The sequence below is a fragment of the Lepisosteus oculatus genome, chromosome 12 (assembly GCF_040954835.1).
Source record: "Lepisosteus oculatus isolate fLepOcu1 chromosome 12, fLepOcu1.hap2, whole genome shotgun sequence".
In the NCBI taxonomy this organism is placed as follows: domain Eukaryota; kingdom Metazoa; phylum Chordata; class Actinopteri; order Semionotiformes; family Lepisosteidae; genus Lepisosteus; species Lepisosteus oculatus.
The window spans coordinates 37169617-37289741 of NC_090707.1; the positions used below are offsets into that span (position 1 = coordinate 37169617).

The window sequence follows — 120125 nt, forward strand, 5'->3', positions numbered from 1 at the left end:
TCTCCTGTCTGGGGAGGATTGCGGAGAGATTAGACGCGCCAGGTCTGCAGACACACAGCTTTGAGCTCAAGCGCAGGCTCAGCTCACTGTTAGATGAGTTTGCGAGTTTCTCAGTAAACCCTTGGGTCATTAAAGGAGCGGTTGATGGAAACTAAATCCATTTTTTTTTGCAAACAAAAGTCGGCACTCAGCGCACCCTAAAGAGGAATCCTGCATCGTGTCTCCGGGTGCAACTCCACGTATTGTTGTCGTTCGAGCAATGCGCTCGGAAATTCAGGATATCCCTCCACTACTCTCATCCCAGATTCCCACAGATCCAGACCCGTGTTTTTTATTTGTATTTGCTTGGATACGGCTGTGGAACTCGCACTTGAAATAAGTTTTTGTTTAAACCCCAGAAGTACAAAAAACAAGGAGAGAGAATATAGAAACAGATGCAGAAAGAGACACTTCACAGCCAGAGGAATTCACAAACCCGGCGGTGCGTTGTGCCCGTGAATCTGAAGGACGTCTGACGTCACGGGCAACTTCCGGGCCAACCGCGTGACTTCGCGGCCGGCCAGCTCTACTGTACCTCGTGACGGAGAAGGCGCTCTCAGCTGACCCCTGTGTTTCAACACAGGATTGAGCCAGATCTGCAGCAGACGAGCGCTTCGGGAACAGTGCGAACACTGTGAATATTGCGCCCCTGGTATCACTCCCGCAGAGGCTAAGGACAGTGGGCTACACGCCCCAGTGTGCGCATCATGCAATGTCCAGGTCCCTATAGAAACACTCGCTTGTGTGCGGTAGTCCTAGCCCTAGTAACACTAGCGTGCCGGTGCATCCAGCGTCCCCAGAGAACTTCACATATAGCAGGCAGACAGGGTTGCTGTACAGTGCACAGTTAGCGTAAAGCGTTTTCAGTGAGGAGGCAGTCATTTCGGAACTATTTTGAGAGTTTGAGCCTCCCCCGTGTGCCACTAGGTCTTCATGTGTCGCGAACTGGCTACTCCGCTGATTCCTGATGGCAGCGGCCTTCCTAGAGACTGTTAGTGTAATTCGTGGCCTCTGTTTCTGTGTCCCTCGTCTCTTTCTCCTTTAGTTTTGCTCTTTTTAAGAGGGAAGATTTTGGGAGGGACGTCCGAGAGGGTTGAACATGCCGTGTTTTTCCCTCTTCGGTAAATTATTCTCAGAGAACCCACCCTCCCGGCGTGACTTCTGTGTTTATCCTGTGAAGCATGCCTTTGCGCGGGTTTGAAAAATCCAAGACAAATCCCTCAGTGACTTCGACAGCAGTGTGTTCAGTGTGGACAACAAACTTCAAAGTCCGCCGTTATAACATGCTAGGACGGTCCCTTTAAGGAAAGCGACCGACGCCGTCTGTCGGCTCGCCTGGATGATAAGTTCGGCTGTGTGGGGGCTGACCAAGGAAACTGTGAGCTCATGATTTGTCCCAGCACAGACCTGCAGAGCGCCAGCCGATTCGGGGTTTAATTCACGGGTTGGATTGAAAAGGGCAGGTGTGGTCACTGATAGAAATGCTCTCCCCTGAGTCAGTGTCCCCCCTTTGTGCGAGAGGGGGGTCCGATGTCCGGGCCGCTGACCTCTCACGCTTTTCGACCCAATCGGTCAGAGGAGCGCATGGCTCTGTGGCTCAGGATCTGCGCCGGTGGCTGGAAGGTTGCCGGTTCAAATCCCGCAGCCGGCAGAGGAATCCTACTCCGTTAGGCCCCTGAGCAAGACCCTTAACCCCAACAGTACAATGGCTGACCCTGCGCTCTGACCCCCAGGTTCTCTCCCTGTCTGTGTGTCTCATGGAGAGCAAGCTGGGGTCTGCGAAAAGACAAATTCCTCATGCAAGAAATTGTAAAGGGTTAATAAAGTGATGTTAATCTTAAAAAAAAAAACTCTCTCACTTCCGAAGACGGTTCAGCTTCCAGGGGATAGAACATATTCGCTCCCTCTGGTTCTCTGCGGGGATAAAAAAAAGACTATTTGCCGAGGCACTGAAGAAATTTGTTTGTGAGGTGTTGAACGCAAAGAGCACCATTTAAGACAGATGGGTGTTAATATGGCAACCGTCTTAAATAATAATCCTAAATGTGGATGAGGTATTTAAGACTTGTAAAGATAAATCTCTACGCTCTGACCTTGGGCGTAGTCTAGCTAAGCAGCTGCAATAAATTCAAGTGCCGTCTCCCTTCCCCCCCCCCACCCTCTTCTGATTGGTGAAGGAGCCGCGCGTCCCGCTCCAGCGGCCTCCCCATTGGCCAGGAGAGTTGTCAATCGCTCAGATTTCTCCTTATAAGGGGGGGCCCCAGCCCGGTGCGCGCTCGGTCCGGCGAGATAAGACGGTCGAGATGAGCGAGGTAAGTGTGCGTGCGCTTCAGGGAAACCAAGAAACTCTCGCTTCCGCTGTCAGAAAGTTCAAAAACGGGTTTTAGGGTAAAAGGCAGGATCAAAGCCTGCAGTGTTATTTAAGCGAGGAGGATAAAATAACTTATCTGAGCATTTTACCTTGTGTGTTGGTTAGCAGTCCAACCCCTTCACTCCTGTAGATGTAGTCTTGTTTCGTAATTACAGAAGTGTTTTGTTTTCCGTTGCAGAACTGAGTAAAACGCGCTCAAATCGTAGTCTTTGCACCGTAATCCGCATGGATCCCCATCTTGATTCAGTGACTCAGCTGTAGGGCCGGGTGCCAGCAGGTTAAATAACGGACACAAAATAATAATGATGCGACAAAAAAAAAAAAACTGAGCTGCCCTTCTGAAAGAACTAGGGAAAAATATGTTCCACAGTTACCTCCCAGAGCAGCCCGAAAGCGGGCTGGATTCATTCGGTCGGGGTGAGGGGGTTGAGGATAAACCGGCGCGCTGGCTGGACAGGCGAATCTGATCGCTCATGTCAGGAGTTCAGTGCATGAGCCAGCCGGGGTGTATTCGGGATAGATACTGCTCTATAAATGCAAGGAAGTCTTAGTGAGGATTAACGGACACGCAGAGAGAGACAGAGAGAACTGTCCCGCTTTCTAACCGGTTATTAAACAGACGCATTTCCAGCACCCCGCAGCCGGCGAAAGAACCCTTTGAGATGACGGGGGTGGGGGCGCACGGGTGTACTGTATGTGTGTAGTCCGCTGCAGGCTCAGCTCAGCTCAGCCCTGCTCCATCTGCGGCTTGTTCAAGCCGCACACCGCCGGCGGACAGCCCCGCGAGCTCCCGGAGCGCAGCGCAGCGCAGCGCGGGGCGCGTCCGCGCGGTCACGGCTGCTGCGGGTTCCGGTTCCAGGTTCGGCACGCGCCCGCACCAGTAGCCCGTGTGTGGGCGCCAGTAGCAGATGGGGCTCTCTGGGGACCGGACTGGGAGACCTGTTGCTTATAGGTTGAGGGGTCAACCTTCACCCTTTTTAAAAGACGGGGACTACTTATAAGCATTATAAGCATTACGTATTATGAAGTAGTTCAAGCAGGGAGCTGCGACGGCACACGAAGACGGCAAAGGAACAAGTAAAGGGTTCACACCCGAAGAAGGCTCCACAGCCGAAACGCTGTGTCTCCTTTCTTCTCTTTTCAACAGGGAATAAACCTTCCCTTGCAGCCTACTTATAAGCTGTTGGGGAACTCTGGTCCTGTGGGGTAGCTGGGTGTTCAGATCGTTTGTGTTCCAAATGATCACCGACTTTGGAAAATGTGTATGTGCCGCTTAGCATCTGTCCAGTTTCCGCCCTGTTCTTCCTGTTTCGTGGGTCGAAGTCCGCCTAGTCTCTTCAATCAGCCTATTACTGAGGGTCTTCCTGATCACCTAGCTTATCTGCATGGCTGTGTGGAGAGATTTGGGAAAGTGGCCATAGAGCACAGGTTACCCGCACGCTTCAGAGCAGGAATGCAGGAAGCTAAAGGTTTTAATCCAGCAACAGCTGACAAAATTCACACAAACACAGGGGCACTTTTCCTCTCAAACGCAATTTGAATGTTTTATCAGCTCCGTTTTAATGCTGTATCTTCCCCGAGATCGCGGGGCTCGGCTGGGCCCGTCCGGTACCGGGGTGCGGGACTTCCACGGTAAACTAGGGTACTGGTACGTGTGGTATTCACAGGGAGCCCGTAGGAGTCCAGTCTGGGATTGGACAATCAGGCCTGCTGGCGGCTTTCCCATAATTCAGCTCTCGCTTGCTCTCCTGATGGTCTTTGCGGGATCACTGCTGCTCAGTGAGGGTCCTTGTTGACGTTAAAGACTGGAGCTGGAAGCTGCAGATCCAAGAATCTCGCCCATGAAGGGTCTTGCCTGTGCTTAGACTCCCAGGACTAAGGAAAATGTCTGCTGCAGAACCTTGTCTTGAAAGGGCAGTCCTGTGATCTGCCAGAAGGAACAGACCAATGGCTGTTCAGGGATGCAAAGACTTAGTGACCTGAGGGGTGGGTGACCCTGAAGGCAGATCGCAGTTGCCAGACAAGAGGCAGCCATGTGGTCCTTCTGGCTCATGAGGTTCCTAGTAGCTCTGGGATCCGGTGGTAACCTCCTGCCGCTTCCCGAAAGAAGCCATGAGTGGGCAGCTTGTTCCACACTCCCACCACCCTTGGCGTACAGACCTGCGTTCTCAGGCGACCCCCGGGTCCTGTGATTTTAGACGGGATGAACTGATGGCAAACCTCATTTTGAGCACTGAGACTGGGGGGGGGCAGGGATTGGACAAGATGGTAGGCGAGTCTGAACACAGGATGGGGCTTTGAAGTGTCCTGCAGTGTCCCCCACTCCCCTCCCCCGGTCGGTGTTCGGTGACGCCCAGCCGACTCTTCCCAGGGCCTGCCCGTATCCGTGGGGTTCGGAACTCTCTCGCCCGAGTCCCCTCCAGTGAAGGAGGGCTGGGAAGGGCCTTCTGCCAAGAGGAGTCGGGCTCCGGCCAGACTCACGCGGAAAGAATGCGCTCTGCTTATCCTCAATCCTGCCAGAGTGCTCGATTTATTTATTTTTTTTAATTGTTTAATTCTGCCAAAGGCTGAACGTAACTCAAATGTTAACGCAAATGTAAACTTGCGTCATCCGATTCAAACAAAATCCCTCATCCGCCCACGCCAGCCCGCCCTCGAACCACACCCCAGGCTTCGCTTTCGGGGTTCCCCCCTCCCCTCCTCTCATTTGAGCTCTCACTCAATCTCTCGGAAATCTGGGAGTGCTTTCGGACGCGTTTCTAGAAAGCGCCCCCGCCACACGAGACCTGTCAGTGGAAAACGAGGATATAATTGCTCCCAGACGTCTGGCCTTGCAGAAGGCAGACATTTTATGCCTCAGCTTTTTTTTTTTGGGATTTGGCAGACCTGCTTCCTGGGAAATGGGGAGTCATTAAAATCTGCGGTTCAGCTGAAACCGGCTGAGTTTTCCACTTCCCTGACAATCTGCTGATGATGATGATGGTGGTGGTGGTGGCAGTTTTATCCCAGATAGATGCCTGGGAAAGGAGACTCTGGATGCGATCCCAGCTGGCTCCTCAGGATCGCGAGGAGCTGCGCTGTGACCCTGGTCCTTTTCCCTCTTCTCCAGGTCTGCGTGAGGAATCTGGCCTTCAAGGCCGGGCAGACGATGAAGGTGAAAGCCGCCATCAACTCGGATGCCAGCTGGTAAGTGTCCGGAGAAGGGGTGGAGGGGGGGGACCCCAACAAATCCTATGAAGTTGAACGACAACTGGTTATTCATCCCATCGGAGTTAACTCGGAGTCTTTTTTTTTTTTTTTGGGGTGTCGGGCTGTGTCGGGAGTTTCAGGAGGCTCCTCGCTGTCTTGGGGTGGTTTAGTCACTTCTTCCGTGCAGTAATGTTTGTGCTGTCAGTCCAAATTAAGTCGAATCGCATAGCCGCAGCAGCGCAGGATAGACCGTGAGGAATGTGCACTTGTACCCCTGTAAACGGCTTCAGAACGGCACGGCTTGTTCCATGCTCCCACCACCCTGTGGGTACAGACTCCCACAGCAGCGACACCCCCTTCCCAGCCGGTATTGGATCGCCGTGCGTGTGGCGTGTGAGGCGGGCTCTGCCTGGGCCCGTCTGTGTGGGGAGGGTCTTGTCAGGGTGTGTCCTGGAAAGTTAACATTTGCAAGACCCTTCAACAGCTGTGGAAATGCCTGGGGCCCCTGCAGTGCTGGATTTTTAGGAAATGGGGGGCCGTGCGCCTGCAATGTGATCTTCTAGGCTCGTTATAATAATCCTTACACTAATTTGGAAAAAAAGAAATCGAATATACTGAATGTAGTGGCAGGTGGATCATATTTTATGATTCTGGTCCAGTATTAACAGCAGGTAGCTCTGCATCTGTACTCAGCATCCGAGAGCCCAAACCGTTTCTTAATAATTACTTAATAATCTAACTCTTTATTTGCATGATGGGACAAGCTGCAGCCTTTCCTTGTTCCTGATACACTGTAGATGTAGAGAGATCTATACAACCTCCTACACAGTGGCCCTTGAGGCCTGGAGCTGGGATCCCCTGTTGTTGAACCTTAAACCATCTGTCTGCTTACTTGTATATGATGACAATAACCCGTACATAGCGCCATACTACAGCGCCCTTCTGGACAATCCACTCAAAGCACTGTGTAGCTAAGGAGGAATCCCACTACCGCCACCAGTGACCCTCTGTTAGGGAGAAACCCCAAGACCTGGACTGAAGGCTCAGTGTCCCTTTACTGCTCAAGCCACACCGTCCTCATCGATATAATTCAACACACCTTATATAGCGCTTTTCTGGACACCCCACTCACAGCGCTGGACAGGTCACGGGGATCCCCTCCACCCCCACCAGTGTGTACCCCCACCTGGATGATGCTCCAGTCCGCTCCCCACACACCAGCTCTCAGTGGGGAGGAGAGCAGAGTGATGGAGCCAGTTCAGAGAGGGGGGTTATTAGGAGGCCATGATGGGTAAAGGCCAGGGGGACATCTGACCAGGACGATAGGGGTTAACAAACCCGCTTAATAAGTAATTGAAGTTTAGTGAACCAAACCTCCCTCCCTCCCTCCTTTCGTTTCCCCCCAACAGCTTCTCGATCAACATCGGGCACTCGGAGAACGACCTGGCCCTGCACTTCAACCCCCGCTTCAACGCCCACGGCGACTCCAACACCATCGTGTGCAACTCCCGGCAGGGCGGGGCCTGGGGCTCGGAGCAGCGGGAGTCCGTCTTCCCCTTCCAGGCGGGAGAAACGTTCAAGGTGGGCTGGTGGGGGGGGGGGCTTCTCAAACCACCGCGGCCAGGTGGGGCGGGTGGGGTCGGTCTCCCAGAACAAGCACATGGGTTGCAGATGCTCCTGCAACGAAGCTGGGTTGCGAGATCTCTCGCTGTCGATGGCCATTCCAACTGTTGTCTTAAAAGATGGACCAGCTTGTAACAATGTCTTGACCTTGACCTTACTGCCACTGAGTGGAGAGCAGCAGAGTGGCGCAGGGGGCAGCACGGCTGCCGTGCGGCGCTGGGGGGTTCAGTGCCGGACCTGGGGTGCTGTCTGCGTGGAGTTTAGATCGCGGCAAGACTCTTGATGGGCAATAAGAATACAGGCTCTCTGCTTCAGCATGGCCACGTCACGGGGTGGGTGGAATCTCTCAACCCAAACGGGCCGACTCCTCCTTTAAAGAGCCAGCCTCCTGCATTCTAACCCCTTCGTCGACTAGGGATCGCAGGAGAGCCGGGGGTCTATCCCGGGCGAGCAACGAGTTCCGGACTTGAACCCGGGGCCCCATGCTGCAAGGCGGCACTCCTAACCACTGCACGGTGCTGTGCCCTTTAAATTGTCGCTTCCTGGAATGGGAATTGAATCGTGCTGAGACGATTCGAATTCCGTCTTTTTGACGAGCAGTGAGAAGCTCAGGCCTAGTGTTTCCTGGTGCTCTGACGCACCCCGAGCACGTGTGAGGGATTCACAGGGCGCTTTAAACCTGGATATGGCCCGAGCTCTTGCAAGCAGTCTTCCTCCCCGTCATTCAAGCATGGCCAGTGTCCATCCCTACCAGTGATGCTGGCAGTTATTGCTAAATGTATGTACCCTCTTGGAAGCCAGCTTACAGCAGGGCATGTTGTGTAACGTCCGATAAATATAGATCAAAACGTAAAACTCAGAACGATGATTGTGTAAAATTTAACAGTCTCTGGACTTTAACCCGGATCGTTTTGTATTAAGAGAAGTGAAACATTAACAATATTGTGTATGCAGGCCTCTTTTTCTTTTTCTTAATTGTATGTCACTGACGTGCGTGTCTGTGTTTGTCTGCCCTGCGATGGACTGGCGTCCCGTCCAGGGTGTGTCCTGCCCACTGCTTGCTGGGATAGGCTCTGGCTCCCCGCGACCCTGGATTGGAAGAAGCTCACAACTCCAGTCTGTTAGAAAATGGGCAGATGTACTTCATTCATCCCGCATCGAATACTATTTTACATGTGGATATGTCGCCCTCAAGTGGGGGGAAAAAGCTGTCATTTACACAACTTCCCTGCATCCTTCATTTTATTTCCTCATGTAGGGAATTTGCCGCCTCTTCCCTCGAGATATTTTAGCAGAGGTTCGGGATATTTGTAGGAACTCCGAACCCCAGCCCAAGCAAGGTACCCCAGATCTGCTGGCGATTTGAACATGCTATAGGGTCCAGCTGGTCAGTCAGTCAGTGTCTGTACCAACGCTCTGCCAGTGAAGTGTGAAGATGAGGTAGTGTCCCATTCAGGCAGTGTGGCCGCCTCCCTGTTGGCAGGGTTTTAATCTGCTGCCCAGTGTGGTTAATATGGATAGTCTGAGTGATCACGGTCTGCCAGTGTAGTGTTAATGGGTGTGGGGCATCGTCTCTCTGCTCCCCTCATTCTCTCACTGCAGTGATGTCATATCCTGTATTGACCCCCCCCTCAGTGCAGTGTGACACATTCTCTAGTTTCCGGTTTAGTTGGTGAGGTATCAACCCCTCCTCCCACTCTCTCAAATTAAAATGAAAGTATTATCTGAGAGACTCCTTCTGTTCCTCAAGCTGTGACGGGAGATCACGGACAGGCCTATGAGCTCTGCTGAGTTTCCCTCACCAGGAGGATAGGTTCTGTTCTGATTATGCCGTTTGATTCTCTCTGAGTGAGAATGTGTCTAATCCCCGAGTATTTCTCACAGTCTAGGAGAAAGTGCTTTTTGATCTGTGCTTCTCCCTACTGGCAGTGGTGCAGCCAAGTCAGCTGTGGTCACTGAGCCTGTCCTCTTTGGACAGACAAGTCTGTCTGTGTCCAGCTTCTATATAGCTAGACTGTGGTCACCGAGCATGTCCTCTCATAAGCAGCCACCAGGTCTGCCTGTGTCCAGCTTCTCTAGCCAGACTGTGGTCACCGAGCATGTCCTCTCTGAACAGTCAAGTTGTGTCCAGCTTCTCTAGCCAGATTGTGGTCACCGAGCATGTCCTCTCTGAACAGTCAAGTCTGTGTCCAGCTTCTCTAGCCAGACTGTGGTCACCGAGCATGTCCTCTCTGAACAGTCAAGTCTGTGTCCAGCTTCTATAGCCAGACTGTGATCACCGAGCATGTCCTCTCATAAGCAGCCACCAGGTCTGCCTGTGTCCAGTGTTCATCTACAGGCTGTGCTCACTGTGCAGGTACTTCACTGGGCTCTGCACCTCCTTGTTGTCTCTCACCCTCATCCCTGTGTGTTGGGCTTTCTGGTAGCTGGATCTGGCAGCATTCAAGTTGGCGTTTCCTCTCCAGCATAGGGAACTGGCATTTGAAAGACTCCGATCTTCTCTCCCTCCCAGGTGTACATCACGCACAACAAAGACTCCTTCCAGGTGAAGCTGCCCGACGGCAACGTGGTGACCTTCCCCAATCGCCATGGAGACGACATGTACAATTACTTCCACATGGACGGCAACGCCAAGTTCGTCTCTATCAAGGTCGACTAGGGCACCCTGTCGGGGGGCGGGGCCAACACGTGGAGGGGGCGGGGCCCCATGATTCCAGATGCTGATTGGTTGATCTGGAGCCCAGCCAGATGTTGGTCACGATCTTTTGTACTATTGGTTCACTTCAAGGCTGCAACCCCTTCAACACACACACACACACACAGCTTGCATTATCTTACACCTGGAAACAAGGAAAAATAATGATTGTTTCATCAACAGCTGCAGTTTATTACTTTTAGCGTTTTATGGAGATGTAGGAATGTGTTGGGAAGTGTGATACCACCAGAGAGGAAAACCAGGCAGGCGTGTAGATTTACCACTGTAAACTTGTACAAGATGCATAGCTCTGCTAACTCCTCTACTGTGCAGAAATGAATCCAGGCGTGTGAACCTCTTTTCTCAATAAAGGAGTGATGGGGTGCTCCAATGTGTTTCTTGTGTTTTATTGCTGCAATTGGAAGTTGTAAACTTTAGCTCAACCAGTGTGCTGTAGTTCTGCTGTGACCCCGTCTTGGCCCTGGACCCCAGACCTGGGATCGGCAGGGTCAGGCAGGACCACAAGCTAACGGAGGTCTGCTGGGCCTGCTGCTGTAGTCTTGGCCAGTGGTTCCCAGTCCTGGTCCTGCAGCGACACGCTCTCTTCTGAAGCATAGTCTTCACTATGGGTCGTTTTTAGAGTTAGGGGCATATTTCAGAAATTTGCTTTTAGCTCTTAAAAGGCCAAATGGGATTTGAAAATGGTGTGAAATGGGGCCTCTCTGAAACTCATGCCACTGTTGTCCGTTTCCTGAAAGCTTAAGCAATTGGCCTTCTGTGGTAGAATGAAACCCCTCATTGTGAGTGTGTCTAATCCAGAGTCACACCCCACTTGGGCAGGGGTGATACAATGACACCCCCCTCAGCTGTGGGCGTGTCTCGCGGTGTCATTTCCACCCGTGTTCATCTGCTGCTCCACGAGAAAGAGCCGTTCGCTCCGATGGGACAGAGTGAAACGGGGAAATGGAGCAGAAACTGTCCAAACTCCTGTGTGCTGAAGGTGCTGGACACGGGATGCCTGAAGTCGGGTATTCGGACAGAAGAAACAAGTTGGGCCACAGTCGAGTCAAGCCAGCCCCTCAGTTAGCACTGGAGCTGTCGATCTCAGCTGGGGTGAAGGCAGTGGACAGAATCACTGCTCCAGGGGTTCAAGACCGAGTACAGCACCCCTGACTGGACCAGAGGATGCAATCCCACATCCCTAATGAGTCAGTTTTTTTTATTTATTGCTCGCTTTCTAGTTAACCCGTTTAGAGCAAACGGGGACCCCTGGGGGGGCTCGCAGACCTTCAGTCAGTTTTTTATCATCTTTTAAAAACCACCCAACACCCTTTGACTGTGTGCATGGTGTGTCAGCTGTGACTTATTTTGTACAGTTTATCAAGTATTTATAATCATACTGATCATACACTTCTGGCAGTTCAGGTGTCGGTGGTGGTGGTGGTGGGGTCATCTTTACTGGGTGGAATTTCTTGAAACCACCCTCCCCGCAATAAAGAGTGGGAAATTTCTGATTTCGAGCTTGAAATATAAAAATTCTAAAACTTCTTTGTTTATGCTGTAGCAATTTTGGAGACATACAGTACACCACCCCCAATATGTTCACATTAACACACACATATGCTACCATCAATACATTGTCTAACTTAAAGGACAGACGACACTACTGAGGCCAGAACATGTTTTAACGTTCCTGAAGACTGGTGGGGTTTTGGAACTGTAGGCTGTGGCCACTGGCAAAACACTGGGAGTTTCCCTGCGACAGGAGTGGGGTACAGGCCTTCCGACAGGGGCTGTGATCTAAGAGGGTCACCTCGGAACACTGTGATGGGGTACCCGCACAACTCTAAGTGCTGTAGAAACAGATCTGAACCAGACCGCACTAACAGTGTGGAAAAGTGTTTATGGCGCCTTGCATTACACTGCCCTGAAGATTTGTGGATCGGAGACCGAGGGGAAGACGGTGCTGCAGCTCTCCTGCACATAACGTGCCGCTTTGCCGGAGAATCAGACGGATATTCCCCCCCGCACAACACATCGCTCAGCGAGATCTTCACTCGCAGAGCTGAAGCAAGTCCAGAACTGGGCTCTCCGGAGAGCCGCACGCTATGACGCCACGCCCAAGCAAAGGAATCGCGTTCCTAATTCTCAGAACTGCTTGCAAGGCGTAAGCGAAGCGTCTGTTGTTGTTGTTGTTGTTGTTTTTTTTACCAAGTCTACGAAACCCACTGACACTGTTTCGAGACGGCTTTGAACGAGCACCGCTGTACTCGTGGAGTTCATTTAACTGAAGTTCGGGAGAAAGGAGAACAACCGGGCTCAATCACCCCCAGCCGTCAGTGATTAGCAATCACTCAATTCCTTCCTCCACCGAACGCTATAAATACCAAATGCGCTATCTCTCTCTCCCTCCTGCGCGACTTTGCATCCCACCTCCACTCCTGTGGCGACCCCTTGGTTACCTTGAATGGGGGGTCCTGGCCTCCTCGTCCTATAGGCAGGAGGTCGGCCCTCGGCCAAGCGGCTTAAGCCAAATGTTCGCTCTACAGTAGTTCGTTGCGCTTTGATTTGGGGCGTTGTCATTCGTCGTGAACTCTATTGGTCTGCGTTTCACGGCTGGTCTTGTAGGGACACCCCCTTTTCTGGTTATCGGTAGACGGCAGCGAGGGGGGACGGAGAGCTCTGTCAGGGGTTATCTACGTGCGGGAACTTGGAGAGTCGAAGTGGAAAAACCCGGGGAGACATGTTTCGAGTCGCGGACTGGACCTTCGCGGCTTGTGTTCTGCTCTGCGCGGCCCACCAGCTGCCGGCCCAAGTGAGTTCCGATCGGACACTGTATTTCCACTTCTAGTTCAATAAAAGTCCTAGTTAAAAAGTGCGCAGTGCGGCTTCTTAGGGGGAAAAAAAAGCGTTTTCAATGCAGTGCACGGGGCGCCATTTGCAAATATATTTTAAAAAAACATTCTACGTCTTTTTTTCTTTCCCCCACAAATTCGAACGCCGCCTCTCAATTGTGTTCGTGTTTTAGAAAGTGCAGTTCAGCACTCCAGCCGTCCTTTGTCTAAATGTTTTATCCAGTTTAGAATAGCAGGGGAGCCTATCCCAGCAAGCAACGGGCACAAGGCAGGGTACACCCCGGGGCAGGATGCCAGTCCATTGCAGGGCACGCACAGACACGGCAGGGTCAGTTTTCCCAGAAGTCAATAACCAACCTGTCGGCATGCCTTTGGACTGTGGGAGGAAACCGATCACCCTGAGGAAACCCACATGAACATTGAGAGAACATGCAGACTTCACACAGATAACACCTCTGGTCTGGTATTGAGCCCAGGGTTTGCAGCAGCAATGCGTGTCACTGTGCCACCATACTGCCCTGAGTCAGTGCAGTATTTGTGTGTAACAGTGTCTTTAGTCTGTCAGTGCCCCCTGCTGGTCCTCTTCCAGTGGTGGTTTGGCTGGGCTGTGGGCTGTTAGGACTCCAGAAGGCAGAGATGCCACTTTTCCACAGTCTTCTGCTTATGTTCGTTGAAACAAATTGTGTGGAGTTGGTGACACACCCCTGCCAGTAGGGGGTGCTCTTCCTTCTGGACCTGAACTTCCAAACCAATGCCCCACTAGGGGGGGCATTCAGATGAGCTCAGGTCCTGACTCCTTTGGTCATGACAGATCCCCAGGGTGAGTGTATGAGCAGGGGTGTTCGTTCACCCCTGTGTCCAGGCTAAACTCTACCCTGGTTTGCAGTTGGAGCCTCGCTGAAGTGCTCGGGTACAACCTAACCTCCCCAAAGCTCCTCCTTCATTCAGCTGGTGAAGCAGCTTCTCTGTCCTGCCCCTGATCTGCACACTCCTGGGGCTCCTGTGTCTCTCGGGTGGGGCTTTGATGGGGTACTGGAGCGCTCTGTTCTCTCCTGAGTGTGTAAAAGCCCTTTGGGAGCAGGGTTGCCATAAGGAATTATTTTATTTGATTTTTCCGAACAGGAAGTCTTCACTGACAAAGTGCCCTTCAAGAAAGGAGAAACAATGGAGATCAGAGGCTATGTCTATCCAGGGGCTGGCCGGTGAGAGAAATACAAAGGGTTTTTTTTGTCCACCAGTACTGAGGCCCAGGTCATGATGGGGAAAACAGTCAGAATTCTGGCACTGGATCGGAAGCCGTCCACCTCAGGGCGTAGGTAAACACAGGCTCAGAAAGAGAAAAATGTCAATGCTTATTTTTTTACAGAAAATGTAAATGATATGTTTGACATGTCTTTCAGCTCTTAAAAGGTTGGATGGGGTTTATAATTGATCCCAACCCTGAGTCCAGAAATTCAGGACTGTCCTTCTGTGGGTGTGTCAATCGATGTGGGCGTGTGTGCTCCATTCTCACCCCCGCCTGTGCCTGATCATTGTCAGTTGATCACCTGTTAATAAGAGCCCTTTTAGACTGAAGCAAGGCAGTAAGCTCTCAGCTAGCAAATAAGAGACCCTGAAGCTCTGTGCGTGGATGTCGATGGAGATGATGTATGTTAACTGGGGTTTTGATTGAAACCAAGGCCTGAGTCTTATGAAGCAGGACGATCCACCTGCCCTGGTGGTTAAGAGCCCAGACTTTATCCTTAAATATCTGACTAAATCGGGGTGGGACAGATATACCGAAGCAAACGCATCACGAATGTAACCATGCAAAAGGCAATGGAGAGGGATTATTAGGTTATGTGTTGCAGGCTACCTATAAACAGAGGATACACCGAACAGAATCGTAGGAATTAACCTGCGAATGGACGCTTTAGGGTTTTGATAAAAATAACAGAACATTGTTAGCATATAACATGATTGTATGCTGTTACTAAGCTTAATAGCTGTTGAAGAGTTCATGAAGGTGTCCAAAGCATACCACACCAAAGAGGTCAGGGCAATGCTGGGGTTTGTGTGTGTGTCCAGTGGGATGCGTTTGGATGTGCCTTGCAGGCCCGTCAGGTTTTTATTTGACTTCAGGGGTGCTCTTCCCTCAATTGCCTCTGATCTTGTCATCTGTCTGTTTTGTCTCTGCTCCCCTGTCAGGTTTGCGATTAATGTGGGGAGCTCGAGTTCGGACTTGGCGCTGCATTTCAACCCTCGCTTCTACTATTACACCACGGGAGGACAAAACTCTATCGTGATGAACTCGGCGCGCGGTGGATCGTGGGGGAGCGAGCAGCAAGAGTCCCACTTCCCCTTCAAGCGGGGGGAGAAGTTCACGGTGAGGTTGCTGGGAGTGGGCGGGGCTTCAGGGGGAGGAGCTTGCGATTAGGTTGCTGGGAGTGGGCGGGGCTTCAGGGGGAGGGGCTTGCGATGAGGTTGCTGGGAGTGGGCGGGGCTTCAGGGGGAGGGGCTCGCGATGAGGTTGCTGGGAGTGGGCGGGGCTTCAGGGGGAGGGGCTCGCGATGAGGTTGCTGGGAGTGGGCGGGGCTTCAGGGGGAGGGGCTCGCGATGAGGTTGCTGGGAGTGGGCGGGGCTTCAGGGGGAGGGGCTCGCGGTGAGGTTGCTGGGAGTGGGCGGGGCTTCAGGGGGAGGGGCTCGCGGTGAGGTTGCTGGGAGTGGGCGGGGCTTCAGGGGGAGGGGCTCGCGGTGAGGTTGCTGGGAGTGGGCGGGGCTTCAGGGGGAGGGGCTCGCGGTGAGGTTGCTGGGAGTGGGCCGGGCTTCAGGGGGAGGGGCTCGCGGTGAGGTTGCTGGGAGTGGGCCGGGCTTCAGGGGGAGGGGCTCGCGGTGAGGTTGCTGGGAGTGGGAGGGGCTCGCGGTGAGGTTGCTGGGAGTGGGAGGGGCTCGCGGTGAGGTTGCTGGGAGTGGGTGGGGCTTCAGGGGGAGGGATTGTTACACTGTGGAATGAATTTCAGTACACTTCATATTTCATCATGAACCCCATCTGAAAAAGCTTAAAGCCACTCCCCACCGAAGGTTCTAATATTGGCGTCTGATCAATTCCTCTTCTCCTTCCAGATGTCCATAACTCACAATGGCAACTCCTTTGGTATAAAGCTGCCTGATGACCGTGTGATAAGTTTCCCAAACCGCCTGGGACGAGACTCTTATGACCATGTGAGCTTCGATGGGGAAATTCGGATCTTCTCTATCAAGGCTGAGGTTGGCGGTGCAGGGCAGGCTTCTTTCTGATTAGAGCTTGCTCTGAACGGCAGTGGTCTTTTCCATCCCTTGTCGTTAATACCCCCCTCCCCTCTACTGCAGTGCAATGTGTTATCAAATTGCTCCACATGCCTTTCCACTCTACTGTCCAAAACTGTTTGACTTAACACTAATGTCACTTTGTACCGTGTCCCTGTGTGACTGGCTCCCTGCAGTGTGTCCCTGTGTGACTGGCTCCCTGCAGTGTGTCCCTGTGTGACTGGCTCCCTGCAGTGTGTCCCTGTGTGACTGGCTCCCTGCAGTGTGTCCCTGTGTGACTGGCTCCCTGCAGTGTGTTCAGTGTGAGAATCCTCAGTCACTGGGCTGGTTTCTCTGCCCTCCAGCCCCACAGACAGTGAAGGGGCAGGCGCTTGAGGACTGGGTTGCGGGTGTTAACTGTGTGTTTCTCCTGCTGCTCTGCCGTGTGAGGGCTCTTTTCTCAGCGGCTCCAGCGGAGACCTGCCCTGCGGGGGGCTGTTCGCAGAGTGGCACTAAGAGGCCCCGTGCCCGAGCCCAGGAATGTGTCGCTCCCTGGCCACATTCCTCAGGCCCAGCTGGAGCACAGCTCTATCCCCAGGGCTCGGGACAGGGGGAGAGAGTGTGTGTCGGCTCAGCAACACCTGCCTTCCTCCTCCCCATCTGTCTCCCTTCTGCTCCTTTTACCTCTTCCTCCTCTCCCATTCTCCCTATCTCTCCCTTCCTCCTCCTCCTCCTGCCTCTCTTCCTTCTCCTTGGTCTCCCTTCCTCTTCCTCTCTTCCTCCTCCTCCCAGGGCTCAGTCTGATGTGTGGCTGTGTGCTGGCTTCTCTGTACGGCTCGGGACAGGGGGAGACGGGGTGAGAGGGGGAGAGAGACAGTGTGTGCCGGCTCAGCACCACCTTCTGCCTTCCTTCTCCCCATCTCCGTCTCTGTTCCGCTCCTTTTTCCTCTTCCTCCTCTCCCATTCTCCCCGTCTCTCCCTTCCTCCTCTTCCTCAATCTCTCTTCCTCCTCCTCCTGCCTCTCTTCCTTCTCCTTGGTCTCCCTTCCTCTTCCTCCTCCTCCCCCCATCTTCCTCTCTTCCTTCTCCTCCCAGGGCTCAGTCCGATGTGTGGCTGTGTGCTGGCCTCTCTGAGGCCACCCCCCCTGCCCTTCTTCGACAGGCTGCAAGCTGGGAGCCGCTGTCTTCTTGTGCCCCCAGACAGCTGCCAGGTGACCCCACTGCGTTCCGTAGGCGTTTCCACACGGAGACCCACCCGCCCCAGCTCCTGCTCCGCTCTGTTTGCTTGGCCGTAGCCATGGTACCGGCGCTGGGCGGCTCCAGCACAATTAGAGCCGCTGACTCCAATAAAACCGGAGGGCAGCGCTCTTAAAATTGTCACCCGCTGCCCTCTCCCCACCTCGCCAACTGAGCGGAGGTCCTGGAAGACCACAGGAGAAGGTGGGAGACTCGCGCAAAAGCAGAATGTGTTTTCCCAGAAAGAAATGTTTTCAACTTTGGCTTTTCATGAGCAGTATTCTATATTTTATTGGTACATATTGGATACTTGTATGGATGAGGCTTCACAAAGACATCTTGAAAGAAATAAAGATGTTCTTCCCCCCGCTAGTCCAGTTTCCTGCTGTCTCCCAAAGAAAAAGGCAGTAGACATAAGTAATGTATGGAGAGAAAAACTATAGGTGCATAGGGGAACAGATTAAATACAGTGACACAAGTACAAAGCAATGTAAAATACAAAACCAAAAAAGTCTTTAAGAACAACATTTTCACCAACTGCTTCTTTCCACAGAACAAAGTTCAGAATATGAATCTGCAATAACTTTGCTAGCAGCTGTATCACCTTGCAAGTGGCAGCCCCACTGGAGCTCAGTCGTGTGAGCCTGACCAGTGCCTGGAGGGGAGACTCCTGGGAGAGCTGAGGTTTCTGCTGGGAGAGGCGTTAGTGGGACCATTAGGGATCTCCACACAGATAGCTGGTGGGTGGGGAGCGTACTGGTGCACTGTCTGCCCTCGCAGGTGGGGCTACACATTGGTGGTGGTAGTGGGATTGTATAGGTAGATGGGGAATATATATTCCCCATGAAGATTCCCTGTGACCTGCACAGTGCTTTGATTGAAGTGTCCAGAAAAGCACTATATAGCTGTAAGGAATTATGATGATGGTGGGGCTCAGCCAGCAAAGGGATATCGAGCCGTTCAGCTAAGGTTTTGCTGGTTTGAACCCGGCTGTGTCATGAGGCCAGGATTCCCTTGAACGGAGGGGCACTGCCTCTGTGATGTTATCATGAAACGGAGGCAGTTAAACCATCAGAGGAGAGAAAAGCAGTACAGAGTCTCATTAAAGTACAAGGCCATCAGCGGTAGAGCCGGAATGCTATAAGAGCGTTTTCCCGCGGGTCTCCCTAAATGTTTTCATTATACGGTTGGAAATTCATTTGTTCCAATTACCCAAGCTCATCTTTTATGAATTTTAATATAAAGCACCCTGCAAAACTGTGCATGGATGTCTAGTGTAATGTTGTATTGCAAGTTGCAGGGGGAAACGTAGGCCTCCCATCGCACAGCAGGGGCTCCGTTTCAGGTTGGTTGAGACCCAAGCCTGCAAAATCTCGCGAGTACTTCATCCAGCAGGAGCCCTGCGGGATGTGCTTTTATCTCATTCCTGAGCAGATCTGCAGGGGCAGCACTCTGCGACGCTGGTTATCTGCTGCCTGGTCAGCACAGCAAGCGTGCAGCTCGTAAGAGCTGAAGTGGATCAAAGTGCTGAGCACCCGGAGTGTGTCCGGCGTGGCTCCATACAGCATTTCAAACGTAACTTCTTGCAAAATTAGCCATTATGGTTGCCTAGGTAAGAAATGACTTGCTGTCATATGCTGGGGGAATATTTTGAAGAGGTGGCTCCAGTTCTCATAGGTTTTACAGGTATTTGGAACACGTATGTGATTTAACACCTTATCCTAGTGTTGTCAATGAAGCGATTAAGATGCACAGTGGAATGAGTACCAGCGGACACCACAGACCTCAGAGGAGGGGAGTCCACCAGCCTTGATTTACACAGGGACAGCCTGACTCCGGTCCTTCAAGTCCCCTGTCCAGGTTTTACAGGTCTCTCCAAATCTCCAGCTTCTCTAGGACAAGGCAAGGAGTGAACGTGAGTTCTTGCGAATGAAGTGTCCCGCGAAGACCACATTAAAAATCCCACCTAAAAAAAGAGACCCCAAGTCCCAGTTGCTGAGTATGAACGTGACCAGAGTGCAAACCCAGAAGCAGAGCTCGGCACCACTGATACGGGTCGCCAGTTACTTTCTAACGGGGTACTGTGTATTTACCCCCCCTTCTTGTCCCCGGTCCCAATCCGGCCCGCTTGCCAAGGGCCTAAGGGTGCCGAAGCGCCGTGGCCCCTCCAGGACCGGCTGGGTCCGGCCCGGCTGAGCTGGCGGGCCGGGCCTTCTGGGCCAGGTAGTCCCTGTAGCTCCTGGTCAGGAGGGTGTAGAGCAGGGGGTTGACGCAGCTGTTGCCGTAGGTCAGGCAGGTAAGGGCGAAGTTGACGTAGGTGTGGGTGGCGGGCGACAGGCCCCCCAGGGTGCCAGGGGAGTACAGCTTTGCCAGCTGCCAGGCCCAGAAGGGCAGGAAGCAGGCCCAGTGGGCCAGGACGATGGCGAACACCATGGTGACCACCCTCCTCTTCGGCCCCCTCCGGCCCCCCGCCACCGCCGCCGCCCCCCCGCCCAGCGGCCCCAGCCCGGCTTGCACCGCCCAGTACCTCCAGGCCAGGCCCGCGTACAGCCCGGCGATCATCAGCCCCGGCCCCAGCACGCTGGTGCAGAAGAGGACGGTCAGGTAGGCCCGGAAGGCGGCCGGCGTCCAGGTGGGCGAGCAGATGCGCCGGGGGGGCCCCGCGGGCTCCGGCCGGTCCCTGTGCAGGCGGACCATGAGCATCATGGGCAGGGCGAGCAGGAAGGAGGCCGCCCAGATGGCCAGGGCCGCCAGCCGGCGGGAGGCCGCCGAGGCCCGGCGGGCGCGGAAGGGGCTGGCCACGGCGCGGTAGCGCTCCAGGCTCATGGCGCCCAGCACGAAGACGCTGGCGTGCATGGTGAGCAGGTCCAGGCTGAGCAGCACTCGGCAGCCCGTCTCCCCGAAGAGCCAGTCGCGGGCGAAGTAGGTGCACACCACGAAGGGGATGGTGGAGAGGTACAGGAGGTCGGCCAGCGCCAGGTTGACGACGTAGACGCAGAGCGAGGCGGAGCGGCGCAGCGCGGTGCTGGTCACGGCCAGGGTGTAGGCGTTGCCGGCCACGCCCAGCACCCACGTGGCCAGGAGGGTCGCCCCCAGCAGGGAGGTCACCCAGAGGTGGGCGGGCGCGGTGCCGGTGGCGTTGGCGCTGCGGTTCGGGCTGGGGTCTCCTCTCAGGTCCATGTCTGGGGTTTTGCTTGGGCTGGCTCAATCGGTATTGTAACGCAGCCTGGCCTCGCAGCCCTTGAGCTCTTCCCCGGTATCCCGAACTGACTGTCTCCTTATCCTTCAACACGGCTGCTGCGGAATCTGCACCCGTTTGTGGGTGTGGAGCGCTGGAGACATAAACACAGGAACGCTTCCAGGTTTACTTTCCTAAAACGCGATCTCAAACAGTGCTAAATTCCGGGAGACCCTTTCAGTGACGGCCCAGCTTAAGCTCCAGTTGTCCGGATCTCTCCCAGTGCTTTGTGTGCGTCTGGGAGACGAGCCGATGGGTTAAAACGCTGGGAAGCAGTCCAGACAGGAGTCATGCTCACAGCGTCTGTGCTGATTTGCCGGAGTGGAAACCTTTAGAATTCGTCTTCCAGGTTCTTAGACTGGTGATCCACTGCGATCAGGAGCCCAATCCATTGTGTTTTGTGTTCCTGGAAAAAAACACTGAGCTTTCTTCCACCTCCAATATCGAAAGACAAGCGAAGCTCCCACACCCTGAGCGCGGTGCTTTTTACCACTTGGTAAAAAAACTCTGGCTTTGTGCGCAGAGAAAGAGCGTTTCGATGTTCCTGCTTTTCCGAGGAAAATGCAAAGGGATCCCTCACCAGCCTCTCCTCCTGTCCTGTTGACACCCTCTTTGCTTTCAGAAGCCCTTCTCTTGGGAGCTGACCTCAGAAAGCCTGTCTTCTGCGTCGCCCTGCACACCTTGAAAGCACATCGATCCAAGGTGAAGGCTGGATGGACAATTCCGATGTCGGAAAGAGATCTCCAGTTTGGATTCCCTCAAAAGCCTTTTGGGACACGCAGGCTCCTTTCAGTTCCGATAGCGATCCGTTCTGCCATTCCAAGACAAAAGTCCTGCGGAAAAAAAAAGCAAAAATCCAGTCCTGCCCACCCACTGTATCTCCAAGGGATAGATCGGTACCCAGTCCTGGGAAAAGAGGAAGAAAGGAACAATTGGAAGTAGGGACTTCACAGGAAATTCCTCTCGTTTTTGCTTTTAATATAACCTACACTGTGGTCGGTAAAAGTTTCGCTGGCCGCCCAGCAGCCTCGTCTCCAGGCTAGAGGGAGCTCAGTTCCCTGTGTCCCGTTTCTGTGCCGTTCCTTTGCCCTGATGGATCTGTCCTTCCAGGATCAGTATTCCCTCTTGCCCGTTTTGTTTCCAGATGACCAGCGTTTTCCAGGCTGCGCTCTTTATAGTAAGACGGGAGTCTGGGAGGGGGTGTGTGCATCGGCCCGATCTCTCTCTCTCACAGACCTCTTGACACCCAGGTGCGACGAAGTCTCTTGACAGGGCCCGTGGCCAGATGACAGACTCCAGCTGTTTTACTGTTTCGAGCGCGTCTGTGACCGCGAGGGGGGTCGGCGATGATCTCGATCCGAGCGCGGCGAACCGGCCTGACCTTCCTTCTGTGTGTAAAGTTTAAAGCTCCTTAGCTGAGGTGCTCATTTTTTTTGTGTGGAGAACAAACAGTCCCGGGACTGTACCCCAGTCATGCCCCACTGGTGCTCTGTCTCATCTAAACTTTGCTGGCAGGACGCTGGTGACCCAAAGTCATTCAAGTTAAGTTAAAGTTAAAATTCCCAGGGGGGAGAGCTGTGGCAGGAGGGGGCAGGGGGAGTGAGGGGGGTGCAGGAGGGGCAGAGTGAGGGGGGGCAGGGGGAGAGAGAGGGCAGGAGGGGGAGCAGAGTGGTGCTGAACACCAGCTTGTTTCGTGTTTCTCATTATTTCTTATTATAATTAAGCATTATGAAATGCTATATATATGAATGCATAATTATCAATCGATATAAGATTATTATGAAGTATTCATATCATTAATAGTGAAGAATTATGAATTATTCAGGACAGATCACGAGAAACCCCAGAGACACGAGGGCTTGTGTTGTGTTATTACTGTGATTCTAGACTGCAGTTTGACTTTAGGGTTAGGTGAGGGAGGGTTTACAGGACACTGTTTTTCAAGGGGGAGCCAGTCAGGAAATGCCGGAGAGCCCTGCTGTAGATATTGCAGCTTCTCTCTGCTGTGGGGGACAAGCGCACAGGTCAAGAGCCAGCTAGACAGATCTAACGCAGTGGGTATCCACACCTTTCTAAAAGTCTAACAGGTCAAATAACATAATACAATATACTAAGACAATATAACAAAATATGCTGTTTTTTTTCCCATGATCCCTCCCTTCCCAGTAGCCTGAGGATTCCCAGAATCCCACTGGGGGATGTCCACTGGGGTCAACGAGAGGCACTTAGCAGCGACTGCCGCAGGCCAGGCAGCCAAATCAGCCTCTAGAATCAGAACCAAGCTAGGTCTGCCGCTAGAGAGTCCGGCCATTTCTATTATACTGTGAAAACGCGAGGCGGCTGCGTTCCTACTCCCCCCTGGAGTTTTTTTCCACCGTGACCAGGCCTCGCCACGCTCACACCATGATCTACTGCGACAATACCCATCAGCACAACCCGCGTGATGTCGAGAAAAAGCTGGCCGAGCACAGGTGCCACAGTGGTGATTTATTTATATATACAGATCCGTGTCCTTATTACAAAACCGGTCCGGTACAAAGAAGAGGCGGGCTACCCCATCAGCTTTGAAAGCAACTCCTCAGAGCGCTTGGCGGCAAGGGGAACGCATCGTGACATTTCGGTAACTGGGCTAGACTGAGCCCCCCCCCCCACGAGTGAGGGAGAGAGAGAGGACGTGCTTGACGTGACTCCCCCAGCGGAGGGAATGGCTGTCCAGACTCCCCCCCCACCCCTGCTCTGCTGTGAGGAATGAGCCAGGGAGCTGCAGCTGGGGTGGCAGGAGGGGTGCAACAGCCATATGGGAAGGGCAGTCCCGGGTGCGAGACTTACATACCCTAAGAAGACAAGCGGACGTGTGTGAGATTGAGATCTAATCTCCCCTCCCCATACCCCCCTTATAAACTCCACTGATGCAATAACGGTCAATCCAATGGGATTTGTTCTTTGATGACGGCGGGTCTCGGGAGGGAACTTGTCAGACGGTGCGGACTGCAGGAGTTGCACCGTTGTCCTCCTGTTTTCCGGACGGGAGCTGGACAGACGCTGACCAAGCGGCCACACCCCCTCGGGGGCAGTCGCCCCTTAAGAGCCTCGGTGCACGGTGGGGCCCCCGCCTCTCCAAACTTGGAACCCCCACTCCCGTCTGGCAGGAGGAAAACGGGGATCAGGGGACGCTTAGTTTAGTTGAAGAAACGCCGTGCATCGTGACTTGGCTCTGTGTTTCCCCCCCGGTCCTGGAAGAACTAATCAGCTTCGCCCCCTTTGCCCCCAGTAATCTGACCGACTGTGTCGCAGGCTGTGGGTGGAGCACTCAAATGCTCTGCTCTTTCTTTGGTCCTGGCCAGCGGTCTGTGTTTCCCCTTGCCCAGTATTACCCGACTGGAGTGTTATGGCGAGGGAGCTACCCTGAGCCTCGGTCGGAGTGCTCACGGGCGTGATGTTAGTAGTGTTTCTGTGGTGCAGAGGTGCACTGGGCTTCTTTCACAAACATGGGTCACCCCCCCCCTCCCCCTCCCCCAACCCCCTCAGCTCTATGCCAGCCCCTGCTCTGTTGGTCAGGTGATCAGACGCCTCCAGTGCGGTGGGGGTGGGGGTGGGGCAGATGGGTGGCCTTTCCTGTTTCCGTGGCGATGCATCATTTGTGCTTCAGGTGGGCTTCCACTGCAAGAAGGAGCGACAGATGGGGCAGTGAGATGGACAGGCAGTCACCCGTTTCGACACACACACTTGCTCGCACTTCCTGATCTGCCCATTTCAAATCTCGTTGCCCCCTGGAAAACCGTGAAATCATCAGATGCTAACACATGGATTCACATATTGCCAATCAAGTGACTTGTCAGATGACATCATTTAAAGATTCACTTTCCAACCGCTTCTTCCAATGAACTGTCACAGGAGAGCTGGAGCCTATCCCAGCAAGCACTGGGCACAAGGCAGGGTACACCCTGGGCGGGAGACCAGTCCATCACAGAGCACACAAACCCAGACACACACACAGCAGAGCCAATTCTCCCAGAAGCCAAATAACCTACCAGTGTGTCTTTGGACTGTGGGAGGAACTGGGACTGTGGAGCACCCAGAGGAAACCCACACGAACACAGAGAGAACATACAAACATCTCACTCTTTATCACTCTCGCATAACCTCTCTCTCACTCCATCTCGCCCTCACGTCACCTTCCTCTCACTCTCCACCTCACCCTGACCCCCTGCTCTCACTCTCTGTCTCAATCCGAGGAGGCGGTGTGCTCACTGGAGAACTCCTGGGGTGACATGGGCTTGTCCATGACCTTCTGGAACTGCACCAGCCAGTCCTGCTGCTCCTCCTCCGTCTCGCAGGTGAACAGGAAGTTGCGGTCCGGCGTCTGGATGGTGATGCCGAACTGCCAGGTCCGGTTGTTGTGGGTGCTGCTGGGGAGCCCCGCTATGGCTTTGTACCCCATGTCGCGCTGACCGATGAACACTTCGCCCTTGGCGTAGGCATCCTACAGGCAAGGGTATCAAAGCAGCCAATCAGAGAGCTCCACTCTGGCGGCCACTACAAGCACATGGGCAGAAGCGGCCAATCACAGAGGGGCGTTCCTGGTGCGCAGAACTGGGGTTCTGAGGCGCGGCCCAGCGGACGCAAAGGGAAACTCAGGGCGTCGGAGACTGCGAACTGGAGGCACGCCCTTCCAAACAAAGAGGCATGGGGGGGGGGAGATGAATTCAAAATTAGGAAACAAAATGGTGAGTATGAATATACAGAGCTGAAGGAACTGCAGCCTGGACGTTCTGGGTCACGTCTCACTGCAGTGCAATGGCTGTTTGATCTGCTTCACAGGAATAAGAAACACCTGCCTGATACGGTTTCAGGACGTCGATCAGGCAAGTCCAAAACCCAATAACACCCTCCCAAGGTCACCTCTCACTCTATCTTTAGATCTCTATCTATTCTCTTATCTTAAGCATAAGCATTGGCACCACTTGCTACTACATAATATTCCCCAGTAATGAAAGCCAACCGTGGTGACTTGGACAAAGCCTCTCACACAACCAGGCCTACGTTTGAGATGTGTGGCTCTTGAGTACAGGAACTACATGCTGGGCTCAGAGGGTGGGCTGAGCTCTACGGATCAAGCTTGGGTCCTGATGTTCACCAGCTACAACCAGGACTTTGCCAGTGCCTCTGAGAGAGACGTCCAGTGACGAAAGGCCCCGACAGCTGGGCGTGTCAGAACAGCACATTCCAGGTGGGTCTCACTGACTCCCTCCCAGCAAGTACAAGAGTCTTTGGGGAAGGATCAAGTCTTGACAATTAACAATTCAGGCAGTCCTGCAAAAAGGTCACACTGCTCTGGCACATTCTGTACGTCCCTGACGTTTGCTCTTTGAGGGCGACTATCCAGCAGTCTCTCGGTGTAGCTCTCCTTACATTACCAGGATCTTCAGACGTCTGGCAAAGGTTAAACCGACCCGATTAAGAGTTGATTGAGTTAACTGAGCCCTCTTCCTGGCGACTTGCACTGCTGGGGCTCCCTTGAAGAGGCAGTTTTGGAGGGGGAGCTCTGCTCTTGCGTGTGGCGTTCAGGCTGCGTTAGGCCTCTCCTGAGGTGCCCACTGAGCAACTGCTTGACTTTGAGAAATGAGAGCTCCTACCAGGGGGTCTTTAAAGTACATCAGGCGTCTTTGGTCCAGGGTGAACCAGCGCTTCTTGAAGCCTTCGGTTTGCTGTGCGGGGAAGAGGACAGGGATGTCAGCAAAGGCAGGTGAAGGAAGAAGGCGGTGCAGACGTCTCTTAAGACGGGGGCAACACAGAGCTGGGATCCCCAAGGGGATCTGAAAGATGGAGGGGTCACAGGGGAGACGGAAGCAAGCAACAACCGCAAGGTAGGACACACCCTGGGCAGGACGTCAGCCCATCACAGGGCACACACACCCAGACGCACACTCTCAACAGGGCCAGTTTTCCCAGGAGCCAGTTAACCCACAAGCATGTCTCCGGACTGTGGGAGGAAACCGGAGCACCTGGAGGAAACCCACACCAACACAGGGGGAACATGCAAACTCCACACAGACAGCACCCAAAGTCCAGAACTGAACCCAGTGCAACAGTGCTGTAAGGGTGCAATGCTAAATGCTGCACCACCATGCATGCGTGGTCTGTCTGATGAAAGACAGACCACTTAGAACTGCTGGCCGTGCTATGATTATGGCAGCAAGTGTGCAGGCACTGTCACAAGCTGCTTCCTGTACTGCTGCGGAAAAGTCTGCTCAGGTGGAGGAAAGATTTTAAACAAATACAAATGACTCCACACACAATGTATTTCTTCATTACCCACCAGAGGGCGCTATGTGTCCGTACAGCATTGCTGTAGCTGGTAGGGTTTTGAAGGATTTCCGAGTTCAGCATGTATTTAGCTGCACATCTTGCGTCACATTTAAGTGATGTGTGCTGTTCCTGTAGGCTTTCTAAGAGAAGGGTATTCAGCCCCCCCAGCACAGAAATAGCACAATGATGAAAGCATAAATACACTGAGGTCTGGATTAAATAGGTGGATTAAATAAATGCACTTTGCTTAAAGTGGTTTTAAAGGGCTTGACATGATCAGAAGCAATCGCTGAACCCACCCGCGGCCCGGTCTTCTCCATGTAGCCCTCCTTCAGGAAGTTTCTCGTCAACTTGGGTATGAGCTGAGAGACACAAGAGGCACGTGGTCACTGGGAGAGAGGGAACCGGAGGGGAACTGAGAGAGGAAGAGAGAGGAAGAGAGAATCGGCGCTGGGGGGGTAAAGTTCACGCGAGAGGTGGGTCCTGACCCTGTGTGGCTGAGTCAGAGGAATTCATGCATTCAGAGCTGTGAGCCCAGCGTGCACTGGGGCACCGAGACACTGACTGAGAGGGAGCAGGAGGGAGAGAGAGAGCGAACAGCTGGAGTTTCTCTGGGCTTTCTAACGGAGCTGCAGTTAACTGCAGGGTTTGATCGGTGCTGGACAAAAGCCCCGAGGTGGAGAGACGGAGAGGGAGAGGGACGGGCTTGTAAGAGTCCAAGGAGCCAGCCCGCGAGGGAAAGGAAAAGATGGGATACCACTGGAAGTCACGGATCCCGAGGGGTTTGAAGATGGACCAGGAGACTAAGAGCCGCGAAGCCGAACTTACTTCAGTGTCGGTGGCTCCTGGGAAGGCGACTTGCAGGTTATGGAACTGCGTGGCCCGAATAGCGTTGAGCCAGTCCACTATTGTCTGGAGGAGACAGGAAGACAAGGTCCCAGTCACTGATTAACAGCCCTGCTCTGGGCCTCCCTGTGACCCCTGTTTATCAGGTCACAGGTGTGTCATCGCACAATCAACCCCAACCAAGCTAATTCCCTGGATGTTTTTTTTTTTTAAACACAGTGGGAGGAGATCCGGCTGAAGTGCATTTAAAACTGAGAACAGGAGGTTCTTCTTTATACAAAGGGTGGTGGGGGCGTGGAGCAAGCTACCTACACGCTGTTGAAGCCGGTACCCTTGCTTCCTTTGAGGAAGATATGATGCTAGGTAATGTCAGATGGCCTCCTGTCATGTGTGAGCTGCTTTGGATAAAAGCATCTGCCCAGTAAATACAGGTTTAAAACATGTAGCTGTTCTCATGTGTTTCTGGTGCTTCTGCCCAGATACAGGAGATCCCCATCTCAGCAGGAGATATATCTGTCTATGTGACACTACTGTGCTGCGTTGGGCTGTCCTCTTCAACTCCGCAGCCTGAGCTGCCTGGAACTGGCCCTCCTGTGTCTCAGTATGAGCTTTGTGCAGACAGTACCTTGCCGTTCTCGTGGTAGACAAAGATGTTGCGGGTGCTGTAGTCCTTCAGGAAGGTGATCTGCAGCCCGTTGGGGTTCCCGATCTTGATGGGCTGGAAGGTGGCGTTGATGGTGTCCACTCTGATTATGGCTTTGGGCTCTTTTGCCTATGGGAAGGGGGGCAGACGTGCAAGATGTTAGTCCCTGGTTGCCACCCCATCCTGTTCTGCAACTGGCTCCGATTGGTTATCCTGTTCTGGGACTGGCTCCGATTGGCTATCCTGATCTGGGACTGGCTCCGATTGGCTATCCTGATCTGGGATTGGTTCTAATTGGGTATTCTGATCTGCGATTGGCTCTGATTGGTTGTCCTGTTCTGGGATTGGCTCCGATTGGCTATGCTGATCTGGGATTGGTTCTTATTGGTTCTCCTGATCTGGGATTGGCTCCAAATAGCTATTTGTCACTGGGATGACATCAACATCAGCTAATCATTGTTTGGGCTACAGGAACTGATGGCTTCTGGCTAAGAATACACAATACAATACACTCTACAAAACACAGCCCCTGTGTATGGTATGCATCTGGTGTACAGACTCCTACTGCAGCCCCTGTGGGCTCATGGCCCAGGTTAGTCTACAGATTTCACATTCAGCCTTGCCTAACCTTGTAGCCTACTTCTGCCCCATCCCGCCTCGTCCACTGGGCCCGGTCCAGCAAACCCCTCCCTGTCCACTCCGGTCCCGACCCGACTCACATCATACTTGGTGTAGTACTTCAGGACGCCCTCCCTCTCGATCAGGACGAACTTCCGGCTGAGGAACTGGCCGTTGTCTCTGCCGCGCTTCATCAGCATCTCCTCCTTGACCTCTGGCGGGCAACCAGACATAATTCCACACGGCGCTGAGCGTCAGGTTACAACTCAACCTCCAGGCACAGGAAAATAGAGCAGGAGAGAACGGGATCGTGGGCGAATCGTACCCCGGTGGCCAGTGAGAGCTCACAGCCAGAGCGCTCAAGGACATCCCAGATTTGTCTCCATGTCGGCTTTCACCGGGAACCCTGCTAACCCCTGTCATCGTCCCTGGACACACCCCCCCATTGCTAAAGAGACCACATTCCACTGCTGCCCAGTCTGCAGCTCCCAGCTGGCAGCCCCACTGGAGCTCAGCAGGTGTGAGCCTGGCCAGTACCTGGAGGGGAGACTCCTGGGAAAGCTGAGATGTCAGTGGGGCCAGTAGGGGGCGCTCACCCTACGGTCTGTGTGGGTCCTAATGCCCCAGTATAGCAATGGGGACACTATCCTGTAATTTTGTTCCATGCAGTAAAGTGGAAGACAATCAGGTCTAGGGCTGAACAGGACGGATGAGGACCGGGTGCACTGACCTTCCTCATAAGGCAGCGGCTTCCCGGGTTCGGTGAACTCCTTCCTCTCGTATTTGGCTCGGATCCACTGCTCTCGGAGAACCCTGTGCAGAGACGTGTGTTAAGATATGACCCTGCACAGTCAGGGCTTGGCCAGGTAGCGTACGGTCAAGTTCTGGACCTCAGGGGAGAGACAAGCACTTGCAGGCCGCTGATCCAACAGTGAGGGGGCTCTATGGCTCCCTCCCCCATAATACTACCCATGCCAGGTGAGGGGAGGCACACCTCATTCCCCGTCAAGGGGTGCGCCCTCTGGTGGTTTACTACATTACAGCCTCGAAGGGAGAGAAGTGATGAACCGCCAGGAGGTGTTCAAAAACCTGAACCGGAGTTTTACCAAGGCTGGGGGGTGGGTTTGCACCCCTGTTCTTTTGAACAGTCCTGGTGAGGAGGGCCTTTCTTGGCTCAGTCTGATCTGCACGTCGGCTGTGGGAGGAATGCAGAACAATTTATCGTCCCGTCAGCCTTTTGCTTCCTCCTCTGCAGTTTCCAGTTATGTAGGAGGAATGGTGTGCGTGTGGGGAGGGGGGAACGCTCAGTATCTGTTCAGAGTGTCATCTTTCTTCCTTGCTGCTTGTCCTGCTAGCCCGAACGCTCGCAATGATCTCAGCCACGCTGGGTATGTGATGACAGGTATGCGGTAGAGTACCTAGGTCCTATCCCACCTCAGGAGTGTCCCGGGGCTCTGGGAACTTCCCCGAGGCATTCCAGGATAAATAATGGCTCCAGTTCCTGGAAAACCCCGTGAGTGCAGGATGCCATGAATATTGAAGGCTGGGGGGGGAAGGAAATGAACGTCGCACAGCTCTCTGAAGGTCACCAGATCTCTGAAGACCTCAATGAGCGGGGAAGCACCCAGGTCTTGCGCTACTGACTGTGAACATCTGTCAAGAAGATCAAGGGAAAAGATCTCCCCCTTCCCTGACCTCTGTCCCATAGGATCTCCCTCCCAGGAAGGTATGTTGGACACTGAGTATAGCGCTGAGTTTCAGAACAGGCGTGTGTGACTGTCGCCTGGCGGGGTTTGTTCCATTGAATTTGTAACCAACTAAATAACAGGATTAATTTGACTGTTTTCACGTTTGAAACCTGTTGGGAGGTGGCAGCCTTTCATTTCCCTGTCGCATTCCCGAATTCAAATCAAATCCCGAGCTCTTGAGCCGGAAAGCGTACTTGCGAAAGATCCCATCCAGCCCGCCTCCCAGTTCGGCTTCCAACGAAGCCACGACTCCCAGCTGCAGGGAAACCCAGCAGGCGTGCGGGCCTGCAGGACCGGCTCTGGGAAGGCCCTGGTGTCGGATGTGCCTGCGGGCACGTGGTCTGTGCCCGATGAGTCACATGGCTGTGGTGTGGTTCTCTCTGGTGCACCACAGGCATGCCTCCCCACCCCCCACACAAACCCCACATCACTCACTGGCAGTCCCGGTGCGTAGGCTTGTAATAATAGACAGGGACCGCGGCCTCGTACTTGGCCTTCGCCGCAGTGTTGCCGTGCTCTGCCAGGAACTGGAAAGAGAGAAGCCGGGCGGGACAGTGAGAGGGACCTCAGGACCTCAGAACAAAAGACTGCAGCCCCGGGGAGACCGCTGACGTTTCGTCCCATCTTTCTCCCTAATTGAACCGACAGTCTTAACGAGCTGCTCTGTAAAAAAAATTGTAGGTCACCTACATGGGGGGGGTGGCTTGTTCCAGACACCCACCACTCTTTGTGCGATGTGTACTTCCTATTCCTAAATGTGCAACGCCTTGACTTCCATTTTGGTCGCCTGATCCTTGCTGATCGTTAAGCGATCCAGTGGATTAGCTGTGTCTGGGCTTTTCAGGAGATCAACCAAGCCTGATATATAAATATGCTGTTTGGGTCTGGTGTGGTGTGGAGCTGGTGAAGATTTGTGACTGTACCCCAGTCCTGACATTGCATGGTTGATGTGTCTGCAGGTTTTTCAGCTCCTAAACTCTTTAAGTCTTTCAAAATCTTAAATTGTTTAAAAACATTAACAAACTGGTCTAGATCATTTGTCGAGGTGAAGTGAAAACCCGGAGAAGCACCTAGACCAGGACCAGGAATAGAAACCCTGTTTTGAGGGTGACTTCCCCTTCCAATCCCAAAACTCTGTCCCAGATTTTGGTTTCCACCAGAAAGCCTTTCAATTTATATATATCAGACTGCAATAAGAGGGCAAAGAGACTAGCACTCGCAGGAGGTGGACAAAGAAAGAGACAACTTTTCCTTTAGTAGGCACCATAAAACAAAACAACGTCAGGCTAGTTTCTAAGTAGAAATTGCTTTGTGGTGTTGGTGACTGTGAAACACGCCCTGCACAAGCCTGGTTATTATCAATTTGTTATCAGTGTGCACAGAGGGTGTAAGTTCCTCATACTGCCAGGCACAGCCTTTGTTAGACCGATCCAAAAAGGTATTTATTGTCCCGTGCAAACAAAGGCAGGTCATGCAAATTCCGCAAAAAGGACGTGACAGACTCAAACCCGGGTCCCACGGGCTGTGATGCAGCAACACTACCTCAACAGTCGTTCTTTTTAGACAAGACTGCTTCAGAAGAGGTTGTAATTAGGCACAGACACACACCCACATCAGGGCAGGCATTTCCCAGAGGCCAATTAACCTACCCAGCATGCCTTGGGACTGTGCGAGGAAACCAGACCGTCTGGAGGAAACGTACATGAACACAGGGGGAGAACATGCAAACTCCACACAGACAGTAGCACCCCAGGAACCAAACCCAGGGCCACAGAGCTGTAAATCAGCAACGCTGACCACTGTTCCACCATGCTGCTCAACGTCTATATAGCTCGAACAATATAGCTCCTTTGACCATGAAGGTCAACAGACTGGATCTGATTCCTGAGGACCACCGGGAACAGAGACTCTGACTCACCTGGACCTCCAGATCCTCCCAGGATGACAGCCTGAGGGACTTCACCTTGCTGATGCTGGGAATGTTCCTGTGGATCCCGGAGCACTCCAGGCAGATGAAGGTGCCCAGGGAACAGGAGCCCCATGACGGGTCTGTGGGCGGAGCAGTAGTGAAGAGGGGGAGGAGGTCTGGTGGGAAAGCAATTCTCGAACCCGCGAACCGCATCGGTGGTTTTGAACTGGCAACTGTCCAGCACTCAAAGCACTGAGTAAATACAATCCGCTTTAGAGCAGCCACGCTCCTGTTGCATGGCAATTTGCTCCAGTCCAGGTTTTGCCAAGTCAAGCCTCTTGAATATTAGCCAGCAGGAGTGTGTCTGTGTGTTTTTAATGAATTTAAAATCTGTATTTCGGCTCTCAGTTCCAAACCCCAGCGACTGCATGCAAGAGAGAGTGAGGAGATGTAGGCAGACTCCCAGCGTGGCTTGTTCCATACTCCTACAGCCCTTTGTGTAAAGAAAGCATCCCCCCTCTAGTGTCCAACTGTGGTCTTTGACTGAAAGTAAGTACACACAGTGTCACGGTAGTCTGGTTTAAAGCAGTGATCAGGGCTGTACTCCAGTACAGTGCATTGTGCCCCATGATGGCCAGGTTAAAACCACTCTGTGCTGGTGTTCAGGGCTGGAGCTGAACTCCAGTACAGCTGGCAGTAAGCAGTTGTCAGTGTGGGGTGCAGTGGCTGTTGCTGTAAAAGCCAGGGACAGAAGACGATTGCCTGGTTACGCTGACTTGCAATATACAAATAACCACCCCACACGGAGAGCCTGTGAGCTCTGTGGTTTCGGTGGTTTTAAAGAGCCTTTCATTGTATCACATTGTTCTCATGTGTACTCTCAGGCTGGGGGCTGCTATATATATAGAGTATACAAACATCCTGTCCATGTGCATATCAGCCCTAGGCAGGATCTTCATTCTCTGCGTTTGCAGAAGTCTTAAACAGTTTATTCTGAGGGTTACTAATTTAAACCAGGCCGATGGCGTCATTTCTGCCTCTCACAGTACTTACAGAAAAAGAAAGGTACAAGTAAGCGTCTCATGTCTTTTATCTGTAAGCGTGTGTAGAGACCCATCTATCTGCACCACCAAAACCCGGAATGGGGGACGAGCATCTGCATCAGGCCCTGCTTTAGGCCGTGTCGTGTCGCACGCTCTGTTAGGACCCATCCTGCTTTGCGTTTGCTGCGACGTCACCGGCTGCTCATTCCGTAAATGATGCAGGGTCATGAGAAGATGAGTAACTGTAACTGTAACTTTCATTCTCATCTGGTGTCGCTCATCTGCAAAGCCGAGAGATCTCGCTCCATCTCTCCAACACCCTCTCTGTCTCTTATGAACGCTTCCGAACGAGAGGAGCCCAATCAGCCTACCTGCCATGTTTGATGGTTAATAGCTAATTAATCCCCGGGATCTCACCCAGCTGTTTCTTGAGCTAAGGCGGGGTATCGGCTTCAACAGCACGGCTGGGTGGCTGGTTCCACACTCCCACAACTCTTTGAGTAAAGAAGTGCCTCCTGATCAGACAGATCAAATTCCCATGATCCCTTATCTATCCTTTCTATCATCCCTCTGTCACCCTAGCAACGCCTCGTCGCCGCCTTGTTCCACTCCTACAGTCCCACTCCTCTGGAGCGAGCTGCCGAAGACACCCCACTCGGGACAGGAGACACGCCCTTACCCAAAGGGTGGTGGGGGCGTGGAACAGGCTGCCCAGCCGTGTTGTCAAAGCAGAGACCCTGGTTTCTCCCCCAGTCCCTTCATCTTTCTTTGCCCGAATCCCTGTCCTGTCGCCTCTCTCCTCCTCCCTTGTGCTCTTCCCCTTTTCGGTCTCTCTCCTTCCCTTTTCCTGCCTTCCCCCTTCTCTCTGCCTCCCTCCCCCCCCCCCCCACCTTCGCTCTGGGAAACCCTGTCTGCAGAAGGGCCAGAGAGCTGTGGGAAACTCTTTGCCTGAAGCCCCGGAGGCAGATGTGCCTGTAACTGTCTTATCAGCACGTGGAAAATAGGAGAAGTGTGTTCTGCTGGCACTTTCATTTTCGTGGATTTTTAGCTGATCGCAGCAAAACCGCCCTCCCTTCTCCTGTCTCGCTGCTCCAGACGCAGCACCGGGGACAGGCCTCTGTTGTGTCCCCGCGCCCCCCCCTCCTGCGACAGGCAAGGTGCCAGGGGGCCTGGGTTTCAGCACGGAGCACCCAACGGAGCCGACAGAGACACACCCTTAACTGGGCCTCGAGCAACACAGCAGTCCGATCCGTGTCAGGGTTTGCATGTGGCGGTGTCCCCTGACCAGCACTGGGGGGCCCCCTTAAAATAATACTGCCTGGCTTTTCGCCTTCATTGCCGTGAGGTGTAAAACCCGGAACGGATCACACGGCTCTGCGGCGGGAGTCCCATCTGTTCCCCGCCGGGTGCAGAGGCGCCGTGGGGAAAACCAGACTGCTCCGGCATGGCTCCTGCGTTCTGCTGCACGAAAAACGCCTTCACCTTCTTTCCTTAATATAACAAAGTCCACCGGCCTGGTGCTTCAGCACACACACACACACGAGCGCGATCGTCTGATTTCAACATCCTTGACGTCACACGTAGGCCAGCCCGGCTGGACACAGCCTGCACCGTCCTCAAAGGCGCGGGCGCAGACACAGCGAGCTCAACAGAACCGACGAGGGAAAAGTGACCCAGCAGTTGTCTCTTAAATTGTCAGCCTGTTGCACTATAGCTCGACGGCGGATACTTGCTGACAAATCACTCGGGCCCCGGCTTGAGAACACGCCATCAGGCGGCTCGCCCCTGTACTAAACGCGGGGTTTGGCGTGAGCGGAGTTCGGCACCCCAATCCCTGCGTCACGACGTTTTTTTAAAAAAAAAAACCCAACAAGGCGCTTGTGCACCAGCGCTGCTGGGGTCATCAGCCGGGGGGAGACGCCTGGACTCCGTGACCCGGCCGGGAGCCAGCAGGACTGACTGGGGCTCGGTTCGGGGACGATTCCGTGAGCTCGCCGCGCAAATAAATGACGAAAACATCCACGGCGACACCTCGCCGGCCGCGGGACGGGAGCAGCGGACTGTGTTCGCGGAGTGAATGTACCGTGTCGCTCCCGTGTCCCGGAGGGCTACATGGAAGCGGTTAGCCCAGCCCGGTAGCGAGCATCCCAGGTGTGGCCCCGCCGAAAACGGGCGCCGCGGGGCTGGGGCACCTGCGCCCTGCATCAGCCTCAGAGCGGCGCTGCGGGACCGCTCGTAGAGACGGACCTCGGGCGGCGTGAGCCGGGAGATCCATCCTGACACACGAGCGCGCGTCCCCGCCGTGCTCCAGTGCTGTCTGGACGGCCGTGAGGAGCAGTTTCAATAATAATAATAATAATAATAATAATAATAATAATAATAATAATAATAATAATAATAATAATAATCGCTGAAACCCGTCACAGTCGTGTGATATTGAGGGGCTGGGTGTGACATTCTGTGTCAGGCGCCACAGTCCTCATGAGCTCCAGATCCTGACTTTTATGGATTTTGGCTTTTGCCCCGGACACTAAGGAGGCCGGTGACGTTCGCTCCTGACCCCCGACGGCCGCAGCCCATCGGGATTCGGGTCAGAACCGACAGTGCGTCTCGAGCTGGGGACCGCGACCGCTGACGGTTCGGGGCGGCGGCGGCGGCGGGGCCCGGGGGGGCGATCACCGACGCGCGGGGCACGAGTGTGCTCGTCGGCTGGGGAGGGGGGGGGGGGGGTCGGGAGATCACCTGCACGGCGCTTACCTGGAGCCCCGCAGTCGGCGCACGCGGAGTTGCCCGGCTTCAGCAGGACCTCTCTCAGGGCGCGAGCCGCCCTCTCGTTCGCCACGGCCATGCTGTCTCGCGCTGGCAACAACCCCCCCCACCCCACCCCTGTCCCCACGCTCCTCCTCCTCCCGCGCCGGCGAAGACGGTCGATTGGTATTTTTTCGGGATCAAATCCTGCTTCCAGGTGCGGCTCCGGTGCCCCTTCTTCCTTTCTGACCCCTTAAAATTCCCCCCTTCAAAAAAAAAAAAAGCGAACAAAGGAAAGAAAAAACTTGTCTCGACAAGTCCCAACAGAGACAGGTATTCGCCCGGTGTCCTTTCCCAGTACCAAGACCCGAGCTACACAGAGTTACACAGAGAGATATGATTCGGCGGCTCAAGCCTTCGTCCTGCACAGCCCCGAGACAGAAGGAAACGCCACCCCCCCCCTTTATCTCGAGCACAGTTCTGTCCCGAAAGAGGAGCCACAAACCCGCCCGTCTACCGCCGCATTCCTGCCGCCCCTGCCTGCCTTTCCATCAGGGCGTGTGCGGAGAGAAAGGTGCGCTCGGAAGTTCCGCCGGGAGACTGTCTGAACTTGCTTTTCCGCATATTTCCGATAACATGGGCATTAACTCTCAGGCGACCCCGCCAACCCTCCGGGGCCTGCGCCTCCACACCGCCACCTGCCGGCGAAAAGTGATGATGATGAGGATGAGGATGATAATTATAATAATGATAATAATAATAATGCATCTGACTGACGTGTGCATTTAAACAAAGACTCACAAACACCCCCGACAAAGAATACAGAAGAAGACAGAGTTCTTCGAAGTAAAGTGAGAGAGTTGTTCATTGCAAATTGCCATTACAAACCGAACTTTTTCACCGAGGCTGGGGATGGGGGACAACGGACAGGACCCTTGGGCAGTTCTACATCTCACACTTTCCTGACGTCACGTCCGGAAAGCGTAACCCGTACATACAGGTAGTTCAGGTGGGGAGCTGCGTCAGCATGCGTAGGCTGCAAAGGAACAAGAGGTTTATTCCATGCTGAAAAAAAAAGAAGAGAGGAAAAAACGCAACGTTTCGGCCGTGGAGCCTTCTTCAGGTGTGTGTGTGCTGTACAAACATGCTGGGGGGGTATATATGCTTTGCTTTGGTCTGGCGCCTCTCCCCTCCGCCTTCACGCTGAGGTGTGGGGGGGCGGGCCAAGCCAAGCCCGTTAAGACAAGTTTCCCTTCGCTCCATCACTCCGCAAGCATCCTCAGATGCGCCCGACTCTCTTGTCGTTATTCCTTCTAAATAAAAATAAAAATCAAATCGAAGTGGTCGCGGTAAAGCAATACAGGGGATCGACTTGATTCGAACGTCAATAACAGCACAGCTACCAGTCATCGTCATCTTGAAACGTCTAAAATAAAGCTTATTTCCACGATCGCCAGAAGCCCTGTCTGCAGACGCCAGACGCTCCTCCTGTCTGCAACGGGCTTCTGTAGACAGGTTGTGCTCTCGGGGCTCAACTGGTCCTGACGGCGGGTTTTTACTGGAGCGCGGCAGAGTGTGCTGCAGTTCAGCCGGCTCGCAGCCGACCGGCGTTGGGAAATCTCCTTTCCCGCGCTCAGCGACGCTTGCCACAGCGCAGGGTGGTGCAACAACCGGGGAAGTGTGGCAATTTCGGGCGGTGGCCGGGCGAGACGCGCACAGCCGAGCTCGGAACTTGCGGGGCCCTGCGATGAGCGCCCAATGCTGTCACCTCTTCCAGAGAGCACCGCGGTGAAGCTGTGGGCTTTTCGCCCTCGCCTTGGGCTTTTGGTGGGGTTTTTTCCCCGCATTTTCAGCCAAATCCGTTTCGAATTAAATTCCCTGTTGTGTTTTGTTTTGTTTTTCTTTTAAAAAAGCGCGTCTAGCAACAGTGGCATCAATCTCTTGGTGTAGCAGGAACAAAAAAAAAACAAACTTGCAGACGGAAGTTGAGTTTGGTTGGGACGTGCCTAATTCAGTCAGAATCGTGTTGAAGGCGACGGCAGGGTGGTGATCTCTGTAGTGTCGTTGTAGAAGAAAATATAGAATTGTAAATGACAGTTTATTCTGAAGGAAAAGATGAATATTGACTCAAGTTGCTCCTCTTCCCTCTAACCTACCCCATCAACCTAACGCTTACCGGCGCGGCGTGATGTAATGACCAGGATTCCACCACTAGGTGTCGCCACAGCACCGCGGTCGACGGCGCAGCTACCTGGACGCAGATTCTCCCCAGCTGTCCCTGCACACCCCAAACCTGCACCTGCCGACAGCAGCGGTGCTTTCTTTGTACCCAAACGGTCAGAAAAATGGAAAACGCGATATGGCTTCTGCCCGGCAGCTTTTATCGGCAAACGCAGGCGCGCCAATTGCGCCCGGCGGGACCGGAAACCGACGCCGGTGCAGCCGGCCTGCGCTGTCATCGTGACTCACTGCTGTGCAAGGGAGCCGAGCGCCTGTGTGACACACGTCCGTCAGGGCCCCTCTCTCCTGCTGTCTTCTGCCCGCTCAGGAGCCTGAGAGGCAGCTGCCGTGCTACTGCCCCTGCTGTGCCTGCTGATACTGGGGATCGAGGGGATCGCAAGACCCGCCCTGGTCCTGCAGGTGTCGCCGGTCCTGCTCAGACGAGCTGTTTCCTGTTTCTGGACACTCAGGAGGATTTGTGGCCACATTGGGCAGGCAGCGTCTACAACTAGGCCACTGGGAGATGCAGTGAAATCCACTTCAATTCCATTCCAATTCAATAACACTTTATTCATCCCCAGGGGGGCTATGTAAGCAGTCTCGTTGTTAAACCCACGCTCCCACCTCCCTTTGTGTAAAGGTGTTCCCGATTGGAGAACCTCATCCAGCCATTTCCCGAGAAAAGCCAGGGTATCGGCTCCAACAACGTGGCAGGGTATCGGCCTGTTCCACGCTCCCACACCCCTTTGTGTAAAGAAGTGTTCTTGGGTTTTGAAGGCACCAGCTCGGGGCTCTCCCCAGCCCAGCAGTCCACAGAGGAGGGGACGGCGCTGTGTGTGGATGTGTGGTCTCCCTGCAGCGCGCAGAGGGAGAGCAGGGGGATTCTCAGTGCGAGCTTTTCTGCCGAGAAGGTAATTGAATTTGTTTTCGTGGGTCGATGGCAATTCAAGTAAAGGGCAGAGGGTTAAGTAGACACAATAAATAAGCAGCAGTTCGTCAAGTGAGGCCGAGATTATCGCTCTGACGCCCAGGGAGCAATTTCGTCCGCAACCTGCTGCGTGTGTGTGTGTGTGTGCGCGTCTGTGTGTGAGCACCTCTGTCTGTGTGTGTGTGTGAACTTGGGATCGGACCTCCAGAAAATCAGTTTTTCAAGGTCAATTCAGCCAGCAGCTTCAGCCCCCTGCAGCTTGCCCACTGAAGCTCAGCAGGACAGTTCCTGGAGGGGAGACTGGGAAAAGGTTGCTGCTGGGAGAGGTGTTAGTGGGGCTCACCCTGCGGTCTGTGTCGGACCTAATGCTCCAGTATAGTGATGGGGACGCTATGCTGTAAAAAAGGTGTTGTCCTCCAGATGAGATGTAAAACCGAGGTCCTGACTCTCTGTGGTCATTAAAAATCCCAGGGCGTTTTCAAAAAGAGTAGGGGTGTTGCCCAGGTGTCCTGGCCAAATTTCCCCCTAGCCTTTACCCATCATGGCCTCCTAATAACCCCCCTCTCTGAACTGGCTCCATCACTCTGCTCTCCTCCCCACTGAGAGCTGGTGTGTGGGGAGAGGACTGGCGCATCATCCAGGTGGGGCTGCACACTGGTGGTGGTAGTGGGATCCCCCATGACCTGTACAGGGCTTTGAGTGGAGTGTGCAGAAAAGCCCCACAACGAAAGCAGTGGTGTTTAACATGGTGAGAGGTGTGTGCACACTCATCCACTAGGAGGGGGACAGGTACCCTGCAGTGCCCCGAATCGACTGGCTCCGCCCGTTCTCCGCTGTGCCCCGTCAGTCCCTGCCGTTGACACCGCGCCTGGGACCAGAGAGTTGTGTTCTCTCTCCTGCCACACAGTCGAGCCCCTTCCGATGAAATATCTTCCTCTTAGGGCCATTGCATTCTAAACAAGGCAGCTGAGCGCACAGAATAACAAGGAGAAAAACTCCGGGGAGAATGAAAAAGGAATATATCAGCTGTGACGGAGGGGGCACGCTCAGTGTTAGGAGAATTAAACCACTAAGCGAGGCTCTATTGAGAAATGTGCAAATAACAAGCCATCAATTGTACAGAGAGCTGCGCTGTGCAGCCAGCTGTTTCCTTGCAATTTGTTCAGCCTGTGCCTTTCTCCCTTCCTCATTCCCTGTGATTCCACTGCTCAGCGCTGCAATGGCTCTGTTGTTGTTTGTGCTGCAGCCTGACATTGCCCCCGTGAGACAACAGAGCTCCTTAGTTCTCTCCCGGGGGGTGCGTGTGATTGATGGGGGGTTATCAGGGTCACAGCAAGGAGGGGGGGCTGTTTGTGTGCTCCCCCAGACACCTGCCAACACCTGAGAGGAAGATGGATGGGGGAGTGTGGGGTGGTCGGATTCTCTGGGTCCTTACAGAATCAGGGGGACAGAGACAGCGATCACCACACAGAGGCATGGACGTGAGAGAGAGAGACAGGCCCAGACACCAGGTTTGGACTTCAGTTGGCTCTCCCCAGTATGAGCAGCCTTGTGCTCCTGCCTACTGATTCACCACGGTCCTGCAACAAGAGCCAGTTGTTTGCAAACGGCATCTTTTCTCATCGTCCTCAGCATTGTCAATGTCGGCATCACCATCATTAGTATCATGTGCAAACTCATCTTCATCATCATCATCATTATCATAGTCGTCCTCAACATAGTATTAATTGTCATCAATGTAATCATCGTTGCCACCATTCTCATCATCATTGTTGCCGATGAACGTGACACGATTTCCCAAAAACAGATCTTCCGAGATAATTACTGATATGGCGTCAGATTGTTTCTGTTTTGCTTGTCCTCGCCGTACCCCGACTTTCAAAACCCCCGCAGCCAGAAATAAAAGAAATCCAAATGGGAGAGCTGCAGCTCTTTTAAAAAGATTGTGAGCAAGATTAATTGAATTCGAAGAGTCTTGTTTCTGGCACAGGAAACTAATAGAATAAACGGACTAATACAGCGCATGCCTCATTACATTCACTTCAAGGAATGTTTTGAATGTTTAGGATAGACAAATTAGTCCTTAACAGTCTGCCACCAATACAGAAAAGATGGAGGTGTGTAACATGTAGTGTTTTTCCCCCTTTCTCCCTGTCAGACCGAGCAGACATTGAGGAATCAGACCACCCCTCTGTTTTTCTGTCCCTCTCTCTCCACGTCTGTTCTCCCTCCCTCCCTCTCAGCTCCGAATAAAGTGCTCCCCTCAGACCAACACCCCCCCCCCCCCCCTTTGTGATGGTGCTGCCCCCTGTCTGCAGGGTGTGGAACATGTTCTGAGGTTCCTGGAATCCAGCAGGTTTTCCAGATCCCTTCTGGTCATCAGACCTGCTGGGTTAAGTTGATTCTTAATTGGACTCATTACCCCTTCTAGGAGGTACAGTATGCTGGTTATAACCTAGAGAGACCTGACTAGACTAGAGTCCTCTAGTGTTGGCAGATCATCTGGGGAAACAGGCAAACAGCCCCCCCCCCTCCTTGCTGTGCCTCTGATAACCCCCCATCAAGCACACGCGCCCCCCAGGAGAGAACTAAGGAGCTCTGTTGTCTCACGGGGGCAATGTCAGCCTGCAGCACAAACAACAACAGAGCCATTGCAGCGCTGAGCAGTGGAATCACAGGGAATGAGGAAGGGAGAAAGGCACAGGCTGAACAAATTGCAAGGAAGTAGCTGGCTACACAGCGCAGCTCTCTGTACAGTTGATGGCTTGTAATGTGCACATTTCTCAATAGAGCCTCGCTCAGTGGTTTAATTCTCCTGACCCTGAGTATTCCTCATTTAATTACTGCATGTCTGTGCTCAGAAAAGTAAGTCTGTCCTTTGAAATTAAGGTCATTTCAGACTGCTGTACAAATTATGATAGTTTAATGTCCTCCAAAATGTCTCATTCAGTATAATTCTTTTATCTCTGAATAAAGCCCAGAGATCACAGCCAGGGTCCCAGTCCAGGATGAGCCCCTACAGCCTGGAGATCACATCCTTCTATCCTGTGTGAGTACCATTCGTTAGTTGTTTTTTTTTAATGCAGCAAATTTGTAGGCTTTTCTTTTCTGCAGCCTTACAGATCTGCAGCCTTACTTTGTGACTTATTGTAATAGGAGCACCTCCGCTCTGCAGAGGAGCCTAGGGGTGTACTTTGAGAACCTAGGCAACTTCCACAGGATTGAAAAGTAATTTATCCTGGGCTACACCGTGTCACTACACACAGATTTCTCTCTGTGCCGCAGGTCCCGGGTGAGTCTCGGTACAGGCTTCATCGTCGTCGGTCGTGTCAGGCTGGGGACTGACGCTGTTATCATCATGTATCTATTTCAGAGGTTTTCCGCTCTTGAGTTCCAAACGAGTTTATTCTATTAGAGATGCAGAGCCCTCAGAAAGCGATTGCCCACCGCAGGGCTCTGTGGCAACGTGACTTATGCAATCAGCCACTATCATGACCACGCTTTTCCACAGTCAATTCGACTTCCTCCCGCCCGGGCGTGTTTTGACACTGCCCAGATTCAAGTGCGGTAGAACTCAGTTCCGCTGTATCCCCACGGCCGTGAAACCTGTTTGGTTTGGGCAATCGATTGTATATCTTCATTTATACGGTTGTTTCTTTTTCCTTTCTCATGTAGGTGTGTTTCTTGTTTGTCAAGATGTTCGTATGGTGGCAAATGTACTGTGTATGGTGTTCCTTCTGGGACAATGAGGAGAAGACCGTGCAAAGCGCTTTGAGATGAGAGCACACCGTGGAACAGGAGACAGGTCGACCGTACAACAGCACCATGAGCTGCGGTGCCCGTCTTCAAGAAACTCCCCAAGAAACGCGGCGGCAAAGCTTTATTAAAACGGATTTGGCGCTGATTCGCGTAAACACGCATCATTAGGCGGTATCCACTCGAAAGCGCGAAACCCCCGAGGGCCGAATGAGGGAGGGGATCGGTAATTAAGCGAGAGGAACGCGAGGAGAAAAGAGAAATAAATGCGCCCGGGTGTAGCGGGGATTAATTGTTCGCGATCTCCCGGAAAGAAGTGCGAGTCGGGCGGTTATGCGTGGCGGAGGGCTCTCCTCTGCCCCACGCTTCGCCACGGACTCCGACAGGCGCCCCACGAGTGCGGCGTTCGCCACCTCCGTGAAAGGCGCGGGGCATTTTGGTGGGAAAAAGAACTAGAGAACATCCGGAAACAAGCCAGGGCCTGAAAACGGCATTATGGCTTCAGGGACAATTTTGTTTTTAAAACTGCATTGTTAAACTTTGCACTTAACTTCCACTTTTACACTTTTACAGTTTGTTTTCAAAGACACGCCGCATTGTTCATATATATATATATTTAGTGCAGTAGTATTTGATGATGAACGCTATTTTACTGCACAATACGATTTTGTGTTGTCCTGTGAAGTGGACTTCCACTCTGGGCACAAGCACAGTTTCCTTCTGGACAATTCGCTCTAAATGAAAGCGCACAGACACACAGCGCCCACCTGTCGGGCGTTTCGAGAGCTGGCCGCGCATCAAAAGACCAAGGCGAGCGTTCTGGGAATTATGGGAAATGTAGTCCTCAAGCTTACTTAACGAGTAAACGAGTTATCTGTGCCTCCAGATTCAACATGAACTGTGAAGCTCTGTGTATATGAAATGCCACTGACAACCCCTCCAAACCAAACCCAATCCCTTACCCTTACCCTAACACTAACATAACCCCAACCCCAATCCTTACCCTAACTGATACCTGGTGTAGTCACGTCTCTGCGGCACTTCTTAATTAACACTGGTTCGTGTTCAATGCTCGAGTCCATACACATACGTTCATTCAGAAATATGTGATACACACATGCTTGCACACATACCTACTTACATGCTTACGTATATGCGTGCAAACAAATTGACATCTCATTTTGAAGCGTTGAAAAAGCTCCGACACAAGTCTGGAGCTCAGGAGAAAGTGTGGGCTGCTGTCCCTGCCCTCTCGCATTTGGAGTACTGGGTGTTCGGGATGAGAGCCACAGGCCCTCTTAAACCCGCCTGGTGAAAAACATTCGTTGTTGAGCACCTGAAATGACGGGTTTTTTATATGCTGGACATGTATTTCCTTTTGAGAAAGCAGGGCAGTTGCACTGCAAACAGGCTTTTCAGCCATGAGCGCTCCCCCTGATGTTGGAACCATATGCTGAATTATTAGGGCTCATCCATTAGTAAACTAAATGCCTGCTGTAACTAAGAACGCTTATACTCTTAGCTGATGGACTACCCCATAGTCACAGATGGATAAGCTTTTATACACTATACTCATCTGCAGATATGTGTACAGAGAAAGAGTAGAGAGGAGGCTAACAGCACTTTACTGAAGGTCTGCCAATCTTCATTTTTATGGTCATTTATTTCATGCCTACTCAAATGTGGCAGTCTTAATGAAATACAGTAGAGCAGTCCTGATATAAAAGGGGGCTATAGTAAAGACACAGTTACAGTGCAGGCGAGGCTGTGTTCAGACACAGTTACAGTGCAGGCGAGGCTGTGTTCAGACAGTTACAGTGCAGGTGAGGCTGTGTTCAGACACAGTTACAGTGCAGGCGAGCCTGTGTTCAGACACAGTTACAGTGCAGGCGAGCCTGTGTTCAGACACAGTTACAGTGCAGGCGAGGCAGTGTTCAGACACAGTTACAGTGCAGGCGAGGCTGTGTTCAGACACAGTTACAGTGAGGCGAGGCTGTGTTCAGACGCAGTTACAGTGCAGGCGAGGCTGTGTTCAGACACAGTTACAGTGAGGCGAGGCTGTGTTCAGACGCAGTTACAGTGCAGGCGAGGCTGTGTTCAGACACAGTTACAGTGAGACGAGGCTGTGTTCAGACGCAGTTACAGTGCAGGCGAGCCTGTGTTCAGACACAGTTACAGTGCAGGCGAGGCTGTGTTCAGACACAGTTACAGTGCAGGCGAGGCTGTGTTCAGACACAGTTACAGTGCAGGCGAGCCTGTGTTCAGACACAGTTACAGTGCAGGCGAGGCAGTGTTCAGACACAGTTACAGTGAGACGAGGCTGTGTTCAGACGCAGTTACAGTGCAGGCGAGCCTGTGTTCAGACACAGTTACAGTGCAGGCGAGGCTGTGTTCAGACACAGTTACAGTGCAGGCGAGGCTGTGTTCAGACACAGTTACAGTGAGGCGAGGCTGTGTTCAGACACAGTTACAGTGCAGGCGAGGCAGTGTTCAGACACAGTTACAGTGAGACGAGGCTGTGTTCAGACGCAGTTACAGTGCAGGCGAGCCTGTGTTCAGACACAGTTACAGTGCAGGCGAGGCTGTGTTCAGACACAGTTACAGTGCAGGCGAGGCTGTGTTCAGACACAGTTACAGTGCAGGCGAGGCTGTGTTCAGACACAGTTACAGTGCAGGTGAGGCAGACACAGTCACATACTCAGTGCAGAACCGCCTTGAGAAAAGACTCCACCATTCACAGGTAGAGGTATTTGAGCAGCATGCAGAACAGAAGGACTTGATCTATATCCTTTCATCGCCACACTCCAGCTCAGCGCTTTCCCCTGCTTCCTCATTAAGTCGACCTGACGAGCAGCCTCCCTCTCAGAGGGAGGCTCAGGTGCGAGCGCACTAATCAGTCCTGGAGCAGGGTGTCGGGGTCAAAGGTCACCCCCCCCAGACAGGAGCAGGGCAGCGATGGGGGTGCCATGGCAACGAGCGACTGGCTTTCTCCTTCCCGCCTGCTGGGGGCTGTTTCCCTCTGCTTTCCTGTGCCTCCCTCTCTTTCTCTGTCACCGTTGACTTCTGTTTTTCTTTTCTCTTTCCCCAACTCCTCTCCGCCTTGCAGCCTCCGTCTCTGCCTGTGGTCCTCTCTGTCCCCGGAAGGACTGGCTCTCTCCCCCTGAGCTCCTGCTACCTCACCTCTCTCTGTCACACTCCCGATGAGCCTCGCTGTCACAACGAGCAGAGCAGCCGGCCGCCAGGGAATTTGCATTCATTGCATTCAATAACACACATTCGCTAGGAGTAACAGCATCCGAAATGCCGAGAATTCAGTGTCCTGCGAGGATCGTGGAGCGTTTCAGTCCAAATCTGATTTCACCTGCTCGGCTGAGGGCTGGCTGACCTCCTGGCCAGGGGACGAGGAGCCGGGGACCCCCCCTGCAGAGTGAGGAGTGACCCAGGGGCAGCTGCAGAGGGGCAGATGGGGCAGAGGGGGGCAGGGAGGGTGCATAAAGACGTATACGGGGGAGAGAAGGGAATCACGTACAACCTTTATGACGTTTTAGGAGAGGAAGTGACATCAACGGCGATTGCAGATCGCTGACAGCTGCGTCTAATTGAACACACAGCCTCCAGGCTCCAGCTTCCTGGATCCGCCTGTCCGCTCACTTCCACTGCTGGTCGTGGACTGCGCCCGGCCAGGAACGGGGCAGCCTCTCTGTTCGTGTTTCACAACCATGCAATTCCCTGTCTGAGCAGGGGAGGCGCCCTTCTCTTCCTGTCAATCACACTGTGTAGTTCCCAGTCGTAGCAGGGAGGGGGCGCCCCTCTCTTCCTGTCAATAACACTGTGCAGTTCCCTGTCTGACCAGAGGGGGCGCCCCTTTGACTCTCGCTCTCTTCTTATTTACTGTCCCAGACTCTGTACAGGGAGATTCGATATTTTGGGAGGTTTTCAACTTAAAACTTGGCACCATTTGGCTTTTGAGAAAAAGGCGGTTTCCATTGTGGGCACATGTTCACATCAGGAGCTGCTGTCTGCATGGGGCCACTCTCCCTGATCTGTCTCAGGAGGCTAGTAATGCAAGCCTACACACACACACACAGTTTAATTGGCTTTCCTCATTATCTCTGAAAGAGAGAGCCACACCACCAGAAGGGCACTTTAATCTCTTTCTGATACGAGTAAACCAATCAGCGAGGTGGAAATGACAAGCCTGTACTCTTAAGTGGTGTGAAAATCACTGGCTCTTCTCTTGATAGCCTGTGAATTAATTTGGAACTTTATTGAATTAGATTTTTAAGCATATCGCTGACGATATTACCGAGAGAGCAACAGCATATGATACAGCATGATTTTATTTTATTTTATAGAGGAGTACCTCCATTACTTCAGGTACATAGAAGTACTTTCAAACATTTAGCTTTCCAGTTGACTGACTGTGTTTTGGAACAATCAACAGGTATTTATCCATTGGGAGTGATTAGGAACATAAGGAGGGCCATTGCCTGTGAAATTCTTTATTAATTGGGGTGCTACAATAAATCTAACTTGAAAAGACACTCAATACCCATTGAGGGAACCGAAGAACTGGATGTACAGTAACTTGTTTAGAAGAGTATATTCATTCATTTTCTAACCACTTCCAATTCAGGGCCGTAGTGGAGCCAGATCCTGTCCCGACAAGCAACAGGCACAAGGCAGGCTACACCCTGGACAAGACGCCAGTCCATCACAAGGTACACACGGGCACAAACAAACTGGTACTCTGTCTGTGATCTCCAGGCTGTAGGGACTCATCCTGGACTGGGACCCTGGCTGTGATCTCCGGGCTGGAGGGGCTCATCCTGGTCTGGGACCCTGGCTGTGATCTCTGGGCTGCTGGGGCTCATCCTGGACTGGGACCCTGGACTGTGATCTCCAGGCTGTAGGGGCTCATCCTGGACTGGGACCCTGGCTGTGATCTCCAGGCTGTAGGGGCTCATCCTGGACTGGGACCCTGGCTGGGATCTCCAGGCTGTAGGGGCTCATCCTGGACTGGGACCCTGGCTGTGATCTCCAGGCTGTAGGGGCTCATCCTGGACTGGGACCCTGGCTGTGATCTCCAGGCTGTAGGGGCTCATCCTGGACTGGGACCCTGGCTGTGATCTCCAGGCTGTAGGGGCTCATCCTGGACTGGGACCCTGGCTGTGATCTCCAGGCTGTAGGGGCTCATCCTGGACTGGGACCCTGGCTGTGATCTCCAGGCTGTAGGGGCTCATCAGTTCAGGTAACCTCTGCAGTGTACAGTTTAGATGCTGACTGCTCCATGTGTGTTTGTGTGCGTCAGGGTTAGGCCCTGGTAGGTATATTTAGACCAGCCTGAGACCTCTCCCCCTTGAGCTGATCTCTATGGATCTCTGCTGCTGCTACTGCTGCTGCTTCAATTAGCCGCCCACTTCTTCCCTGCTGCATATTGATGGAGGGATTAAGTCTGGAGATGGTGGGTGCAGATCCTCAGACAGCCCGGCGATGAGCAGAGGCAGAAAAAGGTAACTACGTAGAAAGGGTCCTTAGAAACGGACCACTGTGTGTGCGCAGAGCGAGGAGGAAGACAAAAGGGAGGGACAAAGGAGGGGGGCAGGAGAGAGAGGGGAAGGGAGAGAAAGAGAGGCACCCTTCCTGTTGCCTTCATTTTGTTTGCCCTCTTGACAGACAGCCGTTTGATATAGGAGGCAGAATCAAAGATGGACAAACATTAACGCTGACCATCAGGTCCCTTAAATTAGGATGCAATATCTTCCTCTTCTTCGACCCGATATTCCTCAATTTTCCACACCGCTGCTGATATGGAAGATGAAGGCGTTTGGATCTAATTTGTTTTCTTACACAGAGAAACAGAGCGGTAGAGACAAAGGGAAATATAAACAAGATAAACACAAAGTGCTGTAGGTATGAGATTCAGTAGACAACTACATAAATATGAACTATGGGTATGCATATTAATGAGCTCTGTCATAACACAGTTGTGTCTCCTGTAGTGATATGCTTGGGCAAGGGCTAATTAATACTCATTTGAGTGCATTCATGGGGCGACAGCGGCGCAGCGGAGTGGTGTGTGGGGTTCTGTCTGGGTGGAGTTTGCATGTTCTTCTCATGCTCACATGGGTTTCCTTCGGGAACTCCAGTTTCCCCCCACAGGCCAAATATTTTTTTTCTCCTTATAAAATATACTTTATTCTGAAAAAAAAAACCATCTCAAAAGGCAACATCTCACACATTAACAGTAATAAAAACAACTGCGGAACGGCGGTCATTGTCCGTTATCAACCATTGCAAGTGTGGGCGGATTTGCGCTATTATGAGAGTCCCTCCAATCCCTACCATTTGCTGTTGTCCATTAATCCCTGTACAGGGTCCACAGTCCTTTCCAGCGCTCCCTCGCCATTTGGCTACGTCGGGCTTCATCCTCCTCCTGAGGTCTGCCAGGATTCCCACAGGCCAAAGATACGCTGGTAGGTTAACTGGCTTCTAGGGAAATAGGCCCTGGTGTGATTGTGTCTGCGTCTATGAGTGCCCTGCAATGGACTGGCGTCCCGTCCAGGGCGTACCCTGCCACTGTACTCAGAGCAGTGGCCTCCATACGGTTACGAAAACTGGCCACTGCAACAACACGCCGGCTGCGAATGAAGTGTGGAAAATGCGCTTTAACACTCTGCCAGATTAATGACTCCGTTTATCAGCGCAACAAAACAGGTTTCTGGGACAGCCATATCCTCCCGCTGGCCTGCGTGCTTTGAGAGTCCTGCGGTTTTTGCATTCACTCCTGCATTCTCTGAGATCGATATTATTGACCAATACTGTTGTCATTGGAATTCGTACACAAGAATGTATAAGCGTGCGACGCGAGTAAAACAAATCTCTTTCAAAGTTTCCTAAAAGCTGTAACCAAAAGCGCCTGCCTCAGGCTCTTTGTAGAAACGGTTTCACGGGTTTTTATTGGAGAAGCGGGCAGCGGATCAGCGCACAGGCGCGGCCGAAAGCGAGGCGGACTTCCGCTCTTTCGGAAAGTCCCGGATGCTCGCGTGAGACCGGAAGAGCGCGGCGACGGGTGCCTCGAGGCGGAAGGTGTCAGGTGTGTGAATAGTGCCACCGGTCTGTAACCTCCTTCCATGTGAGCGCGGAACTTGTTTTCCCGACCAGTTTTAAATTCCAAATCGGGAGGAAACGGGACCTGCCGAACCAAACGAAACATTTGTATGCGCATTTTATTTTTTGCAAAAGAAGGGTGGAAAATAGGTTTGTCGGCCGTCTGAAGCAGCAGCTGAAAGCGCAAACTGTCCTACGTGGGTTCGTGCTCATATGAAATCTCTGCCCTCCCAGGTTTGGGCGTTGCACGCCGACGCGACCGCTCCTACGTGAGATTCTTCTGCACGACGGGTGCATTCCCCTTTCCCTGCATTTTGTTTTATTTGCCTGGAATCGCTGATCCGGTCTGTACGGGCACGTGGGTTCCGCAGGGCCGAGTGTTAAAAGCAATGACCAGCTCTCAAAGGGGCTGCGTACGCAATTCGAAAACGAATTGGCATTTTTAATTGCCATTAACAAAGTAAAAAAAAAAAGGAGAAACTGGGAAACAAGAGGAAGAGCTCCAGGAAATCATAAAGCATCCCAGTGCTGCTTCAAATATACAAAGAACGTGGGAGAGGGATCCTGTTGGGTTGTGCGTTTGTGCACGAGATGTTAACACTGCGTCTGTGCCTGTGAAGTGAAAGAGTGAGACAGATGCAGGGAGAGGAGTGAACTTGAAATACGATGCGCCTTAGTGTACGAGTGAGAGAGAGAGTGCACAGAGGGTACGTGCAGCGGTAAGGGCTAGGGATCTGAACTTGTGACTGGGAGGTCACGGGTTCGAATCCCAGGTAAGGCTGTGCCGCAGTGCCCTTGAACAACGGATACTTCATCCGGATCGCTCCGGTGCAATACCCGGCCGTATGAACAGGTGGGAAGGTAAGAAGCACTGGGGACAAGAGCAGCGACCAGCGAAATGAATCTGATGCGCGAGGAACAGAGTGGAGACTGTGATGAAATGGAAGGATGAGTGTGTGTGTGCGAGAGAGCAGGAGGAATGATTCACCTAGCTTACATAAAGATCTCTAAATATAGAAGCACCGTGACTCTGCATCTCTGTGCAGAGGCAATCGACCACATTGGTATCTGAACCTTCGTGCTGGTCTCGTTAGCCAGCCTCCTTCGTTAGCTCTGCCCCGGAGCCCCGTCGTCCCGGTGACCGCACTGGTCCCGGTCTGCCTTTCCATCTAGCTGAGCCTCCCCCCTTGTTTCGCCGGAGCCTGAATTGGAGTACTAATGGGCTAATTACCCCTCCTTTAATCACTGGGAGCTCTGAGGCTTTTGGAGGTTACAGATGAGCTTATGAAGATTCATTAGTGTTGTGAAACTGGCAGCTTTGTTTAAGAAACGTGATGTGAAGAAAAGACTGGAAAGTCTAATTGTTGCACGTTATTAACTGGGTTAAGGCAACAGAGAGACTGCCTGAAGCCATGCTCATTCTCTCGCCCTGTGGATCTCCAACTAAGTCCCTTAATTGAACCAATTATTGTTTTAAGGAGGTAAGATTAAAGTGGTCTTTAGCCAATGTTGGATGGCTCTTCTTGATCATGAGTATTCAGGATAGTGACCACTGACACAGCCATGAGTGGACAGCCTTGGTACCTTAACATTATACTAGGGTGCAGGATATTGACCACTGAATCAGCCCACACCTTGGCAGGCTTATTTCCATAATGCTATAGCAGGATGCAGGATATTGACCACTGACTCAGCCCACAGCTGGGCAGGCTTATTTCCTTAACACTATTCCAGGACACAAGAAAGTGACCACTGACTCAGCCCACAAGTGGGCAGCCTTGTTAGAGCTCAGCTCACGAGGCAGGGATGGGGACGGGTTGAGTTTAAGAGATTCAGTTTGGCTGTTAGGGTTCAGTTTCTCTGTGGAAGGGCTGGTTGCAGGTGGTCCGCGTGGCCAGGAGGTCATGTGGTTTGTGTGTGTGGGAGGGCGGAGGTCATCATTCTGCCAACCTTAATGTCTTGTGTGTCTGGGGGAGGAGTGAAACTGTTTTCACAGGCAGGGGGCTGGGGGATTGTAGATTCCATCCTGGGAGAAGGTGTGGTTTGTAAAACAAGTCTTTTCACCTTTTTTTGTCAGGGGGGTACAAATGACTTGACTCTCTCTGTCTTTTCCTCTACATCTGTGGACCAGGCCTGTTATTGTAAGGTGCAAGGCTCGGATTAAGAGTGACGAGTTCAGCTTAATGAATTCATGATTTGATAGCTGCAGTAAGGGCTCAGAAAATGAAATTCGGGAACCGTGCCCCTCCCCAGAGACCGGAAAAACATGATGAGACATGAATGGTAATGACAGTAGGTTGACAGTTTTGTAGAAATGTATAATTCTGAGTTGTTTTCTGGTAAAAGGAAGCTAGCTGCGTGGATTGACTTAATTTTCTTCCCCCTACTAGAACTCGGAGTTCTCCAGTCTCGAACAATCTCTGTGCAGCCTCACGCCATTGCAGAAATAACTCAAGACGAACTTGGGAAAACTCACAAGATAAAAATGTACCTGTGGCACAGTGACAGTCCCTTGGGGTAAGGGGATATTAGCTTGGTAAGATCTATAGTTTCATTATGTAAAAGCAGCAGTAAAACCCCCCCTATTTACAGATGATAAATCTCCTTTAAACTAAGATGATTCACAATATTGCTGTTCATAGTCATGCATGATCTTTTCTGCCACTGCAAAATATTCAGATAACAGCGGATCTTGCAAAACCTGGCTGTGGCCTTAGCGTTGGAGTCCAAGGCGATGTATCATGAACTGTGTTACATAAGGTAAAGGCTGTGGTGACGATGGCCTGCCTGATTCCATGTGAGGTGCCGTGTTGGTGTGGTACTGGGCACTAGAAAGGGGCATCGGGGGCAGTTCTTCCTAAAAGCGGTCTTCCTGCATGATTCCGTCTTGCCCTGAGGCAGTCCAGTGACACCCGGGGCGTTTACGCGGACCTGGGAGTGGTCGTGTAGACGAAAACGAAGGAGCAGGTGAATGTCCGTTCCACGCTGGAGGTTAAAGGAAGAAACGTGGTGCTTCTTTTCTTGACCCTTCAGAGTGGAATTCACGTATCTTCATACCTGTCCCTTTCAATTAAGTCCCCCGTCCCCGATCAATTAAGCCTTATCTATCTATCTTGGCAGCCTCCACATGCTGACGTGGCTCCCTACTCAAACATCTAGATTTAAACAAACGTCGTAACACTGAAGCAGTTGGAAAGACGGGATTACGCTCTTCTCCTTTTTTATTTCAGCTGTCGAAGGCAATAGGGAGGGAAGCACCCCTTTCACGACGGAGGGCTCAGGCCCACTCTGCCATCGGGCTTGTGGTTTTACACAACACCTCACCCTGAGGTGGCCTTGGGGCGCAGTTCCGCTTCTCGCCAGCAGGGGCCGCTCAAACTCTGCTCTCCTCCTCCTCCACTGGATGAATCACCGGGCACGTGGCCCGGCCAAGTGAGACCCCCGCCCGGTCTCTTGCCCAGAACGATGCAGTGTTATGCGAGTGTACTGAAAATGTCAACAGATGTGTTGCAGTACAGTCCATTGAGCAACACTTCCAACAGGCACAGCGCGGCTGACCTTGGAACAGCCCTAAGGAGCGCATTGCCACGGAAGACACAGTAAGGTTTCCTATTGATCCTAAAGGACGGGCCGCGAAGCCTGGCGAGGACCGGATCTGAACTAATGTCTGGGAGCTTGTTTTGTCCTTCGTGAGGAATGAAGAAAAATAGGAGATGGGCTCCCAATGTTTTTTGAGAAGCCATCCTTCCATTTTCTATTTGCTTGAAACAGGCTTGTGGGGGAAGCTGGAGCCTGTCCCAGCAGGCAATGGGTGCAAGGCAGGGTACGCCCCGGACAGGACACCAGTCCATCACTGGGCGCACACACACACAGACACAGCAGGGCCAGTTTTCCCAGAAGCCAGTTAAACCACCAGCATGTCTTTGGACTGCAGGAGGAAGGGCGTCAGAAGGAAACGCATGCAAACCTGGGAACAACGTGCAAACTCCACACAGACAGCACCCCAGGGCCGCAACTCAACCCAGGGCCCCAGCGCTGACCGGCAGCAATACTGACCACCCTACTGAGGTGAGCTGACGCATTTTGTAAATAGGAAGGACTTTCCTATTCGGGTATGATTGAATATGTTTCAGCGGGCATTTGGATATCGGTTCCACTCATCGTGCAGAGATGCTGCGATACGCTCCCCCAGCGCTGGTGCGGGGTGAGACGGCCCCGAAGGTATCCAGGGATCGATAGGCAGCAATCGGGCCACTGCCTGGGCCCATTTCCAGCCGGACTCCGTTGGTCGGATCATCAGGTCCCGGCTGGGGGCAAACTGTAAGTTCCCCTTGTGGAGAAGCACCGGTGTGGCTTAACTGCAGCGGGCAGCGATGGGCGGTGGGGGTGGCGTCAGAGACAGTACCGGCCTGTGGGCATGCAGGTGGATCACGGGACGCGGCAGGGGCGCGCGTGTCCGAGGGAGGCGTCTCCACAGGGGCGCGCGCGCGCCGGGGGAGCAGGAGATCGATTCGTCGGATCCGGTAGCCCACAGCGGTAAAACCGCAGGTGTGGCGGCTGACCCGAGCAGCCAGATTTGAGTGTTTTTTCTCACCCCTTTCTCCGATGAGGAAGTAACATAGCTGTCAAACGAAACGTCTGAATCGCCGTCTTGTTCATTTCCAGCTCTTTTACCGCAGAAGCGATTGCAGACTGTATGATTCGAAGCAGTTATTATAGCTGCTGGGAATCATACAGGCTGCTATATGCAGAGCTGCGATAGGAAACATTTCAGACCTTGTTTTATTCTTAACAAAACACCCTTAGAGGTCTTACAACAACCCCTCCTCGTAGCCTTCAAATCTGAAAGGGTTGGTCTTCCTTGGCCCGTGTGTGTAACGCGTCTGTTCAAGTCCGGAATGATGCATACGTTATGTACACATGTATCCCTTCAGTGTATCCCACCAGGATCGCCGAGTCTCACCAACGCCTGGAATAACCTTAATAAAGCTTTCCCGTTTCCCGGTTTTCCACAACATCATCACATCGTTTCCGCCTTTTTAAGTCTTTTCACCCGCTACAGATGAGACTCTACAGATCCCGTATATATTGTTCCTCCGCACAGCCCCAGTAACACCCCAGCCGCTGTTTCCCTGAATTCTGGCGGACAGGGGCTGAGTTTCGGATCTTTTTGATGAAGCACGGGAGGAAAGCGAGGAGGCGGGACGGCACCAAGAGAGCAGCTCTCACCTGACTGAAGTCCGCTGGACGTTTCATGTCATTCTTGGTGGATGTGGGCACAGCCCTCTGATGTTACAGAATTCAAAGAGGAGCCTGCGGGGGACCGTCCCAATTAGCATCCTGAAACATTAATGCGAGCCGTTGTAGCCTGGTTGTCCTGTATTGTTTCGGACATAAAAGAACAGCTGTAAACACAGCGCGCGGCGGTAAATGTTTGATGGGCGCCCGCTCCCTCTCCCCCCTCCCCCCCCCACATCGCGCGGCTCCGATGCACGTGCAGGGGAGAGTCGATCGACGCCGCCACGCCAATGCCGAAGCGCACCAAGGACACAACACCGAGCACAAAGAGAGCAAGCACAAACACCCTGTGTCCCACTTTAGCCTGACCGTGCATGGCCTGACGCAGACGTGCGGCACGTTTTATGCTGGTAAGGGGAAACAAGTGGAAGTGTGGGAAAACCTGCCAATTCTGTGTCTCGTTCAGACAGTAATTTGACGGGGCTGGGGGGCCTTAAAATGATATTGTTAACCTACAGTACGTGCCGGCACGGGTTCGGTTGTGGACCTGCAGTGCGATCTGCGTGGAGTTGGCGTGTTTCTCCCCCGTGTTGGCGTGGGTTTCGTCCCACAGTACAAAGACATGCTGGTGGATTAACTGGCTTCTAGGGAATTCAGCCCTGGTGTGTGTGTGTGTGTGTGTGTGTGTGTGTGTGTGTGTGAGTGAGTGAGTGAGTGTGTCTGTGTCTGCCCTGTGATGGACTGGCGTTCTGTCCAGGGTGTGAGTGTGTGTGTCTGTGTCTGCCCTGTGATGGACTGGCGTCCTGTCCAGGGTGTACCCTGCCTTGTGCCCGTTGCATGCTGGGATAGACTCCAGCTCCCCCACGACCATGAATTGGACGAAGTGGTTCGGAAACAGATGGGTGGGAGCAGGTTTATTGCATAGGATGTTTTCCCTGTTCATTTCTACCTAGTAGTAGGTGGGTCTGTATTCTTTCGTCTGACCTCTTTATGCGAGGTAATTCACAAGAGATTGCGAGAATACAAACGCGATGCGATTTATAGAAAGCACGGACCACAGCGCTGAAGAGAAGGTGTTATTTTACACCTGACAAGGCCGCGCATGCAGGGGGGAGACTTGACTTCTTTCCTTGACATTGTCGGCAAGGGACTCTTCCCCCCCCCCAGCGGCGCCACCATACCTCAGGAGTCAGAGCTGTGCTCTGTGGGGGAGTGCGCAACCCGGAGGGAGGGAGAGGGCTGGGACCTGCCGCCTGAGGGAGGCACGAGATCTCAAACTCGCGCTGCGCGCCCAGCCCGCGACAAGGGGGAGGGAGCGCGACGGGAGGTTCATCGTCCGGGCGAGCCGATGACCGGCGAGGAAGGCACGATGAGATCTTGTCCCGGCCGAGACCGCTCCGCAGCGGCCCGAGCCCCGATCGATCTGCCTGATCGAAAGGAAGCACAGAAACTCCGGTCTGACAACGCAGAGTGATGGGGCCCGGCCGTGCTGTCACGGTTCCACCAAATGGTGCTTGAGCACCAAATGCCAAGTTTGCAAAGCCCGGACGCTCAGTTAAAAACGCGCACAGAACGAATCTCTTCCCTGTATCGGTTATTTCCGACTCGTTTTACGCCGCGTGGCGAAGTGTGTGTGTCTTCACGTGAGCACGCGGATAGATAAAAAAAAAAACTCGTGAAACTGGAGCAAGTGTCGAGGGCAGCCGCTATCGTAAGAGTGTTCCCAGCGAGTGATAACGTGACTTGTGCGTGTGCGAGAGAAGGGGGGGGGGGTTGTCTCATGCTTGATGTGTTTTCTCTTGTTCCTGTGTTGGAGCACGGACTGGTCTTGTAACCCGTCTGTGATGTCGTCCTTCGGGTTTAAGTCCCCGTGGCCACGAGCGGCGGTCACGCACCACGCAGGAACAACGGGTCGCGTGAACCGTGCCGTAAACTCGTACGCGTGCGAGACCTGGAGCAGCAGACGGCAGAAGCAAGAGGCCACACGAATGACGTTTTACACGGAGGAGGCGGATGAGCTGCGCTAAATGTACACGCGTGTGTGCCGAAGTTAAACACATTTTGATTTTTAAAAAAAAAGTCACCCTATCCGCCTGGTTTTCAAAGGGGGTACAGAATACCAGCTGCAGTTGATAGAATTGTTGTTTAGACGCGACACCCCGAACAAAACGGAAGCCCTTCATTTCGGTGTTTTTCTCCAAATGGTTCCAATTCAAAACGCCTCGTGAGAATGGGGCGCAGGTGGGGGGGCGTTCGAGCGACGGGACTTCGGTGATGTCATGCGCCCCCCGCGCCTCACGAGGCTCCCCGACCCCGAGAAGGCTTTGCGGGGCGTGGGCATCCTCGCGCTGGCGCTCGGCGTTGTTCCTGCACGCGACCGGCTCGGGGCAGCATCTTGTGTTCAAAACGCGTTGGTTTTGTTTGTTTGTGGTTGTTGTTGTCATGATTATTTTTAGAGGGTAAAATAATCACATAACTGTTTGGAGAGCTGGTGTGGACACGGGACACGGCGGGATGGGCGTGGACGGCCCGCCGCGCGATTCCTACCGGAATTTCAGACTCGGCCCGTCCAGTGCGGACTGCAGCTCACTGTTCCTCGAATTCCGGAGTCTGTTCTGCGGTTCCTGATTCTGATCTTACTCTCTGTGTTGGGATCAGACGCGAACCGAATGCGCGGTGCAATAAAAAAAAAGCCCCAACAAGCCGGCGTGTATTTGTAGTTTTGTGTGTTTTTGTTGTGTTATCTGCGCCAAAATGCCTTTACATGTGGGTTTGAGCGCTCTTCCCGTGTCGGCGCCGTTTCACGCGTGAGTGATGCGGCGCTCGAACCCACCCTCCCCAACACCACCCCCCCACACCCACCACAGCCCCGGTCGCCTCCACGCCTCGCCGCTCCTCTCCCGAGCGACGGTGCTCATCAGCGCGGCGACAACGGCGCGGGTGCTGCTCCCTTGAAACCCTCCCTAGCAGCGCGGCACCGAGAGAGGGAGAGCTTGCAGGAGAACGCGAGAAGACGGGGCTGGGTGTTTTATTCCTCCTGTGCAAGAAGGCTTTAACCGAAACCAAACCAACGCTGTAGGACTTCTCTGCGGCAGAGGACGGACAGGCGCTCCGCTGCTGCTGCCGCCGCCGCCGAGATCTCCCGGCGAGCGCGAGACGCCCGCGTGCGTGTCCGTGCGCCGTGTGCCGGGCGCTCGCGCGGCGTTTCGGGAGGCGGGCCGGGGCGCGTGGCCCGTGGCGCTCGAGATGAAGCCGCTCTGCCGCCCGACCCGGCGCTGAGGTACTGGTGCCGCTGGTGGTGGTGGTGGTGGCGGAGGGAACAGGAGACGAAGTTGGCTCTTAAAAGCGAAGTCAGCGGCGGCTGGAAAGGGATTGTGCAGCGATTTTAAGAAGAAGAAGACGACGACGAGAGGAAAAAAAAAAAAACATGAGCGTTTTTCAGGTAGGCTGTGGCAAGGAGACGAGATAGTTTCCCTCCTGTCGGCTTCTCCAAAAAAGACCGCGATGCCATAGGCGACAAACGGGACTTTTCCGCGACCCGTCCTCTGACAAACGCTGGGTGTATCTGGACGGCGAGGGCCGTCTTCACGCCCCGACAGGCGGAGAGAGCAGCCGAGCGCGTCCGAGCCTGGGCTCCGAGGTGAAGGTGTAGCGCCGGCGCTGGTATTTTTGGCTGCTGGGCCGTGCGGGAGCGCAGCCAAAAGTGGCAGAAATCTCTTTATTTCTGCGCGTCTGTGCGGTGGGGGGAGTGAAGAAACAAAGCGGTGAGACCGAAGACGAAATAAAAAAAGTTAAAGGAAGATTAAACGCTGGACTTTTTACCCCGAGGATATTTTTTTCCCCCACACACAAGGAATAAAGGAGCTAAGAGTCGCTACACGGACAGAGGCAGCACCTCCTGATTCTCCGTACCGCTTTGAAACACCTCCGAGTCTGATAAAATTGGTTTTTCCCCCCTCCTCATGGGTGTTACGGATGCCTCTCGGAGTCGAGCTACTGCGTGACACTGGTGCCTCTGTTTTGTGTGGATTTTTGTGTGTGTGCGTGCGTGCGCGGGGGGTGTTATTCACAGTAACTTGCCGACGGGCGCGGGTTTTCTGAACAAGCCCGGGATCATTTCTTTTTTTGTGGTGGTGGTGGTGGTGGTTGCTGTTGTGTTTCACTCACACACACACACCGAGAAAAAAAAAAAAAGATACTCGGATCGCGGGGAGGCACGTGGAATGGAAATGCGGATTCCGGAGTCGCTTCCGCGAGCACAGTCGGCGGAGACGGAGTTACCAAGGCTACCGCGCTGCTCCGGCTCGCGGAGCTGAGCCAGCCCGCGCCGCTCGGGCTCCGACATGCCGTCCCCGCTGGAGGTCGTCTCGACTGCGTGACTTGTTGGATACCGCCCGCCTCACCCTGCTGCTTTTTGGGGGGATTGTTTTAAAGGTTGGTTTTTCTCCCCCCCCTCTCTCTCCACTCCCTCCTCCTGAGAAAGAAAGGGGTTTTTGTTGGGTTTTTAGGGGGGGGGGGGGGTCTTCAGCTGAGCACCACGCGACGCACCTCTCCCGGATGTCTGGCAAGGTAAGGCTCGCGGTGATCCGTCCGAAGTTGCGACTGCTGGGTTGTTTTTTTTTGTGTGTGTGTTTGTTTTCCGCGCACCATCTCCACACTTGGCGTGTTTCTTCGCTCTCTCTCTCTCTGAGAATTGCCTACAGCCCCATCGCATCTTTCTCTTCAAATATTTAACGACTTAAGAGGGCAAAAAAAAAAACACGCCAGCAACCTCAGCGCACCTCAAGACGCACACTCATGCAAGTTTAATCATGGTAGCAATTGTTATTATTGTATTGGTAAATAACCTCCTCCCCCCCACAGTAAGACGTCAACTTAGCCTGGCTGTTGAGGCGTTGTAGGCACAGGCGGCTGTATCAGGGGCCGGGGTTCGTTTCAGAATCACTGGAATCACAGAATCACCCGGGAACTGAACCCTTCCGCCCCCTGACGCCGAATTTCGGGGCTTCAGCGGGTAGCGCCCCCCCCCCCCCGAGAACCCTCGCGCCCGCCGGCCGGGAAGCGGGCGGCCCTGCGCGGCGCGCGGCCAGCCGGGGGCGCTCGCGGGGCGAGCAGCGGCCGTGTGGCGCGCGAGCCCGTCGCGAGGCAGGCTCCAGCCCGCGGCGCGCGTGAAGGATGGGCTTGGCGCCGGGATCACGGCGAAGCGACTTTTCCTGGCCGCATGTTTTGCACGTCGAGAGCTGCAAAGTGGCAACAAAGACGACAAAGATCAGTAACCGCAATATCAGCGACATCGTTACTCATTAGACGCGCCTGGCGTGCGGTTCTTTAAGCCCCATACAATTAGGAACCCCTTTGGTGTTGTGTGGTTTTTATGTTCATCTTCAAGTTAATTCTCAGGTACACACGCATGTGTGTGTGTGCTGCAAGAGGCAGTAATAACACGCCACAGGCTCTCTTGGTTTGAGTGCACATGTGCAGTGTTCTATACCTCCGCCCCGGGTGCTGACCCTGACAGCGCTTTCCCAGGTGGACACAGTCTCGGGCTGATGCTGCTGCTGTTCAAGGTGTTGCTCTACTGCGTAAAAAAACAGCCACTGTGTTCTTCTCTGTATTCTTATCCAGGTTTTTATATGGCACTTGCACAGCGCTTCGGGGTCCTTAACGATGGAAAGCGCTATATGAATGCCATGAATTTAAGTCTAAAATATATACGCAATGTAATTAAATATGCTAACCGCCACTGTCCAGTGAACGTACGACCGCGCCGAAACACATTCCGTGTAAACACTTCAGACTTATCCACGATCCTGGAATCGCCGCAGAGAGGACCGGGAACATCTGGATCTCGGAAGAGCGCAGCTGTGCGGCCCCGGTCCCCCGCGCGCGCAGGGCTAGGCGATCTGAGCTCGAGAGAGTTCTAGAGCGAGACCTCGGATGCCGGTGCAAGAAATGCATTTCCTGCCGTCGCGTGGTTGACAAGACCCCCATTTCCTCGCGGCAGGGACTAAGAGAAACCCTCCCTTAATTCTTAAAGGCAGTGAGGTCTCGCTCATTATTATTTTTAATTACTTTTACCTCTTGGCTAGACATTTAGCTTTTGCCCTTTAGTATCCGACGCGTCATGTAGGTTCGAAGACTCTCCCTGCAAATCAGCTGATGAAGAGCGTTTTTATCTCTTTCTTTTCTGGCGGCCTGCCGTGACTTCTTGCCCCGGTTGTAACGCCCCGTGGGCCACGCATGTCACACGCGGGCAAGCGAGAACGCCGTGTGAAGGAGACATTCGGGCCTCGCGTGGCTCTGCTGGCCGTGGGAGCTGTCCAGGAGGTGAACGAGCCTCTCGGCAGGAGGAGGCGAGGGGTTTGTTCCGCGCAGGGGGACGAAAGATTCGACTGACCCCTCCCGGGGTTCACAGCTCCCCGTGCCCCCTCGCTGGGGGGCGGCGCAGCTCGACCCGGGTGTTTTGCTGGCCCGGCTGGTCGGGGGTCGTGTGAAGACGAGCGCGAGACGGCGGGGTGTTCCTACCGAGCTGGCGCTGGGACTGATCTCGCGTCGACCCGGACCAAACCCTCTCCAGTAGGAGCGACTTGAGAAGAGGTTACTGGTGACAAGGCGTCGAAATGCGACATACAGTATAATCAACACGTGAACTCCAAGAACCAGAACGGTACTGTAATAGCCCGCCTCGAACCTGGGTTTACTGCCCGTCCCTAAACAAACTGCTGGCGGCGCTCACTAAGAAGCGACACCGCGTGCACCCTCCGGGCGCTGTGGGTTTTTTTTTTATTTTATTTATTTACACACGCGTGGACTCCACCGTCCGCCGGCGGCCCGAAGGCATCGAAGCCCGTCTCCCCTCTCGCTCGTCCGGTCTGCTGCAGATCCAGGCGCAGTCATTCAAGACCGCGGGCTACTGCGGGGAATGCTGTAGTTTAGCACTTGACTTCTCCCCAAGTAATAATAATAATAATAATAATAATAATAATAATAATAATAATAATAATAATAATAATAATAATAATTGGCTAAACATGTTTACCAGTAATAGTCAAGCATGGCTAATTTTTTTTAATTTTACAACAAGCTCTCCCGGCTCTCCTTCAGGCAGAGATTTGGAAATTTCCTACGCTAATAGGCCCCTTTAATGTGATTCGGTTCCAGTGAATGCAAGAGCAAGCCGGCCGGCCTTAGCGCGCGGAGTAGCGGTAGGTGAACAAAGCGTCTGGAGGCCCCGTGACAGCCGTGCCTTGCGCTTCAGGTTAACTGCGCTTAAGGGTGTGTGTGTGTGTGGGTCTATAAAACAAGACCCCCACGTCAGAGAGCGAGTTCATGTCAGAAGAGATTTTTAGAATGAAAGCAAAGCGCCGCGTGACGGTCGGGAACGAGAGATGATCTGGCTCCGAGCTGCGGAGGAACAGGCGGAGGCTAATCGCACGCTCAGAGGTTGAAAGTAAGAAGGATAGAGGTAACGGTCATAACGTGGTTCCCCTCAGGTGAATGGGGCGTGAGGGGGACAGCGGGAGAAGTGTGACACGAGGAGGTGGGACCTGGGGGGGTGCAGACAATTCTGAGGGACGCGCGAGACGGGCGTCTGCAGTATAGTTGGCCTCCAAGAGCCGAGGGAAGCTGAGAAAGTAGTTTGGGGATCACCTAGGCTTACTCTGTCCTGTAGAAGAAGGTGGACAGTTAAGGACACTGTGGACAAGGAGGCTGTGGAGAGCGGGTGGTCAGTGGTGTGAGATGATGGAGGCTGTGGACAGTTAAGGACACTGTGGACAAGAAGGCTGTGGAGATCGGGTGGTCAGTGGTGTGAGATTACTGGTTTGTCTGAGGAAACGGTCAGCCTGCAGACTGGAGGAGTTTTACTGGATGGCCTGGGGAGTAGAGATGGTGTTGTGGTGAAAGTTGTGGACAGTTGTGTCTCATGGAGATTTACGTTCTGAGGGCTGTTTTTGCTTTCCATTGTTTACTTTGGATTCTGCTAACACTGAATTAACACTGGATGCTAAGTTTATTACATTGACATTGGTAGTATGACACTGTTGATTTAACCAAATACTATCAAATTTCTTGTAGTGTATGCCATGACTTACTAATTAATACCACGGTCAATTAATCATATACCCTGGCCTATCAATTATATACCATGACTTGCTAATTATATACATTGGCCTATTAATTATGTGCCATGGCCTATTAATTATATACATTAGCCTATTAATCATATACTAAGGCCATAGTATATAATTAATAGGCCTATTAATTCATCATGGTTTATTAAATGTATTATAGAATTCCCGCTGAGCTCTTTACCCAATTGATTGAACTGGCAAATTGCTTAATTGGACCCTTTTTATTTCCATGCAAGAGTTGGAGATTTCACGTTACACCTACTGACCTGAAACACAACTTAAACGGCTGCCTCCGGCACATTTAGGAGCTGAAAACAATTGAAGAGCTCAGATCAGCCCTGCGAGCAGGGCGGCTGGGGGTTCGATTCTGTGACTGAGAGCTCAGGAGCGTGTGTCCCGAGCCCCTGGACTGGAAACCCCTGTATCACAGGACTGCAGCCCCAGACTCGCACCTGCTGGGATCTCGACACTTATCGAAAAGCCTTAATTGAACTAACGAGCCACTGGACCGGGATATTTGAACGTTTCCCTTTCTGCTCAGACGCTGGGGAGTTTACGTGACTTAGGAAGTGCACCGGTCAAAGGGAAACCGGCGACGTGTTTAAGAGCTGAGAACAGTCAACGAGCTGGAAGAGACACCAGCAGGTGAGGGGGGATCCGGAACAGGGTTTGTGATCCCTGTTTTAGGTCACGGGGTAGGATTCTTCCCAATATTCTCCAGGCTTCCTGTGTTATCCCTCATGAGTTCAGGTGCTGGCGTGTGGTACATGAGAGGAGCCCCCCCCGGAGACCCCGCGCAGCCCGCCTGTCCTTAAGGAAGAGGACTTTGTTTTCAGAGCCGCACTTGTAGAGGACTGATATGCCTGTAACTGCGCTCGGGTGCGAAGCCAGACAGTGTGTGTGTGTGTGTGTGTGTGTGTGTGAGAGAGGGAATCAAGGCGCCACCTTTCTCTGCAGCTCCTGCTCGATTTAGCTGGATGGCTCTTTCATCCTAAGCACTTCCGTTTCTACAGAGGGGCATTTCAGATTAGTATGCCTTATCTGCAGCTGTACACAGCAGCCTCCCTGTAAGTAAGATCTAATGTATGCTGTGGTGTCAGACCGGTGGGATAACTGATAGCAGGGCCTCCTGTAAGTAAACATGTGCTGAATGTGACAGAATTTTGTAATTGGACAGCAGTGCAGATTGTCTTCCATGGCGGCGCCTTATGCAAATCAATGCACACAATCATGACACACTCTGTGTAATGTAGAATTATCCCAGGTCATGCAGTACAGTGAACAGTGGGTAAACCACAGTACATAGCTTAGAACAGATAGTGTGGTATGATGTGCTACAACTACAGTGTCTGTTTATTACGGTCTTTAGTGTACGGCCACGCTCTGATGACCCATGATGGGAGCTTATTGTCTTCTGTGTGCCCCCAGATCTTGCTTGGCAGGAATCCTGAGATCTTTCCATTACTACCACCTTGTACTGGTTGCTCAGCTCCAACACATGCGTCCTGTGTAATTTCACCTGTCCAGCTGAGACAGACTGAGCGACAATTCATAAAAGGCAATTTTTTTAGGGGTGTTATTCCTCTATGTAGCCTACAGGGTCTTTACATAGTGATTATAATCAAGTATAGGCAATGCAAAAGTATTTACTATTACAGTGTATCGAAGTAGTGTTGTGGGTGGCCTGGTGGCGCAGGGGTTAGCATTGCTGACTTGCAGTGCTGGGGCCCTGGGTTAAATTCCTGGGGTGCTGTCTGTGTGAAGTCTGCATGTTCCCCTTGTGTGCCAGCTGTAGTTCCCTTGGGCATCTTCCCGTAGAAAACAAGGAGGAAATTCGGAAGGTTGTGGGTTCAGGTGCCTGGTGAGATGCACTTGCTCTGCTCTTGAGCAAGGCACCTGGCCAAGGCAGCTCCAGCAAAATGGGTGCAAAAACAAAGTGACTTGGGGATAAAAGCATCAGCCAAATCAATAAGTGATTGATGAAAAAGCGATTTACATTTGTGCCCACTTGTACAGCTGGGGCATTTTACTACCGTCTGGGTGCAGTACTTTGCTTTAAGGAGCAGGAGCATCGTCTCCCCTGCTGTGAGAGCTGTGACACCACAGATTTGCAGTTACACGTCAGTCCTGTAATAGGTTCCACAGCTCAATAAGACAAGATCAGCGCTACTCTATTACTGCATGGCCCGGCTCAGTGATTTCGCACTCGTGCATTGTGCTGTCAGCCCAGCAGGACAACGCAGGACAACGCAGACCTACTGTACAACAGCCAAGGCATGTTAGAGGTTGGCACTGCTGGGAGGACCTGGGCTGGGAGAGTGTACTGCCCACTCTGCTCTGTGGGCTCTGCTTTGTCCTTAAATTTCAGGTTCAGAGCTTTCCAGAAATCTGTGTGTGTGTATATACACAGATGTGCATGATTCCTGGATCAGTTCCTGGACCATTAATGACTGGGATGTGACCCGGAAACTATCCCTGTGACGCAGTCCCAGCACTGCATGACTCCTGGTGCATTATTTGGTTAATTCACTTTTTTTTCCAGCAAATTTACATTGTTCTATGAATAAAGCCAGTGAATTAGTGCCAGCCAGCCCTTGTCAGGTAGTGACATTTATGCTGGGTTAAGGATAAAAATCTCACACTCATCTGGCTGTGCAAGTTATCCAATACCCTTTAATTTGAGTGTCGGTTGTTGGGCAGGGAAATGTGAGGTATAATTATCATTATTCGTAACCGAACAGGCTGGAGCTGAGCGCTGTGTGAGACAGAGATAAAAAAAAAGTCATTATTGGCCAGACAGGTTCCCATCCAATGTTAAAAATAGTTCCGGAGTCCTGTGGCTTCTACAGAAAGCTGGCTGCTGTGGCTGAGAAAATTAGCATTAATAATAAACAAACGGAATCTGAATCCAAGATTTGTTCTTCTTCTTTTCCTTGGAAGTGGAAATCATTTGAGATGCACTGCTGGAGTCTGCGAAAGGTGTGTCCTAAAGGAGGTCGTCCAGGAAACCTGGTCTATCCGTCTACGTGGATTAAGGATGAAGGAGATTTTAAGAGGAAGCAAAAATCATGATGGCGTCTGGGATAATTATGGGATATGTGGATATTAATGAGCTCGGACCATTTAACAGTGCTAGAAAGCAAAACTATCTGAAGACATATAACTCTCATAAGTCTCAACAACTGTTAGAACTATGTAAGCCCTCTCCATTTGTCAAAGCACAGGAATGCCATGCTGAGGAACATGACTAAGGGCAGAACAGACATCGTGAGCTGCTTAAACGGACTATTGAGATTTCTTGAGAATAAGAGCTGACAGTCGAACCGGAGGACACAGGTGGAAAGTGTGTGGAAGTGAGTTTCAGACCGAGAAGACCAAAGGCTTGTGGGAGTCTGGAACAAGCTCGATACACCGGCTTCTCTTAAGAAGGGTGGTGAGTCAAGTTCTCTTCTAATCCCCCGTGGAGCCCCTCATCGACTGGGATCGATGAGCTGCTAACGACCGGGCGGGCTGGAGGGCCTCTTCCAGACGGCAGTGGGAGCTCGCAGCTGTCCTGAGCAGCAATAAAATCAAACCGCGTTCGTGCGGGGGTTTCCTCGAACACGAAGGAGAGAACAGAATTTAAACCAACAGGAGAGACACTCTTCTACAGCACGTCCTGTCTGGGGAAGCAGTCCTTTCTCTTTCTGCTGATACAGACGGGATTTCCACGCCGGCTGCGTCTCTCTCTCTCTCTCCCCCTCCCCATCCCTCCTCCCCTCCGTGGCGGATCAAAAGAAACGCGGCTGAACGGAGCCCGACATCTCTAATAGAGAAATGAAAGAGGCGAGGAGAACCCAGCCGCCCGGCGAAAGGAAGGGCGCGGGAGCGGTTATTCAGATATTTACCCTGCGCGCGTGTCGAGTCAGAGCCTCAATTTTCAGGAGCAAATGGAAATCTCCCGAGACGCTCTCAGCGAAGCGGCAGCGGGAATCAAAGCGTCGGAGCTTCATTTGGTATGATGATTTCACGCCGCGCCGCTGCCGGGGCCCCGAGCCTGCGTGTGCGAGATGTTCGTGTGTGCTTACAACACCCCCCCCCCCCCCCGCGGCTTCGTTTGTGTTCCTCTTATGGCCAGCACACTGACACTGCCCAGTCACAGGCTCTAGACTCTTCTAGTCCCTGTGGAGTCCAGCACACTGACACTGCCCAGTCACAGGCTCTAGACTCTTCTAGTCCCTGTGGAGTCCAGCACACTGACACAGCCCAGTCACAGGCTCTAGACTCTTCTAGTCCCTGTGGAGTCCAGCACACTGACACAGCCCAGTCACAGGGCTCTAGACTCTTCTAGTCCCTGTGGAGTCCAGCACACTGACACTGCCCAGTCACAGGCTCTAGACTCTTCTAGTCCCTGTGGAGTCCAGCACACTGACACAGCCCAGTCACAGGCTCTAGACTCTTCTAGTCCCTGTGGAGTCCTGCACACTGACACAGCCCAGTCACAGGCTCTAGACTCTTCTAGTCCCTGTGGAGTCCAGCACACTGACACAGCCCAGTCACAGGGCTCTAGACTCTTCTAGTCCCTGTGGAGTCCAGCACACTGACACAGCCCAGTCACAGGGCTCTAGACTCTTCTAGTCCCTGTGGAGTCCAGCACACTGACACAGCCCAGTCACGGGGCTCTAGACTCTTCTAGTCCCTGTGGAGTCCAGCACACCGACACAGCCCAGTCACGGGGCTCTAGACTCTTCTAGTCCCTGTGGAGTCCAGCACACTGACACAGCCCAGTCACAGGCTCTAGACTCTTCTAGTCCCTGTGGAGTCCTGCACACTGACACAGCCCAGTCACAGGCTCTAGACTCTTCTAGTCCCTGTGGAGTCCAGCACACTGACACAGCCCAGTCACGGGGCTCTAGACTCTTCTAGTCCCTGTGGAGTCCAGCACACTGACACAGCCCAGTCACGGGGCTCTAGACTCTTCTAGTCCCTGTGGAGTCCAGCACACTGACACAGCCCAGTCACGGGGCTCTAGACTCTTCTAGTCCCTGTGGAGTCCAGCACACTGACACAGCCCAGTCACGGGGCTCTAGACTCTTCTAGTCCCTGTGGAGTCCAGCACACTGACACAGCCCAGTCACGGGGCTCTAGACTCTTCTAGTCCCTGTGGAGTCCAGCACACTGACACAGCCCAGTCACGGGGCTCTAGACTCTTCTAGTCCCTGTGGAGTCCAGCACACTGACACAGCCCAGTCACGGGGCTCTAGACTCTTCTAGTCCCTGTGGAGTCCAGCACACTGACACAGCCCAGTCACAGGCTCTAGACTCTTCTAGTCCCTGTGGAGTCCAGCACACTGACACAGCCCAGTCACAGGGCTCTAGACTCTTCTAGTCCCTGTGGAGTCCAGCACACTGACACAGCCCAGTCACAGGCTCTAGACTCTTCTAGTCCCTGTGGAGTCCAGCACACTGACACAGCCCAGTCACAGGGCTCTAGACTCTTCTAGTCCCTGTGGAGTCCAGCACACTGACACAGCCCAGTCACAGGCTCTAGACTCTTCTAGTCCCTGTGGAGTCCAGCACACTGACACAGCCCAGTCACAGGCTCTAGACTCTTCTAGTCCCTGTGGAGTCCAGGACACTGACACAGCCCAGTCACAGGCTCTAGACTCTTCTAGTCCCTGTGGAGTCCAGCACACTGACACAGCCCAGTCACAGGGCTCTAGACTCTTCTAGTCCCTGTGGAGTCCAGCACACTGACACAGCCCAGTCACAGGCTCTAGACTCTTCTAGTCCCTGTGGAGTCCAGCACACTGACACAGCCCAGTCACAGGGCTCTAGACTCTTCTAGTCCCTGTGGAGTCCAGCACACTGACACAGCCCAGTCACAGGCTCTAGACTCTTCTAGTCCCTGTGGAGTCCAGCACACTGACACAGCCCAGTCACAGGCTCTAGACTCTTCTAGTCCCTGTGGAGTCCAGGACACTGACACAGCCCAGTCACAGGCTCTAGACTCTTCTAGTCCCTGTGGAGTCCAGCACACTGACACAGCCCAGTCACAGGCTCTAGACTCTTCTAGTCCCTGTGGAGTCCAGCACACTGACACAGCCCAGTCACAGGGCTCTAGACTCTTCTAGTCCCTGTGGAGTCCAGCACACTGACACAGCCCAGTCACAGGGCTCTGGACTCTTCTAGTCCCTGTGGAGTCCAGCACACTGACACAGCCCAGTCACAGGCTCTAGACTCTTCTAGTCCCTGTGGAGTCCAGCACACCGACACAGCCCAGTCACAGGCTCTAGACTCTTCTAGTCCCTGTGGAGTCTAGCACACTGACACAGCCCAGTCACAGGGCTCTAGACTCTTCTAGTCCCTGTGGAGTCCAGCACACTGACACAGTCCAGTCACAGGCTCTAGACTCTTCTAGTCCCTGTGGAGTCTGGGACACTGACACAGCCCAGTCACAGGGATCTGGACTCTTCTAGTCCCTGTGGAGTCCAGCACACCGACACAGCCCAGTCACGGGGCTCTAGACTATTCTAGTCCCTGTGGAGTCCAGCACACTGACACAGCCCAGTCACAGGGCTCTGGACTCCTCTAGTCCCTGTAGAGTCCAGCACACCGACACAGCTCACACGCAGGGCTCTAGACTCTTCTAGTCCCTGTAGGTTTTGCCTTGTTTATCTAGCCAGAACATGTACGCTAACTCTTTGTTGCATTAAGTAAGTGTAAATTAAATCTGACTGCAAATGTGAATCCATTTAAAAATCTAAGCAGGAAAGTCTCTCCCAAGGTGTCGGAGATGCATGAAGATTACCACTTTATCCAGTTAAGTATACCATTGGTTATTTAATTAATCTAATGAAGGAAGAATTAAATCCAGAAGCCACTGTGGACCCTACAGACGTGAACGTTTAGTGTTTGAGCTCAAAGTCACTGCCTTCTCTAGCCCACTGCTTTGTGATCCAATGTCTGTTCACAAACAGCCATCTCTCTCAGTGTCCTGAGTGTGTATCCCTGCCATCTCAGCCATCAGTACACCATGAGATTGACTCGCATCAGTTTTTGTGCTTTACGTTTGGGTCTCTGTGATTCTGAAACGTGGGCCACAAGGTGGTGCAGTGGTTTGCATTGCTGTGCTGGGGTGCTGTCTGCCTGGGGTGTTCCTGGTTTCCTCCCATTGTCCAGAGACATAGAGCACTGGTCGAGTGTGAGTCTGTGTGTTTGTGTGTCTGTGCCCATAAAAACGGACTGGCATCCCATTCAGGGTGTGCCCTGTGGTTTGCCAGGATAGGCTCCGGGTCTGCTGTGTTCCTGAATTGGATAAACAGTTAGAAAATGGATGGGATGGACTGGTTATTTAAACATGTACAGAGCTAGCCTTTACCTAGTGATGTCCCTTCAGCAGTCGGTGTGGTGGCATAGGAGCAGAGTGAAGTGTCAAAGGCACAGTGAAATCCCGAGAAGTTGCTGGAGTGCTGGGGTTCAGGGGCCACAGCAGACTTTCAGAGGGGCCCCTCTCACCGCGCGACTTTCAGCGCACTGACGGGACGCGCAGAGCGGAGTCTGACTGCAGCCGCCCACAGGGCTGAAGACTCGGGGTCAAGTGGAGTGTGGGTTTTGCCCAGCTTTGAACAGACCCCGAGGTGCCGGTGTCTGTGCTGAGTCATTAGCAGAGGCTGGGGAGGAGGAGGAGGGGGGGGGGGGTGTGAGTGACGCACGGCTCACTAATTCAGATGAGGACAGCTTGTTAACATCTCTAATGGAGTAGATAATCCCCAAGGCTAATCAAGGAGCTGTTGGGAGAGCTATGCATTACAAGATACATCCCATCATCCCGAGCACATGATCAAGACGGAAGGGTGTTTGCCAAAGGAAGGGAAGCGGCTTGTTACTGTGTGATTGCTGGTTAATGCCCCATCTCTGGCGCTGAGGAATAACCGTGACTCTACAGCGGTATGTTCTGATGCATTGCGCGCACACCCTCGCCTCTGTAAATCAGCTGGGATTAAATTTGTCTGTGAAGAATTAGTGGTGAGACAACTGTAATCTAGTGCAAGAACGTAGGAGGTTCCTGGGACCCCCCTAACTCTAAACTGTACAACTGGGGAAAAAACAAAAGTGGGGAGTTCATCCTGGTTGGTCCTGCCTTCTTCCGACATCTTGTTGACGTTCGTGAAGACGGCCCCAGAGCATCACCTTGAGCTTGTGCTAGACCTCCACGAGTCTCCTCACAGGCACCGACGAACTCAGCCCAGCAGGTTTCTGCAGGACATATGAGCAGCGAAACAAGAATTACCCGGAAGTCCATTTGAAACCCAGAATAGGAGGCACTTCTTTACGCAAAGAGTGGTGGGAGCGGGGAGTAAGCTACCCAGCCATCTGATTGAAGCCGCTAACCTTGCCCTTTCCAAGAAACGTCTGGGTGAGAACCTGGTTATCAACGAGCTGCTAGCTACAAAAAGAAACGAATGGGTTGAATGGCTTCCTCTCGTTTGTGGTCTTGATCATCTTCCCTGTATAAAGAAAATCTTGCTTCTCATCCTTCGGTGCATCTCTGTTCATTCCAGCCCGTGACCTGGAATCTGTATTTTTGTTGCTGAGCTTGAAGTGCTAGCCATTGTGTCGACTCTATCGGTGCTAGAGTGTCAGAGTTTTCTGAAAGTCTATATCGAACCCTTTCACAGCCCGTTGTCTTCAGGGCCGAAGACATCCTGCTCCTTCAGTCTGTCTGTTTCCTTGAGATCGAGATTTAAGCTGGTCTCTCTTCTTTACTCTCGTATGACGCTGGAGCAGTGGTTCCCAGTCCTGCTCCTGGTCACCCACTCACACCTGTCGGGTTTTGTTCCAGCCGAGACCAGGTTTTGGAAGCACTGCCCTAGGGGAAGGTTTTCCAAGATTCCCAGCTGTCCCGTACTGATGTCAGTCTTTAATCAAAATGCACTAATTGCATGTTCTTCCACTTAAAAAAAAAAAGGTTGTAGAGTGACAGATACGAGCAGATACAGCTGTAGAGAGGTCCTTGGCAGTGAAGCAGGTCCAGTGCCTCCCTGTAAAGAAAGCGTTCTTTCCGGACCCTATGCAGACGACACAATCCTGGGTAGAGTGAGGAAAACACGGGGGGAAAAGCATGCGGGAGTCGGGAATGAAAACGGGGGGCGTGTCCGTGGTGCGCTGGTGTTCGGGGGAGGCGTGGCCGAGGCAAAACAGTCCAGAACCAAGATGCAGAGCCCGGAACAGAGTGAGCGTCTGGCTTTTAAGGGGAACTGAAAAGGGGGCTGGAACAGGGAGCAGGTGCGGGGGATGAGTAAAAAACAAGGAAGGGCTGGAGCGTCCTTAAGAGGAGGGGTTTCCGAACGTGACACTCCCGGGAGTAAGTCACACGTTCTCTTGGGATCTCCGTGTCCTTAGAGGAAACGTGGAAGTGATTTGCACCGTTCTTTCCCCTCCAGCTACTTGACTGGAGGTCAAGTGAGCTCGCAAATTAGCATCAACTCGTTGCAAGAACCCTGTGTCCTCAAGATGTTTTTTTTTTACAAAAAAATGTCTAATAATGAAGAGCCGATGCAACAGGAAAGAGCCCCTGGAGCCTTGCCCATCTCGGCCCATATCCTTGCCGCCCATCTCTCTCCTTGCTTCCAGCTCTTCGCAAGATCACGCCTAATTCCCACAGCGGCTCGCCGAGCCAGCACAGCCCCCATCCGTCACCGCGACGGGGACATGGAGATGATGTCATCCCGGCTCGCTGGGACAGGACGGTCAGTCAGTTCGGCTGATGTAACAGTCACAGAGGCCCCCCCCCCGCCCCCCTCCTCCCCTCCCCCGTCCTCCTCGCTCGCTCGCCCGCTCCGTTGTGCAGAGGCCTGTGGGAAAACCGGGGCTCTTGTTATCTCTTTAGCCACTCGGCGTAAACTTCGCCACTCCTCCCCGGTCTCAGCCCGCAGGACGAAGAAGCAGCTGCACTGTTGCTGCAGCCGCGGCTGATGTGTTGAAAGAAACGCCGTGATGTACGGTGTGAGATTAAAGGGGCTCCCGTAGCTCAATGCGGTTTGGGGGGCACGTGAGTGGTTTGCGTGTAGGGGGGTAAATAGGGCAGTGTGTGGTGGGGCAGTACAGGACTGCAGGGGTGGAGGAAGGGTGGGAGGGGCAGAAGAAAGGTGTGGAGGATAAACTAGCAACGTGGAAGGGCACATGTGGAGTATGAGGGTAGCTGAGAGGTGAGAGAGGGTAGATGGGGCAGTTAAGTTAGAGGTGTGAGAAGGGTATGAGGGTAGATAAGGCATGAGGAGGGTATTTGGGGAAAACAGGGCTCAGCACTGTGTGGCTTCGATGTGATGGGCAGGGGGAATCAAAGCCATGGAAACAGGCCATCCTGAGAAGGCGTGTGTCCAGACGCACGCACATCACCGATTTTCCGTTGTATTGTAAAAAAAAATATGAACCAAGAGTCAGTGCCTCAGAATGCCAATCTATGCCTTAGTTTCTGAATTGGTTTATGTCGCAAGCAGTAAGGACTGATCTTGGCGGTAAACATTGTGTTTTTTTCTGCGTGTGCTCAGCATGCAGAAGTGACAGGTTGCAGTAGAGAAACGGTCCGGTCTGCAAATGAAGATGGTCGAAACGAATCCTGACCTGGCTCTTTGTGATGAATTGACAATCCATCTGAAGTCTCAGAAATTCTGTAAATCCACCCTATGACAGACGATCAGCTCGTGATCACCCGAGAGGACACAGTTGCCAGTAGTCGGGAGCTGCGGTTCTCTCTCTCGAAACTGGTGCTCTCTTGAGCAGGTTTGTGAGGACCCACTTAGGGGAAGGAAGGCAAATGCGAGGAAGTTGACAGCAGCCTCAACCAAGCAACAGAGATCACTGACAGCTTAAGGAAAGAACTGACCTGCTGAGCAGGCAGAAGTCTGACAAACCAGACAATCCGAAAGATGAAATGAGCCAACTACAAGCGGCCGTGCTGAGCAACAGCTGCTGAAATGCATTTCTCTTTCGCTTTGATTCATGAAGAATATGTCTCAGGACTGGTGGTCGCGCAGCCGAGTGTGTGCTGTCATTTTCCCTGGAGCCTGTCCTACGGCCGTCATCAGAGCAGTCGGCCCCAGAAGGGCTGTCTCACGGAGGCGATGTCAGCCCACAGCAGGGGACACGCACACAAACGCAGGGGCAATCAAGAGACACCTTTTCACCTCCCCGGGATGACTTTGGAAGAACGGAGGGAAACTGGAGCGCGGAGAGGGAACATCCAAACTCCGGACCCTCTGGTCTGGATTCAAACCCGGGACCCACGAGCCACAAGGCAGAAGCGCTAACCGCCAAGCCGGCACAGCCATCCCAAGTCTGTCAAAACGAATTCACCGGAAGACGGAAAAGATGGCGCAGGCAGAAGAGGTTCTGTGTGCGATCCCATCGTGGTCCGTCGCAGTGTGCCATGCTGTGCAGGCTTGCCAGTGATAACTTCCACTGGGCCGAGACGAGGCCCAGTCCCAGAAACCAACTGCTTCTGCTAGGGCCTTCCTTCGCCCACCGTGCCACTCTGTCCCTCAGTCCGATCGTCCAATAACGTCCTCCCTGGTGCATTACTCTTGTAGGGGCTCGACTCGGTCCTGAATGTCCAGGGGCCACATTCTGGTAAAACTGCACCACTGAAGACGCAGCGGGGCCACTGCTTATTGTGCAGTGAAATGTCAAGTGATGACAGGCAGGGTGTGGGGCTCTGCAGTGGAGCAGACCTTTGAAAGTGAAGAAAAGAATGCAGAAGATATATGAGCTTCTAAAGAAAGGCAGACAAGTAAATAACGATCAGGTCTTTATTTTAATGAACCCAGGAAGCCTTAGGATCAATATTCCACAAAGAACCAGAGTAGGAAGGTGGACCAAACCGCCCCAGTCTCTTCTCCTAACCCTTTTAATGCTTGTGTGTAATTACTTTTATATGGCGTATTGAGAGTACAATAAAGCACACTGGGTTAAAACAAGCTTAAGCAGATCTCTGGATAGGGCCCTAGATTTGCTACGGCACTTTGTTGACAAATAATAAAAGGCCTCGCCGAGGCTAAATGACAGGGGCCAGGTGAGTGGGCTATACCGTTTTCCTGTGACTCGCTGGGAGACCCTGAATAACAGGGGGCTCGGCGCAGCCCTCATGTGTATTTCAGCACCCTATATTTCAGGCTTTAACAGATGGGTGGATGGGTTCTTTGTAACTCAAGTGAGGACACAACAGTGATGGATGGGGTGTTTTACTGTCTCGGCAGGCGATTTTCACAGATGCCGTAGATCAGCGGGTCGTTAAAGATATATGGATGGTGAAGTATGGGAGGAGACAGGCCAATAGACTGGCAAATAGAGATACAGGCTCACTCTTCCTTCCTGACTGAGTGATTTAGGATATTAAGATTGATATACTGTACACCCATGTCACTGGGGGTCACCTTGTGTGACGACCCTGTTCCAGTTCTCCATGAGTAAAAGGAGATGAGACGTTGGGTCTGAGCCCAGCTCAGACCCAGTTGATCGTGACCGCAGTTCTCCACTTGGTGGCGCTCTAGAGGCAGAGCGCCGCTTGTGGGCGAGGCTGGGATTGGCTGCGTAGGGCTCTCTGAGACACGACTTGGCGCTTCCTGGCAGCTTAGGGGCTCGTGGCGTCGCCAAACCAGGAGACGCACCCTCCCCTCCGATCGGCGGTATCTGGTACGGCAGCGGGCTTGCCGGACTCCGCTTTCTCCGCACAGCAGCGGTAGAAAGGAAAATGAGCTCCTTCCCCACTGCGGGCAAGCTCGCCGAAGAGCTCCTTAATTCTTCGCGAGACGGGGAAGAGCAGGGAGCTGCGTGGAAGATATACCGTTGCCTTATTTCCCCAACGCCACCTGCGACCGCTGTTCTACCACCGCCACCCTTGCACAAACGTGTGTCAAAATGTCTGTTATTCCCCTCCTGTTTTCCGGAGGAGTTTTTGATACTAGTTGGCTGGAGAGTCGTCAGATACTGTGATCAAAGCTGGCCTTCAGCACTGGGTACTCTGGGTGAGGAGGCGCAGTGCGACGCCCTGTTACCTGCCTTCGGAGCCGATGGCAGCTCGTGCTCCTCGGAGCCTGATTTCCCGGGCGAGGCTCGACGTCCTCGTGAGTGGTTGTTGTGCACGTCCGGGGCGCGAGACTGAGCGCGCCTGGTTCAGATGAGGCCGGGAGACGCCAGCTTCATTCAGGTCCAGTCTTGGCTCAGAAGGCTGACACATTCCCTTCTCATTATTTACTCTGCCAGAACTAGGAGGTGTCTTGCATTTGCATTCCACGCCCCCGTGCAGTGTGAGCTCTTGATTGGAGTTTTTTGGCTCCAGTGGAGACGTTGTCCTCCACTTTTTTTCTCTGCCTGTGTTATTATAAACTTCGTCTTTTCACACGACTCGGTTCCAACGGGTTGAAACCTGGCTCCACCATCCCAGGACAGCTTTTGTAATGTGCACAGAGTTCAAGGAAATTAGCAGGTACTGCAAAGTGTTGTTGTTGTTGTTGTTTTGAAACTTACTTCTCTAAAAAATATATATTTGTGGAGGGACCTGTGCAGAAACACTGCAAACTCATTTTTCGCTGGTGAGCAAAAAAATGTGTAGAGTTGTCGTTGTATTTTATTGTAACCCCAAGTGTGCACAGACTCCTCCTCGCCCCCTGATCTCATAGGGCATCTTACTCATCGTCAGAGCTGTCAGGACTGATACTCAGCGCGGAGGAAAGTGGTCAGTGAGTGCAGATGACCAGCGCCAGTTAAAGCATGTCAATACGCTCTGTCTAAATACCACTGAGCTCAGTGTCGGGAGTGTCGAACCCTGCCTGGTCTTAGATACTCTCCTGTGGGGCCATGTGGGCAAACCCTGACCCCCAAAGCAAACCGAACTGTTCTGGGGTGTCCGGTGCATTCCCTGCCATCCCGGGGCAGAAGTAACGGAATCTTGAGTCCAGGGGAACTCGACACATTTTCTAGAGCCTCAATCGCCCAGCGCTTGTCAGATCAGTCAGATGAAATGTGCCTCACGGTCTGCTGGGATCCCCAGTGAGGGCGGGCGCGCGCACGCGGGTCCGAGCCGTGCCCCCGAGCGGGTGTGCGCGCCCCTCGGCGCTCTTCAGACAGCCGCAGAAAGCAATTATGTGCTTTGGAGAACATCTCCAGTGGAAGAGGAGGCAGGGCAGGGGCGAGGGAAGATGTGTTTAATGAGAGGCAGTGGCACGGTTGCTATAGGCACTGAGATCCGTCACAATGGCTCAGCTCTGCTCTGGCTGAAGCGGCGATCTCAGCCGTCGCAGGGCTTCGGAGCGAGTGGGCGTGCGACGCGCTTACATAAAGAGCACGTTATGCAATGCGACATGTGCATGTCTGTCTGCATGCGCGCGCTGTTGTGGGTTTTTTTTTGTGGGTTCTCTTGGCGAGGGTGTTTTGAAAACGTAACCTCAACGTGGAAGGAGGTAGGGAGGAAATGAGTTTGCTGCTTCTGCTGCTGCTACCCATTGGTGATCAGCCAGCATAATCACGTTGGGGGGGGAACCTTTTCTATCGGAGCTTGTGTTTCCTACCTGGGGAATTGGGAGTTGCGCGGCCTGCCTCCTGTGCCAGGGGTCACGCACCGCGACACGTCATCCAGACGCACCTCCTGGGTCAGCTCAGCCCCGCGTTCGGGACGGGCCGCGCTCCCACCCCGATTCCGGCTCGGATCGGGAGATACGGGAGAAAGGCTGTCGAAACAAATCGATGTGCGTTCTTCGCTTTCAGGAATGGCAGGGACATCGGGGGAAGAAGGGAGGGGAGGGGGGGCTTCCTGCAGAGAGAGATTACGAGAGGGTGGGGACTGATGAAGAGGAAGGGGGGAAAGAGAGGAATGGAGAGAGGAAGAAAACGAAAAGAGAGGGAGAAAGAGTTATATACTGAAGGAGGGATGCATCAGTGGGCTGGAATGTGAAGGGAATAATGGGAAGAGAGAGACAGAGATTGCCAGAGGGAAGGGAAGACATGACTGTCATTATCCGAAGCAGAGAGGAAAGAGGAGAGAACACCAGGCCTCCTTACAGCCAGGCGCTGTGGTGTTCCCATCTGTGCTGACCAGAGACAGGAGAGCCGATGAGGTTTCCAGGATAATCCTGATGACCTTTCTTCCTCCAGCAGAATGGAAGACTACACCCGGCCTCTGGGCTTGGCACGCACAGTAATAGAGCCATGGCATCAGGAGAGAGAAGGACAGCACGGCCAGGTTTAGCATAGCCCTGCACAGTTCATCTCAGCTCAGCTTGGCACAGTTTGCCTGACCCAGCAACCCTAGCACTGCACAGCTCATCTCTGTGAGCCCGATATGTCACTTCACTGCTCAGCTCAGTTTTGAGATAAGGCTGTGAATGTCTGATGATACTCACTTAAAAGTACAGGACGAGAAAATTGAGTATTTAAGCCCAGCTTCTGACCCCATGTATAAGCAACAACATCAAAGCTCTCCTGTATCCCAACTACTTTGCATTGAAACTGATCACATTTTGATCTCTCACTTGGATCTTAACCAGTTGTGAACCCTAAACCAAACCCCTTAACCTTTACTAGTCCTATTCAGTCTAGGTGTAACCTTAGTCCTAGCCCAGACTCACAACCTGTCCTGCCTTCTAATAAGTGATCAATACTATTTATTTCGTGTTGACCAGGTGAACGTTATGGGCTCATGTGGATTACGTCATGAACATGTCACGAGACTGGTGGCTTTTGCAGTTGATCAAATGTTTTTTTTTTCCCCCCAGTAAAAAACGAAGCAGGGAGGATCTTAGCTCCACACCTTAATCGATAACAGATCCCTTCATTATGGTGACATCTGCTTTGCTGGCGCAGTTGTACGAGTTCCAGGGACCGAAGTGGTGCGAAGTGCCAGGCAGCCAGGAGAAACCGGGGAAGCTGGGACAACAGAGGGTTTGGAGCCCAGAGCAGAATGCTGGGTGTTCCTCCCTGCAGTCTAACCGGCGGGGCCCGTTGTCCAATTAGAACCAGCATTTTTCCATTTGAATCGGCCGCGGTGCTCGGCTCCCTAACGGATCAAGCGCCGCTGGGCGCCGGTGTTAACGGGGAAAACTGGAGCGCCGGCGCCGCGCTCCACGAGGGAGAGGGGACGACAGCGAGACGGCGCGGGGAATTAGCGGCGGAAAAACGCACCCCTTCTCCCCGCCTGAGGGCTTCTTCACACCTGACTGGATGTGACAGGCTCGGAGAGAGGCGGGAGGAGTTCTGAGCCTAATTTACAGCACCGGGCAAATTTAGCAGGACACCTTCAGATCTGCCATTTGCCAAGCTCCGCGCCAAGTCTTCATCTGCTGCAGAAGCACCTTATTCCCTAATTGAAGGCGTGGGGCCGTTTTTACAGCTGACAGTGTCGTTGAAGAGCGAACGTTTTTAGAACCGCAGCAGTGTTCTTCCCCTGGGCTGCTTAGAGATGCCTTTTCCCTTCCTGATCGGTGTGCTGAAAACTCTTTTACCACGAAAAGCGAGGTTAAGGATTTTGTTTTCCCACGAGCTGTGTTCTCAACAGAGAGGACTCTGGTGTGGCTCAATGGTGGCCCTTTGATCCCATCTGAATCAGAAAACAGGAGATCAGTCTTTGCGTCAAACGCTCGGTGTCCCCCCCCTCCCCCCTCCGAAGTGACATCATGGGACACAGCCAAAGCCTCTCTGATTCTGGAAGGAACCAGAGATTCTTCCCTCTGTGTTTGTTGAAGAGGAATTTTCCACAGGCTGCCCGATGTTGAGCTGAGCTTTCCTGGTTTCTCCCGGGGACAGACATAGACTCCCAGTTGTGTGGCACTTTGTTGATGAGCACAATTCCCCCACCACCCTTCTCCAAACATACCCAGGAGGAGAGGTGCCTTGGGGCCGGATTTCATCATAATGTGATGCTTGGTGGGAGAGGTGGATCGCAGGTCCACGTGATGAGGTCGGGATGATGTCACAATAATGTCCTTGTGAGGTAATGATGATGTCACAGTGAGGTCCCAGACAGCACCAGGCCATGGTGCTACAGTACTCGCTGCCTGATAACCCGGCGGCCCAGGGGCGGCGGGAGAGCACTCTCCTGGCTGCCTTTTGCCTTGGCGCGGCTCACAGCGGCCGGAGAAACTCACGAGTAGGAGCCATTGTCCCACCTGGGCGGGGGTGGAGAAAGGAGTTTCTCCACCTGGGGCAGCCAGCAGGACACCAGTGCTGCTGCTCCCGATGCCCACAAATGGCAGACGATGGATTTACAGCCCGAGAGTCTAAAAGCTCCTCATGATAACGGCCCCCGAAATGTGAGCAGTTTGGGCATCCCGTTGTAGTGCACTTTGCAGGAGCCCTCCAATCTGCTCCTAAAGGCAATGCACCATGTATGTGTATAGACATACAGTACATACACTGGGGGCCGGACTGAAAGTTCTTCTAGTGCCCCTCGTCCATCCACACACCCCATCGTCTCTTTTGGATCCGACTCCATCGCCAGCCGGATCCCCGCCAACGGAAGGGAGTCCTGGGTGGGCGCTGGCCCCCCCTTCAGCGAACAGTAATTGAAGCCGTCGGCTCATTACCATGGGTGATTACCCCACAAACGAAGTTGTGATTGATGAATTGGCTCACAGGCTCCCCGACTGCCTCCCACTCTTAACAAGCTGTCCAGCCATGTGGAACACCGGGAGAACGGTTTTTAATCGGGGGGGTGGGGACGTGCCCGTGCTTTAATCACCGAGATTATCCCCTCTCCTGTTGAGCCTGCAGTGACAGGTGCATATCTGCAAACCAGTTCTCCTGGACTATTGAATTAGGCCAAAGATGCACAGTCAGCAGGCTCATTCTTGACGTTAGTGTACATTCAGCATTAGAGTCAGGGATGGATTTAAAGGTACAGCTACAGTCAGGACTAGGGGTGGGATTAAAGGTACAGCTACAGTCAGGACTAGGGGTGGGATTAAAGGTACAGCTACAGTCAGGATTCAGGGTGGGGTTAAAGGTACAGCTGGATTCCAGCTGGATTCCGTTACAGTCAGGATTCGGGGTGGGGTTAAAGGTACAGTTACTCTCAGGATTCGGGGTGGGGTTAAAGGTACAGTTACTCTCAGGATTCGGGGTGGGGTTAAAGGTACAGTTACTCTCAGGATTAGGGATGGGGTTCAAGTTACAGTTAGTCTCAGTTAGTACAGGGGTTAGTGGAGTTAGTATGCGGTTGAGATTTGAGGTCACAATCAGGATTAGCACTGGTAACTACATGGGCTCCTGGAGCGGTTTTTCATGGGGGTAAGAAGGGCTTCTCCAGGATATATCCATGGATCCAGCAGTCTCCGCCTGTGTACTTTCGTTTGCTCCTTGGCATGTCGACTGGTGCCTCTGGGATGAGTACATGGCCATCCCACCAGACGCTCTCAGCACCTTTGAATATTTACCCTCGCAAACTGGGACAGTCATTTTGCGCCTTGCAGCTGGACTTTTCTGCATTTTCTTTCACATTGCTACCCTGTATTATTATTATTAATTTATAAATCCAAGAACACTGCAACAACAACTCCTGTGATTTCAGAACCGTGCAGTCTTGTAAACCACAGTGTACAGGTTGGCTGTCTAGTCCAGGTGTGTGTGTGTGTGTGTGTGTGTGTGTGTGTGTGTGTGTGTGTGTGTGTGTGTGTGTCCAGCTCAGCACTTCGGAGTCTAAAACAGCACATTGGCCTGTAGTCATGCTGCTGCAGTGGAGACCTGTGATGGCTAGCTCATTCTCAAGCCCCTGCAAAGCTAGCAGCTTCTGCGGAGAGACGGATTAATAGAACCGTGCTCCAGAAAAATCCTCTGTTTCACTTGTGTCAGACATTTTAAACACCATGCTTCCAATCCCCTTCATCTTCCACCTAAAGTGTCCAGGTAGTGGATTTGGAATGGCTCAGCTGGTGAGGGTTCAGTCACGAACGAGGCTTGTAAGAACAACAAGGTTATAGATGGGAGGAGATCATTCTGTCATTTTGGTGGCTAGTAACTAAATGATCTCAGACTCTCACTCAGCTGTTTATTGAAAGATTCAAAACAATATGGCCGGGCAACTCCCACAACCCTTTGTGCAAAGGAGTGCCTCTGGTTCTTAGTTTTATATACTCTTTTGCGTTGTCTGGTTTGTGTTTGGGATGGGCTTGCTTAATTCCCCAGGAGTTGGCACACTTTTGGCCCAGTGCTGCAGGGGATGGCGTGGGCATGCCTGGGCCATTGAGGGGGGTGTCCTTGGCCACTGCTCAGTGGAGACCCCCTGTGGGCTTGCAGCGCAATCACTGAGGGCTGCATCGCTCCTCCACTCAACGCCAAGTGTGCTGCAGGAGCTGAGGGACAGGCAGTGTGAAAACAGCCCCTACGTCTCCAATAGCGCATGTTTCAGCGCACACAGTCCTCTTCCCTTCCAGTGCTTCTACAGACATTGTAGCAGTCAGCTGCGACGTGCCAGAAGTTGCATGGAAAGTTTGGCGGTCCTCGTTCAGGTGTGTGTGTGTGTTTGATGAGGGTGAAGCAGTAGGGAAGAAGGGATTCTCGTAGTTCTTGGGTGTTCAAGATCCTCCTGCTGTTGTAACAGAAAACGCATGTTACTATCCTGTTGCAGGAAGCAAAGGGGTCTCGAACTGCGTGCGCTGGTGCTGTGCTGTTCTGCCTCTGTCAGGCTGATGGGAGTGTATTGGTGCTGGTGGAAGTGAACCCAGTGCAGTAGTGTAGGAACCCCCTCTCGGCTCTCGCTGGCTGGTTCAGTCTCCTCTGGGTCTGCCTCGGTGTGTGCCCCATCCCCCATTTCTTCCTATCGGCTTGTCTCCTTCTCCTCTGAAAATACTCCTCCTCTGCCTTCCTCTCCTTCAGGTCTGCCCTCCTTCCAGCGTTTCTTCTCTGCCTCCCTGCCTGTCTCCCTCCATCCCTTCCTCTCCCGATTCTCCCGTTCTCTTCCTCCCTCCATCCTCCCCACCCCATTCTCTCGCTGTGTCTCCTCCCTCTCGCTCTCGGGCTCGATCCCTCGCTCTCCTGACTGTACTCTACCCCCCCCCCCACTCCCCTCCTCAGGCCATCGCAAGTTCTTGACAAATCTCTCAATTAGAGTGGCTCAGCGGCGCTGTGTACCGGAGTGCAGCTCGCTGGCAGGTGAAACACAAACACGCAGCTCAGGAAACAGCAATGCGATTTGGCATCGCCAGCCCCCCGTCTCCCCCCCCACCACCACCCCTCTCCCTCTCTCTCCGCATGCATCAGCAGAGCAGGGCAAATTGCAGCAGTCACACACAGGCATCTATAGAAATGCATGTAGGTATCTATCAAATTACACAACGCAAGAGCAGTGAAGGGAGAGACGAGCAGTGTGGAGCAGTGATTGGTGCCCCGGGCCTGTACCCGGGTTCGAATGCTGTACCCTGCTTCACTCACGTGTGCTGAAGGACTGCCTGCTCCCCGGGCTGTGATTGCAAATGGGAGACCCTGTTCTGAATGGACTGAGCTCATTAAATTAATGAAGCTCATTATTGCCATCATGACGATGGTGGGTGTATTTTTAGTTGTTGTTTTTTTTCAATCCCGTGTACGAGGAGAGTGAGGAAAAGAATGCAGCAGTACATGTCCTCTCGCCATCTGATGGTGCAGGTTGTTCCTTCAGCTGTTTCCCACCACAGAGAACCGCGGTGCTCAGTTGTTTGTGGAAAAAGCGGTAGGTCCAGAGCTGGCCCCCAGAACTGAAAGGACTTAGAGGGGGTCTGGCTCGTTCCTGCAATGCAGGGCTCGACCGCAGCGAAAGCCAGCCGCTGTGTGGGGGTGCAGGACGGGGGCTCTGCAGGAGGCCGGGTGTTTGTGAAAGAGGGTCGTGTGGTAGATGTACTGTAGCAGGGGTCATTTGGGGCGAGGCACTTCAAAAGTGTTGCCAGCTCCCTGGGTCCCCGGTCCGGTCTTCCAGCTCTTGGCAGACTTGGCTGCCCTCCTGTGCCACAGACCTGGGCTCCAGTCTTCGCCTATCTGTGTGGAGTCTGCGTGTTCTCCCCGGGTCTGCGTGGGTGTACGCCAGTGGAGGCCACACCTCCGTTAAAGAGAGGATCTCCCTGCCCCGGGGTAAAACAGGGTCTCACAGCTAATTTCAGTGGAAAAACCCTTTGTTTTGGTAGTGCTTGTGTGAATCTGTTCTTGAAAGAAAAAAGCCTGTTTCAGTTTGAAGGGCAAACCCCAGCTCCGGCACTCCCTCCCTCTTTTTCTGGGCTGTTTCTCTCCTGCCCGTCCTGCTGTAGTCTTCTCCTCCTGGGCCTGTCTCCCCACCGCCCCGGTCCCGTGCTCTGTCCCTCTTCTCGCGGCCCCTCTCTCTGTCACGCTAACCCCACTCTCTCCCCTGCACGCTCCGTATGCGTCGTTACAATCTCCGCCGCGCCTGTCCTGGTGACCTTTCACCTCCTGTAGCCAGCGCAGGCGTGGGGCCCCCCGTCCCCTAATCCGCAAGCCATTTCACCACAACGACGAGGAACACAAAACCTCCTGACCATGCAGAAAGTTGGACGAAGGGAACAGACAATAAAAAACGTCGTTGTTTTTTTTAAAATTTAAACCACTCCTAGAATAACAACTGAGAATACATCCCACTTATGCATTTACTGCAGGATTTAGTGTTAATGGTAATTACTGTACAATAATTATTGTACAACAATCCAGGGCCCTTCCGGTTAATATGCATGCTTATGCAAATGAGGTAATTAGTGAGATCTTGTGCAGCACCACTTTGTTATTCTTCTCGATACAGCTTAGCGAGGTTGAGGGAGTGCTGAAGGCACACGGCCCCTCTCATCGCTTCCTTATTTTGTGAACTAATAATGTCTTTGTTATCGTTTCGAAAGTGATTTGCATTTAATTTCTTCACCTTGGCTGCCTCTCTGGCTCCCCTAATCCGGCTTTCTCCACACTATCCCAGGTTTCCCACTAGCCTCCGGGGTGGGAAGTTGTGGCTGAGCTGGACTGAGTGCCAGTGCTGTCCCGGACAGCCCTGGAGAGGATGTGGCGATAATGACGATAGGTACATTATTCGGGTGTCACGGATGAGCTGGAATGGATATCTCTCAGTATGGTACAAGCCTAGAGAAAGGGATAATGCGGACGGGAGCATAGATTTTAGAGCTGTGAATGATCTAGGCGGACTTTTTACAGTGCTGTGCATATCTGATCAGAGCAGCTGATATTGTGTGTGAACGAGGACCGGCTCCCTTCCTGTCCTGCCCAGATCTTATTGTCAAGGCAGCGTGTGTTTGAAGCTGGGCATCAGCAGGGCCAGGTTTAACTCAAACTGTCAGTGACCTACAGTACCTCCCTCCTTTTTTTGGACGAGAGTGAAAAGAAAACAGAATGTCAATTAAAGCCAGCAGGGATTCTGGCAGGAACACCTGCCTAGACCCCGCTCCACCCCCAGGGTGTGAACTACGGTCCTTTTTGAAACCCATCAGCTGTTTTGTGTGTGTCAAGCGTGCACTGAGCACAAAGGCACAAAACTGGCAAAATGAACTCTCTCTCAACTCCATTGAGTTGGCTGGCTCTCAGCCTAGACTAGATTAAATGAGCTGGCTCCCAGATGTACAGCACAGGGCAGCAGTATCACAACTCCTCTATCTCTCTCCATCTCCCACACTATCTCACCTCCTCTCTCTAGGCTCTATTGACTGTGCCTGCTCTTGATTACACAGTACAGTGCAGCTCCTTTAGTCTCTGTCGAGACTAGACTGTATTGACATTACTGGCTCTCCGATTTTTTTTACTATTTCTTCTGATTTTGTTTTTCCAAGGTGATGTACATTTATCCAGCCTAGTATTTTAGCCAGAGCAATTCCGGTGGAGATATCTCGTTTGAGGGTACAACAGCTGTGTCTCTCCTGGGCTTTGAACCCACAAAACAGCACAGAACAGGGGTGTTGGCTCCTGTTGGGTTAGAGACAAAACAAGGAAGGTTTAGATGCTCCTCATGGACATCATACTCAAATTCTGCAAGGTGGCATCTCTCAGACAACAAGATACCCTCCTCTGTAACAGGTGGGTCCACTCTGGATCCTGGAGGGGTGCAGTTGCAGCAGGGCTTGTGGAAATACCTCACCAATCCAGAACCAGGGCTAGACATCCCTGCTTTGGAGCCGGACCAGTGTTGGGATTGATCACCCATACACACCTGGTGCAATGCACGGGTTATTGTGCCTCCTACAGTATGTGTTACTGTTCTTCCTGTTCATGCATCCAAAGATGGACCTGCTTAAACAAACAGGGCTTTCATCTCAGGTTGGGAACCTTTCTCAGATCTGCCAGATCTGCTGTCAAAGAGTTAATCAAACCTGTACTTAACTTTCACAGATCTCTCACATTGACCTTTGTAATTGTTTTTCACTTCGTGAAGGGTTGGAGATTTCAAGATACATGTATGATTTAAAATCACCAGCTTTTAAAAGAGCTGAATAAAACTTGACTAGACAAATTAAGCAATGGATTTAATTAGGATAATTAAGATTTGTATTCAGTAATTGAGAGATAAAATATCTGACATACAAGGGCAAGATAAAAACACTCTGGGAAATGTGATTAGGCAACGTGCAGATATGCACATTTTACTCATCTTCAGCTTTCACAAAGAAAAATGAATGGAAGCACAATTACTAGTATCTAGAGCCCTGTGTCTGTGCTGTGTCAGTGTCCTGGACTCCACAAGGACTAGAAGAGTCTAGAGCCCTGTGACTCAGAGTCCACGGTTCAATCAGAACTCAATTAGAAGTTGAATTTTCCTTTTGGAAAAAAGAACAAGGAACAGGACAAAGGCCAAAAGATTTACCTGCAGGCTGATGTCACTCCTGACCTTTGTTTTCATCTGGTAAATGGTGAGGTGTCTTGCCATGGCATCCAACGTTTTCTCCCAGTTTGAGACTGGTTCCAGTGCAGTTCCACGAGAGATGAGAGATGCATCTTCGCCTCAGAGAAAGTGAAGAATGAGACTGGAGCTGTACAGGGGTCACAGGCAATTTTAAGTTAGAACAGCTTTAAACTGCTCCTTTAAAGTAAGCTTGGCGTTTGGCCATCGAGAGCTGTACATATTAAATGCCAACTGAGCATTCCAGCTTATCTCCAAATACCATTTAAATTGCTTTTCTCTAAATACCACGATTTCCCTGTCGTTCTGGGTGGAGGATCTCTTTCCTATATGCCATTTCCCCAGGGGCTTCAACGAGAGCACAGTCCAAAAACAAAATACATATGTAATATATCTATCTGCGCATCAGTATGCTGACTTAATACAACAGCCCCTTGGAGCGATCACTTCAAACGCGTTCGTGCATAAATAAGAGTGGAAAATCAAGTTACCATGCAATCACTTTAACTTAAGTTACTTGTCTTTTGCTTTTCTGTTCCTCCCGAGCTCCACAGCCGTATGTGCTGCAGTACATCTTGTTTCAAAAAACATTAGCAAGAGGACAGCAATCAAATTCCCACTGCCTAGCAGTCTGAGCCAATTCAGGCTTTACTGCCAACGGGGTCCTGCACCAACTGTAGTGAGAAAGCAGAATGGTGATATACCGTATATCTCATGTGGTGTTATCCTGTTTATCAACATCGGACTACCATGTAGAGGCATTCAGAAAGAGGCCATAACCATAAAATAGCAATATTAAGCACCTGGTGTTGGCTCACATACAAGAGCCCTGTGGCTGATAAAACCTGGACTGGATCTAAAAGCTGTGCACTGGCTGCTGTCACTGTGATGTTGTCTGTCAGAGGTACACAACTCCAGTCTGGTGGAGCGGGTCTTTATTTCACTTGAGTTAAGGGACTGATTCGACTCTTGAACCCCTGTTATGGTTAGAAAATCCCTTAGGAGCCCCAGTGGCCTGAGGGTAACTCACAATGGGGTGCTGGCCCTTTGGTGTAGGGGAATTCACCGCTGCTTGGAGGAGGTGCTGTGTGACTCAGGAACGATAGAGATCGAATCCTGTTAGAGGGTGATTTGCACACCTTATGCCAGGATGTCATGAATTGAGAACAATTGAGTCCTGTAAAGAAAATACTTAAATCACTAGGGAAGCTCAGAAGGAAGGAATACCTGCAGACACCAGATGTACAACATACAAAGCGTGGTGACACACTTTAGGAAGTCATTTCAATTGGGTTATACGTTATTTTGGGACCAAGAAACCTGGTCGTTTATCCAATTTATCCAGTCTGACTGTTGCACTGAAATGAAAGTGGTTTCAAAAGTTAAATTTGTGAAGAGACACAAATCATGCAGACAGCAGATGACATCACTGCTCTCTGAGAGAGGCCCTGTTCAAAGCCAAAGCTGCTGATTCCCAGGGATTCCCATTGACTGCAGGATCTGAAGAAGACCTGCGAAGTAAAGAGATGGATTGGAGCAGGGGTGGATTTTGGTTGCACGTACGTGAGTTCAATTTCCGAGGTCAGGGAGATTTCTCGTGTCGCGTAAATCTGGATTGAAGCCTCGACGTTCCGACTGCAACCCCCACAGAACCAGGGGCCCTTCTGCCCAGGGCTTTGCACCCTCAGAAAGTCAGTTTCAGTCCGGGATCGCGGATCAAGGCTCGTGGCTCAGGTGCCTCGAAGTCCCAGACCGCTGAAGATCAGAAGACAAGTCAGAAAAGGCTTGTTATCAGGCCAATCAAGGGTGGCATCCAGTGGTTTTGCACTCGGCTGAAGGGAGTAACGTTAGATCTATTTCTGCCTTAGTTACAATTCGCTGTGTGCTGCTAAGGCCGCAGTGCAATGACCAGTGTGGTGACCAGTACAGTGACCAGCTGGAGATGCTCTTTCGAAGGCTCTGTCTGGTCTGTGTTACGCCACTGTGCTTCCAGGAGGTGTGTCTAACTGCTCTGCTTGCAGTAGGGCTCCCCGCTGAGGCGAATGCAGTGATATAGTTGGCCATAGGCAGAAATGCGCCATTACTGGGATTTATCTTTAATTTTTCAGTACTTCAGGTGAATTGCTACGCATATGAATTGTACGCAAATTACAGCAATTCATATGGGCAATAACCATAAAATGAGTACATTGATTGCAGTTTTTACACTGCAGTGCCTTGCTGCAGAATCTGACATTTTAAAGTAGCATTATTTTTTGTAGACAATTGGGGGACATTTAATTCTGACTGTCAAATTGTTGCCGTATGAAAATATATGTAGAAGTAATGGGACACTTTTTTTTTGGCAGTAGCGATAGCTTGAAGTAGCTTAACAAATGCAGGAAAATATAAGGCATCTAAGGGCTGAACAGTGCTGCAATGGTTAGCTTTGCTGCCTCACAGTGCTGGGTTCAGTTCCTGGAGTGCTGTCTGTGTGGAGTTTGCATGTTCTCCCTGTGCTGGTGTGGGTTTCCTGTGGGCGCTCCGGTTTCCTTCTGCAGTCCAAAAACATGCTGGTTGGTTAATTGGCTTCTGGGAATATTGGCCCTGTTGTGAGTTTGTTTGTGTCTGTGAATGTCTGTGGCCTGTGATGGACTGGTGTCCCATCCAGGGTGTACCCTGCCTTGTGCCCGGTGCTTGCTGGGATAGGCTCCAGCTGCCCATGTGATCTTGAATTGGAGGAAGCAGTTAGAAAATGGAGGGACGGGTGGATAAGCCATTTGACAGGGACAGAACAGTCTGCCAATAGTATATTATTGTCTCGGCCAGATTCACCCAAAGTCAAGCGCTCACAAACTGTTCTGTGTTTGGGTTGGCTCTGTTTTGTGCCTGGTGTTGCGTCACGAGCATGTCAGCCCTGAGCCGAGGCTGCTTGCTGAAGTGTGACCGAGCCCACATCAGAGCTACCCCTAAGGAACTCCCTCTCCGAGGACGGAGAGTCGCTCCAGCACAAAATGAGGCCTAGCCGGCTCTCGGGGGGCCGGATTCAGACACATCTGTCCCAGAATCGTGGAGAGGAGGGGAGGGGGCGATCACGCGCACACTGAAGGCCAAAGGAGGCTCTCGCGCTGACTGAGCTCCGCTTGCTGAGGCGTTCCGTGTAATTTAGGCATCTTTCCGTGTCTGGCTTCCTTCTGCTTCCGTTCACAGTCCCCGATCTCTCTCTCTCTCTCTCTCTCTCTCTCCTTATTCCGCTTCCCTGGTAAATCTCTGATGCCCCACTCTCTTTTCCCTCTTTCTAACCCTACTTCCCTGCCCAATTCCTGCTGCCTCCCTCTCTTTCCCTCTGTTCAGCCCCTTACTCTCCTCTTTAAAACCTTAATGAATGTAAATAATACATTGGAAGGAGAGTGCATTAAAAGCATTAAGACACGGGCGACCACACAAGTCAGAAAGTACTGGTTTGAAATCATGCATACATCACTAACAAAGGAGTGCATTCAGTAATTTAGTTCATTTGAGCTAAAATGCATTTGTGGCTCAGTGGTTATTATGTCTGCCTTGTAGTACTGGGGCCCAGTACTACAGTTCTGTCTCCACCTGTTTGTGTGTCCTCCCTGTATTTGCGCGAGGTTGTCCTCCAGGTGCTCTGTCTTCTCCTGCACTTCAGAGACATGCGACCTGTGACCCTTTATTGGACAAGGTGGTTAGAAAATAGCTGGATGGATAAAATGCATTTAATTTCCGTAACGTTTTCTGGTCACAGAATAACATATATCCCAACTGTCCTAAAGTGTGTCACCTCAAATTGCACAGATCCTACAGAGCTGCTATAGACCTGTCAGTACCTCTGTTGCCACTTCTGTCCCACAGTAAGAGAGGCGAGAGGGGCACAATAGTTACTAAAGGAAGCTACTTATTTCTTATATTACACATAGCTGTCCTTAAGGTCCACCATGAAACCTTAAAGCCACTGTTTTGTTTATCGCTCAGATTTTTATGTTAGGCACATTCCCCTGCCTGTCTCTGACTGACCAGATGCACTCTGCTCAAATGAAATATTTCTACCGAGAGCCTGGCGGGCACAGCATTGCGTGTTTTTGATTTTAGGCACACATCCGTGTAGCCAAAGGACAGTTTTTCTGCTGCAGGGACACATGGTCCTTGTGGGGTGACTGCAGACAAAGTTCTGCTTTCATAATGAATGTCGCAGAAACACCCGGGCCCGGCTCAGGGTTCGAGACAGTTGTCACGGAGATAGCCAGGCCCGGCTCAGGGTTCGAGGAGGCTGTCGGGGAAATGGCCTGTCGGAGCTCAGGGTTCGAGACGGTTTTCACAGGCACAGACCAGTCTGACCCAGGGTTCAAGGTGGATGTCATAGACACAGCCCGGCCCGGCCCGGCACAGGGTTCGAGATGGGTACCACAAACACAGGTCAGCCCAGTCAGAGTCACAACGTGATCCACTTGTTCATAGTATAGACATCCCCGGAATTGTCCTTCATTAAATACATTAGTGAATACTTTAGATGGAGGCAGCCGAACGCTTCCTCTGTAACGGTATATTGATAGATGCATGAATTCTATTACTATTATTGAATTCTCTTTTATTGTTTCCAAGTTCAAAGAGCTTACATCACACAAGAACATTAAAACAACAATGACATTTGCAACGTTATTGATTTTCCTGCCAGTGACCTGCCAGTGAGAGAGAGAGGAAAAAAAAAACCCCACATCTGAACAGAAAATGAAAGGTTCCTTCAGATTCCAGGTTGGGTCTCGTTTCCAGGGGTGCCCATGGCAGATCTGAGGCTCTGCTCTGAGGGCTCAGCCCTGGCCACTGGGGAGACGCATGTAGCGATCTTTTTCAGTGCCTGCACACGGCTGCCTTCATTGTCCTAGAAAGACAATGAGGTCATCTCACTTTTCTCTGCTGTTGTCTCCAGAGTTCTGGTCCAGCAACAGGATTCTCCTTGATTGCTCACCCTTAGCTTCCTAGAGGCCATCTAATCCTGTGACAAACAGGCTGTCACTATGTGACACTTTCACTCCTAGACAGCACTGCTCCCCTCCTCTGACAAAGTAGCCTCTCCCTGCCTCATGTAACTTTTATAAATGTATCATAAAACACTCAGGATGAGAGCTAATACTAGTTGTACATTTCAGTTCATGAAAGAATCTCCACTAGGAACAGAGTGGGTGGTCTCTATTGCACGTGCTCACTTCTAAAAGACACTCGTCCCCTGTGAGACTCAGGCTGCCACAGGTCTGCAGATGAACTGCAGGTGGCACACATGCTCATCACCTTGGCATTTTTTAACCACGTCTGGCTGTTTCCTTGTGGCATTGATTTATACCTGCGGCTGAAACCTTCAACGCAGACAGTTTCTGCAGTGCTGTTAAGATGAGATCGCTGCACGGTCTGTGACTACAGCCGGTTCCTGGCTTGTTTAATCTGCATTTATAGTCCTTTGCAATCCCATGAATGGATGGATTGGTTTTGTAAGTGTCCTAAATCTAGCAAGGAAGCAAAATGCATGTTGCACCCAAGAGTACGCCAGTACAGTATGCAGCATCGCATACTACATGCAGCTCAGATCCGTAGTCATATCGTGACCAAACTGCTGAAATTCCTCCGTTTCCTGGAGTCTGATCTCCGGGTAATCCATCCATCCGTGCATTTTGTAGCCGCTGCATCCCAGTCAGGGGCGCGGCGGAGCCGGAGCCTATCCCAGTGAGGCCGGGCACACTGGGCACGCTTACTGGATAGTGACGCTTCCCGCTGCAGAAAGGGATGGGATTCCCCCAGCTGCTCGCGGTCCTGGGGCTGTAGCCCAGGAGTCGCTGGTTCACAGGATCCACCGTGACCCCGGTTCCGCAGGGGAACGTGCTCGGCCGCTGTGGGGGCGGGGGCGGGGGGGGGACCCCCGCTGGCGGGGCTGGGGCCTGCAGGAGCCGCGGCGCCGGCGACCTCCGTCTGACCCCCCCCCCAGCTGGTCCGCCAGGGGCCGAGGGACACCGAGAAGGAGAGAGGGCGGCGGCCGACTCCGATTAAAACGCACACGCGGTCCTGGAGTTCCAGGGCCCCCGCCAAGCGCGTGCCGCCGCCTTGTACGCGTGATGAATGGGAGCTGGTGACTCCCGCTGGAGAGAGGGAGAGGCTGAATGAGGCGCGCGCGCGGAACGCTGCCTGCTTGTATTCCCAGGGCTCGACGCTGATGGATCGTGTTTGTCATGTCCTGAAAGTAGTTCTAATTATTTAAATGTATTTAACTGACCATTTATCACCTCAGATCTGGAGAAATGCGTCCGGGAGCCGTGCAGGCACAGCCAGCGACTCTGTTTTTGACTTGTACTACAGCACACGTTTTATTTATAACACGGCGTCACTGCTGGCGGGATAAGTCCAACGGTGAGGTGCTGAACTCACCCCCCCCCCCCCCCCCACTCACCTCTTCCCGTCCTTGTCTTTGCAGGCCGCGGCGTTGCCATGACGACCGCGGACTCTTCCGGAATTTTCCGCCCCGACCCCCGGGGGGCGGGGCCCCGCCAGGACTCCGGCCCCGCCCACGGGGAGGGGGAGGAGGAAGAGGAGGGGCCGACCTCGGCCGACGACGCCAGCAGCGACCTCAGCGCCCTGGTGGTGCCCTACCCCGAGCTGGCCCCCGTCGTCTTCTTCTGCCTCAAGCAGACCACCTGCCCGCGCAACTGGTGCATCCGCATGGTCTGCAATCCATATCCTTTCCGCTCCAGCCCCGGACCAGGGAGCCGTGAGTACTGCCCACCCTCGGGTCACAGCCATCCGTGCTCCCTCAGGCTAGTAGATGACGCGTGGTCACCCTGCGTCCTGGCAGCCCAGCATAGTGATGGAGACACTCTCGCTGTCCTTCGGATGAGGTCCTGACTCTCTGTGGTTCTTGAAAAACCTAGGGTGCTTCTCCAAAAAAACGCAGGCGTGTTACCCCTCCTGTCCTGGTCAAATCCCCCCCTGGCCTTTACCGGTCATGGCCTCCTAATAACCCCCCTCTCTGAACTGGCTCCATCACTCTGGTCTCCTCCCCACTGAGAGCTGGTGTGTGGGGAGCGGACTGGAGCATCATCCAGGTGGGGCTGCACACTGGTGGTAACAGTGGGATTCTTTATGACCTGTACAGCACTTTGAATAGAGTGTCCAGAAAAGCTATATAAGGGAAATGAATTATTGCCATGATTAATAATAATAGGTCAGGCACTGTGTCTCAGAGGGGGGGCTCTAATCCATCTCTGACAGTGATGTGGTCAGTCGAGTGATTGCAAGGAGCACCTGGATCTCGCTCTAGAAGGAAGGGATGACCCGTTTAAAAAAACAGAAATTCAGAAGAATGGAGCAGTAGCCGGACGCAATGATAGTGCTCTGGGTTGTCGCTTTCCTGCCGGTGGTTGTCATTACTTGCCTAAGACCCTAGGTTGGACTGTAGCTCGTTAATTCAGTCACCTAATGGAGGCCTAATGTGGAATGAAAGAGAGAGAAGGCCCAGGCCCTTCAGACTGGGGGAGCTGTGCTGTCAGCCTCCCCTGCTCTGTGGCTCACAATGAGTATCTTACAGACACGGGCTGCTTCACTCCCTCAGACTGGGAGGAGGAGGCAAGTTTGTTCCAAAGTCACGCTGCAGTGGTTTGATGTGAAGAGATACCAGCGCAGAATTGGATTACACAGTGTGGCAGAGCTGCTATTGTGGAGAGAATCTGGTTAGTGGACTAGTCTTGTTGTGCTACAGTAATCACAGTGTCACTGTGCTGCAGCAGCTGTGTCTCGGTGTCACTGTGCTGCAGCAGCTGTGTCACAGTGTCAGTGTGCTGCAGCAGCTGTGTCTCGGTGTCACTGTGCTGCAGCAGCTGTGTCACAGTGTCAGTGTGCTGCAGCAGCTGTGTCTCGGTGTCACTGTGGTGCAGTAGCTGTGTCACAGTGTCACTGTGCTGCAGCAGCTGTGTCTCGGTGTCACTGTGCTGTAGTAGCTGTGTCACAGTGTCACTGTGCTGCAGTAGCTGTGTCTCGGTGTCACTGTGCTGCAGGAGCTGTGTCTCGGTGTCACTGTGCTGTAGTAGCTGTGTCTCGGTGTCACTGTGCTGCAGTAGCTGTGTCTCGGTGTCACTGTGCTGCAGTAGCTGTGTCTCGGTGTCACTGTGCTGCAGGAGCTGTGTCTCGGTGTCACTGTGCTGCAGTAGCTGTGTCTCGGTGTCACTGTGCTGCAGTAACTGTGTCTCGGTGTCACTGTGCTGCAGCAGCTGTGTCTCGTTGCACTGTGCTGCAGCAGCTGTGTCTCGTTGCACTGTGCTGCAGCAGCTGTGTCACAGTGTCACTGTGCTGCAGTAGCTGTGTCTCGGTGTTTCTATGCTGCAGCAGCTGTGTCTCGGTGTCACTGTGCTGCAGTAGCTGTGTCTCGGTGTTTCTATGCTGCAGCAGCTGTGTCTCGGTGTCACTGTGCTGCAGCAGCTGTGTCACGGTGTCACTGTGCTGCAGTAGCTGTGTCACAGTGTCACTGTGCTGCAGCAGCTGTGTCTCGGTGTCACTGTGCTGCAGTAGCTGTGTCACGGTGTCACTGTGCTGCAGCAGCTGTGTCTCGGTGTCACTGTGCTGCAGTAGCTGTGTCTCGGTGTTTCTATGCTGCCATAGTAATTGTCACTACAGCACCACCATATTTTTTCTCATGTTTTCTCCTGTGCAGCTGCCACTATCACCCCAGTTCTCTCTGGTTTATTTTTATTTAGTGGTGCCATTAAGGAGCAGATAAAAGACAGAACGTCTGTCTTGGGCATGCTTACCCAGAGTGCTCTAAGTGTGTTAAAGCAGGCATACAGCAACAGTCGTCTGGTGTCTCAGACTTTCTCCCGCGGCGGGGGAATTGTAGTGACGCCGGGGTGTGTGACAACGGTGCAGCAGAAAGCGTTTTGCTGCTCGAATCCCCACTCCCACGCATGGCCGCGACGCGAGGGAGCCGCTGAGCGGCACGCGGTGCTGGCTGGGGAACTGGCGTGCCCATGGGGCAGGTCACCGGTGCACCGCTCTCTGTCCCCAGTCCTTACCGGAGGGCCCAGCGATTCCTGGGGTACGTGTGGAAAGGAAGACCGGAATGTTGCAAGCCCTCCCAGGTTTCCAATCCACAAATACTTGTGTGCGTGATGTTCTTCTTTATTCAGCGCTCGGAGAGTGCACCGGAGGTCCCTTGTGATCCCTGCAGTCCGAGAACACTTAGAGACAGGACATTCGGTTCCAAATTGCCTTGAAAGCACTACAATGCCCAAACTGAGCATTAAGACTTTAAGAATGTCATCATTAGGCCTCGTGACAACTTAATAACACTCTTCTATTAAATAATTATTCCAATATTTTTTCACATTATTTCTGTTGTTTTCTTGGGGGGCTGATGATCCCTGTTAAAAATCACTCTTTTGCTAATTAGCAGCGTCAGGGGCGATATGCATGAAAGGTTTTTCCAATGTTTTCAAACTTAAATTTTTCAGAACAAACAGACTTTTTGGGAAGGTTTTGGGAATGCATGGTATAAATAAAAAAAATATCCATCCTCTTAACAGCTTTATCAAATGCAGGGTCGCAGGGGGGAGTCAGGGCCTATCCCAGCAAGCAACAGGCTCAAGGCGGGGTACACCCTAGATGGGACACCAGTCCAACAACACACCCACACTCACAGCAGGGCCAGTTTTCCCAGAAGCCAGTTAACCCACCAGCCTGTCAGGAGGAAACCAGGGCACCCGGAGGAAAACCCACTCAAGCAGAGGGGGAACATGCAGACTCCACACAGACAGCGCCCCAGGAATTGAACCCTGGGCACCAGCTATGTTTGTCGTGCGGTGGTCTTGAGGTCGTAGCCCCCGTCTGCGCTCCTGCAGACATCATCGCGCCGCGCAGCGTTCCGAGGACGGATCTGAAGATCTCAGCACTGTTCCGCGGCTGCTGGGAGCCTCGCGGTTTAGCGGGAGCTGCGGCTCTAATTGATTCGGCTTTGCGGGGAGGGAATCACAGCGGCTCTGACAGCTTCTTCCCGAGACGCAGCTAATGTTCGCACACCTCCTCTCACCTCCCTGCGCCTTTTCTTCTTCCCTCCCTCCCCCGTCACTCGTGCTTCGCCTCAGCCAGGCGTGAAGCCGGAGTCCCCGGCGTGCTGCTCGATTGCGCGACTAACTGCTCATGATGATTGTCGGGAGGACGGACGGGGCCTCACAGCGCCTCGCAGCGCCGGGGCCCCCGGTTTCAATTCCTGGGGTGCCGTCTGTGTGGAGTCTGCATGTTCCCCCCTGTGCTTTCCTCCAGGTGCTCTGGTTTCCTCCTACAGTCCAAAGACAGGCCGGTGAGCTGACTGCCCTGTGATGGACTGGCGTCCTGCCCAGGGTGTACCCTGCCTTGAACCTACTGTTGCTTGCTGGGATAGGCTCCAGGTCACCCGTGACCCTCAGTGGGAAGAATGGATATGGATGGATGGGTAAGGTCTAAGAGGTGATCACACATAAGAGAGCTGATGCCCTGTCACCCAACCCTCCCCCCCCCCCCGATGGGGCAGAGGACCTGGTCTTCTGACGTGACAGAATCGTCCGTTGTCTGTAGGTAGTGACTCCGTGCTTGATCGGAGTCTGGATCGCGTCCCAGCAGGGGCAGGGAGAGCTGTGCTCTCACACACAGAGACTGAGCCACCCCACCCACCTTCATGCCTCATATAAACCTAGAGGTGATCAGGGGCTGACTCCACAGGCAGGGCGCTGGGTGCCTGCTCAGGCAGGTGCTGGGCATGTGGCCCTCTGGTTGAAAGCCCCTGCTCAGCGATGGGTGGGGGCTAGTTGGCCTGCAGAGGGATGGTGAAGGCTTTGCGTCTCTGACCTGCTCTGCAGCACAGCGCTCCCAGTCTTGCGTCGTCGGGCGGATGGATGCCCGAAATTCTGTGCAGACCGGTGGTGCTGGCCCAGTACCGCCCCCCGTGACACGGTTCTCACAAGCTCGGCGAAGTGGGTGTGGCGACGTGCATGTGCAGCTCGTGCCCAGAGAGGGAGAGCGCTCCTCAGGCCACGGGCAACGCTGTACAGTACGTGCAGGTCTTGTCTGGAGCTGGGTGCCCAAAAGAAAAAAAAAAACTTTGTGCGTGATGCGTGTTGTAGGAAGAAAGCTGTTGCAGTGTGGGTACTAATTCGAGGAAGTGGGTGTGTGGGGGCATCTTGGTTTGACCTTTGAACTTTGTGCGTGATGCGCGTGGTATTTAGAAAGCTGTTCAGTGGGGGTACAAACGAGAGGAAGTGGGATTCTGATTCCTTGTATTCTGGCCTGCAACACACAGAGGAGCCTGGGACGGCGTCGGCAGGGGACTGGCTGACTTGGCTGCCTGAGAAAGTCCGGAGCGAAGTTAGCTATGGCCGCCCAAGTGAGAGAGGGAACGAGATGGTGCTGCGACACTGAGGCTGCCACGCACAGGGCTCCAGCAGGGCCAAATTCGCCCACTCCGCCAGTGGCGGGGGAAGAGAGAAGACTGCTTCCGCGCTCGTGCTCGCTCAGCCCTGACAACGAGAGGGACTGTACGAGACGGAGAGGGAGCCCAGAACTGTCAGATGTCGGTGCTGTATTTTTCCACTGCGGTCACAGAGAGGGAAAGAGACTGATGGGTACTGATGTGACTCCTTCCCTGGCTGTGCATTATTTAAGCATCTGCCTGCAATTATTTAACAAGCAGCCCAGATCTCTGGAGCTTAAAAATAGACGTGCTTTTTCCACCGTTTGGCAATCTGTGCTCCTGAAATAAGAGCGGGAGAGTGCAGGAGCTGGAATCAGCTGTTGGAAAAACAGTGCATAGCCCCCCCAACACCAACAGCTGGGTCATGTCCTCAGTCCCCAGTAAAGCCCCTCTCCTCTGAAGAAGGCAGATGTGCTGTGTGCCTGTTTGTACACATCCTCTGGAGCTGGGCCACACTGGGCCACGTTGGACCTTAATGAGCCATGCTGGACCTTACTTCACCATGCTGGGCCATGCTGGGCCATGCTGGGCCACACTGGGCCACACTGGGCCATGCTGGACCTTACTTCACCATGCTGGGCCATGCTGGGCCACACTGGGCCACACTGGGCCATGCTGGACCTTACTTCACCATGCTGGGCCATGCTGGGCCATGCTGGGCCACACTGGGCCCGTTGGACCTTAATGAGCCATGCTGGACCCTACTTCACCATGCTGGGCCATGCTGGGCCATGCTGGCTCAGCCTGCGGCTCACTGCAGAGCAGAACGCTTCTCCTCCGTGAGGTGGAGGAGACGCTTCGTGGGCGGCGATGTGTTTAAATCACCACATTACCACAACAAGATACTCTTTCTTCGTTAGCAAATATGCGCATGATCTAATTTCCCTGAAGGGACCCCGGTGCTTGTCTCTCTCTCTCTCTCTCTTTCTCTTTGTTTCTCTCGCTGTGTCACTCGGCTCCATGACTTGACACAGCCTCCCTCCCTCCGCCTCCCTGCCTCAGCCTCTAAGCTCTGATCTTACCTACACTGCCCCCCCTCCCTCAAACCGCCCCCCCCCCCTACAGTGTCTCTGAACCCTGCTCTTCCCCTCACTGGATAACCACCCTCTCCCACAAGTGCCTCTGAGCTCTAATCTTATATTCCTCACCTGCCTCTCTCTCACCGCCTTCCCCTCTCTCTGCTGGGGCCTCATCGGGACTGAACTCGCGAGTCTTCCCTGGTCTCGTTTAAACGGTCTCGACCCCTGACAGTCGCCACTGCGCAGCTTGTCCAAACCCATTGAGGCTTTTCTGCTTCGTTTGGCTCAACGAGCTGTCGGCCCCCATTAGGAGCCTTGATTCTAATTGCGGGTGACACTCAACAGAGCAGCGCCAAGGCCCCACAGATGTGTGGGCTCCTCTGTCGGCTGTTTCTCTGCACACAATCTGCCTGCTGTCCCTGAGGAGAGTTTAGCAGTGTACACCACGCGTGGTGGTTTCTCCATTCTTTTTTGTTTGACGACTTCCATCTTTCCACTAATTGGCTTTGCCATGGATTAACAGTAGCACCATTCTGCTTTTCTGCAACAGGCGGTATAGCTAAGGATGTTGTCTTGTAGGTATGAACTGTTGTGACTTATAATATTATCGCAATCTGCTGTCATAATGTGCCAAAAAAGCAGTAGTAATTCAGAATATTCCACAATAAAGGAACCTCACTCTCTAAAAGGCTGTCCCAGATAGCTTTTTGTTATTGGATCGTTGAACACTAATATCAGGAGACCAGTAAGGCTCTCCTCATTAGGACTGAATGCCTGAATGGGCGACTAACCATTTCAAATACTTACAAGTTCAATTTAACCAATTAACATGTCCTTACAATCACGGTCCTCCGAATATGACACAGTCGTTACACTACATGTAATTAAATGCCTTGTCCGGAAAGGAGGGAGCTGCAGACTGAAAAGAGGAGACATTAAAGATATCTTTACACAAAGGGCGGTGGGAGTGTGGAACGCACTACCCGGCCTTGTGGTTGCAGCCGATACCCTGGTTTCCTTCCAGAATCAGCTGGACGAGATCCTTGGATTAATTAATGACTAGCTACTGTATCAACCAGGCCAGATGTGATGAACGGCCTCCTGGCGTCTCGAACTGTTCTGGGGCAGCGAGTCCTGTGGGTGTGATCGATTAGATCACCCTGCTGCAGTTGGCCACTTTTCACCCTTGGCACGGTGACCGCGATCGCCCTAATCGAAGAGTTTAACTGCTGCCGACCCCAGAACTGGGCCGTAAAGGGGAGATTAGGGAGAGGGGGAGGAGGCCAAAGTTAACCTTTGTCAGCTGTGACTTTTGCCTGGTGATTCAGCGCCGCAGAAGCTTGAAGGTGTAATTAAAGCGCGCTAATTGCTTTGGGGACTGGTGCTGTCAGCCTCGGGCTCTCTGGTGGCGGCTGAGCAGGCTGACAGCAGCTCTACGGGGGGGGGGCTGCGCTCGGCGCTGACTGCCAGCGAGCTGCACATCGGCATGGCAAGACCAGCGCAGGAGAACAGCAGGCTGCACGCTGACCTGGGTGGCCGGGTTCATAGCGGACGGTCTGGTGTCGGCAAGCTGTCCTGCCCCCCCCCCTCCCCCAGGTTCTGAAATGCTCAGGATCCGGCAGCTCAGGAAATCTGGGTCTGGGGCCAGACCGCAGAGGGAAGACAGCACTGGACAATCAGGTTGCGGCATTGATTGTGGATAAGAAGCACTGTGGCTTAAGCACTTACTTACATACCTCAGAAGCTCCAAAGCTGTGCTCTGGCTGACTGACATAACACCTTTAGGAGGTGCCACTACACTTTGCCTTTCTAACTGACTTGTCTTGACACCATGTCGTTAAAGAGCCACTGTTTGACAGACTAGGGTAACTGGATGAATTCCACTCTACTCTGTATCAGTCCAGCTCTACCTACTGTACAGTAAATTTCCCCTCTGGTGTGAGTGACTTTCTTTTCTACCTCCTGGGAAAGCGAGGCTTTCGGAAGTTCAGGGGTATGGAAAATTTTCTATACTGTTATGGTGAAAGAGTAAGCGACTGCATTGTGAAAAGCTATAGGTGAGCAGCTGGAAAAAGTGTGAGCCGGCTATATATAGAAGCACCAGAAACTATTGTTAATGCACTTGCTTACAGTCCCTGTGGAATGAAATACACTGACACAGCCCAGTCACAGGGCTCTAGACTCTTCTAGTCCCTGTGGAGTCCAGCACACTGACACAGCCCAGTCACAGGGCTCTAGACTCTTCTAGTCCCTGTGGAGTCCAGCACACTGACACAGCCCAGTCACAGGGCTCTAGACTCTTCTAGTCCCTGTGGAGTCCAGCACACTGACACAGCCCAGTCACAGGGCTCTAGACTCCTCTAGTCCCTGTGGAGTCCAGCACACAGACACAGCCCAGTCACAGGCTCTAGACTCTTCTAGTCCCTGTGGAGTCCAGCACACTGACACAGCCCAGTCACAGGGCTCTGGACTCTTACAGGCCCAGTTGTAGTGGTCTGGATCATTATACTCTGTGGAGTACTCGCACAGCCCAGGCTCTGTGTTTTACATTGCTTTGTTTCTTTTTCACACTTTTATTCTGCTGTTAGAGCAGGCAGGAAGCTGAATTAGAAAAACACGAGGATGCCACATAACTGTTGGTGCAGGGAAACACCGCTGCAAATTCCTTTTGACTTCAGGTTTTCCTGTGCAGCTCTGCGCTGGGTTGTAGATCTCACAGGACAGAGAAAAGCGCATTGCAGAAATGTGAGCAGCAGAGATGCAGTACTCTCCTAATTAATTATGGCAAGTATTACTATATCCAAGCGCAGAGATTCCCCTAATCCAACAACTCAACACAGGGGCTTTGCATTGTGTGGCAACGATACAGTCACAGACTGTGCAAACAAACACACAACTGTCAGGGGATGATGCTGACAAAGCCAGGCTGCTGCTGGGATATTTCTTTCATTCTGGTCTGGGAAAGGGCCTTCATGACCAAATGCGGGAAGCAGTTCTTTACCCAAAGAGTGGCGGGTGTCTGGAGCAAGGTGCCTAGCCACATTGTTAAAGCACAAATAATGGAAACCAGACGTGCTAGATGAGTCAGATGGCTTCATTGTGCTCGTCGTCCTTTCTGACATTCTTCTGATTTCTTTGCTGAACTTTCCAAGCATGCTGGTCATGAACGGGTTAGCAAGCAAGCAAGCAACAAAAAAAGAAAGAAATAAAAAAGAGAAGTTGACATTACAAACTCTCTCTTTTTAAACCACAAACCCAGGAAATCAATACCAGTCCTCCGCTGAACGCAGCCTTTGAAATATTTCGGAGGGAGAATCTATTCTTCAGTCAGCTCTTTAATATTGAGCTGCTGTTCAGCACGACTCCAGAGCTTGCTTGGAATCCCAACCTGAAATGCACGCAGAGCTTTGTGCTGCTTTAGTGGATGCACACATCGGAGCCAGCCCCCCTACAGGGCAGCGCCCCCTGCTGTTCTGTATGGACACCACATCTTCCCCGTGGTCACTGGCTGCCCGAGTGCATCAGCGTCACTGGCAGATTCCCCACCGAGATCCTGTGAGCTGCACTAATGTGCCATCGCACAGCGCAACTGTAATTTGTGCAGCCAGGGTGAAGGGTAAAGTTAGACAGTGGTTTAAAGTGCCAGAGACCCGCTGCTAGAAGCTGCAGTGAGAAACGGCCGCAGTTTCCCTCCCAAAGCTTTAATTCTGCCTTCTTCCACTTGATCTGCGGCTCTCTAGCCTGGCTCCCCCGAAGAGGAGGATCTCTCCACCTGGCGTTGGAGGTGCAGTAGCTAACGTGCCCTTTATTGTAAAATGAGCAATGAGTTGGGTTCGAGCCGATCATCACTAATCCAGCGCCCCAGACGTTGTGCGCATTAGCTCTGTCTCTTGCGGATCTTGCAGGACCTAGCCCAGTAGGTCAACAGCCATGCTGTGGTTTCATGTTATTCTTGAAATAGAAGCTGCCTTTAAAAACACAATTCCTCATTTTATGCCCCGAGTCCAGAGACATGCTGGTAGGTTAACTGGCTTGTGGGAATTAACTCTGGTGTGAGTGTGTGCGTCTGTGTCTGCGTTTGTGCCCCTGTGTGCCCTGTGATGGACTGGTGTCCTGCCCCGGGTGTACCCTGCCTCGTGCCCATTGCTTGCTGGGATAGACTCCAGCTCCCCCACGACTCTGAATTAGGAGAAGCGGTTAGAAAATGGGTGGATGGATGCTTGTTCAGAAATGGCACCATTTCAGATGCTGGCCTAATCCCGAGGCTTCAGAGCAGGCGAGAGGCTTGAGGCTTGAATCCTGCCAAATCGCAAACCACCTTAACAACTTCGCGAAACGAGTGCTTGAACGCGTGCAGACACATATTCCTAATTGAGTTGATTAGATGACTTTAGGGAGGAACAGTGATCGTACAATTATCATATTAGTGCTGTGCAACGCTGGGTACAGTAAGCAGTGTAGCATGAGAACTGCCTGGGGCTGATTCTTCTGCAGACAGTCCCAAGGCAGCTATACTGCTGCACAAACTGTCGTATTATATAATGGAGTAGTCTCGCGCAGACCTGGGGGTATTTTCTGAGCCTCACTGCTCTACCGGGTTAGTATACAGCACTGCCAAATTTAATTCGGCACCCTTGACAGTGATATGATAGCCGTGACAAAACACCCAGCACAAAATGGAGCAAGCAGTAGCAGCAGTACCCGGTGGAGCCTGTCCTCTATAGCATCAGGGAAATTTGAAAGTTGTTTTTCGAAAACTAAAAAAATCCTCCAGGTTATGGGGAGAAGATACTCTTATTTGGGCATTCTCTCCCTCCCCTTTACTTTCCCCACTCCTCTCTCTCTCTCTTCTTCATTCCCCCTCTCTATCTCAAATTCAAAGATGCTTTATTGCCATGACTGTGGCTGCCAAAGCATTTTTTAAACCTACAATTCCGGTTTGCACTTTCTTATGCGAGAAGATTAAAACTCAACTCTACACGTTCAATTAAATCTACAGCATTTTTCCCCCCCTTAAAGAGCTCTCTCCCACCCCTGAGTTTTATCCCCAAGTTGCCAGATGCTCGCCTTATCCCAGGGTGCACCTGGGCTGTAACCAAGGGGACGGGAGGAGGCAGAGACCATTTAGTATGTTGTTGCCATGACAACTGCAAAATCCCTGCTCTGCAAAACCCGTTAGCAAATAAAAAGGAAAAAGGAAGAGGAATATAGCAGGGAGACAGACAGGGATGCCCGGCCTGGGTGACAGAGCAGCTCTGGGGCACAGGAATAGATGAAAAGGCTGAATTACACTGGAAACAGAGAGTGTGTGGTATTGAGCGCCGAACATGCTCTGATCTGCTGTACAATGGAGTGCTGTCAACTCTCCTCTCTCTCTCTCCACTTCCCTCAGTTTTGCCTCCGCCTTCTTATCTTACACCGCTGCACAAAAGAAATGCAAAACATGCGTTAAGCGTGAGATTATAAAAAAAAAGTGAGTTCCAGTTTTGAACGTGACAGGCTGTCAGAATTAAAACAGCGCAAAGTCGGTGACGGGTTTGTTCTCCCTGAGCACTAACACGATCACGACAGCGCTGACACACGCACCTGATCAGCCTCTGGACAGACTGCTGTGGGGTGCTCCTCCGCTCCTCCGCTCCACTGCGGCCCGTGAGAGGGTGGTGGGCTGTTCCCAGTGAACCCTGCACCACGCTGTGCCATCACACGCTGCTGGCCTGCAGGGCCTGTGAAGGACAGAGCGACACTCGTCGATCAGGACAGCACTGCGCCATCGCAGATGCTCTCTGGCCAAGAGCCAACGGCGACTTCACCTCTCGTCCACCAGCTTGCTGTCCCAGAACGGGCTCTGCAATGGCAGATGCACAGGCTATTTCTTCCTTGTGCGTTGGCACAATGACTCAGAGATACTGTAGGTGTGGGGAAAGACCCTTAGCCTTCCTGGACCTGCCTTGTCCCTCACAGCACCTCTGAGCTCTGCTGATCGCTGAAACAGAACCTCTCGTTCTCCGAGACACTCCTCTCGCAGGCAGACCAGCTTGGGTCACGCCCGGGGCAACCAGACTTGTGTTAATAAAAACCATGTCTTTTTGAATGGCTAGCAATGCAGATTCTTATGGAATCATTTTGGCATTTATTGGCAATCGTTTTAGCGTTTGGCGAGCGAAATTGTTTTATCTTCACTCTGATACCAAACACTGAGTACCTGGAGTTTTTATGAAATCTCATGACTTTTATCCAGCATTTTTAGTCCTAATGCACAAGACCACATAAACAATCAACAAATGTGTCACTATTTAAAATCAACTATTCAGTTTTTAAAATATGCCCAAAGAGATGTTGATATAACCATATAGTCTAAACAAGTTCATTTCTGGCATTTTGCTGTCAGCACATCTGTCAGTGTAAGGCAGCAGTGGGGGTCTCCACTACCTCTTCTCTGTCACCCCAAGAAGATTAGAGACAAGAGGGGGCCATTCGACCCATCAAGGCCTTTTGGTTTCCATTAGCTGAAGGATCTGGGGAGCTCATCCACTCGCGAAATAGACTGGGATATCTGCCCTGACAGCATGGCTGGGAAGCTTGTTCCAGACCCCCACAACCCTCTGTGTAAAGAAGAGTTGTTCTCAATGTTTAATTCGCTTCCCATGGTTTCCACCTGACTCATGATTCACGTATATGAATACCTCCATCTCTTTCCCTCGCTCTCCCCTTCTCCCCCTCCTCCATCTTTCGTCTCTCTCTCCCCTCCCGCTCCCCCTCGCAGTCCAGTCTGCTCCCTTGGCATGACTGTGCCACACTGCCAGCACAGCAGCCAAAGCAATCACAAGCAGAATAAACAGTAGATCCCTGTGTGTCAATAGACACAAGTTAATGGGCAAACTGATTAACCTGCAGCAGTGGATAGTGGAACAGTAGTAAAATTACTTTATAAAAGGATGGTTTATGGACTGGGAACTTTTCTGGGATCTTTAGGTTGTAGTGACTCATCCTGGACTGGGACCCTGGCTGTGATCTCCAGGCTGTAGGTGCTCATCCTGGACTGGGACCCTGGCTGTGATCTCTGGGCTATAGGGGCTCATCCTGGACTGGGACCCTGGCTGTGATCTTTCTCAAGGGGAGAGACAGGAAAACAAACTGAGTCTAATATATTGTTTAGTGGATCATGTGATCATGTTTTGGGAGCAGCAATGCCAGTAAGGCACCTTTGAATTTGAGAGAGACAATGAAAAGACAGGGGCACAGAGAGAAGGGAGAGTTAAGATCTATGCTGTTCTGCAGATCAAGGATTTGGCATGCTCACAATAGCCTCATCTAGAGACGGGGACATTTTCAGACAGCATTATCCACCACGCTAAGGTTGCTGAGCCTTTTAAAACGAGCCTTTTTGAAAACTGAACTCCTGATGTTGTGCAATCAAAAGGTAATGTTCAGTCTGCCTAGAGGGAGTCTTAAATTAGCACCCTGGATAACTGAAGGGACATTTCACAGCTTCATTGTTTTGTTTTGTTGCTTACAATCTTCCCATTTTATGGTGGTGGCCCTAGGACACAGGGAGAGGGGAGGTGGAGAAAGACAGGAGAAAAAGATTAAGGAAGAGCTGTAATCTGTAGATCCGAAGGCAAATTCAATCCGGTTAGGTCTTAAGGCGGAGAGAACAAACGGCACTATACTATAGCACAGCTAATTGCCTACACTGAACTGTACTGAGCGAGGGAAAGATAGAGCCGACTGTTTCATTGTAGAGATAGCCAGCGAACCGATTCATTCAGAGCAGCAAGGTTGATACAGTGCAGAGATGGACAGATAGGCAGAGAGACAGAAGAATATTAATCAGCTCTTACTGTTTCAGAACGCTGCACCTGTGTGTATCAAGTCGGCTAGCTGTGTCACGCTGATGAGCCCTAAAAAGGGTTGGAACAGCACTTCATGGCTGCTGCTTTTGACTTCATACACACAGAAGCAGAATCAGATGTCTGTTTGCATGATTCCGAACTCCCCGTCTTTGCGCAACAGCCAGAACGAATGCATGTTAATTCCCATCATCCCAGAAATGCCCGTGCATGCTCTTAGCGCACAGCATAGCCCTGAAGGACGCTCCGTGTAACATAGATATTCCAGTGCTGGAATGATGCAGTGAGGAAATGATGCGTTTGTGATGTTCACTGGTTTACAAAGGTGAAGTATTCCAGTCCGCCTGGAAGTGGAGTCAGCAGTCCCGTGGGGAAGCGGACTGCACTGGAGCCAGAGCTCGGCTCTCCTGAGCAAGTCGCCTGTAGCTGCCTCAGCCTGGGCCTACTCTCTCGGGACTCCCTGCCTGTAATCGTCTCTGCCTCACACACCGCACAACACTGCTGTGACTGACTCCAGAGGTGTCCAAGGAATAATCCAGGAGACCCAGTGGATTATGATTTATTACTGAGATTAGGTTGTTCTGCACCTGTTTGTAAAAGCAGACATGGTATGGCATCAGCTGGTCAGTGCATCTCATTCATCATCCTCTGAAATGGATAGAACCGCTAGTTTTATGTGCCTGATAAAATAAATACCGCATGCACGCTTTGTATAAAACAATAAGTTCACAACCTAAAAGCATCAAAATATTTCACGTGGGTCCACTGAGCAAGGGTGCAGAGAGACCTGTTGGCACATCATACCCTGTTGTGCAAGCGTGAAAACCTTTCAGTGAAGGCAAGTCTGCCCACTAGATGCCAGTACCTCTTACTTTACTCACACTCAGGCAAGAGTTGAAGAGCACACCTACCATGCACCCCCAGTGTTAGTATTGGGAAAATTGAATCAAATCTATCATTCTGTCCTTTTGGCAGATAGAGATTTTGACAGAGAGGACAGGGAGAGAAAGAGAGAGGGAGGAAAGTTAGATTAGTTTAGGCCAGAGCCCCAGGTGAGAGCTGCAATGTCGTTTGTCTCCACCATTAGCAACGCAATCCAATTGTGCACTTAAAGGCATCAGACAGTGAGAGCTCTGCGCCAGGAGGAGGGCAGTGTTTTGCGAGTCTGAACCCTTGAGAGTCTGAATTGGACAAAGCGGTTTAAAAAATTGATGGACATTTATTTTGTGAAGTGTTCGTTGTGCGTTTTGTGTTATGGTAGCAGTTTGTGGAGGCAGTCTTATAAACTAAGGTGTCTTAAGAAATGCCTGTTCTTTAGAGATACACTTTGAAGAAATGAGCTTTGCTCTCGGGAGGGCCTTCACAATAAACTTATTTCAGAATTGTACTGGACTGTCCCTACAACACCTAGAGACCGAGGGGTGATGTTGCTCCCTGTTCCACCTCTGGAATTGGAGAGGGGAGAGAGGGAAAGAGAGGGAGGTATTTGTGGAAGCGACTTCCGAGCAGGAGGTGGAATCCAGGGGGAACTGTGTTAGACATTGAGAACAGCACTTCTTTACACAAAGGGTTGTGGGGGTCTGGAACAAGCGACCCAGCCAGATATCCCAGTCCCTTTCACGAGTGGTCAGGGATCTCCAGATCCTTCAGCTAATGGAAGCCAAAAGACCCTGATGAACAGGGTAGAGATTGGGGAGATTGTACGGAGTGTAAACAGAGAACGGGCAAGGACGAAATGAACAGTATCCGCAAGGAGAGTGGAACATGCTGCTTTCCAATAAGTTCTGCCTCGATCTACCGCCGTTAAGCCTAATTAAAGCCTCATCTCTTACCTGTTTTCCTCAACCTGACCATGAACCCTAACCCTATCCTGATCGCTGCTCTGCTCGTCCTAACCCCAGATCGGATACACACCACCCTCCCTGTCGCTCTTGCGATTGGTACCTGGATCTCCTCGTTCTGGAATTCCGCTGAAGGATTTACCGCTACTGTTTCAAGACCGGGAGGGGTGGCGGAGGTCATGTCGGTGGCTGTAAAGAGGCGCTGGTGTGTGGGGGGGGGGTTCTTGAGAGAACGGTCTCCCGCTGCAAAGCAGGGAGCGCTAACAGAGGACCAGGGACAGCTCCGCGAGCCGGATGACAGTAATCGGGAGAGACAGGGCAATTTCAGGAGCTCAGGTTTAACATGGTATCGCGCCGCCGAGGACTCGGGGGAGAAAACCCGCTCGGCACAACGCAAATGTTTTGCCACTAACAAACGACAGGGCGCACGCCGCTGAGGCAGGGGAGGAAAATAATAAGAAGCGAAAATATGTAAAAGAAACAGAGGCTCTCCCGGCGTAGCATGGGGAGTGACACAGAACTGTTGGAGATGGGCTTGTTGGTGAGGGGCAGGCATGGTGGCGCAGTGGATAGCATCGCCGCCTCACAGCGCTGGAGTCCTGGGGTGCTGTCTGTGTGGAGTTTGCATGTTCGCCCCATGTCCGCTTGGGTTCCCTCTGGGTGCTCTGGTTTCCTCCAAAAGCATGCTGGTTAGTTAACAGGCTTCTGGGAAAGTTGGCCCTGCTGTGTGTGTCTGCATCTGTCTGTCCTGCGATGGACTGACATCTTGTCCAGGGTGTGTGAGTGTGTGTGTCCTGTGATGGACTGGCGTCCTGTCCAGGTTGTGAGTGAGTGTGTGTGTCTGTGTGTGTCCTGCGATGGACTGGCGTCCTGTCCAGGTTGTGAGTGTGTGTGTCTGTGTGTGTCCTGTGATGGACTAGCGTCCTGCCCAGGGTGTGTGAGTGTGTGTGTCTGTGTGTGTCCTGTGATGGGCTGGCGTCCTGTCCAGGTTGTGAGTGAGTGTGTGTGTCTGTGTGTGTCCTGCGATGGACTGGCGTCCTGTCCAGGTTGTGAGTGAGTGTGTGTCTGTGTGTGTCCTGCTATGGACTGGCGTCCTGTCCAGGTTGTGAGTGTGTGTGTCTGTGTGTGTCCTGCGATGGACTGGCGTCCTGTCCAAGGAGTACCCTGCCTTGTGTCCGTTGTTTGCCGGGACAGCGACCCTGAACTGGGGGAAGCGGTTGGAAAATGGAGGGATGGGTTGAAGGGCACACACTGAGGCAGGGACAACAGATCCTAAGGTTCGGAAAAGAAACAGCGGGAGGCTCTCCTGTCGCAGCACGAACAGGGGCAGCAGGATATTAGTCGGCGCAGCAGGGCAGCGGTTTGAGGGAGTGCCGGGGGAGAAGGTGGGGCATGTGGGCAGACAGAGGGAGAGAGGGAGAGATCAGATCCCAGAATTCCACCGTCAGCCACAGCCAGAACAGCGGGGAGTGGAGGAAACTCAACAGGGCTGGCCACCCTGCCCCGGGAGCACCGAGCCTCTCAAGTAATAATTGGTTGGCGTTGAAAAACGCTTGGAAGTCTTCTGCTGAGTGTTATTGCTTTGAAAGCTTTGTGATTGCTTTCTAGACAGTGTGGGGGGGGATGCAATTAAAAGGCCGAAGAGAATGCCAGGACATAAAATTAAAAGTGTGGAATTGAAAGCCAGGGATGTTGAGTTAAAATCTTACATTCACATCTGTGTACAGTTCTAGTCACCTGTATGCAGTTATGTATGTTTCTCGTAGAGATTGGCGCTCTGTACTTTAACCAGAGAAGAGCAACCAGGACAGGGGGCACTTCTTTACCTGCATAGTGGTGGGAGTGTGGAACAAGCCGCCCAGCTTGTTGTTGCAGTTGACACCCTGGCTTCTTTTAAGAAACGGTGGGATGGGACCCCCGAATCAATACTAAAGCATCAAGCACTGACCACCAACGAGATGGGATGAACGCCCCAATCTCATCTGTGCTGTAGCTCTGTGTATAGTTTGTTCGATTAACTATTAACGACCAGGCTCTCTATCTGGGCGGAGGGGGTCCTCTCTACCTGCCTTCTGACACTGTAATCCCGTAAGTGCCCGGGAGTCTGAAAAAAGATCGAATCTCAAAGACAGAGAGAGGAGGGGGGAAACCGGTGAGCGAGAGGAGATGGAGACAAAGAGCTGCTGTCCCTTTTTAACCTCCTGATTCGTGCGTGTTTGTGTGTGGCGGGCGGGGGGTGGCGGCTGCGACTGCCAAACAGAAATCCGAGGGCATGAACCTGCGCCGCCCAGACGCTGGGCACGTTTACCCTGCAGGGAGAGAGAGAGAGAGAGGCAGAGACAGAAATAAGAAAGCTAACAGCATCCCTCCTTATTCTGTAGATCTGAGTGCTGGCAAATTCAATTTGGTTCCCTCTTTATCCATCTGGCCCGACTATAACTCCCTGAAAGATTTATGGGACAAATTTATTGTTCTGTGTTTTTTTATCGGGAGAAAAAGGAAGTGTAAACCTGGCGCGTTATAAATGTTTTATGAACTTCTGTCCATAGCGCTGTGTTTACTCTGCATAGCACTCTGTTGCTGCTGCTTAGATTGCTGTGTACTGTGTGCGTTTGTTTTATCCAGAACGTCTTGCAGGCAATGCAGAAGTATCACTATATGTCAAGAAAATTACAGGGGTCAGTTCATGGCCGCAGTGGTCAGCATGGCTGCCTCGCAGCGCTGGGGCCCCGGGTTCAATTCCTGCGGTGCTGTCTGGGCGGAGTCTGCATGTTCCCCCTGTGTTCATGTGGGTTTCCTCCCAGTCCACAGACACGCTGGTGGGTAAACTGGCTTCTGAGAAAACTGGCCCTGAGTGTGTGTGTGCCCTGCGATGGACTGGCGTCCCGCCCAGGGCGTGCCCTACCTTGTGCCCGTTGCTTGCTGGGACAGGCTGTGGCTCTCTGATGTTAATGCGTGGCGCAGGGCAGCGCCGGCGGAGGAGATCAGAACGGAATTCCTTACGCGGAGAAGTGTGGGCAGCAGTCGCACGTGAGCCGCAGGTTCCTGGGTCTGGCCTCCTGGGAGACAGGACCGCAGGGCTCGTGCTGGGAGCAGGGGGGCGCCGGACAGTGGAGTCTGGAGTGTAAGCTGTGGGCTGAGCAGCGGCGCCACGGGCGCAGGCCTCGGAGGAGGAGGAGGATCGGAGGAGGAGGAGGCTGGGGGGGACAGAGGTGGAAAACCGAGGAGCGGCAGGTGGTTGGCGTGTGAACTGGTTCTTGCGCCCCGAGTTAATGGTTGGGGGTGCTTTGGCATGTCGCCACCTGGGGGTTTCTCCATCTCCGCCTTGCCCCCTGTCTCTCTCTCTCTCTGTCTCAGTCTCCGTTTTTCCTTTTTCTTCCCCCTCTTCTCCATTCCTCTCCGGCCTGCCCTCTGCCTTTCTTCCTCCCGTGTCAGCTCAGACCCTGTTCCTGCCTGTCTCTCCCTCTCTGCACCCCCACAGCCTCTCCCTCCCTCCCTCTTGCCTGCCTGCGCTCCCTCTCTCCCCAGTGTTGTCACAGGAGACCCAGAGCCAGCAGACTCATCAAATATTAAGCTGTACATGAAAGCTCCTGGCTGGCCGTGTCAGGCTGGCTGAATAATAGATGTTGCCCCCCCCCCCGTCTGCTTTCCCTTTTCCTCGCTGCTCCCTGTCGCTCCTTGTCCTGCTCCCCACCCCCCTCCCCCTCCCGGCTCCTCTCCTGCTCTCTTTCCCCCCATCGCTCCCTCTCCGGCTCTCCTGCTCTTCTTTTCCTCCGCCTCCCGTCGTCTCCCTTGTCTTCCTTCGGTCCTCCACTCTCCTCTCTCCTTCTATTCTCTGTCCAGGGCCTGTCCCTCTGCGCCACTGTGCTGTCTCTCTTGATCTGGGCTGCTCTCTGACCCTCCAGCTCACTCTGTCCTGGTCCTCCTCTGCTTTGCCCCATGTGTGAGGAAGCCGGGTTTGAAACTGCTTTAAAGCTGTTTTGAAGCCCCAGCAGCAGCAGCTCCTGTTCCAAGCCGGGACGGGAGGAGGCGAGCGGCCACGCCTGCCCCTCGCCCACCCGCTGAGCTGCGGGCCGAGAGCTCCGTAGTGCCTGACGGGTGAGTCTCGCTGATGTCACTGCAAGCCTGCAGGTGCTGAGGGAGGCCATATGCCAAGGAACCAATAGGCTGAATGGGAGGATCCTTATGCGTTGCCGTGAACCCCGCGGAATGCAGGGTAGCACAGGGACAATATCCGAAACACGTCATCCAGAGGCTTGGTCGAGAGGAGAAGCAATGAGTCCGGTAACCGGAGAAATCCGAGAAAGACAATCTGAACAACGATATCCAAAAAGCGTGGCCGACAAAGGCAGGAGTAAAGATCAGGAACCGGGAGATCAGTCGGGGGGGGGGGGGGTAAGAACGAGCGCAAGAGAGCTCTCCGGGAGGCCTCTCAATAGTGAGCGTGGGCTGGTGAGGGAGGGAGAGAGAGGTGATGAGGAAGTCGGCTCAGGAGGGAGGATCTGTGGAATCTGGTGCACGTGAGAATGTGGTGGTTCCAGTGGGGATGAAAGCGAGAGACGGAGGGGTTGGGAATGCCCCGGCGTTTGTGAGGAGGAGCGTGAGACGAGACGCCGTAGGAGCTGGGAGACAGGCCTGGCTCGCTAGTCCCAGCCCTCTGTGCCTGGCAGGAGTCTGCTTGTATTGGTTGGTGGCCTGTGCTGGCTAACCCCAGCCCTTAATCCCTGACCAAGGTCTGCCCGTGTTGATCTTGTCCCTTCGTTCTCTCTCCCTCGCCGGTCCGCCTGGATGGTGCTCGGGTGACTGGTTCCCAGAGCAGGCCGACCAGTAACACAGTACAAGCACGTGCGGAGCGCTTTTCCTGTAGGGGGGGGGGGGGGGGTCCCACTTCATCTACTGTACCTCTGAGGTGCAGCCTCCACCTGGGGGGGTGCGGGGCGGCCATTCTGCACCAGCAGCCCCGCTCAGCAGCAGGTTAGCTTAGGAGGCGCTGCGCTGTATAAATGCAACACACCTCTGCTGTTGATGCACACACAGTACACACAAGCCCCTCTCTCTGCGCCAGGCAGACAGACACACAAACACGGCGTGCTGCTCTTGCCGAAGAGAGCCGTCAACAGCTGTCAGGTATTGCCTGCGGCTACAGTGCTTGTCTGTACTGTACAGACAAGGATCTTTCTGTACACACGTCACGAAGACACACACGCTGCGCAAACGCCCAACACGCCGGAGTCGCTGTGAACACGCACACGCACGCTGAACCCTCCACTCTAGACGTGTGGACTCACGCCCGCGGGCTGTGCCACGTGAATGAGAAGCATTAAAATTTCAAAGTCTGAAAGTGTGTTTGAGATATTTTTAGACTGGTAACAATCGGCGAGCAGCATTTTCCCAAGGTCCGTGGATTTGCTGGCGCAAAGTTGCCCTTCATCAGCTGTCACCTGTGACTACGATTTCCCAAAGAGAATGTGTGCAACCGATCGAGCTCTGCTCAGCATGCCAGGCAACAGCGCCCCCTGTGGCCAACCGAATGCCTGCGAACCTGCACTGTAGGGGTCTCAAGCTCAGTTCCTTGAGGGGCCTGAACAGACTATTAAACGATTAACCCAGTTATATTCGTAGATATCTAGAGGTGTTTTCTAAAGTTCTTTTACTGCTGATTAGCGCAAAGCAGTGCTTTATTAAAGGTTCGGTTACATATACAACCTCTGACGGATTGATTGACGTATTGCAGTCCTGTAATAAATATTGAATAATGTGTTAATTAAGTAATTAGACCAACTATGCATCTGAGTTTAGGGGGGCAACATAACCAGAAGACAACAGGCTGTCCAGGAGTCACGTTGGAGACCCCTGCTCTGCTCTCCAAAACCACTAATGAATGTAGCTTGGAATTAAAAAACACCAGTGTGCCAAAAACCAAACAGTATATCACAATACACTTGAACATACTGTCAAACGCATTTTAAAGCATTTTCATTCCCCTTTTGGTAACACCTCATGCTAAAGATGGTATCTGAGCGATAAATTTATATGAATGCGTAATTTCCACTAGAGCTAACATAAAATTACATTTAATGAAATCCACCAAGTATTTATAGGCTAGTCGTAAGACCTCATGAATTCCTCATGAACAGCCGGTTCCTGGAAGAGTACTGTATTTCAATAGACTTAAGGCACAGACTTGCACAGTGCGTGTATGTCAAATTATGTCAAGACGAGCCCGAACAAAAAAGGAACGAGCCCACTTTTGAAGTGTATTTCTCTACAGTTTCAAGACGCTTCTGTATATTCATGTTTTAATGTATTACATACATATTTAACTGTATACTATCAGTATATTCAGGATAAACGCCCTTACAATTCTTCCCAAATGAGGATCGTGGTAGGTGCAGATCCTCCCCCCGCGCACGATTTGCCGACATACCGCAGGACAGCATTATTTCTGCCTGGCATCCCGAGAGAGGCACGGGCCTGCGAAACGCCGACTAGTGCAGCTTCACTCTCTCATCTCCGGGCACATCAAAGAGGGCTGCCTGAGCAGGCACGGTTCAGAGAGCACCACACAGACAGGTGGAGCAGCGCTCAAGCGCTCAAGGGCCCGCTCCTGTTGTACTGGCAGAACACTGAGACGCTGGTACCGGAACAGAAACCGTCCGGCACCCTGATCAGGACGGCGGCAGCGTAGTGGAGCCCGGTGGGGCCGGTGGGTGGGGGGGGGGTCTTTGGAGGACGTGCTACAAAGGGGGCCGGCGCCCCACAAAGGCCGGGGAGGGATCAGAGGAATCACAGGCAGGGCAGGTGTTTGTCGAGATGAAAGGAGGAATGACATGTGAGAAGGAACAGATCGTTCTGCTCCCCTGCCACCTTCCTCAGTCTCCCTCCCCCCTTCGGTTTCTAGCGAGTCGTTTCGAGCCATCTCTGTCTCACTCTGCTTCCCACTGACTCTCTTGCTATTCACTCTTCCTGTGTGCTCCTTTCTTTTCTTTCTGCCTGAAGTCTTTCTCTGTTCCCACCCTCCCTTCCTGTCTCCCTCTGCCTCTACTGCCTCCCTTTTTCTTGGCCCTCTCTCTGCCTCTACTGCCTCCCTTGTTCTTAGCCCTCTCTCTGCCTCTACTGCCTCCCTCTCTCAGTGCATAATTCATCTTGTTCCGAAACAAAAACAGCTGTTTGCAATCTGTCAGGGCAGAAGCGATGGCGTGTGTTGAGAGCACACCAGACTCGCTGTGTCTCTATCAAAGTGACACACTGAAGGCTCAGCAGAGAGGACTTCTGACCTCTAACCTCTGTTCAAAAACCCAAGCTGCTCTCAGTGGGAAACAAGACAAACTGCAGTAATAATAAGACATTGATAAAGCCACCCAAAGGCCACCATCGTGTCAGAATTACTTGGCAGGTTTAAATTCCATCTTTAAATGAACCTCTGCTTGCTAGTATGCTTGCAGGTCAGATATTATAGGTCTTTCAAATTTATACCATTCTAGGTGCTCCTATGAGTTTGTGTTTATGTATTTCTACACAGGGCTCTGACATGCTCTGATAAAAGGTACTATTTTAGACATTAACATCTGTAGGTCTTAAATAGAGCTGATTGAGATTATTGTCTGTGTTGTCTGTGTCTGTGTTGTATGGATTGTCACATTTTGGTTCGGGAAATGCTAGTCTTAAGAGAAGGCATTTGACACATGACTGATGCAAGAATATAACAGTGTTCAACTCCTGGCACTTCATTAAAAAATAACTCTCAAGCTGAGAAGCTCGAAGCAAAAGTAGCAGCGAGAACGTGCCAGGAGACGGAGGAATAACAAAGGACGTTTTTGTGTGCGTTCAGGGCCTTATCTGCTGAAAACAGCCCTCGCATGCCTGAGTGTGGAGATGCGTCATGTCCGCGCTCACCCTTGCTCGATAGCCTGTCCTGCGTAGCCATGCGGAACCGAGCCTTTCTCTCGCGCTCAAAGAGCGAGCACATCGGAGCACGTCCGCGGGTGATCGGCTCCCTGTCCCGGCCCGCCGCCTGGCTGGGAGCGTGGAGCCGAGCGGGCCCCCCACCTGGGGCTACGCCCCGGAGACACGCTGCCATGGCGATCAGCGGACTCCGATCGAGCCGTTGCCTGGGACGACCGGAGCCGGGCTCTCTCGTCTTTAACCCAGCCTTCAGCAGCGGGGCTGATCGAACGGTCCAGGAGAGGAGCGGTCTGGCTTTTTAGAAAGGGGCGTGTGCGCTGTACCGCCATCCTAACTCTCTAATGCACGGGAACAGGAGAAGCCAGTGAGGCCTAACAACAGTGTAAGGACCATGTGATTGCCTCTTTACCACTGAAACAGCTGAAGTGCCAGGAACTGCGTGCTATGCTCCTGTTCTGTGTCTTATAAGCGAAACACGAAGAGCTTGCGTTAGTCATTTATTAACGACAGCGTAAGGTAATAAGCACCTTGTCAGCCTTTACACAGAGGTTGTTTATCAAGTGCGAGTGTATCCCAGCACAGTGTTTCCCAGCCCTTGCCCGGGATCCCCCCCGTGCCTCCCGCTCTGTGTTAGAGCTCGGCTCTCAGTGAGATGATCAGACCCTTGGTTTCGCCAGCTGTTTGATTTTGTTTGCAATCAAGGCTTAACATCAGAATTAATTCCTTCCGTGGGTATTATTTCCTAGAAATGTAGTGAACAGGTCTGTTTCAGTCAGGCACAACACAGTCGCTCTCCCGTTGTGCTCTCTGTAGTTCACTGCCAGTGTTCGTTAGGGTGTTTTTAAGAGCGTGGAGTCATGTATCGATGAAGTGCACAACCAGGTCAGGCATTGCCATCGACTGCGTCAACTCATTGGTTAAATTCCACCAGATCATCACCGCAAGAATCCTTAATGAGCAGAGATCGGAAAGCCGGCATCTGGCCCGGGGTTTGTCTCGACAGTGTCTCAGCTTGCTGTCCTGCAGGTTTTCCTTGGTGGGCCGATCCTCTTGGCAGACTCCTCTGTCTGTCCATCATTCTGCGTCGCTGCCCTGACCGGCTGGCCAGGAGGGTGAAATGATTCAGGTGTGCGCAGGACGTGACCTGTACCTGGGAGAAGCTGGGTCGCGGTATGAGTAGGATGAGCCATCAGTGTCTTAATAGCTTGAGCACCCTTCCTCAGCCTCTGTTTCCAAGACCTCCCGCGTCTTCTAGTTTGATACCGCGGTGCTCTTAATTACTTATGCTTATTGATCCCTTAATTGAACGGCGGCCTTAATGAGATTCTTTTTTAAGTTGCTATCAGCTCCCCGAGCCCCTGGTTTCAGAAATACCAGTGCTGTCGATGCACTGTTGTCAAGAAATGCATCAGATGGACATCTTCTTTCAGCCTTCGCGGGGCTGCTCCCCTGTGGCTTGGGCTTAATTAGAGACCAATTAGTGACGTGCAGATGCAGGAGGGAGTTACAGAGGCTCTAACGCTCCCAGAACAGGCGCGCTGAAGCTCGGACTACGTTGAACCTGGAGCCCAGCTGTCGGACTGCGATGGCAATCGCTGGGGTAGAAATGAGAAGAGCCTGAGAACCGAAGGGCAGAGCTTGCTCTGAGGGCTCTCGCTCTCTGGAGTCGGCGGACCCGGGCTGTGTGCCTCTGGCTGCCCGTGTTGGAGGCGGAGTGGCTCCGGGGCCCGTGCTGGCCAGGGGGTTTTCCCTGCCCCTTGTGTGACAGGCACCCTTGCGGGGCTGGAGTGAGCCAGACGTCTGCGCCCGCTGGGCTGCAAGGCAGCAAGCGACAAACCCCCCAGATAGGCAGCGGTTGCGGGCTTGCATTTGTTAGAGGATGCAAGAAGACGCAGTACGGTTCAGCAGGGGCATGAAAATGAGTTCGGATTTGTGACGAGAACGGACGTTTTCCGGGGAGCACCAGAGCAGTCATGCACAAGGTGTACTCCGTCCCCCACGATGTTCTGAATCCAAGCAGCTTTTTGGGAAGTTTTGTAGTCTGAGTACAGCTCTGGTCTTCCTCTTATTACCGTGAAGGGGTGCTGACAGGAGACCGTTGTACAGTATATGCCTTAGAACGGTATATATAGTATACAGTGCTTCATTCCTCAGCCATGCTGTAAAGTTAGCGGCGTGCGTGATCACTATCGGTTTCTGACGCTAGACAACCTTTTCCTTGAGCAAATGGGATCTGCGAACGAGCACTGTTAATGTGCGTTAGAGTATGTTTAAGTTCATGGGGATAGAGAAGAATATGGACCGTCCCTGACCATTTCTCGGATCTAGAAGCAGAGCTGTCTAGAGCAGGGTTAAGTAATCCTCAGCCATTCCAACCCACTCCTTAATTGTTGAATTGAGTTCAGCGCAGCAATTAAGGATCACAGCCCTGCTGACTTGAAGGG

General features: G+C 52.5%; 5 protein-coding genes across 6 annotated transcripts; 3 read left to right on the plus strand and 2 right to left on the minus strand.

The window, feature by feature from the left end:
- Nucleotides 1–2255: 2255 nt before the first annotated feature.
- Nucleotides 2256–10308, plus strand: LOC102690953 (beta-galactoside-binding lectin-like). Its single transcript, XM_015359583.2, has 4 exons — nucleotides 2256–2351; nucleotides 5520–5596; nucleotides 7009–7180; nucleotides 9735–10308. The coding sequence occupies exons 1-4, from the start codon at nucleotides 2343–2345 to the stop codon at nucleotides 9879–9881; spliced, it is 405 nt and encodes a 134-aa protein (XP_015215069.1). The 5' UTR covers nucleotides 2256–2342; the 3' UTR covers nucleotides 9882–10308.
- A 2252-nt stretch (nucleotides 10309–12560) lies between these two features.
- Nucleotides 12561–16208, plus strand: LOC102691151 (beta-galactoside-binding lectin-like). 2 transcript variants are annotated; one of them, XM_015359575.2, is made up of 4 exons: nucleotides 12561–12732; nucleotides 13895–13974; nucleotides 14960–15137; nucleotides 15875–16208. In XM_015359575.2, the coding sequence occupies exons 1-4, from the start codon at nucleotides 12661–12663 to the stop codon at nucleotides 16046–16048; spliced, it is 504 nt and encodes a 167-aa protein (XP_015215061.2). In that variant the 5' UTR covers nucleotides 12561–12660; the 3' UTR covers nucleotides 16049–16208. The 2 variants fall into 2 exon arrangements, with proteins under 2 accessions (XP_015215061.2, XP_069052914.1); XM_069196813.1 differs by lacking the exons at nucleotides 12561–12732; nucleotides 13895–13974 and adding an exon at nucleotides 14013–14088.
- A 1328-nt stretch (nucleotides 16209–17536) lies between these two features.
- Nucleotides 17537–22873, minus strand: uts2r4 (urotensin-2 receptor 4). The gene has a single exon (XM_015359565.2). The coding sequence runs from the start codon at nucleotides 20449–20451 to the stop codon at nucleotides 19411–19413; it is 1041 nt and encodes a 346-aa protein (XP_015215051.2). The 5' UTR covers nucleotides 20452–22873; the 3' UTR covers nucleotides 17537–19410.
- A 103-nt stretch (nucleotides 22874–22976) lies between these two features.
- LOC102691554 (arf-GAP with dual PH domain-containing protein 1) lies at nucleotides 22977–37067 on the minus strand. Its single transcript, XM_069196812.1, has 11 exons — nucleotides 36383–37067; nucleotides 32592–32722; nucleotides 31109–31200; nucleotides 29656–29738; nucleotides 29027–29139; nucleotides 28290–28436; nucleotides 27647–27730; nucleotides 27118–27180; nucleotides 26146–26217; nucleotides 24761–24992; nucleotides 22977–24169 (listed from the first exon to the last, which is right to left on the minus strand). The coding sequence occupies exons 1-11, from the start codon at nucleotides 36471–36473 to the stop codon at nucleotides 24144–24146; spliced, it is 1134 nt and encodes a 377-aa protein (XP_069052913.1). The 5' UTR covers nucleotides 36474–37067; the 3' UTR covers nucleotides 22977–24143.
- A 21421-nt stretch (nucleotides 37068–58488) lies between these two features.
- On the plus strand, nucleotides 58489–94478 carry LOC138241955 (voltage-dependent T-type calcium channel subunit alpha-1H). Its single transcript, XM_069196281.1, has 2 exons — nucleotides 58489–60059; nucleotides 94051–94478. The coding sequence occupies exon 2, from the start codon at nucleotides 94065–94067 to the stop codon at nucleotides 94476–94478; it is 414 nt and encodes a 137-aa protein (XP_069052382.1). The 5' UTR covers nucleotides 58489–60059; nucleotides 94051–94064.
- The last annotated feature ends 25647 nt before the right edge of the window (nucleotides 94479–120125 follow it).

Excerpts from the sequence above, each read along its gene's own strand:
- LOC102690953 (XM_015359583.2), top strand. Across the intron at positions 5,597-7,008 it reads ATCAACTCGGATGCCAGCTG|CTTCTCGATCAACATCGGGC; the intron begins GTAAGTGTCCGG and ends TCCCCCCAACAG. Across the intron at positions 7,181-9,734 it reads AGGCGGGAGAAACGTTCAAG|GTGTACATCACGCACAACAA; the intron begins GTGGGCTGGTGG and ends TCTCCCTCCCAG.
- LOC102691151 (XM_015359575.2), top strand. The coding sequence starts at position 12,661 with ATGTTTCGAGTCGCGGACTGGACCTTCGCGGCTTGTGTTCTGCTCTGC. Across the intron at positions 13,975-14,959 it reads GTCTATCCAGGGGCTGGCCG|GTTTGCGATTAATGTGGGGA; the intron begins GTGAGAGAAATA and ends CTCCCCTGTCAG. Across the intron at positions 15,138-15,874 it reads AGCGGGGGGAGAAGTTCACG|ATGTCCATAACTCACAATGG; the intron begins GTGAGGTTGCTG and ends TTCTCCTTCCAG.
- uts2r4 (XM_015359565.2), bottom strand. The coding sequence starts at position 20,451 with ATGGACCTGAGAGGAGACCCCAGCCCGAACCGCAGCGCCAACGCCACC.
- LOC102691554 (XM_069196812.1), bottom strand. The coding sequence starts at position 36,473 with ATGGCCGTGGCGAACGAGAGGGCGGCTCGCGCCCTGAGAGAGGTCCTG. Across the intron at positions 27,181-27,646 it reads CAGGAGCCACCGACACTGAA|CTCATACCCAAGTTGACGAG; the intron begins GTAAGTTCGGCT and ends TGTGTCTCTCAG. Across the intron at positions 26,218-27,117 it reads TGGAGAAGACCGGGCCGCGG|CAAACCGAAGGCTTCAAGAA; the intron begins GTGGGTTCAGCG and ends TTCCCCGCACAG.
- LOC138241955 (XM_069196281.1), top strand. The coding sequence starts at position 94,065 with ATGACGACCGCGGACTCTTCCGGAATTTTCCGCCCCGACCCCCGGGGG.